The 140,150-nt window shown below is 42.3% G+C and overlaps 1 protein-coding gene across 2 annotated transcripts; it reads right to left on the bottom strand.

Annotated features, from left to right (window-relative positions):
* Positions 1-28,917: 28,917 nt before the first annotated feature.
* Positions 28,918-95,484, bottom strand: dlgap5 (discs, large (Drosophila) homolog-associated protein 5). Of its 2 annotated transcripts, none has more exons than XM_069910116.1 (17): positions 94,956-95,484; positions 91,097-91,287; positions 89,713-89,817; positions 87,472-87,586; positions 81,429-81,499; positions 77,964-78,229; positions 76,574-76,698; positions 74,831-74,918; positions 71,536-71,624; positions 70,533-70,693; positions 68,512-68,601; positions 67,903-68,101; positions 67,228-67,423; positions 66,030-66,072; positions 36,717-36,960; positions 30,899-30,993; positions 28,918-29,431 (listed from the first exon to the last, which is right to left on the bottom strand). In XM_069910116.1, the coding sequence occupies exons 1-17, from the start codon at positions 95,326-95,328 to the stop codon at positions 29,318-29,320; spliced, it is 2,565 nt and encodes an 854-aa protein (XP_069766217.1). In that variant the 5' UTR covers positions 95,329-95,484; the 3' UTR covers positions 28,918-29,317. The 2 variants fall into 2 exon arrangements, with proteins under 2 accessions (XP_069766217.1, XP_069766216.1); XM_069910115.1 differs by having other exon boundaries at positions 67,228-67,435; positions 94,956-95,483.
* Between the last annotated feature and the right edge of the window lie 44,666 nt (positions 95,485-140,150).

The following is a 140,150-nucleotide window of genomic DNA, read 5'->3' as shown; positions in this document are numbered from 1 at the left end:
TAAACCTACAGCACCTGGTGTTCCAGGGCAGTCTCCCCTCCCAAGTACCGACCAGACCTGAGCCTGCTTAGCTTCTGAGATAAGACAATCCCTGGCACATTCAGGCTATTCGGCTGATAAAGGAGGGAGGGCACCCCGGGGGGTGGGAGGGTGAAGGCTCTGTAAATGCAGAGGGAAGGGGGTGGAGAGCTGTAGGAAAGAAATCAGAGGGATGGGGAAGAAAGGGAGAACTGGGAGAGGTCGATGTTAATGCCAGATGGAAAATTTCATGTGATTTTAGGTGAAATTTGGCTGTACTGTTAGTGCAGTATTAGAATGGAAGACTCCAACCTTCAATAATCAATCTAGAAAAGTCATTTTAACAAGGATTCTTACCACAAATTGAAGCAGAAATAACAACTAGATTACTCAAGGACAAATGACCCACCAGGAAAATGGGCACCGCAAGTTTTTTTTTAAAAACCTCAAACTACTTTTTCCACAAAGCTCTTAACTGAGGACATTAAAAGGCAGAGTCATTATCGGAAAGGGGCGCCAGAAGAGCCAGTTGTTCCGAGGAGCATTCTGAACAGATACATTTCCTCCAACTCTCTTTCCTGAAAACAAAAGATCTCCTGAGACATCAGCTTGCTCGCCAAGTTACTTTGGCAATGTCAATAAACGAGAAGGATTCAACATCTGCTCAGCACAGGGCAGCAGCACTCGGCCAACTCAGGGAAACCAAGCAGAAATTACAGGAGACCAGAAGCAAACTTCTTTTCTCCGAGGAACAAATTATGAAGGCAAACAAAACATGACCTTTATCGCAAAGGGGACTGAGTGCAATAGAGTGGCCTCGCTAAAACTGCGCAGGTCAATGGTAAAGACCACACCTGCCCGTAACACACAGTTGGATGCTCATTTAAGATGGGAAAGATATTTGTATTGACAATTCAGGCTTGCTCGACAGTAACTTCCTCACCTGGAGAATTAAAGACAGGGATGGCCAACCTTTTTAGACATACATCATGGTAACAGGCCTTTTCAGCCCACGAATGTGTAGGCTAATTGGGAGGCAGTCTCGTGGCCGAAATGGCCTGTTACTGTGCTGTATGTCAAAATTAAAAATTTGGCCATCCTCCTTTAAGAGAAGGGTTTTAGCAATGCTCATGAAAGGTTTAGAGAGGGATGATCTTTTTATACACTCAAGATTCGAGGAGAATTGACAAGGTAATGAAGAGATGGTTTCCATTTTGTGGGGAAATTAGAAACTGACAACAGTATCAGAATAAGAAGGAATACTTATTAAAAACATTTTTTAAAAAAAGATATACAGCACAGTAACAGGCACTTCGGCTCACAAGCACATGTCACCCTAATACCAAATTTAACCTACAACCCCTGTACATTTTGAAGGGAGGGAGGAAACCAGAGCACCCAGAGAAGACCCATGCAGATACCGTGGAGAACATACAAACTCCTGAAAGATCTGCGCAGGATTCAACCCAAATGGTGGTGGTGGATGGGGGGGGGGGGGGGGGTGGGGGAGGAAAAGAGGAGAAATGGATCTTTAAAATACCCTTCCCCAGACTGCTATGGTGCCTGAATCATTGAATGCATTAAGGGCCAAAAGACAGATGTCCAGTCTACAGCGAGTCAAAGGTTAGAGAGAGAAGACCAAGATCAGATTTTCAATGCAAAGACAGGCCAGGCTCAAGGGGGCCAGACAGTCTGTTCCTCTTCTTTATGTCACATACTGGGTATCAGCAAGATCTCTTTGCAAATAAGATTCAACAAACCACCCAGCAGGTGAAGCTCAAAGGCCAGCCACAATATCTTAACAAAAAACCCCAACCCCCAATTTAAAAGGAAATGCCACTTCATAACACACGCCCTTGCCTGCCCACAGACCTCATCCCTAAAGGGGGATGAAGCCTGCAAACTCACAGATCTTGTACTCCCCTGAAGGCAGTGTCAAATTTAACTTCTCAGGAAAATAAAAGTCACAAATTACCAACTCTTAGATCCCCTCAGTCCCCAATACGGAACCCCGCGTTCCAGGGAATCTGAGTTTAGCACCGGGTAATCTCCCCCCCCCTCCTCCCCTCCCTCCCTCCCCCTCTCCTCCTCCCCCTCTTCCCTCCTCCCCGTCCCCTTTTTCCTCCCCTCCCCACCCCCTCCCCCCCCCTCCTCCTCCCCCTCCTCCCCCTCCCCCCCCCCCTCCCCCCCCCCCCCTCCCTCCCCCTCCCCCTCCCCCCCTCCCCCCCCTCCCCCCCCCCCCTCCCCTCCTCCCCCCTCCCCCCTCCTCCCCCCTCCCTCCCCCTCCCCCCTCCCCCCCCTCCCCCTCCTCCCCCTCTCCCCCCCTCCTCCTCGTTCACGAAGCCCGGCAGGGTTTGACCTGCTCCAGGCAACAGATGTTGGCTGCTTTTATTTTAGAAAAGGACTGAAAATAAGACACAAGCCCAAGCCGAGAGAGATGCAAATCCCTCGATGCAACTCAAAAATCCCACAAATCAGCCCCCCCCCTCCAAGATATTCCTTCTGCAACTTCAAACACGAGTTTGCCCCAGGCTGAGATTTGCAGCATTGTCAGAACATGTTAGTTACTCCACTAAAACTTACCCAGGTATATGTCACCAAAGGAGCCGCTGCCAATCTTCCTCCCCAGCCTGTATTTGTTCCCAACTCGCAGCTCCATCTTTATTTTGCACTGGAAAACAATTAAGGGGTGGGGGTAAGATTGGGTCAGGTCTCGATCCAGATCCAGCCCCTTATGAATGACAGTCCCTGCAGTCCCACCGCCCGGCCAGCAGGGGGAGGGAGGGTGACGGTGGGGGGGGGGGGGGGGGAGGTGTTGGTAGGGGCGGGGGAGGGGGGAGGGCGGCGCTCCTTTCCCCGCCGGTCTGACCGCTCGATCGCGGTGGGCCGCTCCCCGTATCCGCCTCCCCGACGGCCGGGGAGGGCTCGGCGCCCGGGGCGAGCCAGGATGGCCGAGGATTCGCCCGAGCGACTACCTCCTGTCCGGCCGCCACCGCCGCCGCCGCCCCGCTCTCACAGCCTCGCCATTATTGACAACGGAGGCTCGATGACGTCACCCGCTCGACCCGGGACCCGGATGGACGTGACCACCTCGGGGAGGCGGAGGGAGCGACTTAAAGCGGTAATTATAGGTGCGCGACCATAATTCGCAGTGGGCTCAGACTTATTGTCAGAGTACATACATGACATGATTTGCAACCACACAGGCGTCTCTAGGGGAGGGAGGAGACACCAAATGACTGTGTAAAATTTTTTTTGTGCAGAAATTTAATAGCTTTTTATTCAAATATCCTGTCATTAGTAATGACAAAAACTTTTTCCATAAGCCCACCTTACACATATTAACATCCCTCCAAGGCTAAACTCGGTGCTCATTTACTTTTTGAACCTTTTGATGGACTCCGGTCATCGTTCCCAATGATGAAGATGCTTCAAATCGCGTGCTTTTGTCAGCTCGCGCTGTTGTTTTCGTTGCTGCCGTGCGTATGATATTATAGTGTCATTTTAATTTTGCTGGTTGTTTATCTCACTACTGTCGCCGTCTCACTCAGTGATCGGGCGGGAATCACGGCTTACGAGTAACATTGGTACAAAAAAAGGATTCTGTGTGGTCTGGTACGGAAGGAGGCCCGTGGCGGGGGGGTGGGGGGATTGATTAGGGGTGCAGTGCTACCGGAGGGCGGTTCCGGCACCTAAAATATTAGCCCTGCACCCTGTGGTGGGGGGGGGGGGAGGGGTGACACCCTCGTGATGCCACTACCCTGAGATTCATTTTCCTGCGGGCCAAGCAGAATTACCACTTATTGGTAGGGCAAAACAATAAACTGGACACGGGAAAACAAATAAAGGAATATAATCAAATAACGAATCTAAACAAAATGACTGTGCAATACAGAGAGAGAAAATCATCAATAAAGTGCAAAAGTAAGAGCCCCTGATTGAGTTTATCGCTGAGGACGGTGGAGGGGGGAGCATTTTGTGGGGGTCTTGTGGCCCCGATACCTCTTCCCTGATGGCAGCAGCGAGAACAGAGCGTGTGCCGGGTGGATGTGGATCCTTGATGATTGATGCTGCTCTCCAACGGCAGCGTTCCCTGTAGATGGGCTCATTGGTGGGTGACGTCCTGGGCTGTGTCCACTACCTTCTGCAAAATGGCCTCAAAAGACAAATGCACATCTTCATTTGCTGGTGTTTGATTCTGGCATGACACAAAAAAAATTTAAGAAGAATTAGCATTTATTGCATGAAGCAAATACTGCAGATTGATGGAACTCTGGGGAAAAAAACATGACATTTGTGTAACCTGAAAAAGAAGTGAATGATCTGGAAACCACTCAGCATCTGGAGGAGAGAATAATATAGGCTGATAACATAAAGAGCAGGAGAAGGACATCTGGCCCGTCGTGGCTGATCTGAAGATCCTTTATTGTCATATAATAAAGACAGTGCAATGTTACACAGTTTGCTTTCATCTGCCTTAAGGCAGAAATTGGCTGATGCGCTCTTACAGTTAGAAAAAGAGAAGCAAAGGTGTCCCCCTAAGAGTCGCTGAGTGCCTGTGGATTTGGCTCCAGCATATCCTCAGCCCCCGCAGTCACACTGAGTCCAGTCCCTTCCATTCCATCAGCTTCAGATTCTGACTTCCGATACGATCAAGAAACCTCAGTGCCCTCGGCGCCCTCTTGCATCCCATTTCCAAAATCTGGTACCCCTTCAACCACTCTCCAGCTGTCCACCGCCTGGTGTGAATCCCTCGGCCACAGTCGTTGGCAGCAGCACGCCGCGTCTGCAGGCTCCTCGTCTCGAGATGCCAGCAGCCCACACCGGCGGTGCATTCTTCAGCCACTGAACCTCTCACCCTGGTCACCGTCACCCAAGTCGTCTCCTCCTCGAATGGGGCATGTTCTTCCCATTTTCCGGTGCCCTGCTTCCCCGGAGTCTAAGCCCTTGGTGGCTGCTGTCCATCTTAGGTGCCGCCATCTTGGGTGCAGACCTTGGGGTCACAGGATTTTCAAATGAAACCAACATTGACTCTGTTTACAGGCCGTTTAAAGCCTGTGCAGAGCTGATGGCAATCATGGAGGGTTGGACCCTACGGGTGTACAGTGTCTCCACTGCCGGCTCTCCGCGGGTCTGCAGCAGTTCCAGTAATACCGCCATTTTCGTCTATCTGATGATCGGCTACCTGCCTTTGCCCAAGATCCCTTAATTCCCCTACTAGGTAACAATCTATCCAACCTTGTCTTAAATATATTTACTGCAGTAGCCTCCACTGCTTCAATGGGCAGCAAATTCCACAGATTCACCCCCCCTCTGGTGAAAGCAGTTCCTCCTCATCTCCGTCCTAAATCTACTGCCCTGAATATTGAGGCATTGTCAAATCAGATTCAGATTTATTGTCAAAAAACTGTTAAACATTGGGTCAGGGACATGACCCTGATGAAAATCCCAAGAGAATTCTAAGAAATATGATTTCTGATTTATTGTCAGAGTATATGCATGGCATCACATAAAACTCTGAGATTCTTTTTTCCTACTGGCCAGGTAAAATTACCACTTATTGGTCGTGCAAAAAAAAACTATACATCACACACATGTAAACAAAGAACTGTAAACAGATAACAGATGTAAACAAACTGACTGTGCCATACAGAGAGAATAAAAAAGAAAAGAAAATCAATCAAGTGCACAAGTCCTTAAATGAGTCCCTGATGGAGTTTGTCATTGAGGATTTTAATGGTGGAGAGCTAGCAGCTGTTCCTGAACCTGGTGGTGCGAGTCGTATGGCACCTAGACCTCTTTCCTGATGGCATCAGTGAGAACAGAGCGTGTGCTGTGTGGTATGGATCCTTGATGATTGTTGCTGCCCTCCGACGGCAGCGTTCCCTATAGCTGATGGTGGGGAGAGTTTTACCTGTGATGTCCTGGGCTGCGTCTACTACCTTTTGGAGAGCTTTATATTCAGGGGTATTGGTGTCCCTATACCAGACTGTGATGCAGCAGACTTTCCACCACACATCTGTAGAAATTTGCCAGGGTTTCAAACCTCCACAGGCTCCTGAGAAAGCTGATGTGCTTTCTTCACAAAGCCATTGGTGTGTGTGGGGTCCAGCAAAGATCCTCCGAGATAGTGATTCCTAAGAACTTAGCATCCCAAAGTTCTCATCTCCCCACCAAAGGAAACAACCTACCTACCTCTATCTTATCTATGTCTTTGTATACTTAGTTATTTGAACAAACAGTGTGATGACTCAGAGATACAAGTGCTGCAAAATCAACAATGGGTGGTGCCATCTACGTACTTGTACAGTGATATGAACGCAGACAAGGCACTTCTTGGATAATCTTACTGGCAGCTGATAAGGGGAGGCAGGGAGAAAAAGGGTGGCAGGTCAATATCCCGCTTTCCAAGATGTTTTGTGTTCAGAAAATCGCAACAAGGAACAGCAGAAGGCCATGCACTGATCTGGAGCTCAGGTTGCCAATGGATCGAAAAGGAGTCTTTGCAGATGCAGAGGCTGTGGAAGAGTCCATGGACCCTCAGTGACTCTCTTATGCTTCTCTTTCTCTCTTTCTGTACGGGGCAGTGAGTGACACCATTGGTAACTCTTTGCCTTATGGCAGGCAGAAGGCAATTTTGTGTATTATTAGATATTCTGTATGTGACTTCAATCATTTAGTGCACCGTTGAATCACTCCCTTCCCCAGAGTACCTGGTAGAGGCAGGGACAATTATAACATTTAAAAGACATTTAGACAGATACACGAATAGGAAAAGTTTAGAGCAGTGGTTCTCAACCTTTTTCTTTCCACTTACATACCCTATAACAATTACAGTACAGAAACAGGCCATATTGGCCCTTCTAGTCCGCACCAATTTAAGTGAAACTCCACAAGTTCCACCTACCTGCTCCCTGACCATAACCCTCCAACCCCATCACATCCATGTACTCATCCAATCTCCTCTTACATGACAGAATTGACACTGCTGCAGCCATCGGTCATTCCACTCAGCCACCACTCTCTGAGTGAAGAAGCTTCCTCTTATGTTACCTTAATTAATCCCTTACTAATCACAGAACCTATTACATGCACTCAATCATGAGCTGATTTATTCTCCCATTCATGACTTGAATAGCTCCAGGTCCAATCCAGGTGAATATGCCAAGTCAATCTCTGCTGGGATATTACATTTTCCCAAACTGGGAAACAATTCCAGACCACAGTTTTGCAGCAAGAATCACCAATGAGTTTCTAAATAAATAACTTTGTACTGCCCTGAGGTGAATCTATGCACTTCAAGCTCAATTTTTCATTACGCTGTGTAAAAAGATGTAAAGCAACAGGAGCAGGAGCCAGCCATCCAGCCCATCGAGCCCACTCTGCCACTCAATGAGATCATGGCTAGGCTGATGATAGGTTATTCTCCATCCACCTGTCTTTTCTCCGTATTCATTAATTCCCCAACTATGTAAAAATCTATCCAGCCTCGTCTTAAATATATTTACTGAGGTTGCCGCCACTGCTTCGATAAGCAGAGAATTCCACAGATTCACCCCCCCCCTCCCCTCGAGAAAAGCAGTTCCTCCTCATCTCCGACCTTAATCTACTACCTTGAATCTTGAGACTATGTCCCCTAGTTCTGGTTTCCCCACCAATGGAAACAACTTACCTGCCTCTATCTTATCTATGCGTTTCATAATTTATAAGTTTTGATAAGATCCTCTCTCACTCTTCTAAATTCCAGTGATGACTCAATCTTTGCTCATAAGGCCAACCCATTCAAGAATCAACCTGGTAAGATTAAAGATGCAAAGTAATGTTTTTGATGGCCATGTTATAGTCAGCTAACCCAGATAAATCTCCAGCGTTTCCCAGCACAGAAACAGGCCCTTCAGCCCACTTATTCTATGCTGACCTTAGCCTAATCCCATACGAATTGAATTATCCTCGCTACGTTCCCATCAACTTGCCTCGTATTCTGTCACAGACAAGGGGGTGATTTATTAAGAGCAGCTAACCAACCAACAGTAAGTCTTTGGGATGTGAAAACCCATGCCGTCAAAGAAGAATCTGAAAACTCCCCAAAGACAGCACTGGTGGTCAGGATCCAGCCTAGATTACTGGGGCAAGGAGGCAGCAGTTCTCATACCTTCCCCACTATGACATGGTTTTCATTTAGTCATCTTTACATTGGCTTGGACATCTAATTGCAAGGGAGGGGGTTGGGGGGGGGGCGGAAATCACGTCCTTGAGATAATCTGCTTCAAACCATTCCAAAGCTGATGATGGTAGAACCTTCATGGAGAAATTCCAGAAAATGAGATTCCCAAGAGGAGAGTGACCAAGTCCTCATCGAGGGTTCAGCAGTGGAGAGGGTAAAGGACTTAAAATTCCTGGGTGTCAAAATCTCTGAAGATCTATTCTGGGGCCTCAGTGCTGATGTAATCATGAAGAAGGCTCACCAGCGACTCTACTTTGTGAAGAGTTTGAAGAGATTTGATACTCAAATATGGAGAGCATTCTGACTGGTTGCATCGGTGTCTGGTATGCACAGGACAGGAAAATACTATAGAGAGCTGTAAACTCGGCCAATGCCATCACGGGCACCAGTCTTCATCAAGGATATCTACAAGAAGTGGTGCCCCAAGAAAGCAGCCTCTTTTGTCAAGGACCCTCCCCACCACCACCCAGGCCCTGCCCTCTTCACGCTGCTACCATCAGGAAGGTACAGGAGCCTGAAGACGAGCACTCAATGGCACAAGGACAGCTCCTTCCCCTCCCCCATCAGATTTCTGATGAACGATGAACCACAGACACTGCCTTGCTTTCTCTTCTTTGCATTAATTTAATATATTTTTAAAAGAATGTAATTTATTGCAATATTTGCCCTGTGATGCTGCCACAAGACAATGAATCCGTGACATGTTCACAACAATAAATTCTGATTCTGAAGAGCAAGTGATTAAAATAATATCCATCCAATTTTTGATGGAGCAGCAACACCAGAATTCAATGGATTATTCTGATGGGTTGTTGCGAATCCATCAGGAAGGACTCACACATGATTACATAAAACACTACAGCACAGCATAGGCCTTACAGACCTCGAGGTTGTCCCGACCCATACATTCCTTGCTAAAAACGAAGTACTAAACCCTCCCTACCCCGTAACCCTCTATTTTTCTTCCATCCATATGTCTAATTAAAGCCGCTTTCAGGTGCATTCTCTGTCAAGAATGCGCCTGCAGAAGCGGATGCAGCCCTGAGGAATGGTGCTGAAAGCAGTGCGCTGTGCACCTGAAAGGGACAGCTGCAGGAGAGGTGCCTCGGAGTGCACTCCGGTTCCTGTCAGCGCGGGATGTTGGGGCGGGGGCAGTGGAGAGGGGAGCTGTCAGGCATGGCGATTTAGGTCGTTGGCTGATTGTCATCAGCCTGCCCCTAGCAGCCGCTTTCAGGCGGAAGCATTCAGGTGCCTTGGGGGATTGCTCAGATGCAGAGATTATACCTCCCGGAGGAGGGTTGGTGAGTACTCCTCCGAGCACCATCAGGCTCTTTCAGGTGGCCTCCCGACAGCCACATTCGGGTAGAATATGCAGGTTTACACCGGGGTATTCTGGCCACTTGAAAGAGGCCTAGTCTCTTAAATGCCTCCGATGTTTCAGCCCAGCAAGGCATTCGAGGCACCCACAACTCTGTGTTTAAAAAAAACTTCCCGCCCTTCACTTTGTACAGATGTCCTCTGGTGTTTGCTGATCCTGCCTGGGAAACCGGTGCTGACTGTCCACCCTGCTTATGCCTCTCATAGTCTTGTAGACCTCTATCAAGTCTCCTCTCAGCCTTCTACGCTCCAAAGAGAAAAGTCCCAGCCTCATAAGACTTGTTTTCCAATCCAGGCAATGTTCTGGTAAATCTCACCTGCACCCTCTCCACAAATTCCACATCCTTTCTATAAGGTGACCAGAACTGAACACAATAATGTGGGAGAAAAGGAGATCATTCAGAGAAGGTGTGGTAAAAGTGTGCCACAGGGATCGTAAAATGAAGGGAGACAGTAAAGAGCAGGAAAATAATATTAAGAAAAAACTGTGAAGGAACCTCGATTAGAAACGTGAAAATTTGGTGCTTTAATTTGAAGTATGTACTTTGCACACACAGTGTTACCTATTCTAAGCCTTTTTTAATGCATCGATGAAGCATAATTATGACACAAATCAGTTCATAAAGGATCCAAATTTATTGTCATAAGTCACAAAATTTGGTGTTTTGCGGCAGCTTCATAGAGCAAACATTCATATTATAACCATCTTCCAACATTACTATAAAAAATAAAAATAATAGTAGACGAAAAGTAAGGCCGTCCCTTTGGTTCATTGATCATTCAGGAATCTGATGGCAGAGGGGCAGAAGCTGTCCTTGTGCCACTGAGTGCTCGTCTTTAGGCTCCTGAACCTTTTCTCTGATGGTAGCAGAGTGAAGAGGACACGGCCTGGGTGGTGGGTGTCTTTGTGGATAGAGGATACTTTTTTTAATATAAAAGGCACCGCTTCTTGTAGACGTCCTCGATGGAGTGAAGTCTGGTGCCCATGACGTCGCAGGCCGAGTTAACAACCCTTTGGAGTTTATTCTTGTCCTGAGAGTTGGTGCCTCCGTACCAGGCAGTGATGCAACTAGCCATGTAGAGGTTTAGAAGAGGCAACGGTCTGGGGTGGTTGGTGCCTGTCCTATATTTTTCTCGTGCGTCCGTGTAACAATTGAAGCTGTTGTTTTGCAAGGTCTGGTGGGAGGACTGACGTGTACCGAGCACCGTATGGGGCTGGAGTGAGCAATGGAAGGTTAATTCATGCACCAGGGAATTCACATCTAACCATGACATTATTTCCATCACATTTGTTTGGCTCAGGTGCCAAATAGCAGAAAAAAATGGTACAGATAGAAATATTTCTGCAGATAAGACAACCTTCAGATAAGATAGGTCCCCAATTGCAGCCAAATTTTCATGGTTTTTAATCACATATTGGGTGTATAAGACCACTCCCCCAAAAATACATGTGTTGACAAGGCCAAAAGGTGAGTTGTCGTGCAGCAAAACAGTGAAAGCATAAAGTAAGTTTTAAGTTGCAAGTCATTGAGGTGGGCAAGGGATCTACCAGCTGGGCTGTTGCAAGGACACTTGTCATAACTGAGAAGGGGGGCATAGAGTGGAGAAAGAACGAAGCTGGGCTGTTACAAGGACACTTGTTATATCTGAGAAGGGGGGCAGAGAGTGGAGAAAGAATGAAGATGTTTTAAAACGCCAAAGAAGCAACGTTCGACAAGAAGAGGAATCGTTCGCTGGCCGAGTTGGAAAATCACTTTGCAGAATGGGTGCTCGAACAGAGGCAAAAATCGTTACGGTCACAAGTGCATATGCACTGAAGTGGGCAAGATCAAACCCGGCGGAGATTTTAAAGGTACAGTAAGCTGGTGCAGCCGTTTCATGAACAGGAAAATTCTGATGATACAATAAAAAAAATCCAAAAATTGCTCAGAAACTACCAAAAGACCTTGATCGTACAGTGAAGTTATCAGTTTTTCAGACTGGGACCCGTATGATGACAGGGCAAACAGGGAGACTCCAGATCTGCTTGCAAACTTCTTTGCCTCAGACGATGATAGTGGTTTTGAAGGATGTGTTTTTTTTTAAAAACAATAAAAATTTCTTTGTAATATTTTGAAAAGTTTAAAAATCGGTGGTGTTTTGTGTAGAATTTTAAGATCATGTTTTTGTATCTGGGTGATAAGACAACCCCAGTTTTTTTGAGTGCTTCAAGGGTCATCTTATACCCCGAAATATACAGTATATCAACAAAAATGCACACATGCTGCTCTCCCTAGCTGATAGATCACAATGTCTCAGATCTTAGCCAGGGATCTTCACATGTGATCTTTGGCAATCCCTGCTTGAAGGTGTAGAAGTGCACACTATTTAGGAGGTGGCTGTTTAGATCAGCTGTTCTAATTTTCAGCTATACACCTTCCCACCCTCCCTCCCCCCTTCATAGATTTTGGGCCCACTTCCCTGTGATGCAGTCAGCTTTTGGTTTCGACTGTACTTCTCTCCTACCAACTGCATTGAAAACATTTAAAGATATATAATCAACGTTTCAGCCTTAAAACCTTCATCAAAGTTCAAGCAAAATGTAGGTGGAATCTGAATAAAATGATGTAGGTTTTGATGTGTAGGGAGGGGCAGGGGTACAGGCAAAAGGTGAATGGTGGATAAGGGAGGGCGGACGTGAGAAAACAGGGTTGGCTCTGTGAAGGGAGTGGAAAGGGGGATAGGGAAGACAGGGAGTAGGGTAGCAGAAACTGAAGCCTTCGTGTTCATGTCATCAAGATGGAGAGTGCCCAGAGTGTTGCGCCTCCAATTTACAGGTGGTCTTGGTTTGACAGTACATGAATCCATGGACGGATATGTTGGTGCTGGAGTGGAGAACAGAATTGAAATGGTTGGCCACTGGGAGATCTCTGCCATTGAAGAAGCAACACTCTTTCCTGTGGGACTGTGCTCCTCCCCCTACCCCTACCCTTTTGTTCAGGCTACATTTTGCTCATTCCTTGACGAAGGGCTCAAGCCTGAAACATCAGTTCTATATCTTTAACTTTATTACATAAAATGTACTATCTGACCTGGTGAGTTTCTCCAACATTGCATTTTTACTTCAGTCACAATTCCTGCAAACTTTTGTATATTAAAAAATATTTGTGTTATGCGAGGTGAAAAGGCTTTAACTTAAATGTGCTGTGGGCCCTGCATAGGAGGGGGGCACAGGGCTGGCGTCATGGGGGGGCAGGCGCCATGGGGGGGCAGGCGCCATGGGGGGGGCAGGCGCCATGGGGGGGCAGGCGCCATGGGGGCCAGGCGCCATGGGGGCCAGGCGCCATGGGGGGGCAGGCGCCATGGGGGGGCAGGCGCCATGGGGGGGCAGGCGCCATGGGGGGGCAGGCGCCATGGGGGGGCAGGCGCCATGGGGGGGCAGGCGCCATGGGGGGGCAGGCGCCATGGGGGGGCAGGCGCCATGGGGGGGCAGGCGCCATGGGGGGGGCTGGCGCCATGGGGGGGCTGGCGCCATGGGGGGGCTGGCGCCATGGGGGGGCTGGCGCCATGGGGGGGCTGGCGCCATGGGGGGGCTGGCGCCATGGGGGGGCTGGCGCCATGGGGGGGCTGGCGCCATGGGGGGGCTGGCGCCATGGGGGGGCTGGCGCCATGGGGGGGCTGGCGCCATGGGGGGGCTGGCGCCATGGGGGGGCTGGCGTCATGGGGGGGGCTGGCGTCATGGGGGGGCTGGCGTCATGGGGGGGCACGCTCCCCCAAATGAGTTATTGTGCCCCCCTCCCCCACAATGCTGCCGCCACCGCCAAACTCCTTGGTCCGATGCTGCCATCACCACCTCCTGCCGGGTCCGCCGCTGCCAAAAAAAATCATTCCACCCCCCCTCCCCCCACCACTGTGGTTACCCTAATGCCTGATTAGATTTGGTCTGCTGCCGACTCTGCAGGGCCCCCGTTAACAATGGCTGATTTAGACTATTCTGCCTATGCTAGCAGCCAAGGGGCAGCAGAATGTATGGCACTGTAACAGAACATCACAGCACAGGCCCGTCGACCACCAATCCATATTCCTACCACCTTAACTTGTATGCTTTTTTGGTATGTGAGTGGAAAGAAAATGTTTGAAAACACTGATTTAGACTTAAAAGTGAAACTGGTCTTTATTTAAATTTGCTAGTTTCAACAATAGGTCATGGGGAAGTGGGGGAGTTAGTGGTTTTCTCACTTCTCTTTACCTCCATTGTTCCTCTTCTCCTGCAGCCTAGACAGAAACACAAAACTGCAGATTCTGGAATCTTGAGCAAACCATGTCAGGCAGGGTCTATGGAGAGAAATGATCAGTTAATGGGACTGGCCATTTCTCTCCACAATGCTGCCAGACCTGTCGAGTCCCTCCAGCCACACAGAGTTCAGATTTACACTGCGCCTTGTTCAGGAAGGTGGTGGTGGTGGGGGGTGGGGGGGAAATCCAGGAGGACGTCCATTATGGTCACACTGTCCAATGATCTGCACCCGACAGCATGCAAACATGTCGTCACACCTAGGGCAAGATAGTCAAGGGCGGCACAGGCTAGCGCAACGCTGTCACAGCACCAGTGACCCGGGTTCCAATCCCACGCTGTCCGTCAGGAATTTGTGCATTCACCCCGCATCTGCACGAGGTTCCTCCAGGTGCTCTGGTTTCCCTCAACTGAAAACATCCAGAGGTTGTAGGTGAATTGGGCAGCCCAGGGTTCGTGGGACGAGGTGCAGTATGTCTAAATTTAAAAAAACAAACTTCCTGCCCAGAACCATAGAACATTACAGCACATGATAGAGGAATTAGGGGATATGGGAAGAAAGCAGGTAGGTGGAGTTAGGTCATAAATTAGATCAGCCATGATCGTATTGAATGGTGGAGCAGGCTCGATGGGCCATTTTTGGCCTACTCCTGTTCCTACTTCCTATGTTCCATAGAAAGCAGGCCCTTTGGCCCTTCTAATCTGTCAAACTATTAGTCTAATAAAAACACAGATGCTAGAGGAACTCTGGCCTTGCAGCATCCATAGGAGGCAAGGATATATTTATATATCAAGATATAATGTATCCTGCTGCATCTGTAGTATTGCAGAGTCCATGGCAGGATGACAGCTACCCAAGAGGAATGTTCAAATCCTCAGTACTGACTCTCCAGCCCTTGTGGCTGGTATTCACTTATCCTCCGGCCTCCATCTCTGCCTCCCTCCTCCTCCTCCTCCTCCATGTGCCTCATTCTCCATTTCGCCTGTAATGTACAGGAATTCAGAGAAACCCGGGAGGTCACACAGCATCAATGGGAAGTAAGAGGCAGTCGATGGTTCGGGCCCCAAGACCTTCAAAAATCCCTGTGTTGGTCCCACTATCTGCTCTCTCCAGGTGGCCCCCGGACTGGTCCCACTACTCTTCTGGGGTGGGGGGGGGGGGGGGGAGGTTGAGAAACCAGTGCTTGGACCCAAAACAGGCACTGAGAGAATCTCCTGACAGCCCACCACCAGCCCCACTCTGATCCCACCGCCCCGCTTCTCCCCCCCCCCCCACCAACGATAGATGGTGGTGATGCTAGTGAGTCACGTAGCAACAATGTCAGTGTTACTCTCCATTATCACCCTAATTTCAACTTCACATACAAGACCTGGGGGATATTTTTGAGCCATTTTTGGTCTGAAGATCTTTTGGGAAATGCAATATTCGTGGGATTAATTCCACGTGGGCTATACATCAACAGGCCATTTAACCTGCCAGTCTATTTGTTAGCATTTATGTTTCTCCAAATACGTCCTCAACCTCCCCAATCCATGCCAATTGCTTCACCCATTTCCTACGCCCACGAGTTCCTTAGTCTCACTATCGTTGGGAATATTTCTTCTGAATTTCCAATTGAATTCTTGGAGACCAACTTGGTATCAATGGCCTCTCGCTGGGTTTTCCTCTCCATCCCCAACCAAATCCTTGCAGAACCATGAACCATTCTATCTAAACACAAAAGGAGAATGCTAGTCTGAAAACCTTCTTTGGAAAAATATTCAAAATTCCTTTACCATTATGTAATGAAGACTGTGCAATATTACACAAAATTTGCGTTTGCCTGCAGTATAGCAGATTCTGCCATCAGCAGAAATTAACCGAAGTGCCTCTTATCAAGAAAGAGAAACAAAAGAGAAACCCTGACCCTCTGGATTCACCTCCAGAGGTGCAAAGGAATGGCTCATTTCATATTCCATATCTCATTTTGCACAGTGATGCCCAAAGACAGAATTTTGTCTGGTTGGATTGAAGTTTCTCTACCTCTGGAGAAAACGCTTCACTCCTCCACAAACTGCATCAAAAGGCAGTAAAAGCCAAGTGAATGTGGCCATTAGCATCTCTCTCAGCCAAAGTCTCCCATTAGCCCTCTTTATGTTGAAACCCAGCATTATTGCTAGCTCAAGATTTTTTTTTTTTTTTTTTAAAAACTTTATTTAAATTTTAAAATATATAAAGAATACATTAAAAAAATAAACTAAAACCAAAACCACCCACCCCTCTCCCCACCCTCAGCAAGCCCCGCAAAAGCATATCAATTAATTACATACACTGGCTGTGTGATATCTCAAAATTATAATAAAGTTCAAGATATTTCTAAACCCAATCATTCCAAATAAGGTGACCACATCTGAACAAAAAAAGAATTATCATGCAAATTATATTATTTTCTCCAAATACAAGATCTCAATTCATTATACCAATGAGCCATATTGCCAACTCAAGTTTTAAAAAGCAAATATACCCTTTATGGCGACAACCTATAATACAGATCCCGAGGTGCCTTTATGCAGAGCTAAGTTGGGAGCAGGCAGAGCAAGTGTTGCAGTAGCGCAGCCCACCATCGTGAACTTGAACGTATGCTCAGAGAAGGGAAAGCAGCCTATATTCTAAAATGGCGACCGAACAGCAGGTAAGAGCACTAGTGAGATCTGTGCAAGCAGTCTTAGGACTCAGGTAGGTCTCCTGCACAATGTAGCAGCCTCTATTAACCCTATGGATTTAAAAAAATTCACGCTTATGTCACGGGCTGAGTGTGATCGCAAAGTTATCACCCCTCCCCTTTGGAGCCTCCTTTTACAGAGGAGGTGGAGCAACTTCACTCCACCTGAGCCTGTCCTCTAGGCAAATGGAAGATGGAGTGAGTTTGATGAGTCAGTCCTCCTTCAGACCATTTATGGAGGCAAGTGCAGTGATGCAAATGCATCCTTGCATTCCTTTTTTTCTCTCCATAAAAGGGCCTTGTCACTCAGGGGGGGGGGGGGGGCAGTGGGGTGCTGAGATACTCCCAATCTAACCTGCTTGGATACCCATATCATCTCTGAGCCACAAGGTCAAGCTCAGGATTTGTCCACTTCATTTAGCTCGCGATGGTGGCATTGCTGTAATGCCATTGGAGGAACAGAGGCCAAGACCCACAGAATTTCTCAGCAGGGTTCTACTGTCTGGACTGATGGCCCGCTTCAGAATTATATTGCCCAGCCTGATGGCTCCCACTCAGCTTTAAGGTGGCTGGAGAACGGTGGCAGTTTTTAAACAGCGAAGATCTACAGAGCACTGCTCTTCAAGATGGCAGTGCCCGCAATCAGCAGCCCAGACTTTATTGCTGCGGGGTCCGAGGAAACAGTGGACTGGTGCAGTAGTCTCAAGACAAGGGTGCCGATGGCAAGGTGGATCAACAGTGCGCTGCAGGCTTCCTAATGCTTCGGATGTTCAAAACCCAGGATCAAGGAGGGTTACTTGGATGCATCAAACTGATTCATCGCTGAGGTGATGTTACTACAGACATTTGCTGTCTCCTGAAGGGGCGCTCTTGCTTTCTCATCTTGATACTGTATTAAACTGGTCCAATAGCACCTCTCTATGCTTTTGCATGTCTTGTATGCACCTGACAATAGAATCTATTTTTAGTTGAAAATTTTATTTATAATTTTAGACTCTTATTAACCAAGTGGTCTAGGGGGAACAATCCTCCCCCTTTACAGGTCATTGTTTACTTTTTCCTACCCTCCATCCTTCAACCCAGGCAAAAACAAATAGAATCAAAGAGAGGAAGGCCTGCAGTGTCAGACATATTTCCCTCTTGAGAAGGGGATTTGAGGCAGTCTGCAATGATTTGGAGACCGCATGCCCTATCCTACATTATTCTTCAACCCACTTCAGTGGTTTCAAAAGGGTAATTAAATAAGAGCATGAAAAGTGGAAAGTATTGAGGATTATGAGAAGATTCTTTTATTGTCAGAAAATAGACAAAACATTTCTTTCTTTCTTTGACTTGGCTTCGTGGACGAAGATTTATGGAGGGGGTAAATATCCACGTCAGCTGCAGGCTCGTTTGTGGCTGACAAGTCCGATGCGGGACAGGCAGACACGGTTGCAGCGGAAAATTGGTTAGTTGGGGTTGGGTTTTTCCTCCTTTGTCTTTTGTCAGTGAGGTGGGCTCTGCGGTCTTCTTCAAAGGAGGTTGCTGCCCGCCGAACTGTGAGGCGCCAAGATGTACGGTTTGAGGCGATATCATCCCACTGGCGGTGGTCAATGTGACAGGCACCAAGAGATTTCTTTAGGCAGTCCTTGTACCTCTTCTTTGGTGCACCTCTGTCACACTGGCCAGTGGAGAGCTCGCCATATAACACGATCTTGGGAAGGCGATGGTCCTCCATTCTGGAGATGTGACCCACCCAGCGCAGTTGGATCTTCAGCAGCGTGGATTCGATGCTGTCGGCCTCTGCCATCTCGAGTACTTCGATGTTAGGGATGAAGGCGCTGCAATGAATGTTGAGGATGGAGCGGAGACAACACTGGTGGAAGCGTTCTAGGAGCCGTAGAGGACCTACGATTCGGAGCCGAACAGGAGTGTGGGTATGACAACGGCTCTGTATACGCTTATCTTTGTGAGGTTTTTCAGTTGTTTTTCCAGACTCTTTTGTGTAGTCTTCCAAAGGCGCTATTTGCCTTGGCGAGTCTGTTGTCTATCTCGTTGTCGATCCTTGCATCCGATGAAATGGTGCAGCCGAGATAGGTAAACTGGTTGACCATTTTGAGTTTTGTGTGCCCGATGGAGATGTGGGGGGGCTGGTAGTCATGGTGGGGAGCTGGCTGATGGAGGACCTCCGTTTTCTTCAGGCTGACTTCCAGGCCAAACATTTTGGCAGTTTACGCAAAACAGGACGTCAAGCGCTGAAGAGCTGGCTCTGAATGGGCAACTAAAGCGGCATCGTCTGCAAAGAGTAGTTCACGGACAAGTTTCTCTTGTGTCTGCGGTACCGGATGTAAACAGCGTCTTCATTGTTGAGGTCTTTCATGGCTTGGTTCAGCATCATGCTGAAGAAGATTGAAAAGAGGGTTGGTGCGAGAACACAGCCTTGCTTCACGCCATTGTTAATGGAGAAGGGTTCAGAGAGCTCATTGCTGTATCTGACCCGACCTTGTTGGTTTTCGTGCAGTTGGATAACCATGTTGAGGAACTTTGGGGGGCATCCGAGGCGCTCTAGTATTTGCCAAAGCCCTTTCCTGCTCACGGTGTCGAAGGCTTTGGTGAGGTCAACAAAGGTGATGTAGAATCCTTTGTTTTGTTCTCTGCACTTTTCTTGGAGCTGTCTGAGGGCAAATACCATGTCAGTAGTTCCTCTGTTTGCGCGAAAGCCACACTGTGATTCTGGGAGGACATTTTCAGTGACACTAGGTATTATTCTATTTAGGAGAATCCTAGCGAAGATTTTGCCTGCAATGGAGAGCAGCGTGATTCCCCTGTAGTTTGAGCAGTCTGATTTCTCGCCTTTGTTTTTGTACAGGGTGATGATGATGGCATCACGAAGGTCCTGAGGCAGCTTTCCTTGGTCCCAACAAAGCTTTTTTTCTTTCTTTTTTTTTCAATTTTTTATTTTTCACACCATAAATCACATTAACCATGATACACACTTTTTCCTTTTCACACATATGTCCCAACAAAGCTTGAAAAACTCATGCAGTTTGACATGCAGAGTTTTGCCGCCAGCCTTCCAGACCTCTGAGGGGATTCCATCCATACCTGCTGCTTTGCCACTTTTCAGTTGTTCAATTGCCTTATATGGCTCATCCTGGGTGAGGACCTCATCCAGCTCTAGCCTTAGGGGCTGTTGAGGGAGCTGGAGCAGGACGGAATCTTGGACTGAGCGGTTGGCACTGAAAAGAGATTGGAAGTGTTCTGACCATCGGTTGAGGAAGATCTTGTCGCTGAGGAGGACTTTGCCGTCTGAGCTGCACAGCGGGCTTTGGACTTGGGGTGAGGGGCCGTACACAGCCTTTAGAGCCTCATAGAAACCCCTGAAGTCGCCAATGTCCGCGCTGAGTTAGGTTCGTTTGGCGAGGCTAGTCCACCACTCATTTTGGATCTCCCGGAATTTGCGAGACAGAAGGCTTGTTTCTTCTCTGGACAGGACGGCTTTGTAAGGTGAGCCTGGTGGGCAGCTCGATTCTTTGGCAGCAGCTCCTGGATTTCCTGGCTGTTGTTGTCGAACCAGTCCTTGTTTTTCCTGGAGGAGAAGCCCAGTACCTCTTCAGTGGATTGCAGTATGGTAGTTTTCAGCTGATCCTAGAGGATTTCAGGGGACGAGTCCGTGAGGCGGATTGCATCGTCAAGATAATATTACACAAAATTCCCCTTCTGCCTGCCACAAGACGGACAAAAAGTTGGCATTCGGCATCCCTTACAGTAAGAGAGAAAGAAGCAAAGAGACAATTCACACCCTTCAACCCTCCTAGGAAGCAAGAAAACTTACTGGGCATGCTGTACTCGGGAGTCTTTCCTACTGCACCACGATTTACCTGGTTAATTGGCAATCCAGCCTTTTTAGAAGTGGGGGGGGGGGGTCCCAACTCTAGTGGTGACATTGCGAGAGCAGGTTGTGCTTTCACACCACCAGAAGGCAATTAGTGAGTTAACTCAGCCAGGCTCTGACACTTGCCCCTACCGCTCAATTACCGGAATGGACCCGCTAAATCAGCCAGTTAACCCACATGGAGTTGATGGTTTGAAAAGGGCCAAAGACACTGAGTTCTTGTGGAGCTAAGGTGTGAAGCTAACCTAAAGGCCCTGCCAAAGAGCAAGGCAGGAACTCTGCCTCAATGGTTTTCCCCCTCCATGGGATCTAGTTTTTTTTTGGAACAGCTTGGGAGACTGCAAACCCGTTGAAATTACCTGTCACACAGTTGTCATGATTTGCAAATGAGACCAAACAATTTTAAGGCAGAAAAGTAAAGCCAGAGACTCCATCCTGAATTTTGAGCTTCAGGCCAGGTGTCAATCATGGAATTTACCAGTCTCCAATTAACCGTGGCAGTTTGCAAGTAGCTACAGATTCCTGCATTAGTCACACGCTGTTTTAAACATATCTACTTCGTCAGTTTTTATTCTGCAACGTTGCTCAACTCCAATGATCAATTAAAAAAAAATCCACCTCTGTTGTCTCCAAATCCATTTATCCCAGCACTCTTGCTAACTCCCAGCTTCATCATTCTGCCAAATCGTGGCCCCTGGTTCATCAATAATGTGATTTGGGGCTTCTGTTGCTACCATCCTCCCCTCCACAATTTTATATCTCCTACAGTTCTACCACACCCAGATGCCCTTGGCCCTCAAATTGCAGGGCCTGGATCTTCAAGAGTGATTGCTCCAGTATTGAGATTTGAGAGTTCAGATGTCAAAAGGTCCAAGTGCTGGAATCCCTCCACCAACCTTACGATCTTCCTACCTCTCCTGGAAATTACTTGTTTGGTCAAATATCTAACCTAAAAGCCCCAAGCTTACTTCGATTCAAAATTCTGTAACTCCATAACTTTGGGTCAGGTTTTAAAATAAACTTTAAAAGGTGCTATACAAATTGCAGCTGTTGCTAACGGATGTCCACCAGGCAAGCAGCTGGGACAGTGGTTCTCAACCGTTTTTTCTCTCGCATACAACCTCAAGTTTATTGGTAGTTCTTCTGTTCAAAGAAGGCATGTTGTGCAGTTCATCTGTGTAGACTGAGATGAATCACACAGCAGAAACCTGTGCCTGATGGAGTTTTAAGTGGATCCCACTCTCTAGTCAGAAGAGACCTTGATCCAGTGACATGGACTAACGTTACAGCTGGAGACATCTCTTGCTGCAGTGGATGACCAGGACGTCGAAGTGTCTTGTCATGTTCTTAGCGCTTCACACTGCCTACCTTCTCGACCATTGGACCATTAATCTGTCTCTTCTGCTTAATCTGCCAGGGTCAGACTTCACACGTTGGGATAGACAGATCTCCTACCTCATTAAAGACTGTGTAGGGGTTAGTAAGGGATTACTTATGGTGCCATACGAGTAGAACAAAAAAAAGGCTGAGAACCACTGAGGTACAATTGGAGATGATATTCCTCTAACTTCAATTAAATGCTGTATTCTGTCTTTTGCATCTCTCCTGGCGAGACGTGCGTTCTTGTTTAGTTGGAAGGATGCTGCCCCACCTACACATGTTCAATGGCTCAGGGACATTATGTCCTGTTTAAATTTAGAGAAGTTATTTAATTAATAATTCAAAAGTTTCAAATGTTGTGGGCCCATTCTTGAATTACTTTCAATCTCTAGATGTTAATTTTTTTTAAACATTTGCTGTTTAATTCCAAGAACAAAGTACATATTAATCATACATCTTGGGTGAAGGAATAGGATTCAGATTCACTACGGATTTTTTTCCCCCTTTGTTATAATTTTGAATTATAGTTATGCTTTATAGCTTGGAGTTATTAAATTTGTTATTTGTAATTATGTTTGTATATCCATGCTTTTTTTTTTAAAATCATAATTGTTTGTATATCCATGCTTTTTTTTTTAAAATCAAAAATTTTAAGAATAAAAGAATCACTGAGCGACTAACTCTCTCCCTTTCAGCAATGTTTCAGGACACCTACTCTCTCAACCCTGTCAATAATAAAGGAATCAAGAGCAACCAAGCAGCCTACCCAAAGGGGAAAAAAAAGTGGCTGTGCTGTCACTAGTGTGGACCCAGGAGAGGGGAGACAAACAGTGCTGCTCCGAAGGCTTCAACTGTCTAGTCCTAATGGCAGCGACACTGTATAGGGGTTAAACAGCCTGACTGCGGATTGTAAAGTAAAATCCTGCAGCTGCAAGCCAAGAGCTGGGACTTTTCTTCTTGGAGCGAAGGATGAGGAGACTATAAGATTCTGAGAGGCATAGAAAAGGTGGATAGCCAGCATCTTTTCCTCCCAGGTGCAGGAATAGCAAACACGAGGAGATATCGCTACAAAGTGAAGGGAGGAAAGTTTAAGGGAGACATCAGGGGTTGTTTTTTTTTTAACCCCCAAAAACAGTTATGGATGCCTGGAATGCCCTGTCAGGGATGGTGTGGAGGCTGAAATATTAGGGGCATTTAAGAGAGACAGGCTCATGGATGAAGGAAAAATATAGAGGGTTATAAGGGAAGGGAGGGAGGGTTTAGAACTTTTGTTTGGTAGGAATATATAGATCAGCATAAATCAAGGGCTGAAAGGCCTGTACCATGCTGTAATATTTTATTCACTTCCTGTTAAGTATAGGATACAACTCTACAGGACTGTGACCTCAGCAGTGAACCAGCGGTGGTGGTGGGGGGGGGGGGGGGGGGGATATCCCACACAGGCGGCAGGAAACTGGCTCATGAGAATAAAGTAATGGGGTTGGGATTAGAAAAGCAAGAAGGGCCTCAAGTGCCGAAATTTCCTGCTCGCGTCAGAAGTTTGGATCTGGAGCTGTGTGGCTGCAGGAGCATTCAGCGACTCGGAATGCCTTTGCTTCTCTTTCTACAAGGGGTACCAGGCAACACAAAAGGCGACTCTGTCTTAAGACAGACAAAAGGCAATTGTGTAATATTATAAGTTGTTATTGCACGAGAATAAAAGAACCTTGATCGTTACACAAATAGTTTGAGGTGCCTACATTGGTTGTAAACTTAATAGTGCAAGCCAAATCAGGATTCATTTCCCTGACTCACCTTTCTCTCCCAATGTTTTATCAAGAGCCTCAAATGAAAGGAAATACTTCAAGCACCCAACAATTACAAATGATCAAAGCTTTGACCAATGAAATGCATAGGGTTAGAATTAAATTCTAGAACTTGGGCATCATGCAATCAATGCTGACAAATAATGCAAAAGGTCAATTTAGGAACAGTGGAGAAAATGTTTGAAGGGCTGCACGGGAGAAATTAAAAGGGATACAAGAACCATGGGGATTTGGAGGTGCAGCCAGTATCAGTCCCATCTTGGTTAGTAAATAGGGTATTGGTGATACTTGGAACAATCAAGTTTAGAGGATAAAAGCCAAGTCAACTACTGTAATTGTCTAACAATAGACAATGGCATTTTGCTTAAGTTACCATATATGTAGGTAAGACAACTGGTGGACAAGACGACCCCCCCCAGAACTCCACTTAAAATGTCATTGAAGTATACTCACTGTATAAGGCTACCCAAGGTCTGGCACTTACAGCTGAGAGCTTACTGCCCCCAATAGTCCTTTACCCACCATCCCATTAATCAGTGGAGTGATGCGGTCTCAATATTTTTAAAAGCAAATTATCCAGTAAAGGTTTACATTTTATTTATATATATTTTTTAATCACTGTTGGCTCCTTTAACAGGCTGTTTAAAGTCTGTTCAGAGCCTTCAGCGGTCGGACTGGGCGGTTGGACCCCACAGGAGTGCCGAGACTTCACTGTTCGCCAGCTGTTGCAAATGGGAACTGGTGTATGCTGTTAGCTTTGGTGGTATTTTAAGGCAAGTTTATACTACTTCTGTTTTAACATTTAATCCAGCTTCCCAAATGCAAGTTTCTGTAGAAAAATTATTTAGAGGTAGGAACATAGGAGTTATGCAAGTATTGTATACTGTTCTCCATTGCCATGAAGGACATGAAACCACAGGATATTAAGGTTTTGATTTTACATGACACATAAGACAACCCCTGGTTTTGGGGTGACATTTTTAAGGTTCAAGTGATCATCTTTATACACTAACTTATGGTATTTCACAGCAATTTGACAGTTGTACTGCAGGCAGGAAATTGTAGGTACTGGAAAATGGAGCTAAATGTGCTTTCCTCCAATGTTCAATAATCAAGATTTTCAACTGAAAACAGAGAACTCCTTTACTTCTCTCTCTCCCCCCTCCCCCCCCCCCCCATTCCAAAATTCCTCCAGCAGATTCTGGTTGCTGTACTTTTGTAATTTAACCAAAGGAAGGACCCCAACATTGGAGTGTACCAACTTTGTGGTTGAGGGATAAACACATTTGGGCCTGCTTGGGCAACAACTTCCATATGAAGACAAGCAGGCAAGGCTACCAGCCACCACCATTATGTCAGCCTTTTACAGGAACTCCAAGACTCCTGGCTGGCTGCATCAGTGTAGTACGGTTGATGCAGAGAAATGGAGAGATCAATTCACAGGACCACAAGAGTGGCAGAGGGAATCACCTGGAGTCTCCCTCCCCTCAACATGACGCGATTTACTGGAATAATTGTCTGAAGAGGGCATGCAAAAGCTTGGAGGACCACTTGCATGATTTTGCTCACACTAGCCACCTGAGACTTGGATTCATGAAATACTTGTTTCATTGAAATGAGTGTCCTGCATCCGTATTGTTTGGCTGTATGTGCATCATGTCCAGTTGTGTGTCTGCTCGCTTTGCACCAAGGACCAGAGAACACTTTCATCAGGTTGCATTTATACAATCGATGACAAACTTGACTTGAACGAGGTAGAACTTGGGGCTGTTATTCCAGCAGTCATTTTTCATGGCATGTTAGAGCAGTCTCTCAAGAGCTAGAAAAAGGACACCCATCTATGCTGAAGTTGAAGCTTACAATTTCCATCCTCTCTTTACTAGGTTTGCAGAGGAGTAAAGGTAATTTTGTCTTGACCTTTGAGAATCATCGGTGGTCCTGCTGCTCAGATTTGGCTGAGGATTAGATGGATTTCCCCCAAAGGAAAAGATTTTTAAAAATCAAAAAGGACAGATGGGGATAAAAGTACAGTTGGGTTTGGGTCAGTCCAGACATTCAGGCAGTACTTTTAAAATTTAAATTTAAGGAGAAATAAAGAGATGAACTGTTAAATTTTGTGTTCATTTATCAAGCAGTTTTAAACGTAAAAAATGGCACTCTGAAACCTTGGTGCTTACACATGCATATGCACACAAGCCTACATTTAAAAAATTTTGCATTTGAAAAGTCCGGATTGTCAGGTAGTCTGGTTTCTGGACTTCTACTGTAGGACAGAAATTATGCAGTGGTAAATTTCCTTCGAGGAACCTGGATACAGCTATCAGACTAAAAGTTCAGCTCCTCTTCTATTGCAGGTTAATAGAAGTAGCATGGAGAGAGCAACTGTACCAAAACTTATTTGTCAGGAAACCTTCAAGGCCTTTTCACAACAGAATGGCTGGTCATTCAGATCAAATCTTTCCAACCCAGTTATTATTCATTCTGTTCTATTTACAATGAATACTGGGAGATCGATGGACACAAGCAGAATTCTGTAGACTGATTGCTGGATGCTGTGGCACCACTTGAACAATTCCTTAAATCTATTGTGGAAAGCGAGAGATGGCTCCAGCCATTCTTCGAAGCCAAGTATTCTGTAGAGAATGACAACTCCTAATCTTCTATCCATGACAAAAAGGGAGTCTGGGAATACATTCCACTTCACACAGATAAGTGCGCCTCTCTCCCACCCCCCCCAAAAAAAAACATCAAAGAGGCAAGAACTGAACTGGGATATAGTACATTTCACCTTCAAAATGGGCTGTGGCAAATAGTGCTTCAAAAAACCTCAACCTTCCATCTATCACCTGGAATAGAGAGTGCACAAAATTAGTCTGAGTAACTAATACTTTAATACTGGGTAAAATAAATAAAACAATGCAGCAAGGACATGTAGCCTAACCAGTCCATGCCAGCCAAGGTGTCTACCTGAGCTAGTCTCATTTGCCCAAATTTGACCCACATCCCCAAACCTTTCCTATCCATGTACAGTCCAACTAGCTTTTAAACATTGTAATGTACCCACCTCTACCTTGTCTGGCAGTTCATTCTATATACTCATTGTGGGGAAATTGCTCTTCAGGTCCCATAAAATCTATCCTTCTAGTTTTAGACCCTTCCTTTGGCAGGGGGGGGGGGGAGAAAGAGAGGGGAGAAAAGGACTGACCATTCACTTATCTATGTCCCTCATTTTATATACCTCTATGTAACCCCTCAGACTGACACTGCAGAAGAAAATATAGTCTCCTTTCAACTCAAATCTTTAGGTCCCAGCAATATCCCTGTGGAACTTTTCTGCATTTTCTCCAGTTTAACACCCCCCATTTATAACTAGGCAAACAATTGCTCAATATTTCAAGTGCAGTCTAACTGACATTGTTCAGTTGAAACATGGCATCCCCACTCTCTTACTGAACAATGAAAGTATTCCAGACTTTTTAAAAAGATACACAATTCACTTGTGTTGCCACATTTAGGGAACTCTGTACCCGTATCCCTAGGTCTCCGAGGCTGTCGTTCACTGTCCAAATCCTACTCTGGTTCAATTAACTAAAAATGAAACAGTTTGCATTTGCCCAAGTTAAATTACATCTGCTGTTCCATGGACCGCCTTCCCAGTGGATTTTGATCCAGTTATAACTTAAACAACCAATGGGATACCTTCAAAGGAGTGTTCGGGATCAAAAGGCACATTCTCAGAATAAATTGGTAATAATACTGGTTTAGCCAGCAAAACTAGAGATGCAAAATCCCACACATGTTGGTACCTGTCCCAAATGAAAAATTGCTCAGAGTGACAGCAAAATCAACTGAGAAAAGCAGCTTGGAGGTTTCAGGGGGCCCAGCTTTCTCTTGCACTGTGAATGAGATAAAAAGAACTGTAAAGGAGCAAGGACCCACTAGGCCAACACTGATAACAGGCTTCAATAATTTGATCACCTGGAGAATCATTAAATTCCAGATATGACATTTTCATGATTTAGATGAGATTTTGACCTAATCCATAGTAAATGACTGAGGTCGCATCTTCCAAAAGCCAAGATTAACAGTTCACAATTCTTTTTGTCTTGAATGATGGGATCACAAGGCTGACACCAAAATACTTGAAGGATAACATTCCAGGGAAGCAACAGAGACCGATCTATAATTAAATAACCATGGCACTATTTGTAAAGCACATTATTTGGAAAGCACATCAGTTTGACATTTGGACCATCACCCATTCAAGAAACAGCTGCAAATTCTTCGTGGCTAGAATGCATAACTGTCTCATTTATCTTTGCCATCATGCTTCGTGATAATGGTCAGGGCAACTTTTAAAGGTTGGTCTTAGAAGACAAGTTGGATGAACAAATTGCTAAGCTGAGGGCATGGTGGGTGAAGGCCAATCTACCAACGGGAAGAGGGGGAATGCCCAGGAGGCAGGATAGATATTGCAAAGGGGCCTAGGGCTGGAAGAAATTAACAGGATGGATGGGATTATGGAAGAATTTGAGGAAAAATGAACAAATATGCTTTAAGATTGAGTAATTGCCTAACTAGGCCAAGGAAAAGCTGCAAAGCAAATGAGTCATGTGCTTGAAACTTCAGGTGCAAATTTCAAAACTTTTGGATGACTTTGTTTAGGGTTTAATAAATGAGGATATTCAGGAAAACATTGGAAGAGTTTTGGACACAAGGCATGGATGGTTTCAGGGAATTGCAATCCAAGTATTGAAATTGGTAAATTTCACATAGAACCCAAGGATTAGAGAATTTAGTTGCCAAATAGTTGAAATGTTTAAATATTATGCCACATTACCAGCTCTGGGATGGTTAGTTAAAATAATTCCACATTAGAAATAAACATTTATTTAAGATTACACAAAGCAATAAACAGTAGTGCATTAGTTTCCTTGTTCATTTAAAAATTCTAAATATTCTTTTGTAATCTAGTGACCATGTTAGTGAGGTAATAATTTTACTTTAGGGTGCCCAACTTTAAAACTGGAGAAGCTACAAATACCACACCTGTTCCCAGATTAACCAAACCATCAAGGGTCAGTACGTGGCCATCAATACAATAATCTGCTCATTTCTACTCAATGCTGTTAAAAGTGCCCATGACCTGGACAATACAGCAGAAGAGAAATTCAGACACCACTTTGCTGGAGGAAGTTGGTCTTTGCGTAGCAAAGAGTAGAAAATTTAGAGTAGAAAATAGAGGACATGTCAGAACAGGATGATGAGGTGATTCGCTGGCTATATTTTTATTATCAGGATTTCACAATCCACAAAACAAGACACAGATAAAAGAATGCACAACCAACCACCCCAGTGGGAATGAAACACTGGAGGACAGTCATATTTTGCCATTCAATGGCAGAAAACATTCCTGAAAATACAGGCTCCCTCATCAGCTAGGTTGAGCTTCCTGCTGGACCCAAACAACAAGACTAAGAACATGGCTGTCTTTCAAAGGCATTATTCATTTGGTACTTCATGTGGCATTCATGTTCAGTGTGCTCTCCTCTACTAAAACAATAGGGCAGCAAGTCTCCATTTAGAACAAATCCATAATGTTTTAAGATGCCCAAGTCCATTACAAGTATTTCAAGAGCAACATTTCTGGTTCTCCAGTCTTCATTATGGCGTTTCACTGGGACTGAAAGACATCAAATCTTGAAGGGATGTTTGAACTGGAAACACTGGGCTGTCTTCTTTGATCTTTCCAAAAGGGCTCATGTAACTTCCTTCATTCTGTTTAAAAACAAATTGTTAAACTTGAGGAAATCCATTTCAAATTCCAAAGCTAGGTCCTAAAAATCAATACTTAAATTTATGGCCTGCAAGTTTAAGGCCACAGATATTTGCAATGGAAATCAGTGCAGAAAATTTGCTCAGAAGTCAGTACAACAAATCCAGTCTGGCCTTTATGTGCAAGATCTAATCTTCCTCTTCAGAAAAGCACACAAGCCACACATTAATCCTATTTTAGTTATGGAACAATAGAACAAGTAGGGCAATAATTAAGCTACTTTAGTACACCAAGGCTGGGGAGGTGAAGACATCACAAATCCATGGTTTGCAGACCAGAGTGTTACTTTACCACTTTCATTTCAAATCTGCAGCTTAAAGTGTCTCAAGTAATTTTCATCTGAGCAAAAATACCAAGTATTCAGCTGAATTTCATGGAGGCAAATGGATGGCACAGACAGTTTATTCAAGATACAGTCACACATTTACAAAGTGGAAGGTTCTTGGGCAGGGTGTGGAAATGGGAAGGAGCAGCAGGAGATCCTTGAGCCCATTCTGCCATCCAATTCATTATAGCCAATTGCATCTCATTTCCATTTGCTCATTTCTTGATTTCATAACCACAGACAGAGTGGAACCCCAATTTAACACAAATCCGGATACAACACGATGAGCCATCATGGAAGTGAAATTTTCCCCAAAATGGCAAGGCTGGGCAGCAGTCAGCTCCTCGAGTGTGGTCAAGTTCTGAGAGCCTTTTCATCCCAACAATCCAAGCAAGGATGACGATGAGCAAGAATTCTCAGGGCTTCACAGATGAAGACGTGTGTGAGGCAGAGGCTGTTTGAAATTAGCAAAGAGGATTTACACCAGCGGTCCTCGGCCGATGACAAATTCCCAACATCCGAGCACCTGACGGACTCACATCTACCATAGCGTTACTATAGCACTGGATCATGAACCAAAGGAAGATAGCGAGTCGCCTCCACCCCCAAAGGCTAGCCCATGTTGGCTGGAGACCCAGGATATGGACCACAAAAATCCTCCGACTCAGGGGTATTTTGGATTTCACTCGCAGCGAAATCGCACCTGCTGCATTCAAGCAACACAAAATCATCATTTTTTTCTTAAAAAAACGATCGCAAGAAATAAAAAGGTGATGCAAATACAGGTATTGTACATGTATTATTATTATTTTTTGTAACTGCTGTTTATCGTGAACCCTGATTTAATGCTTTTTTTTGGCGATGCAACTTTTTAAGATCCCAACTATCGCATTATAATGGGGTTCCACTCCACAGCAGTGAATCAACTATGTACTACCCCTCATTTAATCACAACTTAAAGGAAACAAAAAAAACAGCAGACCAATGAATTTTCAAATCAGATTTCGCAGTGACTGGAAAACCAAGTCTCTTGAAGACCCAAGATGAACAGTGCTCCCAATTGCTGCAGCCAGCATTTCCTTACCATTCTATGTTGAGTCTTTTCTTCAGCCAGTAGACCAATCATAGAATTTGACCTACAAGTCGTCAATGTTTCGATGACATTGGGGGTCAGGAGACCTGAGGAAGAAACCTAATGTAAATAAGAGCAATTTGGCAAGACAAAACAATGCTGTAATTCCTGGTGACCAAATAACTGGACACAACTAAGAATTTTAATCTATTTTTTTGGGGAGGTTTCTTAAAAAAATGTTAAATTTGTTGCATTGAGCACCACCTGGTGGCTAGTCAAAGCACAGACCATAAAGGGAGGGGAGAGTAAATAAACTATATTCTTTCGGTTAAAGATCTTCAGACAGCAAAACTACAATAACTTAGCAATTGATTTGTTCAGAAATCTTGATGGTTTGATAATTGGCTCATTTGTTAGTCTGGAATGGGGTGAAACAGAGATCTGCAGACACTGCTTGTAAATGCTGAGGAAATCAGCTAGTCTTGCAGCATCTGTAGGACATATTACATTACTGACGTTGTGTCCAAATCCTTCAAGGTACAAGCAAGGTGACAGGTGTCTGATTAAAGACAGGGGAAGGAGGAAGAATGGGGAGGAGTGTAGAAAAACAAAAGGTATAAAAGATGAAAATTGATTTTGGATCTTGTGCAAAGAGAGAGACAAACGGAAACTGGAGATTTTGATGTCATCTGCTTGGAGGGTTCCCCAGACAGAAGATGAGACCATCCACTATGTGGGTGGTCTCAGTTCAGCTGCGCACGAGACCACGGACAGACACGTCGGGAAGGGAATAGGATGGGGAAAATTAAATGGGTGGCCACTGGGAGATCCACATCATGGAATGAGAAACAGAAAAAGCATGGTCACAATTTCAGGCTGAAACCTTTCAAGAGTTTGGAATGTAGCAGAAGCTGGGTCTGTTCCCCTTTAAAATATTTTAGTGAAACCAGTAAGTTTAAGTACTGTGTATATGGCGAGCTCTCCACTGGCCACCAAGACAGAGGCGCACCAAAGAAGAGGTTCAACGACTGCCTAAAGAAAGCTCTTGGTGCCTGCCACATTGACCACTGCCAGTGGGCTGATATCGCCTCAAACCGTGCATCTTGGCGCCTCACGGTTCGGCGGGCAGCAACCTCCTTTGAAGAAGACCGCAGAGCCCACCTCACTGACAAAAGACAAAGGAGGAAAAACCCAACACCCAATCAACCAATTTTCCCTTGCAACCGTGTCTGCCTGTCCCGCATCGGTCTTGTCAGCCACAAACGAGCCTGCAGCTGACGTGGACGTTACCCCTCCATAAATCTTCGTCCGCGAAGCCAAGCCAAAGAAGAAGAGATCAGGGAGTTAGGCGCAAAGTTGAAGGACAAGTCGTCTAGGATTGTGAACTCAAGATTGCTATCCATGCAAAAGAGGACAACGCAGCTTAACATGTGGCTAAAGACGTGGTACAGCAATGAGGGCAACAGGTTTCTGGATCATTGGGCTCTCTTCCAGGGGAAGGTGGAATCTATTCTGTCTGGACAGTTTGCATCTGAACCGGAAGGAGTTGTAGGAGTGTTTGTGGTGCTGTTGCTCCAGGGCATTTAAAGTAGATTTGCAGGGGGATGGGAACCAGAGTAGAGAGGGGAGTGGAGGAGGGAAAAGATGTGAAAATTGCATGTAATGTTAGAAGTTAAAGGGTTGTACTTGATGGAAATGTTTTCAGGTGCATCTACTTCAATGCAAGTTTTATAGGAAAGGCAGATGAGCTTAGAGCGTGGATTGGCACGTGGAATTATTACATTGTGGCCATTAGTGAAATTTTGTTGGAGGAGGGGCTTCTTATTTTGGACACGACAGAAAAGGGGAGAAATGGCATTGGTTGTCAGGGAAATATCATAGCTGTGCGCAGCCAAGTTAGACTAGAGGGCTTGTTTACTGAGGCTCTATGGGTGGAGCGGAGGAATGGAAAAGACATGACCACACTCATGGGGTTGCGTTATAGACCGCCCAATAGTCGACTAGAATTGGAGGAGTAAATCTGTCGAGCGATAGCAGACAGTTCCAGGAAACACAAGGTTACAAAAGTAAATAAACTGTCTGTGCCATCCATTTGCCTCCATGAAATTCAGCTGAATATTGGTATTTTTGCTCATGGTGTAGCAGATGAAAATTACTTGAGACACTTTAAGCTGCAGATTTGAAATGGAAGTGGTAAAGTAACATTCTGGTCTGCAAACCATGGATTTGTGATGTCTTCACCTCCCCAGCCTTGGTGTACTAAAGTAGCTTAATTATTGCCCTACTTGTTCTTTTGTTCCATAACTAAAATAGGATTAATGTGTGGCTTGTGTGCTTTTCTGACTGGGGCTCCCATACTGTAAAAGGGCTGATGGGTTGGAATTTGTCAAATGTGTTCAGGAAAGTTTTCTATATCTATATTTAGGTAACAAGACAGGACAGGTGACAGAAGTATGCGTAGGAAACATTGGGTCCGGTGATCATAATGCCATTAGTTTCAAATTAATTATGGAAAAGGATAGGTCTGAGTCTCAGGTTGAGATTCTTAATTTTGAGGAAACGAGAAAGGATGCGTGGATTAGGACACGTTGTTTTCTGGCAAGGAAGTGTGAAGTAAGTGGAAGACCTTCAAAGGTGAAAATTTCAGAGTACAAGGTTTGTATGTTCCTGTCAGGAATCGGGAACCTTGGTTTGAGGGATCTGGTTCAGAGGAAGAAATAGCAGGTCGAGGCAACTCTGAGCCAATGAAGAAGGTGAGGTAGGAAAATGGATTTGAATGTGACATTGGCTATAGGAAAAAAGTCAGAATGGTGGTGAATGAACGCTTCTCAGACAAGTGGCGCGTCTCAGGGACCAGTTATTGTTTGACATCTACATCAATGAACAATGAAAATGTGGCAAATTGGATCAACAATTTGCGGATGACACAAAGAATGAAGATTTACCAGGATGCTGCACAGACTTCAGGAATGGAGTTGAAGGTTAAACAAATTCAATTTTATTCGCTGGAGTGTAGAATAATGAGGGGAGATTTGATAGGGGTATTTAAATTGTGAGGATATAGATAGTCTTTTTCCACTAGGGGTAGGTGAGATACAAACCAGAGGACATGGGTTAAAGAGGACAACTTTAGGGGGAACTTCTTCAGAGAATAGTGGGAGTGTGGTACCAGCTGCTGCTGAAGAGGTGAATATGGGCTTGATTTCGACGTTTAATATTTTGGACAGGTATATGGAGGAGTATAGAGGGATATGGACCGAGTACAGATCAATGAGGACCAGCAGAAAAATAGCTCAGCACAGAAGGGCTAAAGGGCCTTTTTCTGTGCTGTAAATGTTCTTCGCTAGGATTCTCCTTAATAGACTAATAACTAGTGTCGCCGAAAATGCCCTCACAGAATCAGTGTGGCTTTCGTGCAAACAGAGGAACTACTGACGTGGTCTTTGCCCTCAGACAGCTCCAAGTGCAGAGAACAAAACAAAGGACTACATCACCTTTGTTGACCTCACCAAAGCCTTTGACACCATGAGCAGGAAAGGGCTCTGGCAAATACTAGATGCCTTGGATGTCTCCCCCCCCCCCACCCAAGTTCCTCAACATGGTTATCCAACTGCACGAAAACCACAAGGTCGGGTCAGATAGAGAAATGAGCTCTCTGAACCCTTCTCCATTGACAACGGTGTGAAACAAAGCTGCGTCCTCGCACCAACCCTCTTTACTATCTTCTTCAGCATGATGCTGAACCAAGCCATGAAAGACCTCAACAATGAAGACGCTGTTTACATCCGGTACCGCACGGATGGCAGTCTCTTCAATTTGAGGCGCCTGCAAGCTCACACCAAGACACAAGAGCAACTTGTCCGTGAACTACTCTTTGCAGACAATACCGCTTTAGTCACCCATTCAGAGCCAGCTCTCCAGCGCATGACACCCTGTTTTGGGGAAACTGCCAAAATGTTTGGCCTGGAAGTCAGCCTGAAGAAAACGGAGGTCCTCCATAAGCCAGCTCCCCACCATGACCACCAGCACCCCCCCACATCTCCATCAGGCACACAGAACTCAAAACGGACAACCAGTTTACCTACCTCGGCTGCACCATTTGATCTGATGCAAGGATCAACAAAGAGATAGACAACAGACTTGCCAAGGCAAATAGCGGCTTTGGAAAACTACACAAAAGAGCCTGGAAAAACAACCACCTGAAGAAACACACAAAGATCAGCATGTACAGAGCCACTGTCATACCCACGCTCCTGTTCGGCTCCGAATCATGGGTCCTCTACCGGCATCACTTATGGCTCCTAGAACGCTTCCATCAGTGCTGTCTCCGCTCCATCCTCAATATTCATTGGAGCGACTTCATCCCTAACATCGAAGTACTCAAGATGGCAGAGGCCGACAGCATCGAATCCACGCTGCTGAAGATCCAACTGCGCTGGGTAAGTCACATCTCCAGAATGGAGGACCATCGCCTTCCCAAGATCGTGTTATATGCCGAGCTCTCCACTGGCCGCCGTGACAGAGGTGCACCAAAGAAGAGGTACAAGGACTGCTTAAAGAAACCTCTTGGTGCCTGCCACATTGACCACTGCCAGTGGGCTGATATCGCCTCAAACCGTGCATCTTGGCGCCTCACAGTTCGGCAGGCAGCAACCTCCTTTGAGGAAGACCGCAGAGCCCACCTCACTGACAAAAGACAAAGGAGGATAAACCCAACACCCAACCCCAACCAATTTTCCCTTGCAACCACTGCAACTGTGCCTGCCTGTCCCGCATCGGACTTGTCAGTCACCAACGAGCCTGCAGCAGACGTGGACATATCCCTCCATAAATCTTCGTCCGCCAAAGAAATGTTTTATGGTTCTAATAACATCCAAGTTTCAGCTGAGCAGATTTTACCTACTACAGTAAAACCCCTGGCATCCAGCACCTATGGGGATTGATAGATGCCGTTAAGTGAATTTTCCTGTTGCTTGAGATTATATGTTGCATTAGCAGACTAACTGCAAGACATGCCTCTTTTAAACTTACAAATTTTTTTAGTTATACAAAAGGGAATTTTTTTTTGCCTGTTGCTGGAATTCAAGATAACCAATGCTATAAGTATTAGAGTTCCAAGCCCGTCAAATCAATCAATTTTATTGTACATACCAATGAATGGCAATTTGTTAACATACACAAGCCACAGTGAAATATTTAACAGTATATCAGGTTGAAATAAGGACCCAGGTTCAATCCAATCTCTATAATTGGTATTTTGAAAGTTTAGCACTCATTTAAAACAAAGTGCAGCAAGGTCTCAGATGACTTCAATTTGTATTCTTTGCTTCATGAGGAATAGTTGTGGCATCTTTATATGGAAACACTTGGCTAACTGTGGAGCCACTTGGCATTTCGAACTGCCACCTAGAATTTTTAGCAGGGCACAGCTGCTGTTCACCTAAAAGTATTGAGGTTTAGTCTGATCAGAGATGTACGGAAAAAAACAAAACTTGACTGCTTCATGGAAGGAGGCCTCTACACTTTGGGCAAAGTCCCAAGGGGGCCATAGCCAAAATAAGAATCAGGAAGACTGCTCAAAAGTAAAAGCTGGAGGACAAACGTAAATTTCAGACTTCCAATTGCTGTAAAAGGTCATTTGATATTTTGTGTAACCCTACAGTACGATTTACTTTTGGCACAGGATGTAGAAATAGGGAAGCCTAAAGTAATGGCACACAATTAAAAAAAAAAATCACCAAATAAATTATAAAATTTCAGACCATCTGCACCTTTGAACAGAAATTAATTCTCACTTCAATGTTTGACATGTCCTGACAATTCAACTCACCCACGTCATTGGTCACTTTTGGTGAAATTGGGAAGGCATCAGCTGAAGGTTGCTCAGACACCGGACTGGCCATTTCCACGCAATCATACACTGGAGACTTCATTTCTGAAGGCAGCTCAATACCATGTGTGGAGTCTTGCATGCCAATAGATTCTGTATCATTCTCATTAAAAAATGGAGACGGAAATGCTCCTGCCATGCCGTGAACACTTTCCCTGGGCAAGAGATACTTGGCAAATTCTGTCTATGGAGCACAAGAAAGCAGCCTTAAATTTCAGGTAAATACACAGCTTTGAACAAACGAAGACCCGAAAGTCCCCTTTCCCTCCCAACTTTCTGTTGGCGAACATTAAAATGTTTTTGTTCTACCATTTCTAACAATTTCAGCAAAATTCTTATTCATCAAGTACTACCAACCACTGACTAATGGCATTGTGTTGAGCCAGAGTGCCTTCTGTACAGAGAGAACTTAATTTAGCACAACTTAAAGACCAAGAATCTTTACTCTGCATGTGTTTCTAACAGGAGAAACTAAATCAATTATTAATGATGATACAGTGACTAATAGGCTTATTCCACTTTTTTTTTGGGGGGGGGGAGAAACTAATTAATTTGGAAAGCAAGGCATTTCAGTTCCCCTTAATTTGGCCCATCAAACTAGCTCAGCAAGAATCAGGAGGGTTCACTCACAAACAACTTTACGTATTCCCTATGTCATGGGTGCTCTGTGATTAGTAAGGGATTGCTGAAGGTGGGATGTGAGTGGGAAGGGAAGGGTGAGAATCACTGCTCTAGAACCAATTGTCACTGAAATATTTTGCTTGAGAAAAATGGTCATTGGCCCATTTCCTTAGGAGTTGTGAAATTGTGCACATAACGAGTCAATTGGATAAGATTAAAAGTGGTTTTCAAACATTTTCTTTCCACCCACATACCACCCCTTACTAATCACAAAACATCCATGGGATAGGGAATACAAAGTGATATGTGAGTAGAAAGAAAAAGTTTGAGAATCACTGCTACCTGCAACACTAACTGAGTCTCGAGTGTTGTAATAGCAATGGGCTAACTGCTACACTAACTGGGTCACCGGTGCTGTAATAGCGATGTGCTAACCACAACACTAAGCAGGACTAGTGCTGCAATTGTGTGGTACTAACTGCTACACTATCCAGGTCTCTAGTGCTGTAATAGTGGTCTCTAGTGCTGTAATAGTGTTGAACTAACTACTACACTAACTGGGTCTCTATTGCTGTAATAGTGGTGAACTATCTGCTACACTAACTGGGTCTCTATTGCTGTAATAGTGTTGAACGAACTGCTACACTAACTGGGTCTCTAGTGCTGTAATAGCAATGGGCTAACTGCTACACTAACTGGGTTTCTAGTGCTGTAATAGTGTTGAACTAACTGCTACACTAACTGGGTTTCTAGTGCTGTAATAGTGTTGAACTAACTGCTACACTAACTGGGTTTCTAGTGCTGTAATAGTGTTGAACTAACTGCTACACTAACTGGGTTTCTAGTGCTGTAATAGTGTTGAACTAACTGCTACACTAACTGGGTTTCTAGTGCTGTAATAGTGTTGAACTAACTGCTACACTAACTGGGTTTCTAGTGCTGTAATAGTGTTGAACTAACTGCTACACTAACTGGGTTTCTAGTGCTGTAATAGTGTTGAACTAACTGCTACACTAACTGGGTTTCTAGTGCTGTAATAGTGTTGAACTAACTGCTACACTAACTGGGTTTCTAGTGCTGTAATAGTGTTGAACTAACTGCTACACTAACTGGGTTTCTAGTGCTGTAATAGTGTTGAACTAACTGCTACACTAACTGGGTTTCTAGTGCTGTAATAGTGTTGAACTAACTGCTACACTAACTGGGTTTCTAGTGCTGTAATAGTGTTGAACTAACTGCTACACTAACTGGGTTTCTAGTGCTGTAATAGTGTTGAACTAACTGCTACACTAACTGGGTTTCTAGTGCTGTAATAGTGTTGAACTAACTGCTACACTAACTGGGTTTCTAGTGCTGTAATAGTGTTGAACTAACTGCTACACTAACTGGGTTTCTAGTGCTGTAATAGTGTTGAACTAACTGCTACACTAACTGGGTTTCTAGTGCTGTAATAGTGTTGAACTAACTGCTACACTAACTGGGTTTCTAGTGCTGTAATAGTGTTGAACTAACTGCTACACTAACTGGGTTTCTAGTGCTGTAATAGTGTTGAACTAACTGCTACACTAACTGGGTTTCTAGTGCTGTAATAGTGTTGAACTAACTGCTACACTAACTGGGTTTCTAGTGCTGTAATAGTGTTGAACTAACTGCTGCACTAACTGGGTCTCTATTGCTGTAATAGTGTTGAACTAACTGCTACACTAACTGGGTTTCTAGTGCTGTAATAGTGTTGAACTAACTGCTGCACTAACTGAGTCTCTATTGCTGTAATAGTGTTGAACTAACTGCTACACTAACTGAGTCTCTATTGCTGTAATAGTGTTGAACTAACTGCTACACTAACTGGGTTTCTATTGCTGTAATAGTGTTGAACTAACTGCTACACTAACTGAGTCTCTATTGCTGTAATAGTGTTGAACTAACTGCTACACTAACTGAGTCTCTATTGCTGTAATAGTGTTGAACTAACTGCTACACTAACTGAGTCTCTAGTGCTGTAATAGTGTTGAACTAACTGCTACACTAACTGAGTCTCTATTGCTGTAATAGTGTTGAACTAACTGCTACACTAACTGAGTCTCTATTGCTGTAATAGTGTTGAACTAACTGCTACACTAACTGGGTTTCTATTGCTGTAATAGTGTTGAACTAACTGCTACACTAACTGAGTCTCTATTGCTGTAATAGTGTTGAACTAACTGCTACACTAACTGGGTCTCTATTGCTGTAATAGTGTTGAACTAACTGCTACACTAACTGAGTCTCTATTGCTGTAATAGTGTTGAACTAACTGCTACACTAACTGAGTCTCTATTGCTGTAATAGTGTTGAACTAACTGCTACACTAACTGAGTCTCTAGTGCTGTAATAGTGTTGAACTAACTGCTACACTAACTGGGTCTCTATTGCTGTAATAGTGTTGAACTAACTGCTACACTAACTGAGTCTCTAGTGCTGTAATAGTGTTGAACTAACTGCTACACTAACTGGGTCTCTATTGCTGTAATAGTGTTGAACTAACTGCTACACTAACTGGGTCTCTATTGCTGTAATAGTGTTGAACTAACTGCTACACTAACTGGGTCTCTATTGCTGTAATAGTGTTGAACTAACTGCTACACTAACTGGGTCTCTAGTGCTGTAATAGTGTTGAACTAACTGCTACACTAACTGGGTCTCTAGTGCTGTAATAGTGTTGAACTAACTGCTACACTAACTGGGTCTCTAGTGCTGTAATAGTGTTGAACTAACTGCTACACTAACTGGGTTTCTAGTGCTGTAATAGTGTTGAACTAACTGCTACACTAACTGGGTCTCTAGTGCTGTAATAGTGTTGAACTAACTGCTACACTAACTGGGTCTCTAGTGCTGTAATAGTGTTGAACTAACTGCTACACTAACTGGGTCTCTAGTGCTGTAATAGTGTTGAACTAACTGCTACACTAACTGGGTTTCTAGTGCTGTAATAGTGTTGAACTAACTACTACACTAACTGGGTCTCTAGTGCTGTAATAGTGTTGAACTAACTGCTACACTAACTGGGTCTCTAGTGCTGTAATAGTGTTGAACTAACTGCTACACTAACTGGGTTTCTAGTGCTGTAATAGTGTTGAACTAACTGCTACACTAACTGGGTCTCTAGTGCTGTAATAGTGTTGAACTAACTGCTACACTAACTGGGTCTCTATTGCTGTAATAGTGTTGAACTAACTGCTACACTAACTGGGTCTCTATTGCTGTAATAGTGTTGAACTAACTGCTACACTAACTGGGTCTCTATTGCTGTAATAGTGTTGAACTAACTGCTACACTAACTGGGTCTCTAGTGCTGTAATAGTGTTGAACTAACTGCTACACTAACTGGGTCTCTAGTGCTGTAATAGTGTTGAACTAACTGCTACACTAACTGGGTCTCTAGTGCTGTAATAGTGTTGAACTAACTGCTACACTAACTGGGTTTCTAGTGCTGTAATAGTGTTGAACTAACTGCTACACTAACTGGGTCTCTATTGCTGTAATAGTGTTGAACTAACTGCTACACTAACTGGGTCTCTATTGCTGTAATAGTGTTGAACTAACTGCTACACTAACTGGGTCTCTACTGCTGTAATAGTGTTGAACTAACTGCTACACTAACTGGGTTTCTATTGCTGTAATAGTGTTGAACTAACTGCTACACTAACTGGGTTTCTATTGCTGTAATAGTGTTGAACTAACTGCTACACTAACTGGGTTTCTAGTGCTGTAATAGTGTTGAACTAACTGCTACACTAACTGGGTTTCTAGTGCTGTAATAGTGTTGAACTAACTGCTACACTAACTGGGTTTCTAGTGCTGTAATAGTGTTGAACTAACTGCTACACTAACTGGGTTTCTAGTGCTGTAATAGTGTTGAACTAACTGCTACACTAACTGGGTTTCTAGTGCTGTAATAGTGTTGAACTAACTGCTACACTAACTGGGTTTCTAGTGCTGTAATAGTGTTGAACTAACTGCTGCACTAACTGGGTCTCTATTGCTGTAATAGTGTTGAACTAACTGCTACACTAACTGGGTTTCTAGTGCTGTAATAGTGTTGTATAAACTGCTGCACTAACTGGGTCTCTAGTGCTGTAATAGTGTTGAACTAACTGCTACACTAACTGGGTTTCTAGTGCTGTAATAGTGTTGAACTAACTGCTACACTAACTGGGTTTCTAGTGCTGTAATAGTGTTGAACTAACTGCTACACTAACTGGGTTTCTAGTGCTGTAATAGTGTTGAACTAACTGCTACACTAACTGGGTTTCTAGTGCTGTAATAGTGTTGAACTAACTGCTACACTAACTGGGTTTCTAGTGCTGTAATAGTGTTGAACTAACTGCTACACTAACTGGGTTTCTAGTGCTGTAATAGTGTTGAACTAACTGCTGCACTAACTGGGTCTCTATTGCTGTAATAGTGTTGAACTAACTGCTACACTAACTGGGTTTCTAGTGCTGTAATAGTGTTGAACTAACTGCTACACTAACTGGGTTTCTAGTGCTGTAATAGTGTTGAACTAACTGCTACACTAACTGGGTCTCTATTGCTGTAATAGTGTTGAACTAACTGCTACACTAACTGGGTCTCTATTGCTGTAATAGTGTTGAACTAACTGCTACACTAACTGGGTCTCTATTGCTGTAATAGTGTTGAACTAACTGCTACACTAACTGAGTCTCTATTGCTGTAATAGTGTTGAACTAACTGCTACACTAACTGAGTCTCTAGTGCTGTAATAGTGTTGAACTAACTGCTACACTAACTGGGTCTCTAGTGCTGTAATAGTGTTGAACTAACTGCTACACTAACTGGGTCTCTATTGCTGTAATAGTGTTGAACTAACTGCTACACTAACTGGGTCTCTATTGCTGTAATAGTGTTGAACTAACTGCTACACTAACTGGGTCTCTATTGCTGTAATAGTGTTGAACTAACTGCTACACTAACTGGGTCTCTAGTGCTGTAATAGTGTTGAACTAACTGCTACACTAACTGGGTCTCTAGTGCTGTAATAGTGTTGAACTAACTGCTACACTAACTGGGTTTCTATTGCTGTAATAGTGTTGAACTAACTGCTACACTAACTGGGTCTCTATTGCTGTAATAGTGTTGAACTAACTGCTACACTAACTGGGTTTCTAGTGCTGTAATAGTGTTGAACTAACTGCTACACTAACTGGGTCTCTATTGCTGTAATAGTGTTGAACTAACTGCTACACTAACTGGGTTTCTAGTGCTGTAATAGTGTTGAACTAACGGCTACACTAACTGGGTTTCTAGTGCTGTAATAGTGTTGAACTAACTGCTACACTAACTGGGTCTCTATTGCTGTAATAGTGTTGAACTAACTGCTACACTAACTGGGTTTCTAGTGCTGTAATAGTGTTGAACTAACTGCTACACTAACTGGGTTTCTAGTGCTGTAATAGTGTTGAACTAACTGCTACACTAACTGGGTCTCTAGTGCTGTAATAGTGTTGAACTAACTGCTACACTAACTGGGTTTCTAGTGCTGTAATAGTGTTGAACTAACTGCTAAACTAACTGGGTCTCTATTGCTGTAATAGTGTTGAACTAACTGCTACACTAACTGGGTCTCTATTGCTGTAATAGTGTTGAACTAACTGCTACACTAACTGGGTCTCTATTGCTGTAATAGTGTTGAACTAATTGCTACACTAACTGGGTCTCTAGTGCTGTAATAGTGTTGAACTAACTGCTACACTAACTGGGTCTCTAGTGCTGTAATAGTGTTGAACTAACTGCTACACTAACTGGGTTTCTAGTGCTGTAATAGTGTTGAACTAACTGCTACACTAACTGGGTCTCTATTGCTGTAATAGTGTTGAACTAACTGCTACACTAACTGGGTCTCTAGTGCTGTAATAGTGTTGAACTAAATGCTACACTAACTGGGTCTCTAGTGCTGTAATAGTGTTGAACTAACTGCTACACTAACTGGGTCTCTAGTGCTGTAATAGTGTTGAACTAACTGCTACACTAACTGGGTCTCTATTGCTGTAATAGTGTTGAACTAACTGCTACACTAACTGGGTCTCTAGTGCTGTAATAGTGTTGAACTAACTGCTACACTAACTGGGTCTCTAGTGCTGTAATAGTGTTGAACTAACTGCTACACTAACTGGGTCTCTAGTGCTGTAATAGTGTTGAACTAACTGCTACACTAACTGGGTCTCTATTGCTGTAATAGTGTTGAACTAACTGCTACACTAACTGGGTTTCTAGTGCTGTAATAGTGTTGAACTAACTGCTACACTAACTGGGTCTCTATTGCTGTAATAGTGTTGAACTAACTGCTACACTAACTGGGTTTCTAGTGCTGTAATAGTGTTGAACTAACTGCTACACTAACTGGGTTTCTAGTGCTGTAATAGTGTTGAACTAACTGCTACACTAACTGGGTCTCTATTGCTGTAATAGTGTTGAACTAACTGCTACACTAACTGGGTCTCTAGTGCTGTAATAGTGTTGAACTAACTGCTACACTAACTGGGTTTCTAGTGCTGTAATAGTGTTGAACTAACTGCTACACTAACTGGGTCTCTATTGCTGTAATAGTGTTGAACTAACTGCTACACTAACTGGGTCTCTATTGCTGTAATAGTGTTGAACTAACTGCTACACTAACTGGGTCTCTATTGCTGTAATAGTGCTGAACTAACTGCTACACTAACTGAGTCTCTAGTGCTGTAATAGTGTTGAACTAACTGCTACACTAACTGGGTCTCTATTGCTGTAATAGTGTTGAACTAACTGCTACACTAACTGGGTCTCTATTGCTGTAATAGTGTTGAACTAACTGCTACACTAACTGGGTCTCTATTGCTGTAATAGTGTTGAACTAACTGCTACACTAACTGGGTCTCTAGTGCTGTAATAGTGTTGAACTAACTGCTACACTAACTGGGTCTCTATTGCTGTAATAGTGTTGAACTAACTGCTACACTAACTGGGTCTCAAGTGCTGTAATAGTGTTGAACTAACTGCTACACTAACTGGGTTTCTATTGCTGTAATAGTGTTGAACTAACTGCTACACTAACTGGGTCTCTATTGCTGTAATAGTGTTGAACTAACTGCTACACTAACTGGGTTTCTAGTGCTGTAATAGTGTTGAACTAACTGCTACACTCACTGGGTCTCTATTGCTGTAATAGTGTTGAACTAACTGCTACACTAACTGGGTTTCTAGTGCTGTAATAGTGTTGAACTAACTGCTACACTAACTGGGTTTCTAGTGCTGTAATAGTGTTGAACTAACTGCTACACTAACTGGGTTTCTAGTGCTGTAATAGTGTTGAACTAACTGCTACACTAACTGGGTTTCTAGTGCTGTAATAGTGTTGAACTAACTGCTACACTAACTGGGTCTCTATTGCTGTAATAGTGTTGAACTAACTGCTACACTAACTGGGTTTCTAGTGCTGTAATAGTGTTGAACTAACTGCTACACTAACTGGGTTTCTAGTGCTGTAATAGTGTTGAACTAACTGCTACACTAACTGGGTCTCTATTGCTGTAATAGTGTTGAACTAACTGCTACACTAACTGGGTCTCTATTGCTGTAATAGTGTTGAACTAACTGCTACACTAACTGGGTCTCTATTGCTGTAATAGTGTTGAACTAATTGCTACACTAACTGGGTCTCTAGTGCTGTAATAGTGTTGAACTAACTGCTACACTAACTGGGTCTCTCGTGCTGTAATAGTGTTGAACTAACTGCTACACTAACTGGGTTTCTAGTGCTGTAATAGTGTTGAACTAACTGCTACACTAACTGGGTTTCTAGTGCTGTAATAGTGTTGAACTAACTGCTACACTAACTGGGTCTCTATTGCTGTAATAGTGTTGAACTAACTGCTACACTAACTGGGTCTCTATTGCTGTAATAGTGTTGAACTAACTGCTACACTAACTGGGTCTCTATTGCTGTAATAGTGTTGAACTAATTGCAACACTAACTGGGTCTCTAGTGCTGTAATAGTGTTGAACTAACTGCTACACTAACTGGGTCTCTAGTGCTGTAATAGTGTTGAACTAACTGCTACACTAACTGGGTTTCTAGTGCTGTAATAGTGTTGAACTAACTGCTACACTAACTGGGTTTCTAGTGCTGTAATAGTGTTGAACTAACTGCTACACTAACTGGGTCTCTATTGCTGTAATAGTGTTGAACTAACTGCTACACTAACTGGGTCTCTATTGCTGTAATAGTGTTGAACTAATTGCTACACTAACTGGGTCTCTAGTGCTGTAATAGTGTTGAACTAACTGCTACACTAACTGGGTCTCTAGTGCTGTAATAGTGTTGAACTAACTGCTACACTAACTGGGTCTCTATTGCTGTAATAGTGTTGAACTAACTGCTACACTAACTGGGTCTCTAGTGCTGTAATAGTGTTGAACTAACTGCTACACTAACTGGGTCTCTAGTGCTGTAATAGTGTTGAACTAACTGCTACACTAACTGGGTCTCTATTGCTGTAATAGTGTTGAACTAACTGCTACACTAACTGGGTCTCTATTGCTGTAATAGTGTTGAACTAACTGCTACACTAACTGGGTCTCTATTGCTGTAATAGTGTTGAACTAACTGCTACACTAACTGGGTCTCTATTGCTGTAATAGTGTTGAACTAACTGCTACACTAACTGGGTCTCTATTGCTGTAATAGTGTTGAACTAACTGCTACACTAACTGGGTCTCTAGTGCTGCAATAGTATTGAACTAACTGCTACACTAACTGGGTTTCTAGTGCTGTAATAGTGTTGAACTAACTGCTACACTAACTGGGTCTCTATTGCTGTAATAGTGTTGAACTAACTGCTACACTAACTGGGTTTCTAGTGTTGTAATAGTGTTGAACTAACTGCTACACTAACTGGGTTTCTAGTGCTGTAATAGTGTTGAACTAACTGCTACACTAACTGGGTCTCTATTGCTGTAATAGTGTTGAACTAACTGCTACACTAACTGGGTCTCTATTGCTGTAATAGTGTTGAACTAACTGCTACACTAACAGGGTCTCTATTGCTGTAATAGTGTTGAACTAACTGCTACACTAACTGGGTCTCTAGTGCTGTAATAGTGTTGAACTAACTGCTACACTAACTGGGTTTCTAGTGTTGTAATAGTGTTGAACTAACTGCTACACTAACTGGGTTTCTAGTGCTGTAATAGTGTTGAACTAACTGCTACACTAACTGGGTCTCTATTGCTGTAATAGTGTTGAACTAACTGCTACACTAACTGGGACTCTATTGCTGTAATAGTGTTGAACTAACTGCTACACTAACTGGGTCTCTAGTGCTGTAATAGTGTTGAACTAACTGCTACACTAACTGGGTCTCTATTGCTGTAATAGTGTTGAACTAACTGCTACACTAACTGGGTCTCTATTGCTGTAATAGTGTTGAACTAACTGCTACACTAACTGGGTCTCTATTGCTGTAATAGTGTTGAACTAACTGCTACACTAACTGGGTCTCTATTGCTGTAATAGTGTTGAACTAACTGCTACACTAACTGGGTCTCTATTGCTGTAATAGTGTTGAACTAACTGCTACACTAACTGGGTCTCTATTGCTGTAATAGTGTTGAACTAACTGCTACACTAACTGGGTCTCTATTGCTGTAATAGTGTTGAACTAACTGCTACACTAACTGGGTCTCTAGTGCTGTAATAGTGTTGAACTAACTGCTACACTAACTGGGTCTCTATTGCTGTAATAGTGTTGAACTAACTGCTACACTAACTGGGTCTCTATTGCTGTAATAGTGTTGAACTAACTGCTACACTAACTGGGTCTCTATTGCTGTAATAGTGTTGAACTAACTGCTACACTAACTGGGTCTCTAGTGCTGTAATAGTGTTGAACTAACTGCTACACTAACTGGGTCTCTATTGCTGTAATAGTGTTGAACTAACTGCTACACTAACTGGGTCTCTATTGCTGTAATAGTGTTGAACTAACTGCTACACTAACTGGGTCTCTATTGCTGTAATAGTGTTGAACTAACTGCTACACTAACTGGGTCTCTATTGCTGTAATAGTGTTGAACTAACTGCTACACTAACTGGGTTTCTAGTGCTGTAATAGTGTTGAACGAACTGCTACACTAACTGGGTCTCTATTGCTGTAATAGTGTTGAACTAACTGCTACACTAACTGGGTTTCTAGTGCTGTAATAGTGTTGAACTAACTGCTACACTAACTGGGTCTCTATTGCTGTAATAGTGTTGAACTAACTGCTACACTAACTGGTTCTCTATTGCTGTAATAGTGTTGAACTAACTGCTACACTAACTGGGTCTCTATTGCTGTAATAGTGTTGAACTAACTGCTACACTAACTGGGTCTCTATTGCTGTAATAGTGTTGAACTAACTGCTACACTAACTGGGTCTCTATTGCTGTAATAGTGTTGAACTAACTGCTACACTAACTGGGTCTCTATTGCTGTAATAGTGTTGAACTAACTGCTACACTAACTGGGTCTCTATTGCTGTAATAGTGTTGAACTAACTGCTACACTAACTGGGTCTCTATTGCTGTAATAGTGTTGAACTAACTGCTACACTAACTGGGTCTCTCGTGCTGTAATAGTGTTGAACTAACTGCTACACTAACTGGGTCTCTAGTGCTGTAATAGTGTTGAACTAACTGCTACACTAACTGGGTTTCTAGTGCTGTAATAGTGTTGAACTAACTGCTACACTAACTGGGTTTCTAGTGCTGTAATAGTATTGAACTAACTGCTACACTAACTGGGTTTCTAGTGCTGTAATAGTGTTGAACTAACTGCTACACTAATTGGGTTTCTAGTGCTGTAATAGTGTTGAACTAACTGCTACACTAACTGGGTTTCTAGTGCTGTAATAGTGTTGAACTAACTGCTACACTAACTGGGTTTCTAGTGCTGTAATAGTGTTGAACTAACTGCTACACTAACTGGGTTTCTAGTGCTGTAATAGTGTTGAACTAACTGCTACACTAACTGGGTTTCTAGTGCTGTAATAGTGTTGAACTATCTGCTACACTAACTGGGTTTCTAGTGCTGTAATAGTGTTGAACTAACTGCTACACTAACTGGGTCTCTAGTGCTGTAATAGTGTTGAACTAACTGCTACACTAACTGGGTTTCTAGTGCTGTAATAGTGTTGAACTAACTGCTACACTAACTGTGTTTCTAGTGCTGTAATAGTGTTGAACTAACTGCTACACTAACTGGGTCTCTAGTGCTGTAATAGTGTTGAACTAACTGCTACACGAACTGGGTTTCTAGTGCTGTAATATTGTTGAACTAACTGCTACACTAACTGGGTTTCTAGTGCTGTAATAGCAATGGGCTAACTGCTACACTAACTGGGTTTCTAGTGCTGTAATAGTGTTGAACTAACTGCTACACTAACTGGGTCTCTAGTGTTGTAATAGTGTTGAACTAACTGCTGCACTAACTGGGTCTCTAGTGCTGTAATAGTGTTGAACTAACTGCTACACTAACTGGGTCTCTAGTGCTGTAATAGTGTTGAACTAACTGCTACACTAACTGAGTCTCTAGTGTTGTAATAGTGTTGTATAAACTGCTGCACTAACTGGGTTTCTAGTGCTGTAATAGCAATGGGCTAACTGCTACACTAACTGGGTTTCTAGTGCTGTAATAGTGTTGAACTAACTGCTACACTAACTGGGTCTCTAGTGCTGTAATAGTGTTGAACTAACTGCTACACTAACTGGGTCTCTATTGCTGTAATAGTGTTGAACTAACTGCTACACTAACTGGGTCTCTATTGCTGTAATAGTGTTGTATAAACTGCTGCACTAACTGGGTCTCTCGTGCTGTAATAGTGTTGAACTAACTGCTACACTAACTGAGTCTCTAGTGTTGTAATAGTGTTGTATAAACTGCTGCACGAACTGGGTTTCTAGTGCTGTAATAGCAATGGGCTAACTGCTACACTAACTGGGTTTCTAGTGCTGTAATAGTGTTGAACTAACTGCTACACTAACTGAGTCTCTAGTGTTGTAAAAACTGCTGCACTAACTGGGTTTCTAGTGCTGTAATAGCAATGGGCTAACTGCTACACTAACTGGGTTTCTAGTGCTGTTATAGTGTTGAACTAACTGCTACACTAACTGAGTCTCTAGTGTTGTAATAGTGTTGTATAAACTGCTGCACTAACTGGGTCTCTATTGCTGTAATAGTGTTGAACTAACTGCTACACTAACTGAGTCTCTAGTGTTGTAATAGTGTTGTATAAACTGCTGCACTAACTGGGTTTCTAGTGCTGTAATAGTGTTGAACTAACTGCTACACGAACTGGGTCTCTAGTGCTGTAATAGTGTTGAACTAACTGCTACACTAACTGGGTCTCTAGTGCTGTAATAGTGTTGAACTAACTGCTACACGAACTGGGTTTCTAGTGCTGTAATAGTGTTGAACTAACTGCTACACTAACTGAGTCTCTAGTGTTGTAAAAACTGCTGCACTAACTGGGTTTCTAGTGCTGTAATAGCAATGGGCTAACTGCTACACTAACTGGGTTTCTAGTGCTGTAATAGTGTTGAACTAACTGCTACACTAACTGAGTCTCTAGTGTTGTAATAGTGTTGTATAAACTGCTGCACTAACTGGGTCTCTATTGCTGTAATAGTGTTGAACTAACTGCTACACTAACTGGGTCTCTATTGCTGTAATAGTGTTGAACTAACTGCTGCACTAACTGGGTTTCTAGTGCTGTAATAGCAATGGGCGAACTGCTACACTAACTGGGTTTCTAGTGCTGTAATAGTGTTGAACTAACTGCTACACTAACTGGGTCTCTAGTGCTGTAATAGTGTTGAACTAACTGCTACACTAACTGGGTCTCTAGTGCTGTAATAGTGTTGAACTAACTGCTACACTAACTGAGTCTCTAGTGTTGTAAAAACTGCTGCACTAACTGGGTTTCTAGTGCTGTAATAGCAATGGGCTAACTGCTACACTAACTGGGTTTCTAGTGCTGTAATAGTGTTGAACTAACTGCTACACTAACTGGGTCTCTAGTGCTGTAATAGTGTTGAACTAACTGCTACACTAACTGGGTCTCTAGTGCTGTCATAGTGTTGAACTAACTGCTACACTAACTGAGTCTCTAGTGTTGTAAAAACTGCTACACTAACTGGGTCTCTAGTGCTGTAATAGTGTTGAACTAACTGCTACACTAACTGGGTTTCTAGTGCTGTAATAGTGTTGAACTAACTGCTACACTAACTGAGTCTCTAGTGTTGTAATAGTGTTGTATAAACTGCTGCACTAACTGGGTTTCTAGTGCTGTAATAGTGTTGAACTAACTGCTACACTAACTGGGTTTCTAGTGCTGTAATAGTGTTGAACTAACTGCTGCACTAACTGGGTCTCTAGTGCTGTAATAGTGTTGAACTAACTGCTACACTAACTGAGTCTCTAGTGTTGTAATAGTGTTGTATAAACTACTGCACTAACTGGGTTTCTAGTGCTGTAATAGTGTTGAACTAACTGCTACACTAACTGGGTTTCTAGTGCTGTAATAGTGTTGAATTAACTGCTGCACTAACTGGGTCTCTAGTGCTGTAATAGTGTTGAACTAACTGCTACACTAACTGAGTCTCTAGTGTTGTAATAGTGTTGTATAAACTGCTGCACTAACTGGGTTTCTAGTGCTGTAATAGTGTTGAACTAACTGCTACACTAACTGGGTTTCTAGTGCTGTAATGGTGTTGAACTAACTGCTACACTAACTGAGTCTCTAGTGTTGTAATAGTGTTGTATAAACTGCTGCACTAACTGGGTTTCTAGTGCTGTAATAGTGTTGAACTAACTGCTACACTAACTGGGTTTCTAGTGCTGTAATAGTGTTGAACTAACTGCTACACTAACTGGGTTTCTATTGCTGTAATAGTGTTGAACTAACTGCTACACTAACTGGGTTTCTAGTGCTGTAATAGCAATGGGCTAACTGCTACACTAACTGGGTTTCTAGTGCTGTAATAGTGTTGAACTAACTGCTACACTAACTGGGTCTCTAGTGCTGTAATAGTGTTGAACTAACTGCAACACTAACTGAGTCTCTAGTGTTGTAATAGTGTTGTATAAACTGCTGCACTAACTGGGTTTCTAGTGCTGTAATAGCAATGGGCTAACTGCTACACTAACTGGGTTTCTAGTGCTGTAATAGTGTTGAACTAACTGCTACACTAACTGAGTCTCTAGTGTTGTAATAGTGTTGTATAAACTGCTGCACTAACTGGGTTTCTAGTGCTGTAATAGTGTTGAACTAACTGCTACACTAACTGGGTTTCTAGTGCTGTAATAGCAATGGGCTAACTGCTACACTAACTGGGTTTCTAGTGCTGTAATAGTGTTGAACTAACTGCTACACTAACTGGGTCTCTAGTGCTGTAATAGTGTTGAACTAACTGCTACACTAACTGGGTTTCTATTGCTGTAATAGTGTTGAACTAACTGCTACACTAACTGGGTTTCTAGTGCTGTAATAGCAATGGGCTAACTGCTACACTAACTGGGTTTCTAGTGCTGTAATAGTGTTGAACTAACTGCTACACTAACTGAGTCTCTAGTGTTGTAATAGTGTTGTATAAACTGCTGCACTAACTGGGTTTCTAGTGCAGTAATAGTGTTGAACTAACTGCTACACTAACTGGGTTTCTAGTGCTGTAATAGTGTTGAACTAACAGCTACACTAACTGGGTTTCTAGTGCTGTAATAGTGTTGAACTAACTGCTACACTAACTGGGTTTCTAGTGCTGTAATAGCAATGGGCTAACTCCTACACTAACTGGGTTTCTAGTGCTGTAATAGTGTTGAACTAACTGCTACACTAACTGGGTCTCTAGTGCTGTAATAGTGTTGAACTAACTGCTACACTAACTGAGTCTCTAGTGTTGTAATAGTGTTGTATAAACTGCTGCACTAACTGGGTTTCTAGTGCTGTAATAGCAATGGGCTAACTGCTACACTAACTGGGTTTCTAGTGCTGTAATAGTGTTGAACTAACTGCTACACTAACTGGGTCTCTAGTGCTGTAATAGTGTTGAACTAACTGCTACACTAACTGGGTTTCTAGTGCTGTAATAGCAATGGGCTAACTGCTACACTAACTGGGTCTCTAGTGCTGTAATAGTGTTGAACTAACTGCTACACTAACTGGGTTTCTAGTGCTGTAATAGCAATGGGCTAACTGCTACACTAACTGGGTTTCTAGTGCTGTAATAGCAATGGGCTAACTGCTACACTAACTGGGTTTCTAGTGCTGTAATAGTGTTGAACTAACTGCTACACTAACTGGGTCTCTAGTGCTGTAATAGTGTTGAACTAACTGCTACACTAACTGGGTTTCTAGTGCTGTAATAGCAATGGGCTAACTGCTACACTAACTGGGTTTCTAGTGCTGTAATAGTGTTGAACTAACTGCTACACTAACTGGGTCTCTATTGCTGTAATAGTGTTGAACTAACTGCTACACTAACTGGGTCTCTATTGCTGTAATAGTGTTGAACTAACTGCTACACTAACTGAGTCTCTAGTGTTGTAATAGTGTTGTATAAACTGCTGCACTAACTGGGTCTCTATTGCTGAAATAGTGTTGAACTAACTGCTACACTAACTGAGTCTCTAGTGTTGTAATAGTGTTGTATAAACTGCTGCACTAACTGGGTTTCTAGTGCTGTAATAGTGTTGAACTAACTGCTACACTAACTGGATTTCTAGTGCTGTGATAGTGTTGAACTAACTGCTACACTAACTGAGTCTCTAGTGTTGTAATAGTGTTGTATAAACTGCTGCACTAACTGGGTTTCTAGTGCTGTAATAGTGTTGAACTAACTGCTACACTAACTGTGTTTCTAGTGCTGTAATAGTGTTGAACTAACTGCTACACTAACTGGGTCTCTATTGCTGTAATAGTGTTGAACTAACTGCTACACTAACTGGGTCTCTATTGCTGTAATAGTGTTGAACTAACTGCTACACTAACTGGGTCTCTATTGCTGTAATAGTGTTGAACTAACTGCTACACTAACTGGGTCTCTAGTGCTGTAATAGCGTTGAACTAACTGCTACACTAACTGGGTCTCTAGTGCTGTAATAGTGTTGAACTAACTGCTACACTAACTGGGTTTCTAGTGCTGTAATAGTGTTGAACTAACTGCGACACTAACTGAGTCTCTAGTGTTGTAATAGTGTTGTATAAACTGCTGCACTAACTGGGTTTCTAGTGCTGTAATAGTGTTGAACTAACTGCTACACTAACTGGGTTTCTAGTGCTGTAATAGTGTTGAACTAACTGCTGCACTAACTGGGTCTCTAGTGCTGTAATAGTGTTGAACTAACTGCTACACTAACTGAGTCTCTAGTGTTGTAATAGTGTTGTATAAACTACTGCACTAACTGGGTTTCTAGTGCTGTAATAGTGTTGAACTAACTGCTACACTAACTGGGTTTCTAGTGCTGTAATAGTGTTGAACTAACTGCTGCACTAACTGGGTCTCTAGTGCTGTAATAGTATTGAACTAACTGCTGCACTAACTGAGTCTCTAGTGTTGTAATAGTGTTGTATAAACTGCTGCACTAACTGGGTTTCTAGTGCTGTAATAGTGTTGAACTAACTGCTACACTAACTGGGTTTCTAGTGCTGTAATGGTGTTGAACTAACTGCTACACTAACTGAGTCTCTAGTGTTGTAATAGTGTTGTATAAACTGCTGCACTAACTGGGTTTCTAGTGCTGTAATAGTGTTGAACTAACTGCTACACTAACTGGGTTTCTAGTTCTGTAATAGTGTTGAACTAACTGCTACACTAACTGGGTTTCTATTGCTGTAATAGTGTTGAACTAACTGCTACACTAACTGGGTTTCTAGTGCTGTAATAGCAATGGGCTAACTGCTACACTAACTGGGTTTCTAGTGCTGTAATAGTGTTGAACTAACTGCTACACTAACTGGGTCTAGTGCTGTAATAGTGTTGAACTAACTGCTACACTAACTGAGTCTCTAGTGTTGTAATAGTGTTGTATAAACTGCTGCACTAACTGGGTTTCTAGTGCTGTAATAGCAATGGGCTAACTGCTACACTAACTGGGTTTCTAGTGCTGTAATAGTGTTGAACTAACTGCTACACTAACTGAGTCTCTAGTGTTGTAATAGTGTTGTATAAACTGCTGCACTAACTGGGTTTCTAGTGCTGTAATAGTGTTGAACTAACTGCTACACTAACTGGGTTTCTAGTGCTGTAATAGCAATGGGCTAACTGCTACACTAACTGGGTTTCTAGTGCTGTAATAGTGTTGAACTAACTGCTACACTAACTGGGTCTCTAGTGCTGTAATAGTGTTGAACTAACTGCTACACTAACTGGGTTTCTATTGCTGTAATAGTGTTGAACTAACTGCTACACTAACTGGGTTTCTAGTGCTGTAATAGCAATGGGCTAACTGCTACACTAACTGGGTTTCTAGTGCTGTAATAGTGTTGAACTAACTGCTACACTAACTGAGTCTCTAGTGTTGTAATAGTGTTGTATAAACTGCTGCACTAACTGGGTTTCTAGTGCAGTAATAGTGTTGAACTAACTGCTACACTAACTGGGTTTCTAGTGCTGTAATAGTGTTGAACTAACTGCTACACTAACTGGGTTTCTAGTGCTGTAATAGTGTTGAACTAACTGCTACACTAACTGGGTTTCTAGTGCTGTAATAGCAATGGGCTAACTCCTACACTAACTGGGTTTCTAGTGCTGTAATAGTGTTGAACTAACTGCTACACTAACTGGGTCTCTAGTGCTGTAATAGTGTTGAACTAACTGCTACACTAACTGAGTCTCTAGTGTTGTAATAGTGTTGTATAAACTGCTGCACTAACTGGGTTTCTAGTGCTGTAATAGCAATGGGCTAACTGCTACACTAACTGGGTTTCTAGTGCTGTAATAGTGTTGTACTAACTGCTACACTAACTGGGTCTCTCGTGCTGTAATAGTGTTGAACTAACTGCTACACTAACTGGGTTTCTAGTGCTGTAATAGCAATGGGCTAACTGCTACACTAACTGGGTCTCTAGTGCTGTAATAGTGTTGAACTAACTGCTACACTAACTGGGTTTCTAGTGCTGTAATAGCAATGGGCTAACTGCTACACTAACTGGGTTTCTAGTGCTGTAATAGCAATGGGCTAACTGCTACACTAACTGGGTTTCTAGTGCTGTAATAGTGTTGAACTAACTGCTACACTAACTGGGTCTCTAGTGCTGTAATAGCAATGGGCTAACTGCTACACTAACTGAGTCTCTAGTGTTGTAATAGTGTTGTATAAACTGCTGCACTAACTGGGTTTCTAGTGCTGTAATAGTGTTGAACTAACTGCTACACTAACTGGGTTTCTAGTGCTGTAATAGTGTTGAACTAACTGCTACACTAACTGAGTCTCTAGTGTTGTAATAGTGTTGTATAAACTGCTGCACTAACTGGGTTTCTAGTGCTGTAATAGTGTTGAACTAACTGCTACACTAACTGGGTTTCTAGTGCTGTAATAGTGTTGAACTAACTGCTACACTAACTGGGTCTCTATTGCTGTAATAGTGTTGAACTAACTGCTACACTAACTGGGTCTCTTTTGCTGTAATAGTGTTGAACTAACTGCTACACTAACTGGGTCTCTATTGCTGTAATAGTGTTGAACTAACTGCTACACTAACTGGGTCTCTAGTGCTGTAATAGCGTTGAACTAACTGCTACACTAACTGGGTCTCTATTGCTGTAATAGTGTTGAACTAACTGCTACACTAACTGGGTCTCTATTGCTGTAATAGCGTTGAACTAACTGCTACACTAACTGGGTCTCTATTGCTGTAATAGCGTTGAACTAACTGCTACACTAACTGGGTCTCTATTGCTGTAATAGTGTTGAACTAACTGCTACACTAACTGGGTCTCTATTGCTGTAATAGTGTTGAACTAACTGCTACACTAACTGGGTCTCTAGTGCTGTAATAGTGTTGAACTAACTGCTACACTAACTGGGTCTCTATTGCTGTAATAGTGTTGAACTAACTGCTACACTAACTGGGTCTCTATTGCTGTAATAGCGTTGAACTAACTGCTACACTAACTGGGTCTCTATTGCTGTAATAGCGTTGAACTAACTGCTACACTAACTGGGTCTCTATTGCAGTAATAGTGTTGAACTAACTGCTACACTAACTGGGTCTCTATTGCTGTAATAGTGTTGAACTAACTGCTACACTAACTGGGTTTCTAGTGCTGTAATAGCGTTGTATAAACTGCTACACTAACTGGGTCTCTAGTGCTGTAATAGTGTTGAACTAACTGCTACACTAACTGGGTCTCTAGTGCTGTAATAGTGTTGAACTAACTGCTACACTAACTGGGTCTCTAGTGCTGTAATAGTGTTGAACTAACTGCTACACTAACTGGGTCTCTAGTGCTGTAATAGTGTTGAACTAACTGCTACACTAACTGGGTCTCTATTGCTGTAATAGTGTTGAACTAACTGCTACACTAACTGGGTCTCTAGTGCTGTAATAGTGTTGAACTAACTGCTACACTAACTGGGTCTCTAGTGCTGTAATAGTGTTGAACTAACTGCTGCACTAACTGGGTCTCTATTGCTGTAATAGTGTTGAACTAACTGCTACACTAACTGGGTCTCTAGTGCTGTAATAGTGTTGAACTAACTGCTACACTAACTGGGTCTCTAGTGCTGTAATAGTGTTGAACTAACTGCTACACTAACTGGGTCTCTAGTGCTGTAATAGTGTTGAACTAACTGCTGCACTAACTGGGTCTCTATTGCTGTAATAGTGTTGAACTAACTGCTACACTAACTGGGTCTCTATTGCTGTAATAGTGTTGAACTAACTGCTACACTAACTGGGTCTCTATTGCTGTAATAGTGGTGAACTAACTGCTACACTAACTGGGTCTCTAGTGCTGTAATAGTGTTGAACTAACTGCTACACTAACTGGGTCTCTAGTGCTGTAATAGTGTTGAACTAACTGCTACACTAACTGGGTCTCTAGTGCTGTAATAGTGGTGAACTAACTGCTACACTAACTGGGTCTCTAGTGCTGTAATAGTGTTGAACTAACTGCTACACTAACTGGGTCTCTAGTGCTGTAATAGTGTTGAACTAACTGCTGCACTAACTGGGTCTCTATTGCTGTAATAGTGTTGAACTAACTGCTACACTAACTGGGTCTCTATTGCTGTAATAGCGTTGAACTAACTGCTACACTAACTGGGTTTCTATTGCTGTAATAGTGTTGAACTAACTGCTACACTAACTGGGTTTCTAGTGCTGTAATAGCAATGGGCTAACTGCTACACTAACTGGGTTTCTAGTGCTGTAATAGTGTTGAACTAACTGCTACACTAACTGGGTCTCTAGTGCTGTAATAGTGTTGAACTAACTGCTACACTAACTGGGTTTCTAGTGCTGTAATAGTGTTGAACTAACTGCTACACTAACTGGGTCTCTAGTGCTGTAATAGTGTTGTATAAACTGCTACACTAACTGGGTCTCTAGTGCTGTAATAGTGTTGAACTAACTGCTGCACTAACTGGGTTTCTAGTGCTGTAATAGCAATGGGCTAACTGCTACACTAACTGGGTTTCTAGTGCTGTAATAGTGTTGAACTAACTGCTACACTAACTGAGTCTCTAGTGTTGTAATAGTGTTGTATAAACTGCTGCACTAACTGGGTTTCTAGTGCTGTAATAGTGTTGAACTAACTGCTACACTAACTGGGTTTCTAGTGCTGTAATAGCAATGGGCTAACTGCTACACTAACTGGGTTTCTAGTGCTGTAATAGTGTTGAATTAATTGCTACACTAACTGGGTCTCTAGTGCTGTAATAGTGTTGAACTAACTGCTACACTAACTGGGTTTCTATTGCTGTAATAGTGTTGAACTAACTGCTACACTAACTGGGTTTCTAGTGCTGTAATAGCAATGGGCTAACTGCTACACTAACTGGGTTTCTAGTGCTGTAATATTGTTGAACTAACTGCTACACTAACTGAGTCTCTAGTGTTGTAATAGTGTTGTATAAACTGCTGCACTAACTGGGTTTCTAGTGCAGTAATAGTGTTGAACTAACTGCTACACTAAGTGGGTTTCTAGTGCTGTAATAGTGTTGAACTAACTGCTACACTAACTGGGTTTCTAGTGCTGTAATAGTGTTGAACTAACTGCTACACTAACTGGGTTTCTAGTGCTGTAATAGCAATGGGCTAACTGCTACACTAACTGGGTTTCTAGTGCTGTAATAGTGTTGAACTAACTGCTACACTAACTGGGTCTCTAGTGCTGTAATAGTGTTGAACTAACTGCTACACTAACTGAGTCTCTAGTGTTGTAATAGTGTTGTATAAACTGCTGCACTAACTGGGTTTCTAGTGCTGTAATAGCAATGGGCTAACTGCTACACTAACTGGGTTTCTAGTGCTGTAATAGTGTTGAACTAACTGCTACACTAACTGGGTCTCTATTGCTGTAATAGTGTTGTATAAACTGCTACACTAACTGGGTTTCTAGTGCTGTAATAGTGTTGAACTAACTGCTACACTAACTGGGTCTCTAGTGCTGTAATAGTGTTGAACTAACTGCTACACTAACTGGGTTTCTAGTGCTGTAATAGTGTTGAACTAACTGCTACACTAACTGGGTTTCTAGTGCTGTAATAGCAATGGGCTAACTGCTACACTAACTGGGTTTCTAGTGCTGTAATAGCAATGGGCTAACTGCTACACTAACTGGGTTTCTAGTGCTGTAATAGTGTTGAACTAACTGCTACACTAACTGGGTCTCTAATGCTGTAATAGTGTTGAACTAACTGCTACACTAACTGGGTTTCTAGTGCTGTAATAGCAATGGGCTAACTGCTACACTAACTGGGTTTCTAGTGCTGTAATAGTGTTGAACTAACTGCTACACTAACTGGGTCTCTATTGCTGTAATAGTGTTGAACTAACTGCTACACTAACTGAGTCTCTAGTGTTGTAATAGTGTTGTATAAACTGCTGCACTAACTGGGTCTCTATTGCTGTAATAGTGTTGAACTAACTGCTACACTAACTGAGTCTCTAGTGTTGTAATAGTGTTGTATAAACTGCTGCACTAACTGGGTTTCTAGTGCTGTAATAGTGTTGAACTAACTGCTACACTAACTGGGTTTCTAGTGCTGTAATAGTGTTGAACTAACTGCTGCACTAACTGGGTCTCTAGTGCTGTAATAGTGTTGAACTAACTGCTACACTAACTGAGTCTCTAGTGTTGTAATAGTGTTGTATAAACTGCTGCACTAACTGGGTTTCTAGTGCTGTAATAGTGTTGAACTAACTGCTACACTAACTTGGTCTCTATTGCTGTAATAGTGTTGAACTAACTGCTACACTAACTGGGTCTCTATTGCTGTAATAGTGTTGAACTAACTGCTACACTAACTGGGTCTCTAGTGCTGTAATAGCGTTGAACTAACTGCTACACTAACTGGGTCTCTATTGCTGTAATAGTGTTGAACTAACTGCTACACTAACTGGGTCTCTATTGCTGTAATAGCGTTGAACTAACTGCTACACTAACTGGGTCTCTATTGCTGTAATAGTGTTGAACTAACTGCTACACTAACTGGGTCTCTATTGCAGTAATAGTGTTGAACTAACTGCTACACTAACTGGGTCTCTATTGCTGTAATAGTGTTGAACTAACTGCTACACTAACTGGGTTTCTAGTGCTGTAATAGCGTTGTATAAACTGCTACACTAACTGGGTCTCTAGTGCTGTAATAGTGTTGAACTAACTGCTACACTAACTGGGTCTCTAGTGCTGTAATAGTGTTGAACTAACTGCTACACTAACTGGGTCTCTATTGCTGTAATAGTGTTGAACTAACTGCTACACTAACTGGGTCTCTAGTGCTGTAATAGTGTTGAACTAACTGCTACACTAACTGGGTCTCTAGTGCTGTAATAGTGTTGAACTAACTGCTGCACTAACTGGGTCTCTATTGCTGTAATAGTGTTGAACTAACTGCTACACTAACTGGGTCTCTATTGCTGTAATAGTGTTGAACTAACTGCTACACTAACTGGGTCTCTAGTGCTGTAATAGTGTTGAACTAACTGCTACACTAACTGGGTCTCTAGTGCTGTAATAGTGTTGAACTAACTGCTACACTAACTGGGTCTCTAGTGCTGTAATAGTGTTGAACTAACTGCTACACTAACTGGGTCTCTAGTGCTGTAATAGTGGTGAACTAACTGCTACACTAACTGGGTCTCTAGTGCTGTAATAGTGTTGAACTAACTGCTGCACTAACTGGGTCTCTAGTGCTGTAATAGTGTTGAACTAACTGCTACACTAACTGGGTTTCTAGTGCTGTAATAGTGTTGAACTAACTGCTACACTAACTGGGTTTCTAGTGCTGTAATAGTGTTGAACTAACTGCTACACTAACTGGGTCTCTAGTGCTGTAATAGTGTTGTATAAACTGCTACACTAACTGGGTCTCTAGTGCTGTAATAGTGTTGAACTAACTGCTACACTAACTGGGTTTCTAGTGCTGTAATAGTGTTGAACTAACTGCTACACTAACTGGGTCTCTAGTGCTGTAATAGTGTTGTATAAACTGCTACACTAACTGGGTCTCTAGTGCTGTAATAGTGTTGAACTAACTGCTACACTAACTGGGTCTCTAGTGCTGTAATAGTGTTGAACTAACTGCTACACTAACTGGGTTTCTAGTGCTGTAATAGTGTTGAACTAACTGCTACACTAACTGGGTCTCTAGTGCTGTAATAGTGTTGTATAAACTGCTACACTAACTGGGTCTCTAGTGCTGTAATAGCGTTGAACTAACTGCTACACTAACTGGGTTTCTAGTGCTGTAATAGTGTTGAACTAACTGCTACACTAACTGGGTCTCTAGTGCTGTAATAGTGTTGTATAAACTGCTACACTAACTGGGTCTCTAGTGCTGTAATAGTGTTGAACTAACTGCTACACTAACTGGGTCTCTAGTGCTGTAATAGTGTTGTATAAACTGCTACACTAACTGGGTCTCTAGTGCTGTAATAGCGTTGAACTAACTGCTACACTAAATGGGTTTCTAGTGCTGTAATAGTGTTGAACTAACTGCTACACTAACTGGGTTTCTAGTGCTGTAATAGTGTTGAACTAACTGCTACACTAACTGGGTCTCTAGTGCTGTAATAGTGTTGAACTAACTGCTACACTAACTGGGTTTCTAGTGCTGTAATAGTGTTGAACTAACTGCTACACTAACTGGGTTTCTAGTGCTGTAATAGCAATGGGCTAACTGCTACACTAACTGGGTTTCTAGTGCTGTAATAGTGTTGAACTAACTGCTACACTAACTGGGTCTCTAGTGCTGTAATAGTGTTGAACTAACTGCTACACTAACTGAGTCTCTAGTGTTGTAATAGTGTTGTATAAACTGCTGCACTAACTGGGTTTCTAGTGCTGTAATAGCAATGGGCTAACTGCTACACTAACTGGGTTTCTAGTGCTGTAATAGTGTTGAACTAACTGCTACACTAACTGGGTCTCTAGTGCTGTAATAGTGTTGAACTAACTGCTACACTAACTGGGTTTCTAGTGCTGCAATAGTGTTGAACTAACTGCTACACTAACTGGGTTTCTAGTGCTGTAATAGCAATGGGCTAACTGCTTCACTAACTGGGTTTCTAGTGCTGTAATAGTGTTGAACTAACTGCTACACTAACTGGGTCTCTAATGCTGTAATAGTGTTGAACTAACTGCTACACTAAATGGGTTTCTAGTGCTGTAATAGCAATGGGCTAACTGCTACACTAACTGGGTTTCTAGTGCTGTAATAGTGTTGAACTAACTGCTACACTAACTGGGTCTCTATTGCTGTAATAGTGTTGAACTAACTGCTACACTAACTGAGTCTCTAGTGTTGTAATAGTGTTGTATAAACTGCTGCACTAACTGGGTCTCTATTGCTGTAATAGTGTTGAACTAACTGCTACACTAACTGAGTCTCTAGTGTTGTAATAGTGTTGTATAAACTGCTGCACTAACTGGGTTTCTAGTGCTGTAATAGTGTTGAACTAACTGCTACACTAACTGGGTTTCTAGTGCTGTAATAGTGTTGAACTAACTGCTGCACTAACTGGGTCTCTAGTGCTGTAATAGTGTTGAACTAACTGCTACACTAACTGAGTCTCTAGTGTTGTAATAGTGTTGTATAAACTGCTGCACTAACTGGGTTTCTAGTGCTGTAATAGTGTTGAACTAACTGCTACACTAACTGGGTCTCTATTGCTGTAATAGTGTTGAACTAACTGCTACACTAACTGGGTCTCTATTGCTGTAATAGTGTTGAACTAACTGCTACACTAACTGGGTCTCTAGTGCTGTAATAGCGTTGAACTAACTGCTACACTAACTGGGTCTCTATTGCTGTAATAGTGTTGAACTAACTGCTACACTAACTGGGTCTCTATTGCTGTAATAGCGTTGAACTAACTGCTACACTAACTGGGTCTCTATTGCTGTAATAGTGTTGAACTAACTGCTACACTAACTGGGTCTCTATTGCAGTAATAGTGTTGAACTAACTGCTACACTAACTGGGTCTCTATTGCTGTAATAGTGTTGAACTAACTGCTACACTAACTGGGTTTCTAGTGCTGTAATAGCGTTGTATAAACTGCTACACTAACTGGGTCTCTAGTGCTGTAATAGTGTTGAACTAACTGCTACACTAACTGGGTCTCTAGTGCTGTAATAGTGTTGAACTAACTGCTACACTAACTGGGTCTCTAGTGCTGTAATAGTGTTGAACTAACTGCTACACTAACTGGGTCTCTAGTGCTGTAATAGTGTTGAACTAACTGCTACACTAACTGGGTCTCTAGTGCTGTAATAGTGTTGAACTAACTGCTACACTAACTGGGTCTCTATTGCTGTAATAGTGTTGAACTAACTGCTACACTAACTGGGTCTCTAGTGCTGTAATAGTGTTGAACTAACTGCTACACTAACTGGGTCTCTAGTGCTGTAATAGTGTTGAACTAACTGCTGCACTAACTGGGTCTCTATTGCTGTAATAGTGTTGAACTAACTGCTACACTAACTGGGTCTCTATTGCTGTAATAGTGTTGAACTAACTGCTACACTAACTGGGTCTCTAGTGCTGTAATAGTGTTGAACTAACTGCTACACTAACTGGGTCTCTAGTGCTGTAATAGTGTTGAACTAACTGCTACACTAACTGGGTCTCTAGTGCTGTAATAGTGTTGAACTAACTGCTACACTAACTGGGTCTCTAGTGCTGTAATAGTGGTGAACTAACTGCTACACTAACTGGGTCTCTAGTGCTGTAATAGTGTTGAACTAACTGCTGCACTAACTGGGTCTCTAGTGCTGTAATAGTGTTGAACTAACTGCTACACTAACTGGGTTTCTAGTGCTGTAATAGTGTTGAACTAACTGCTACACTAACTGGGTTTCTAGTGCTGTAATAGTGTTGAACTAACTGCTACACTAACTGGGTCTCTAGTGCTGTAATAGTGTTGTATAAACTGCTACACTAACTGGGTCTCTAGTGCTGTAATAGTGTTGAACTAACTGCTACACTAACTGGGTTTCTAGTGCTGTAATAGTGTTGAACTAACTGCTACACTAACTGGGTTTCTAGTGCTGTAATAGTGTTGAACTAACTGCTACACTAACTGGGTCTCTAGTGCTGTAATAGTGTTGAACTAACTGCTACACTAACTGGGTTTCTAGTGCTGTAATAGTGGTGAACTAACTGCTACACTAACTGGGTTTCTAGTGGTGTAATAGTGTTGAACTAACTGCTACACTAACTGGGTCTCTAGTGCTGTAATAGTGTTGAACTAACTGCTACACTAACTGGGTCTCTATTGCTGTAATAGTGTTGAACTAACTGCTACACTAACTGGGTCTCTAGTGCTGTAATAGTGTTGTATAAACTGCTACACTAACTGGGTCTCTAGTGCTGTAATAGTGTTGAACTAACTGCTACACTAACTGGGTTTCTAGTGCTGTAATAGTGTTGAACTAACTGCTACACTAACTGGGTCTCTAGTGCTGTAATAGTGTTGTATAAACTGCTACACTAACTGGGTTTCTAGTGCTGTAATAGTGTTGAACTAACTGCTACACTAACTGGGTCTCTAGTGCTGTAATAGTGTTGAACTAACTGCTACACTAACTGGGTTTCTAGTGCTGTAATAGTGGTGAACTAACTGCTACACTAACTGGGTTTCTAGTGGTGTAATAGTGTTGAACTAACTGCTACACTAACTGGGTCTCTAGTGCTGTAATAGTGTTGAACTAACTGCTACACTAACTGGGTCTCTATTGCTGTAATAGTGTTGAACTAACTGCTACACTAACTGGGTCTCTAGTGCTGTAATAGTGTTGAACTAACTGCTACACTAACTGGGTCTCTATTGCTGTAATAGCGTTGAACTAACTGCTACACTAACTGGGTTTCTAGTGCTGTAATAGTGTTGAACTAACTGCTACATTAACTGGGTCTCTAGTGCTGTAATAGTGTTGTATAAACTGCTACACTAACTGGGTCTCTAGTGCTGTAATAGTGTTGAACTAACTGCTACACTAACTGGGTCTCTATTGCTGTAATAGTGTTGAACTAACTGCTACACTAACTGGGTCTCTAGTGCTGTAATAGTGTTGAACTAACTGCTACACTAACTGGGTCTCTATTGCTGTAATAGCGTTGAACTAACTGCTACACTAACTGGGTTTCTAGTGCTGTAATAGTGTTGAACTAACTGCTACACTAACTGGGTCTCTAGTGCTGTAATAGTGTTGTATAAACTGCTACACTAACTGGGTCTCTAGTGCTGTAATAGTGTTGAACTAACTGCTACACTAACTGGGTCTCTATTGCTGTAATAGTGTTGAACTAACTGCTACACTAACTGGGTTTCTAGTGCTGTAATAGTGGTGAACTAACTGCTACACTAACTGGGTTTCTAGTGCTGTAATAGTGGTGAACTAACTGCTACACTAACTGGGTTTCTAGTGCTGTAATAGTGTTGAACTAACTGCTACACTAACTGGGTCTCTAGTGTTGTAATAGTGTTGTATAAACTGCTGCACTAACTGGGTCTCTCGTGCTGTAATAGCATTGAACTAACTGCTACACTAACTGGGTCTCTAGTGCTGTAATCGAAATGGGTTATCTGCTACATAATCGTCCAGTGAACAGCTCTAAATTATGCTAGTGGTCAAATTCTGTGTTGGATATGCTCTCAAAAAAGATTGTTGCCTCAGTCAAAGAATTGTCTTCATTTTTGTACAAACTTTAAATAAGAAAAGCAGGTTGCTTTGTTTAATTTTAGATTCCTAGGTTGACAATGCCATTCAAGTCTGGGACAAACTGAAGGGACAGATGCTTACCGACTTGAGAGTATCATGTGAGAATAATCAACACCAATTAATTAAAATAAGGCTAAAGAGATCAAGGTCATTAAATATAATCTTACCTGTTCTATCCCCCCTCTTGAACAAGCACTTTGCAGTTCATCACTAAGTAAAAGAAATGGTCATTAGAAAATCTGAAGGAGTCATGGATACAAGCTCTGAATTGCAAGCCAAGTAGTTTTACTCAAACTAATTTCACATTCTAATTTACATCACTAGAAGACTCTTATCGACATTTCACTTTATACATCTTGCATTTATCTGCACAATGTTCTAAATAATTAAGATATATAAATATTACAAAAGGAACGACGCAGATTTGAATATGGTAGTGGCTGTAAGGAATTTGTACATTCTCCCTGTAAAGATGCCTAACCAAAATTTCAAAAACAGGCAACCTCCAAAAACTGGCACGTTTTTGTTAGGTGACATTACACACAAGTATTGTTAATTTTAATAAATTCTCCATTTTCAGAGGGAGACCCCCCACCTTCGGTGGCCTCAAGCACCCAGTGGGAGAAGCAGGCAGTGGCTGGCTCAATGTGAAAACAATGGCAGTCTTCCTTAACCATAATTCCCCCAGGGAACTGGAACTGCACTGGCAGCTGTAGTTATAGGTAATGAAGATGGCCATTGCTCCCACATCAAACCCATAAACTCCAGGCTAGGCAGCACTGCACTCCTGCTGCAGTGTCAGGAATTAGATGGGTACAGGCAACAGATAGCACTACAAGGGTGTGCCCAAGGGCCGGCCCAACGAGCCGGTGGAGCACCTGAAAACCACTGCCCCAATGGTCCGCTCCTCCAGCAGAGCCTTTGGCCCCAACGTTGCTATTTCAAGTTGCATACACCTAATCCACAAACATCTTTTCTTGCTTCCACTGAATTCTAGTTTGCTACTTTTTGTCTGCCATTGAGGCCATGTAACTCAAGACCATTGTTGTCACCTAGGGTCAGCTGTCAGTAAATGCATTTTCAATGGAGAATTGTTACACCAGTTTCCCCGTAACACAAAATTAAAATCCATGTTATCAATTTATGAAATCTTAGCACTATTCTAACAAAGAGTGTTGAGTGTGAAGGAGGGAAGGTTAAATTTGTTGAGTAGGTTTTCATAGTCGGAACAACATTGTGGGCCAAAGGGTCTAACTGACAGGACCAAGTATACTGATATTATGGCCGTTAACAATACTTATTCTACAGTAGAAATAAACCAACATCAAGATGTCTGCATTTTAAAATAAATTTAGACAGACTCACCTCTCTCTAGCCACAAAATTCGAGGTGGTCATTGCAAGCAATTCCATATTTGCCCTGGTATCAGAGCTGACACAAGTCTGTTGGCTTGGAATGTCTGTCACACAGTGTTCAGGAGGAGTAGGAGTAGTTGAAGAACATCCATTTGATCTGCATTGTTCTTTGGATCTTTGCCTTGATGCCCAGCTCTTTGTACAAGCTTTGGGAGTCACTGGATCAAGTTAGAATTTCAAACTTCATTTATCAAACAACCATCTTTCTAAACCTTGCTGTACATGCACTACTTAGCAGCCCACTGAAACAGAGCACAGCCTCATCTATTATTGGCAAAAAGGCAACAGAATTGCAATATTTTTCTTCAATGCATCGCACGTAATGTGAATTTCATGGAATTTCCCCATCTCTCACACTTGGAACTCCCGAGCTAATACAGCGTCAACATCATTGAACCTTCACTTACGCTGGGAATTCCGTCACATCATTTGAGTGAGGAGGTTAAACTTGTCAAAATGGAGAAAGGCAAGACTCAAAACAGGCATTGCTGTCTTGCTATACATTTACAGTTTGTCAATTTGATATGCCCACGTGGCTCCAACTGCAACCTTGCAAAACCAACATTTAAGGCTCAAGATAAAGGGATCACAGATGAGATGAAGATCGAGACATTTAAACCCTTACCAGGAAAGGTTTTCGCAGGACTCTCTACTCTGAAGAATCCCGCATCAAACACAATGAGATCACTTTTAGATTCTGTGTGGCTGGAACCTGCCATTTCCCGTTTCATTTTGGCTTTCAGAGCTGCCTTGACCTCTGCAAAACGGCTCTTTGATGCAACGTTGACTTTTCCAACCTCTGCTTTTATGTTGGCAGCTTTTTTCTAAGTGAGAAACATTAGCAAACACAGAACGTGTCATAACCCAAATTCAGAAAGTCTCATTTTTGAAAGAGATGACACAGGCGGGGAATGAAGGGATTGTGGAGAAAAAGGCAAGTCGGTGGGGATGAGCCCATCATCAGATCAGCCGCGATCACATTGAATGGAGGAGCAGGCTCGATGGGCCGAATGCCTGCTCCTATTTCTTACTACTTTTATTCATGCGCCTTAGTCCAACAATAAAGATCCTGGTCAGAACCAGAGCAGATAACACACGACTGGCAGTTGTATTAACATGAACAGTATTAATCTTTTAAACTGACCACCATGCACTAACAATTTTACATGTCTAAATAAACTGCACTGAATTACCAAGTGGGCAACTGTGCAAGATTACATTTTATATCTTTTACCTTGACTGTTCTTTTGGGCAATGATGGCTCCTCCCAGTTATTCTCTTGAATCATCTTCAATCGTTCAAACTTTTTCTTCACATCTTCAACCTGGGGAGAAGTAACAGAAAGTTCCATACAATTAATTAAATTATTAAATCTCTCTCCACACATACATATATTCAGACATACAGCCAGAAACAGGCCATTTTGGCCCACGCCGACCAGTTAACCTACACCTTGGTGGGAGGAAACTGGAGCCCCTGGGTCAACTCATGCAGACAGAGAGAGAACGACAAACTCCTTAGACAGCGTGGGATTCAAACTGTCCTGATTACTGGTGCTGTAAAAGCATTGTGCTAACTGCTATGCCAACCATGGCTGTTGGAGACAAAATATTGTGAAGCTTGGTTTGATTTGTAATTAAACTGCAAGGACACTGGGACAGTTTTGGCAATAAATCTCATTTTCAGTACTTTGATTTCACTTTATACCCATTGCATCTGTTTAAATAAGAAACCCTGTCTGATCATGATCAGCAAAAACTGGATAGTTTTGCCCATTTACAAGTACCTGGAACTAGTGTTAATATGAAACTACATGCTCTTACTCCATGACTGGTGCTAGTATAGCTTGCATTTCAGATTTATTGACATCACATACAACCCTGGGATTCTTTGTGTTTTTTTTTCTCCTGCAGAGGAGGCAGACTTATTGGTAGTGCGAAAACTAGACAGATAACAAATGTAAACAAACTGAGAATTAAAAAAGAAATCAATAAAGCGCACCAGTAAAGGTCCATAAATAAGTCCCGGATTGTGTTTGTTGTTGAGGAATCCGATGGGAATGGGGTAGTTGCTGTTCCTGAACCTGATGGCATTGAAAGTTTTCTAATGGCAGCAGCGAGAACAGAGTGTGCTGGGTAGTGTGGATTCTTGATGATTGCTGCTGTTCTTGGACGACAGCGATCCCCAGAAATGCTCTCGGTGGTGGGGAGGGCTTTGCTTGTGTGGTCCTGAGCTATGTCCACTACCTTTTGGAGGGTATTGGTGCTTCCATACCAGACGGCAATGCAGCCACCTCTGTAGGAATTTGCCAGGTTTCTGGTGTCATTTCAAACCTTTGCAAACTCCTGAGGAAGTGGAGGCGCTGATGCACTTTCTTCACGATACCATTATTGGTCCAGGAAAGATCCTCAGATAGTGACTCCCAAGAACTTAAAATTGCTCACCCTCTCCACCTCTGATCACTGGATCGTACACCTCTGGTTTTCCCTATCTGAAGTCAATAATCAGCTCCTTAGTTTTGGAAGCATTGAGTGCAAGGTGGTTGTTAGTGCACCATTCAGCCAAGTTTTCAACCTCCCTTCTACATGCTGATTCATTTTCTTTATTTGTACAACCCACTACTGTAGTATGGTTGGCAAATTTGTAGATGTTATTGTACCAAGTCACACAGTCATAGATGTAAAGTGAGGGAGTAGATCAGAACATCTTGCAACCCTGGCTTACTAAAGTCTCAGAGCAACCAAATGAAGTTATTAGAGGTTTTCCCATATTCCATTTTCTGCTATTGTTCCAGCGCTTCTTTCATGTTCCCATGACTTATTTTTTTTAATAAGAGAACCGATCAATTTCCCAAGAGTCTGCATCAGGAAACTGCTACCCATCAGAATGGTCCTTGGACAGAAGAATTTGGGAAGTCAGTTTCTATTTTTGCTCTTTTCTATTGAAAGCACTCAAGTGACTGTCAATGCCATTTCACTCGCCTTCTTCCTGACTGCAACCCCTTCTCAATGAATTTCCTTGCCATTCATCCCCATTTACAAGTCTGAATACAAACCAGTCTAATAATTACACATACCCCTATTAAGTCAATAACTTATGAGAGTTCAGAATAGGTGGATGGTATTAATTGACTTAAACAAACCATTGCATTCACCCGAAGAAATGAACAGAAAACATGCAGCAATCAGCTCTAATTTAATAGTCACTACTGGTTCAAAGTTTTGCTGAAATGCAAAAAAAACCTTCAGTTAATACCTGGAAGTAGACCATATCCCAAAATCCTTCGAGATCTGCACAGGTAACTTTCTTTTCACTGGTCTTAAATTCACAGTTGTCGACTAGACCCTGAAATTGCTTGAATCGCTCAGCCATTAGGAGGCGTGCCTGCCCCACCGCTGTACGAAGCAGGTCCTTGACTAAACAAAGCAAAGTGATAGTTTGATTTGAGCCGAAGCTGCAAGCAACTTATCCAATTTTAGAAATGTTGAATGAAGGCAAAGATGACACAAATTGAAATTCAATTACAATAAATTATACATTAGAGCAAAAGATCAAATAGAAATGCATGCTGACTGAGAAAAATATTGAAAATCTTCCATTTATGGGGAGAGCCAACAGATTACAATAGAATTCCAGAACAACAAACCTGATTTAGCCAACAGAAATATAAAGGATAGCAACTTCAGGGCTCAAAGTACCTAACAAGTTAATATTGTCTTGATTACCTCCTGAGGCAAACTGACAGTTCTAAAATGACAATTTATGCAAGGGACACTGTTGGAATAGAGGCTTCATTTGAATCAATCTGGGACCAGTTTCCTCGTGAATAACTGGTTTGTATGGATTCAACCACCCACCTAGATGAGTGAAAGTTAGCAGTAGCCAAGTTAACCTCCCGTCCTTTGGAAGTTCGAGGAAGACCACAAGGTCAGAGAATGTGCCAAGTTTACATGGACAGCGGATATCATGATGAATTAGGTAGCAACTCAATCAGCTGCTCATTCCACATGTTGGGCATTTGCTTATTTAGTAAACAATGCATTACATTAAAAATTCCATATTGCATGCTATATAAACTAATTTGAAATTTAATTTGGAACAGATCAAGACCAACAACAATTCCAGACCACTGCACCGCATTGCAGTGTTTTTTTTTTGGCAAAATTTAAATCAATTCTATCAAAATCTTTATTTGAAAAGGATTCAAGACTGAGGGAATTTGTTTTGAACATTGGTGTTAATTGACAGTCTGCCTTACCACCATCTGGGACGACTTCAGAATCTGCCCACTCCTCCCACTGCTGACAAAGCAGAATTAAATTTTCAGTCTCCGATGTGACGATCCCTCTGGAGGGAGAAATTAAGAATCATTTCACATTGAGGTTAGAATCATCTATCACCCACCCCATTTTTTTCCCCCCCACCCACCCCCCAATTTCACATTGAGGTTAGAATCATCTATCACCCACCCCATTTCTTCCCCCCCACCCAAACCCCCAATTTCACATTGAGGTTAGAATCATCTATCACCCACCCCATTTCTTCCCCCCCCATCCCCCAATTTCACATTGAGGTTAGAATCATCTATCACCCACCCCATTTCTTCCCCCCCCCCACAGACACTCAACTGAAATGTCTGGCTAATGTTTTAGCTGCAAACTAGATTAATATAGGAATAAAGATTAACAGTTTCCATATGTGTTGTTATTATGAACTATGTGTAAATAAGAACTATATTTTCCAGCATGCAATGCACGCGGCAGGGCAGAAACTGGAAGTGTTTTGGTCAGGAGGCTCAGGAATTGCAGCTGGATTGTCTGCGAAAACAGCTCGTTGAAAAATAGTCGAGTGAAAGTGCAAAACCAGGATTACAGAGGTCAGGAGAAAGATGGGAGTTGGACTTGGGTGGGATGATTTCAGAAAGAAGCTGGTCAAGATTGATGCAAGACATCAACTATAAATGCAAGATATGGATTAGTTCAGTATTAAAAAAAACAATTACAGAAATTGTAGATCAAAAGCAGAAATTTCAGGTTTCCAATGTGGGATTGAGACAGGAATTTAAAAAAAATGCTACGTGGTCATGCTTGAAGGCGAGGCCATTTTGGCAAGACATCACTGAAAAATTTACCAGGATAACAGGAGTGGCCTTCATGGGTGACCCAGAGATACATCTACGTGGTAATTTTATGAAAATAAGCAACAAATGGAATTAATATCAAATCTCATTTATAAAAATAGCACTGGCTATAGCAATACATTTTTTTTGCCATCACTTGGAAGTCCATCTCCCCTCTACTCATAGCAAAATGGACTGCAGAAAAAGAATACGACACTTTTATAAAGATCTGACAGCCATACCTGGACCATATAGGGGCCCAAATACAGTAATAAAAATGCAACATGGTTTCCCCAATTGTATTCTATAAACTTAAAAGATACCCAAGCTCGGACAATATGCGGATTTGTAAGTATGGAAGGGGGAGGGAGGGAGGGACTGTTATGTTTTTGTCTGTAAGAAAAAGTTAAAAATATTGCGATACTGATAATTTTATTTTGTATATTTTTAAAAAAATCAAAAATATTCAAAAAACTGCATTACATGAAGGAAACTAAAAAGGTTATGAACCAACGATTAAGAGGGCAGAAGGAGCAGGTCGAAATAACTGTCCAATGGCAGTTTCATTGGACGGGGTTCAATGAAAAATGAAACGATGGTGAATTGACTGAAGCAGATGGACTAGAAATACACTAAGAAAATCCAGCAGGTGCAAAGTCAGCATACGAAAATACAATCAGGAAGTTAAAAGAATTAATGAAAGCATCAGAAAATATCCGCAGAGAGAAAGGATAGATGAGAAAATGAAGATTAAAGCAATTACTGTAAGAGACAGAGTCAGATTCAGAAGCTCATCACCCACAACTTGGATGAGGCTGTTGTGCCTCTATTTCAGAACGTCTATTGGTAGATGATGTCAATCTGAAACAGAGTCAACGGGAGCACTTTAAATAAGAAGCTTGAAAGATCACAAAGTTGGCTTTCTCTGAAGTGGAACAAAGCCTTAGTTCGGGAAGAAACAAGCAGAAGGAGCCAGACTTTAGTCACTCCTGTGATGAGCTAGCCAACTCAAGTGACAGCCCTTCAATTACACGAAAGAAATCAGGAAGCCTATCAAATGTTTCACCTTCAAGTTCAAGTCAAAGTCCAGTAGCAATAGAAATATTGGGGTAACCAGGAACTGAATGTACTGGGATGCCCAGATACAGGACAAAGGAGGCAAAGCACAAGGCACACACCTGACACTGGTGCAGCTAAACTTTCTATCTACCTGACTTTTTAATTTCCCCAATTTTATTTATTGAAAGTCTATAACTTGCCAGGTTTTGATAGCTGTACAAAATGCTGAATGAATCTACCAAGAAAATCTTTGAGAATAGTAACAGGAATGTAGATACTTTTGTTTGGTATTGCATTTGTCTTTTTTCTGTAAGAACTACATTTCCAGGCACACAATCAGGAAAAAACAGGTGGTGGTTTTGATTGGGAAGCTAGGAAGTTGTAGCTAGAGATTGTCTATGAAAGCAGCTTGTTGAAAAATGAAAATAAAGTCAGCTGAGTGTGAAATCCATGCAAAGATGCTCTTATTGAGAGGACAAGCATGTTATTCACTGAATTTCTTGTTTTTTAAAAAATACATCTGGTTCAATCGAAAGATATCATTGCAATGTCAGTCAATACTTGTTTGCTATGCTTTCTCTCAACTTTCTACTTAGCTACTAGGATGCCCTTAAATCAATATTTAATTCTACAGGCACAAATTCGGGGAAATTTGTATCAATTAGTTGTTATATACAGGTTGAACTAATCTGGCAATTTGGGGACCTGACCATCACCAGAAAACAAATTCACCCCTAAGTGAACCTCCTACATAAACAAAGATAGAACAAAGCTTAAATCAGGAAATAATATTGTGGAGCAGCACATTTAATGTAGCGGTTAGCATAATGCCTTTACAGCGGCACAGAATTCAATGAAAGTTCGAATCCCACATTGTCTGAAGGTGTTTGTACTAATGGCAGCAGATTTACAGCAGGAAATACTGTGGGGCGGCATGGTAAGTGCAGCCGTTAGTGCAACGCCTTTACAGCGCCAGCATGAGTTAGAATCGTGTAAGGCATTTGTACCAACAGATTCAAAACATGCCAGACCACAGAGCACCAGATTAGAGAGGTACAAGCTGTACCAATAGACAAATCTAGACTTCAAAACATTTTCAAAACCATTTTAACTCCACCCTCTACCATTCTGCTAATTGCAAGGTAAACTGGAAAAGAATTACATTTCCAACCAAAGGCTCCAATTGCCCTACAAATGATGCAGAAAAATAAAGGCAAAGTAGATCTGGTGTAAAAACCAACTGTTTGTAGAACATTCAAGATATATCAATTCTAAAGGAATATTTCTGTCATCACATTAAAATAAAGACACTTTAAAATAAAATTGGATTTCATGAACTAAATTAATCTTTTAAATATTATTACTACATACAGACCTGAAATAGCCAATACCGTGCACTGCTCTGTCATCATTTGACGAGCTTACAAGAGGCTCCTGTGGTTTACTTAAGGGAACTTCAAAGGCTGCAGGAAAAGATGTAAAAATCATTATCAAACCAGTTTCAGTCCCTATTCCGGAGAATCAAAATATTGAATTTGAATAGCTAAAGCCACCTAAAGATACAACAAGCCATGGCCTTTTAAAACTATTCCAGAAGGGAATGGCCACGTGACTGTTGCATTTTGATTATTACTGAGGGTTGAGTCAATTTCAGAATATCTGTGGCAAAATCATGGCCTGCAGGCCTGATGTATTTCATTTATATTCAATGTTTTCCATTGTTGCTCTGGTTAAAATGTGCTTTAATTGAACATTTAATTAGTTGTTTACAAGTGCAATGTTGGCACATTATCAGAGGGCTTCTACCTTCTACCATGCTTAATGTTTGGAAGATGTACTATAGCAAATATCTGGTCACCTAGCTAAAGGAAGAATATCAGTAGGATTGAAAGAGTGCAGAGAGGATTTACTAGGATGTTGCTGGGTATTCAGGAGTTGAGTTACAGGGAAAGGCTGAACAGATTCTCAGCCTTTTTGCACTTACATAGCATTTTAAGTAACTCCTATGTCTTCTGTACTCTGATTAGTAAGGGATTGCTTAAGGGGGGATGTGAGTGGGAAGGGAAGGTTAAGAATCACTGCTCAAGACCCAATTGTTACAGAAATATTTTGCTTGAGAAAAATTGTCATTGGCCCTTTTCCTTTGGAGTTATGAAACCGTGCACATAACGAGTCAATGAGGCACAATCAAAACAGTAGTTTTCAAACTTTCTTCCCCACCCACATCCCACCTTAAGCAATCCCTTACTAATCACAGAGCACCTATGGCATAGGGAATACTTAAAAGTGATGTCAGTGGAAAAAGGTTGAGAACCACTGGGTTAGGACTTTATTCCTTCAAGATTTGATAAGGTTTACAAAATTTTAAGGGGCATAGATGGAGTAAATGTGACCCATCCCTTTCCACTTGGATTAGGAGATAAATACGAGAGCACTTAGCTTTAGAGTGAAAGGGGAAAGGTTTAGGGGGCAACTTCTTCACTCAGTGGTGGGAGTGTGGAAAAAATCTACCATCTGATGTGGTAAATGTAGGCTCAATCTTTAGTTTTAAGAATAAATTAGGTAGATACATGGAAAAGTATGGAGGGTTGTGGACTGGGTGCAGGTCAATGGGACTAGTGAAATAACATTTCAGCACAGATTAGAAGGACTAAATGGCCTGTTTTGTGCTGTAATGTTCTATGGTTCCAAGGGGAAAATTGTAAACAGAGTCTAATTTGACTTCATATACAGCAAGAAAATTGTACAAGGATTATATACAATCCATTACTAATTGAATGTATTGTAGCTATAAAATTATTTTAAATAAAATATGCAAAAAATTATTAAAGGGTGAAATAATTAATTAATCCCATCAAGAACAAATACCTGACAGCACTTAATAGCCTAAATAAGCCTGAGAGTGTCAGATCTCAGAAGCTAATCAGTCCTTGGAGGGGAGATTGCCCAGGAACACCAGGTGCTGTAGGTTTCTGTGAGGGATGCTGGACAAAGTGGCGACTCTCTGTCTGCCTTAAGGTAGAGAAAAGTTAAAGAATTTCATGCATGTTACATTTTATATGTAGTAATACGTGACAGTAATGGAACCTTTTCACCGTTACCTGTACATGATACTTACCAGTTGTAATGGGATCTTCACTTGGTGCATTAGGCAGATTGGACAACTCAATTTTTGTTTCAAAGGCATTTCTTGTAGATCTCGTCTCTTGATTCACTTTTGTGGAAGAATTGCTGTTATTTTCCCTTTAAAAAAAAAAGTAAATATTTGCCGTGATAGATTCAGTATCAAGTACAAAAAAGTGGATCTCAGCCTAATCAAGAACAAAGATTTAAAAAAAAACACACAGGGAACTTGGAGCCATAGAAAACTAATTCAGAAGAGTTGAAGCCAAATACAAAAAAATCAGCCACTATCATACAACCCTGAGATTTCTCTCCCCCTCCAAAAAAAATATGGGCAAGGCAGAATTATCACATATTGGTAGTGAAAAAACCTGTACACTATGTCCACATGTAAATAAAGAAATGTGAACAAGGGGCCAAATGATCTACTTCATTCAAAAAGACACTCTTTATTAAATGCTAATTTAAGGCAAAAGTGTCAAGGCAGTTTCAAGTTTGAAGTGCATGGGACAAAACATGGTAGCCAAGGTCTTGTACCAATGTAGAATTTAATTATTCACGTGGTTGGAAAGAGTACAAGATTTAAGGGGTAGAAGAGGGATGGTGCTGCTATAACCAGATATGGAATAGCAAGCAAGGAAGAATTCACTCCTAGCATTTGATAGCAGTCCCAAGACTTGCAAATTTTATTCTTAGACTTTCAAACCTCCACCATTTGTAACACGGGCTTAAATCCATGAAATTCAAACAAAATGTATACATCATTTCTTGCCAGTATTTTGCAACTATCCTTTTCTTAAATGAAAAAAAACTGAAGTTAGGCCATAACTGAAAAATTAAAGTGTTTCCTTTAGCAAATCCACACAAACAGAACCAGTAATAAATCCCCAAAAAATGTTGGGGAGATTTTAACCCCTTTTCCAGAGGCATCGTTTCATTGGATTAGTGCTCAAAAAGCATTCCTCAGTATTTCATCTGAACACCACCATGTGCCAATCCACATGCAATACTGCAGAATCTGAAAGTACATTAGATATTTCCCAACGTGGCAAAGTCAGTAAATGCCACGATGAGATGTAATGTATTAGATGAGTATTTAATTCAGCTTCAGTACAGGAAGAACTGTAAAATTTCCTGATGTGCAAATGATTGTGCAGCACCCAATCCTGATTTTGTTGGTGTGGTTCAGTTATTCTGACTAAACAAACTGAAATCGAATACAATAACCAAGGTAGACATCTGAACTACCACACAGCATTTCAGAGTAGGAATAAATGTGTAAAAGGCAGGGTGGGAGAGGCTTTGATAGGAAGCATAGATCATTCTCACGGGATCGGGTGCCAAAGCAAAATGTTAATTAAAAACAGGATTTACAAAATACTCACGACTGGTGATTAGCAGGACTCCAAGTATGAGAGGTAAAGAAGTTATGCACACTTCGTGGGCTGAGTGGAGCAAGTTTGAATTGATCATGTCCAGGTACAGGTGCAAACACGTAGTTCTCAGGGGCAAAGGAGACTTTCTGCTCCACATTTTCGATACCCAAAGGTGCCCTCACTGGCAGTTGATTCCCATGATCATTCTCAGAATTGTGCAATGGAACCCCTTTTTGAGGCAAGGCCTTTGCGTACTTTTCATCACCAAGGTCAGACTGTAAAAGAGTTTTGATTCAATAAATTGAAGTGCTAATTCATCTATAAACTTGCAGGCACAGAAGGCAACAGCAACATTTTAAATAATCAAGAGGCAACTTAGTTATGGGTTAATAAAGCGTAAAAAATGGTGGCAATGCCAGAGCTGCCTGTAACAACAGAGCTGCCCCACAGGGACTGACTGCCTGGTTCCAATATCAATGGCTCTGTACAGGCTTTAAAGGAGGTGTTTTTAATTAAAATCCTGCAACCATGGTGCCCAAGATGGCAGCCCCTGTACTATGCAGCGGCCACAAGTGGTTGCAGGCTCCGGAGGAGCAGCAGACTGGTAAGACACCAGAAATGTGGAGAACACCACCCCTTTCCCAGCTGAGAAACAGAATAGAAGACGACTGCAGAGGGCGCAAGGGCCTGACCATGGGCAGCAGACCAGTAAGGGGCTCAGTGGCTGAAAGATCTACACAGACTGCGTGCTGCTGGAGATTCTCATGGGAACTAGGCATCGGAACTAAGATTCAAGAGGGTGCAAAGACAAGAATGGCCCCCAGGGGCCATTGCATCGAAGGCTTTGATCTGGGGCTTAGGTTGCCAATGGATCAAAAAAGAGTGTGCAGCTGCAGGACCACTGGAGGTGAATCCATGGACACTGTCTAAAGGGACTTTTTGATAAACAGCTTCAAAAGCCTGACAACTACCTTGTGAGTAGCAGCTCATCATGTTAGATAATTAAATTAATTACCCACATTTTAAGTTATGTTTATGTTACTGCTGTTGAAAGCTGCGAATCCTTGCCTCTGTGTCACTTCAAGCATGCTTAAGATGATAGTCTGAACACCCAGTCACTCCAAATTCCCATGCGACGCCAAGGACAATCAACAGCAGTAACAGTCCAAAGACTGCAACTTTTGACAGAGTTGCAGCTCAGAAACATCAACTGTTTCTCATTAGATGCCACCCAACCTCCTTAGACAGGTGGATGGATGGAAGTTGAGACAGAGAGGGTTTTGTAATTATATGGCCAAAGGGCCTGTCCTGTACTGTTCTATGTTTGAGATCCCAATGAGAATGGGGAAAAAACAACTTGGAATGAATACCTGCACCTTAAAACCAGCTACCCACTAAACCAAACTGCTAAACCATCTGCCCTGAAATTGCAGAGATCCTGTCCACAAAGAAACAGGCCCACTGTGTAAGGTAAAAACATCATGAGATGGGACCGGAGAAGGAGTCACATCTGCATTCTGTTACTCCTTAGTACTGGGTGACTCCTTCTCCGGTCCTATCTTACCTTACAACTGGGCCCGAGCATTTGCTCTGCCACAAGATCAGCTGATCCAATGATGGCATCAAAAGTGCTTCTCCAATTTCTCTTCATACCTTCTCCTGTGTAGATTCATTATTGAAATGTTAGCCCAGGGTAGGGATGTTTACTGAAATTAAAGAATCGAAGATCACCCAGTAAAATTATTCCAGTGCGCTCACTAAACCCTTGTTCATGCTTATTGAGCCAACAGGAGGTCAGTCACGCACAAAAACAATGAAACAATGAAACGTGACACTATGCCAATGAGAAATATACCATGCAAATTAACATTTGGTCATTAGAAGTGCAATGCTTGGTCAACAAGTATTCTGCAACTTGTGGCAATGCATTAATATATTCCTGATCTTTTTAATTCAGGGCAGGAAAGAAAAAACTGTTCCACCTCTCACCATTTCAAATAACATTTGTTTCAAATACTTTGTTTTCAAAATTGTCAGTTTTGAGCCAAATGCACTCCATCGATCCATTGTCTTCACTGATTCAAGTCAGTGCTGAGAAAAGTACTGGGAAACTGAAAGGGAGCAAATTCTAAATGCAATTTACCCAAGCTGAAGGGATGCCACAGGAAGGAATGGGTGACGAGGAAACAGAAGGCAACAACAAAAAACCCAAAGATGCAGGATACTTACGATGAATTAGCGATCATTGCTTGTCAGAGTTTTGTTAGTGGTTCTGTGAAAGTTTGCCTCCTCAATCTTTTGAATTGATGTTAGCAAAAACATTAGTTTGGGCAACGGTCAAACACATTAGGAGAGAGCATCACATTAGAGATATGACCACAAGAGAAGAGTTCAAGAGTTGCAAAGTAATGGAGTAGCTCTACTCAAGTCTAGTCTAACCAGAATGCTCTATTTTGTTCAGTTCTGGTCTCCTCATTATAGGAAGGAGGTGGAAGCAGAGAGGGTGTGGAGGAAGTTTAGAAGGATGTTGCCTGGATTCATGTCATATAAAGCAAACTTAAGTCTTTTCACCTTGAAGCAACAGTCTTAATAGAAGTACAGGTACACAATCCTTTCTCCGGAACCCTTGGGGGGACAGTGTCCCAAATTTCAGATTTTTCCGAATTTTGGAAAGCCAGATTTAAGCCCACCCGAATTGTGCTGCCATCTCCCCACCCCCCCCCCTCACCAGTCACGCTGCTGATCCCTCACCCGCCCGCCTGGCACTGCCAGTCTCTCCCCCTCGCCCGCCTGACTCGCGCTGCTGGTCTCTCTCCCCACTTGTTGGATTCTGGAGCTTTCCAGATTTTAGATGTCCGGATAGAGGATTGTGTACCTGTATACAAGACATTATGAAGCTTAGACAAGATGGGCAAGCAGTAAACCACCCACCCGCCCAAAAAAAACCCAACAACAGACAAACAGCAAATACCAGAGGACATCTGTTTAAGGTGAGTGGAAGAAAGTTCAGGGAGACAAGAGGTAGGGATTTAACAGAGTGGCGAATGCCTGAAATTCACGGCCAGTCGTGGAAGCTGGTCTGATAGCGACTTAGATCAAAGGATGGAAGAGAGGGGGATATGAGCAGTGCTGAGAAGGATTAGATTGATGCCAATGGCCTGTACTGTTTTATGTACCAACACTATGTTCACCATAGCAAGTTGAAGGAATTTGATAGCAGGCAAAGTAAACAATGAGAGCAGCTCCTCAGAGAACTGCTCAGCATTTCCTGCAAAGAGAATTGCTCATGACCCCTAGGTGTTATCTTCAAAAAGAATCATAAATCAATCTACCTCCCCAGAAGGCTGATCAACAGTCATGATTTTTGACATTTGGCAAGCAACTGGAAAATATTAACATTTTATATTTTTACAGATTAAAACACAACTAGAAGAAATAGTTTAGGTTTGGAAATGAAACAAACAGAAAAAAAACCTTGTGGTCGGTCGTCAACTGCTTGCAGCTGCCTGGTTTCTCTGCTCGGCTTGACACGGGAGGCTTGGAAGCTGAACAAACATGAAGCAGTTAGGTTTTTGATCTCAATCACAGCAAAATAATAGTTGCCATTCATGTCCATTCACAATGACTTGAACAGAAAGGAAAGCCTTCTGACAACCTTAACAAGAGTTAAAATAATGTTCTAGCTTGCTGTGGTCCTTTAAAAATACAGTAAAATCCCTGGTAACCAGCACTTATGGGGGTTGGTAGATGCTGGATAAGTGCATTTTCTGGTTGCTCGAGATTTACTCTTGCAATTCCTAATACACCTGCATTCAAAATAAACAGTTTAAAAGATAAAAAGGAAATATGGTACTTTGTTAACCAACTTCACTTGCCAGAATACAAAAACCAAGCATTTTACTTCATTTTCAGTCACTATTTGAAAATAGTGAACCATTGTTGCATCTAGATTTCCCCCTTCCACAGAGCTCAAAAGGCAAACAACAAAGTAGATAATTAAATCCCCCTCTCCCAAATTTACAGATTAAAGCCGGAGACCAGGGCAACTCTTACGAAGCAGGGATAAGGAGCCAATTTAAAAGAGACATCCCAACCAGTGCTTCATCCTCGCCGACACCATTGCTGTTTCACACAACTTTATTCAAACAGCTGTTGCAAGTAAAGCCCGACCAAGGCCCTCCCCTCCGCTGGCTGTCTTACTTTAGGAGAACATTTTCCCTTTTACAAATTTTTAAACTTGCATTTTTCACCTATTATTTTCTTCTTAGTTTTACTTTTTAAAATTTATTTTCCTCATTTTTTTGCTAGTTGCTTGAACTTTGGATACTAGGGGTTTTACTCTACAAGTGATTAAAACAGGGAACAAGAGAACGATGCAAGCACATCCATTAAACAGATTTCCTGGCACAAAACGACTCAACCAGACTAGCCTGACAATACACAGCTATTTCTTTCACTTGGAGGAATATGCCGACTGCCCAACAAGCAATTTTTAAAAAAGAATTTTTAAAACTCACATTGTCCTTTACTGTATACAAGTGAACTATAGATGTACCTATATTTCAACAGGGAAAATTTCACTGGCAATAGCACAGAAACGCAGTGATGGTGCCAAATAATCACCACTGTTGGTACAATTTGAGTTCAGTCTATCATGCCCCTTGTCAGTGGCTGCACATGGCTCAAGGGTTTAAATTGGATTCTCCAATTGCGCCTCAGTCATGTTATTTCCACAATAAAGAGTCAAAATAATGTACAACACATTTCAGCAAAAATGGATAATTGTCAAATGATTGTTGATGAACCTCAGGAATTTCATTTCCCCTGCATCATTTGGCAATTTCGAGTTTGTCACTGAGAGAAAAGAAACTTCAGGCAGTGTCCTTGGTAAGGAAACAAAATGTAATGTTTCAGATAAGACGTGCTTCATTAGAATGTTAATTTTTAGTATGATGTTTGGTTTAAAACAATTGAACACAGAGAAGCAGGTTTCATTTTCCAGGACTATAGTCAGCAAGATCAAAGACAACCTGCCATAAACCACCTATGCAAAACACATCTTGAACAGGTTCAAGACATTTTGGCTCTTTCGGCTTCCTTCGCCATGATGGTACATCAAGTGCATCTTTGATAGAGAATTTTGGCAAGACACTTAGAGCTATAATGACTGAACACTGCAACTGTAAATTCAGAGGACTTGAAAGATAGTTTGGAAGACAAAGCCCAGAGATCATCTCAATTAGAGGACATTTTTATTAAAAGGGACACCAGTTGGCCTTAAAATCATGGCCATTTGAAGTACACGGCACAAAACTTGATAGGTTTTGTGCGGATAAAGATGGCAAGGAGAGTTAAAAAATCTTGTGACCATGTTAATTTACGTGCATTCTTTTAATCCAGTGATTTTTGATTTCAATTTTAATGGCACAAATACTTCAGTTGGCAGTTTTGAGAAAATACATTAAATATTCTGATTATTCTCTACAAAGTTCAACTTGGGATTTTTAAAAATAATGAGACACTGCATTATTAATAAATGGAATTCCCAGTTGCAGTTAAAATGTAAATTTAAGTCTGTCATTTATATTCACACCTGATAAAGGTAAAGGTTCAATTTTTGTCATTTAATACTACATTTAGAATTTAACATACATGAAATTCTTTAACTTTTGTCTACCATAAGGCAGACAGAAGGTCACCTCTTTGTCCAGTGCCCCTCTCAGAAACCTTCAGCACCTGGTGTTCCCAGGTGCTCTCCCTTCCAAGTACTGACCAGTCCTGAGCCTGCTTAGTTTCCGAGATCAGACAATCCCAGGCATATTGAGGCTATTAGGTGAGAAGTATAAATTTAGAAAAGTCCAAAGCTGGAGATAAGCAAATCTTCACATTGTTCACTTTTTCTAAGTATTCTAAGGTTTCAAGATCCATTTTCTCTTGGACATCAAAGCAACTCGTCACATCTGATTTCAAAAGCTATTCCAAGCACCAGCAAACCTCTTCGTTCTCTTTCAACCTATCTCAACTTTGGAATCAGAACAAAATAGCAGATCAGCTGCATTAGCCAAAATCTTCCTTTCTATGGGTGCACAAATGAATACGAGAGGTGGTTGCCATTCTGAACATTGCACATTAGTCTTTTTAATCTAGGATAGATGCCATCATCATCACCCTGTACAAAAACAAAGGCGAGAAATCAGACTGCTCAAACTACAGGGGAATCACGCTGCTCTCCATTGCAGGCAAAATCTTCGCTAGGATTCTCCTAAATAGAATAATACCTAATGTCGCTGAGAATGTTCTCCCAGAATCACAGTGCTGCTTTCGCGCAAACAGAGGAACGACTGACATGGTCTTTGCCCTCAGACAGCTCCAAGAAAAGTGCAGAGAACAAAACAAAGGACTCTATATCACCTTTGTTGACCTCACCAAAGCATTCGACACCGTGAGCAGGAAAGGGCTTTGGCAAATACTAGAGCGCCTCGGATGCCCCCCAAAGTTCCTCCACATGGTTATCCAACTGCACGAAAACCAACAAGGTCGAGTCAGATACAGCAATGAGCTCTCTGAACCCTTCTCCATTAATAATGGCGTGAAACAAAGGTTGTGTTCTCGCACCAACCCTCTTTTCAATCTTCTTCAGCTTGATGCTGAAACAAGCCATGAAAGACCTCAACAATGAAGACGCTGTTTACATCTGGTACCGCACGGATGGCAGTCTCTTCAATCTGAGGCGCCTGCAAGCTCACATCAAGACACAAGAGAAACTTGTCCATGAACTACTCTTTGCAGACGATGCCGCTTTAGTTGCCCATTCAGAGCCAGCTCTTCAGCGCTTGACGTCCTGTTTTACAGAAACTGCCAAAATGTTTGGCCTGGAAGTCAGCCTGAAGAAAACGGAGGTCCTCCATCAGCCAGCTCCCCACCATGACAATCAGCCCCCCCACATCTCCATCGGGCACACAGAACTCAAAACGGTCAACCAGTTTACCTATCTCGGCTGCACCATTTCATCGGATGCAAGGATCGACAACGAGATAGACAACACACTCGCCAAGGCAAATAGCGCCTTTGGAAGACTACACAAGAGTCTGGAAAAACAACCAACTGAAAAACCTCAAAGATTAGCGTATACAGAGCCGTTGTCATACCCACACTCCTGTTCAGCTCCGAATCATGGCTCCTCTACCGGCATCACCTACGGCTCCTAGAACGCTTCCACCAGCGTTGTCTCCGCTCAATCCTCAACATCCATTGGAGCGCTTTCATCCCTAACGTCGAAGTACTCGAGATGGCAGAAGCCGACAGCATCGAATCCATGCTGTTGAAGATCCAAATGTGCTGGGTAGGTCACGTCTCCAGAATGGAGGACCATCCCCTTCCCAAGATCGTGTTATATGGCGAGCTCTCCACTGGCCATCGTGTCAGAGGTGCACCAAAGAAGAGGTACAAGGACTGCCTAAAGAAATCTCTTGGTGCCTGCCACATTGACCACTGCCAGTGGGCTGATATCGCCTCAAACCGTGCATCTTGGCGCCTCATAGTTCGGCAGGCAGTAACCTCCTTTGAAGAAGACCGCAGAGCCCACCTCACTGACAAAAGACAAAGGAGGAAAAACCCAACACCCAACCCCAACCAACAAATTTTCCCCTGCAACCGCGTCTGCCTGTCCCGCATCGGACTTGTCAGGTACAAACAAGCCTGCAGCTGACGTGGACATTTACCCCTCCATAAATCTTCGTCCGCGAAGCCAAGCCAAAGAAGAAAAGATGCCACAATATTGCTATTGGCTTTCTGGACATTGACCTGTCCAGCACAATTCCACAATCACTGATAGTTGATGAATATTTATTAGTGCTTCACAATAAATCACTAACAGCTTGATCTACTTATTTAAAGACCCACCAGGAAACATGGTTTATAATCATTCAGATTTACTTCAAATTCAATGCTCTTTTGTAGTTGGCACCATAAATTAGATTCAATGAAAAGTTCCCACTCAGGATTGATCATAACTTAGGAAGGGGTGGGAATTTGCAGGTGGTGGCAATCACAAATTCACAACACAAGCAAGAGGAGTAGACCATCCACCCTGTCGAGCCTGCTCAACCCTTTAATGTGATCATGGCTAATCTCCACCTACCTGTCTTTTTCCCCATTCCCCCTATGTAAAAATCTATCCAACCTTGTCTTAAATACATTTACCAAGGTTGCCTCCACTGCTTCACTGAGCAGCAAATTCCATAGATTCACCACCCTCTGGGTAAACCTGTCCTAAATCTACTCCCCTGAATTTTGAGGCTATGTCCCCTAGTTCTAGTCTCTTCCACCAATGGAAACAACTTACTTAACTCTTACCTTACCCATGTCTTTCACAATTTTACACATTTTACTACAAGTTCCCCTCTCAATCTAAAATCCAGCAAGTAGAGCCCCAGCCAACTCAATCTCTCCTCACAGGCTAACCCCCTTCATCCTCAGAATCAATCTGGCGAACCTCCTCTGCACTGCCTCCAAAACCAGGACCTCTCAAGTAAGGAGACCAGAACTGCACACAGTACTCCATGAGGCCTCACCAGTACCTTGTACAGTTGCAGCATAACCTCCCCACTCCCAAATTCAATCCCTCTAGCAATGAAGGCCAACATTCCATTGCCGGAAAGCCTGTTGCACCTGGAAACCAAGCTTTTGTGGTCATGCACAAGCCCTCCCGAGTCCTTCAGTAATAGCAGATAGACTTGAGAATTGTTTAAGTAGCCTTGGAGAATTTGAATTCATATCTAAATGCTAAACTCGACATCCATGTCAACAGCAGAAGTTAAAGTTTTTGGTTGGGGATAGATTAGACAGTATTGAGAACTGTTACTAGAGCTGCACTCACCAGGGTATTTTGCATGAAGACCACAGAAAGATTTAATAGAAAGCAAATCACTCACCACTGGTGAGTTTCTGTCCCATTTCACCATCAGTATTTCTGTGACCTGCCGAGTCAAGTTTCTGCCTATGGCAAGTTCCAAGATGTTGATGGCAAAGAATGCAATCAATAATTTCAAGGCAGGTGGTTAACTCATTGGCAATTATTTGGCCCAGACCTTCCTGCTTCATTTTCTGTACAATCACCAAACATCCCCACTTCCTACAGAATATGAAAAAACCATTGTTGGAAGAACTATAGATGGTTGAGTGTCAGACCAAGAAACTCATGAGGTCAAAATAATTTGACCCGACTACAATTTTCCTTTAGGAGGCACAACTCAATAGTGGAAAGGTTTCTCATCAAATCCCATTTATCTCAGTGTTACTCAAGTCACATGATGCCACATGGTCAAGAACCAATCCCACCTCATCTGACGAATTCAGCTCTTGACCATTTTTTGAAAAAGGCCACGAGTAATTCTAGCAGGTGGCTCTGCCCCTCAACCACCACACTCTTAAAACTATAAAATTAACGTTTTCTCATGTGCAAAGCTCAAACTCAAATATCAATGCACCCAAAACACCTCCATGAAGTCACAATTACCTTTTTTTCCTAAAGTTGGCACTTTCGGCCCAGCCTTTTGAGACAATCTTTGCAGACCTCTGGCTTCCATTGTCACTGCAGAGTTAGCGGTCTTGTTCTCTTTGACAGAACCTACCTATGATGAAAGCGAAACGCAAAATTAGAGGTATGTAACCTCTCAAGCCTACTTTCCTACTCAACAAGATTAGCAGTCTGTTCAGGTCAGTAGAATGTGGAATACCCATCAAGCTGAGCACTGGTATGGCGCCAGCTCCAGCTCCAACAGCATCATCAAGTTTGCAGATGGCAACAGTAGTCGCCGGTCTCACCAGCAGCATCGCCGTGTTGCACTACAGAAAAGAGGTGCAAAATCTCTTGTCAAGATTAACAACCCATGTCAACATGGACAAGATGAAGGATATGACAGTGGACTTCAGGAGGACCAGTGACCACCACACTATACATCAATAACTGTAGTGAAGAGCAACAAATTCACTTGACTAATAACATTATCATGGACACACAACCTCTCCTCACTTGTCAGGAAGGTGCAACAACACTTCCTGAGAAGACTGAAGCAGACAATGCCCCCCACTACCATTATGGAAACCTTCTACAGGAGATTTATTGAGAGCATCCCAGCCAGCTGCATCATTGTGGTACAGTTGTTGAGGAGAAATGATCAGAGGTCAAACCTCAGGACCACTAAAGTCTCATTCCCTCCATTGATGTGATCTACTGGGATAATTGTCTGAAAAGGGCACGCAAAGAAACAATGAAGACCCCTTCCACCCTGCACATAGCATCCTTTAGTCGCTCCTGTCGGAGCATCAATCAGCACCAACAGGTTGAGGAACAGCTTCTTCCCCACAGGCAGTGAGAATGCTGAATGACCAAAGGAACTGCTCACACTAACCATCTGAGATTCTCATTTCTGAAGCAATACATTTATTTATATCTATGGATGGTTGTGCGGCACATGTATTATTTGTATGTGTGTTATATCAGGTTGTGTCTCTGCAAGTTTTGCACCGAGGACCGCAGAACGCTGTTTCGTCAGGTTGTACTTGTGCCATCAGATTACAATAAACTTGATTTTAACTTAGGCCAGTCTTCTTAAATTATTCCCATAAAATCTTTTATCTTAATAACTAAAAACCTGTAATTTGAATGATTTCATCGACCAAGCCGCTAATGAAAATTCTGAAGCGTCAACATCCGCACAATAAATTTCTCACCCAGCATTTAACAGTGAGCTAAGGCAGTGATCGTTGGTTCTGGTTTCCTCAACCAAGAGGAACATCTTTCTTTTATCCATCTTGCCATTGCTTCACAGTATTGGAAGCTTCAATGAGATAATTACTAAAAAGTAGTCTAATCCGGTTACCAGTTTTTCCCTCTCAAGGTAAACCTACAATCTTGGGAGGTGTCCTGGGATCCTAAATGTGCAAAACTATACACTGTAGTCCAGGTGGTCTCAGCAGGGTCTTGCTGTAGCAAGACCTCTACTCCAATACACCCCACTATTTATTTTTTGAATATTACACCTTATCCTAATCCTATATGCGAATTTCCTAGGTCCAAGCCTAACACTCCTTCCCCTTTCCCCACCTCATTCCTTTGACCTCAAACACTCAATATTTAGACAACCAAAGGGGAAAAAAAAACCAAGACATTAAAACGTTCAAAACATGGGAATAAATCATATCTATGGTCTGTCCTTGCTGAGCAGTCAGATATTGGGCTGATTTTCCTGGCTGGACTGAGGCGGGACACCCCCCCCCCCCCCCCCCCCGAGATGAGGAAGGAATTGGGGAGCGAGGCCCCGAGGCAAAGTTGGCACACCACTCTTCTTGCAGTAAAGGTCATTGCACACTTGCACTAATTCTTGCCTCATCCGTTTGTTCATTTTGAAGAATATCCATCAACGTTAGCCGATCTTCCTCCAATGTTTTATATTGTGACTAACCTCAAATTTTCATATCTAGAGGACCCATTCCAAAATAAAATTCAAGAATGAAAATGAACACTAATTCTTAATTTCCTGTTGGGATTTTGTCCAAAAAGGTTTTGCATTAGACAATACGCTCAGTCCCTGAAATAAGATTAAGCAGCCTAATGTCTATTTAACTAATTTTTCCTTCACGAGCCCTATAAACCATATTGTACTTTACATTAGCTTCAGAGACAGCAACTAGGATTTTTTTCCAAATTAATCATCTACTGTTGAAGGTGCTGCAGCCTCACCTTTTTGAAACTTACCTTCATGGGGGCTACAAAGTTGGGTGCATTGGCTGGCAGGGTCACCTGTGGTCCCTTATTTTTCACCATCGACCTAGTGACTCTCAAGTCGGTAGGCGCCGATATCTGAAAAAGGAATAAATTAAAAATAGCAACCCTGCTTCATTTAATCATTGAAAAACATGTACACATTGTGGAAGAAATAAATTGCTTTTCATCAACAAAATGGTCTTCAAGTAGTTAGAAAACAGCCTCATCAATAACCCAGTTTTCAACAAATTTGCGTCCAAATTTATTTTGTTCATCTTGAAACGTAATTTTCAAATTGCAAATTACTTTGGGTCTTTAGTGCACTATGCTACAAACATACCATATAACACACTCAATTAGAGGACACAAATTAAATATGCATTCAAGAACAAAGCGATTAAACTTTAATAACAATAACAGAACCAAAGCAGAGTTAGCATTTTCACCTCAGCATCTTTGTTTTCCCCAAAAAGGAAGAGCATTGAAGAACCCAAAAGACCAAATTGTGTTGCTATTGCCCATATTATTTTTGCAAACCATATCTGCCTGACTGCATGTTCAAGAGTCATCCGAAAACTTCAATTAGATGAGTGAAGTTAAAACAGAAAGTACACCATTTAAACAAGGTGCACAATTTACTGAGCTGGTCTTTTGGATCTTTACCCTTCAACAATGGGCAAGAAAACTCTTAAAATTAAATATTTGATCCAATAACAACTCTTGATTTGCAGGAGAAAATTCCAAACATCTATAACCCTTTGCTGAAGGACCATTTTTTTAAAATTAAAAAAGAACAGACCCTTAATTGTGATCTCAACAACCAGGGAAATAGTGTCCAATTGTACCAAAATTTTTTCAATATTAATACATCAGGCAATTTCCAACCCTGTATTTTTCCAAATCTATTTTGGAAGTCTGAACAAATGTCCATCAACATAACCCTCTGCACAATGTTTTCCAGACAAGTACAGAGGGTACAAAGTGGAGATGGAGCAGCTTTTTAAGAAACACTTGGCCTAGATGCTAATACACACGTGCAGAGCTAGACAGCTGACGTTTGTGGGCAGGTTTCATCTCACCACATGGAAGGCAGGTACACCCAAATCTTATCCCACTCTAATTGCAAAGTCTGCATTAAAGCATCTGTCCATTGTTGTGTGCACATATCTGCAATGTTGCATCTTCTATTGAAAAGAAGATAAAAATGTCCTTCATTCTAACTGCTTATCTTAGCTATGCATTCTATCACCAGTGATTTTCATGCATATGACCTTTGATGTCAATTTTCAGGTGGGCCAATTTGATTGTAATCTCCAATATCAATATGCAACAAAATCCCACTATTTTATGCATAACTCTTAACACACAATCATACCTTGGCTTTGGCGAGTGGAGCCCTTGGTGGCAGAGGTTTTAAATCCTGAAATGGGATCAAATTTGGCTTATAAAGGCCAACTTTAAAGACACGTTTGGGGTTCTCACGCTCTTCTTTTAATTTTCGGAGAGACTTTTCCTCCTTGTAGCGTTGCAACATTGCCAAACGAGAACTGTGTCTCACACACGATTCTGAAAATTTAAGAAAATTGAGCAATACGAGCTTAAAAAATATAAAGGCCGTTCCAGATTAGGACTTCCCCCTGCACGGCATTTTTAAACTTTGCTACAATTTCAAGAAATGATAGAAAAAGTAGGACCTTAAAGGCACCAGGACGAGGTCAGAAAAATGTGGGCAGAATAGTTAGTGTAGTGGTTAGTTCAATGCTGTTACAGCACCTGCAACCTCGGTTCAAATCGAGCCACGTCTGTAAGGAGCCTGTACATTCTCCTCACATCAGCGTGGGTTTCCTTCAGGTGCTGCTGTTTCCTCCCACCCTTCAAAACAAATGGGGCTTGTAGGTTGTGGGTATATTGGGCAGAATGGGCTCTTGAGCCAGAGGGGCCCATTACGGTGCTGTATGTCTAAATGTAAAAGGATTACAGATTTTCAGACCTCACCAAGAATCCTACAAGTCTCCAGTTTCTGTTCAGCATGGGTGGAATTTATAACTCAGATGTAGACCATTTTATTACCACAGGAATTGACCGCAGTCCTCATATTCACACACGCTGATTGACTGTTTATTATCACCTGATTTCAACCAGGCAAACCAAGACAGTGCTGCCGAAATTCCATCAGCATGTGGAACAAACATGTTGGACCTTTGTTTACGAATATTTCCGATGCTTATCGGGCAGAAACCCACCCCCCCCAGATAGTCAGACCACATCTCTGTAATGCTAACTCCAGCATACAGACCATTCGTAAGACATTCCAGATCAGTTCTGATGCAGGTGAAAACCTGGCCAGCAGGAGCCATCCATACACTTCAAGACTGCTTCGAGCATGCTGACTGGCAAATGTTCAAGGAAGCAGCAACCGATGGCGACTACATTATACTGGAGGAATAGACATCAGTGACTAGCTACATTAGCAAGTGTACTGACAACATCACTGTACCCAAGACCATTATTATTCACTCTAATCAGAAGCTATGGATGACTGCAGAGGTGTGTGCGCTCCTGACAGCGAGACTGACTTCAGAGTGGGCAACAAGGTAGCCGTAGATATTGCAAGAGCCAAGCTGTCTAAGGACATCAGGGATGCAAAGCATGCACATGCCCAGCAAATTCATAATCACTTTCAGGATAGCAAGAACATGTGACACACGTGGAAGGGTTTTCAAGATATCACTAACCACAAGACTACATCATCTGCCTGTGATGCCTCCCTCCCAGATGCACGGAACAACTTCTACACGCGCTTTGAGGTGAAAAATGATGTGGCGGTAAAGAAGGCTTCCTCTCCGTCACATGATCAGGTGCTGTGTCTTACAGTGGCCAACATGAAAAGAGTGTTAAGCAAGGTCAACCCATGAAAAGCTGCTGGCCCAGATAACGTTCCCAGCAGAGTGCTCAGGGGATGTGCGGTTCAGCAGGCAAATTTTTCACATCTCCTCGAGTAGTGCTGTGCTTCTAACAGCTTCAAAGTCACCACCATCATCTCTGTGCCAAAGTAGGCTCCTGTGTCCTGTCTCAATGACTACCGCCCTGTTGCACTCACGTCTACCATCATGAGGGCTTCAAGTCTCATCATGGGGCATATCAAGCTCTTGCTGCAAACCCCTCCCCCCACCTCACTGGAACCCCTACAGTCTGCATATAGATCCAACTGCTCTATGCATGTTCGAATGTTGTTTATTGATTTCAGATCAGCATTCAACACAATCATACCTCAGTGCCGGATAGGGAAGTTGAGTATGCTGGGCATAAACACCTCCCTCTGTAATTGGATTCTTGACAGGGATCTCAGGTAGTCTAGATCAGAAACAGCACTTCTAAGACCCTTACACTGAAGATGGGGACCTCCCAGGGCTGTGCGCTTAGTCCATTGCTGTTCATTCTGCCGATTCACAACTGTGCAGCAATACACAGCCTGAACTACATCATCAAGTTTGCTGAAGATACGACCATGGTGGGCCCAATCAGCAAGAACAAAGTCTGCATACAGAGATAAGGTGCAGTCACTAATGGACTGGTGTGGAACCAACAACCTGTATCTGAATGTTAATAAAAAAAATGGTTGTCAACTTCAAGAGGCCCTGGGGTGGGGGTGAAGGGACAGTAAAGAAAAAAAAAATCACTCTCCACTGACAGTTCTACAGTTGAAATCAAGAGTACCAACTTTATTGGTGTGCATTTGTCAGAGAATCTCACCTGGTCCCTCAACACCAGCTCAATAGCAAGAAAGCCCAGCAGCACTTCTGCTTGCTGGAAAGGCTGTGGAAAGTTCATCTCCCACCCTTCATTCTACAGTATTCTGAGTAATTGCATCACTGTCTATTTTGGAAACTATACCATTTCAGACTGTAAGACCCCGCAGAGGAGTGTGAAGTCAGCGGAGATTATGGGCCCTCCCTTCCTACCATGATGGATATTTACAACACGATTCATGCAGAGGGCAAACAACATTGTGAAGCACCTTTCATACCCCTTGTAAACTTTTTCCCTTCTGCCACCTGGAAGTAGAAACTGTAGCTTTCAGGCCCACATATCCAGATTGTGCAAGGTTTCCCCACCCGCACCCCCCCCCCCCCCCACCCACACCAAGCCATCAGGCTCCTAAAACTAGTACATCATGAACTTTATTGTATTGTGCTTTAATATTTAACTCTCATGTAATTTTCTCCATGGTTCTGTTGAAATGCTCTCATCCTTCCTAGCCGTTGTAACACCACAGGCGTCCAGTGACCCTTCTTTGTCCAGGTGAAATCCCTTGGAATTCAGGACCTCTTGGACCTTTCACACTGCGGTCCAAATTCCCGATAATTTGCCCTCCTTGGGCAATTTAGGGGGACCCCACCCAACCGATGATGCACTACACCCTCACAGAAGAGCAAGTTCAAACCCCGTCCATCCTTTGGTCACTTGCCCGCTAGCTCCCTCCCACCAGCCCGTGCCGCCCCGTCCCCAGGCACGCCGCAACGGCAGCACAATGCTGGACGACTTCGCTTCCCCGTAATCTCACCCACGGCTGGAACCGCTCTGGGAAATCCAGCCACGGGAGGGATTATGGTTAACGAGGTCGGCCGTTCACCCCGCATCGTGCCGCCGTCACAACGTGCCGAAGGAGGGAGGAATATTTTAATCGGCCACTTGACGCAGTGCTGACATCACGAGCCTTACACCACCCCCTCTCCCCCCCCTCGGCCATTTGCCTTTCCCCACCACAGGGAGGGGGACTGTCTGGGAAAGTCTCCCAGGGGCGGGGGGACCATTTAGGAATTCCCAGGCTGACCTTTCCGCGCCAGAGGCTCACGGGAGAGTGCCGGAGATTCTTCATTTTACACCGTGCCGTAGCCGCGGCAAATGAAGGCGGCTTGACTTGAAGTAGAAACCTTTGCTGCATAAAGGGAAGCCGTTTGACCAGCTGAGCTTCTCCACCATTTTGTTTCCACTGCTCTCGACCCAATTGTGACTGAAATGTTTTGGCTTGAGAAAAACCGTCATTGGCCCATTTCCTTTGGAGAAATGAACCCGTGCACATAACGAGTCAATGAGGGGCGCTTAAAACGGTGGTTCTCGGACCCCCTTCCTCATCACAGAGCCCGATGGCCCAGGTGGGATGAAAAGGGCCGGGAGCCACTGGTTGAGAGGAATATGGGCTCAGGCAGGGAAGGGGGTCCAACGCCCCTCACCTGGCAGCGGCGGCGGCGCCACCTCCTCGACGTGCGGCTCCAGCGGCGGCTCGAAGCAGCGGCTCTTGCGGTAGGCCCGATGGCGGTTCTCCTTCTGCGCGGCCGAGCGGCGGCGGGCACCCTTGGCCCGCAGCGCCTCCACGCTCAGCCCCGCCGTCTTGTAGCGCTCGGCGAAGCGGCTGGACGCGGCGGTCTCCATGATGATGGCGGCGGGGAGGGGTGGGATAGACCCTGGCGACGCAGGACACGGTCTCGCCGACAAACCGTCGCGCCCTTTTTTCAAATAAGTAGCCCGAGCTCGCCGATTGGCCGATTCCGAGCCCGCACCCATGCCCATCACCCGCGTCACGCGGCCAACAGCCATTCCCCGCATCCCGCGAACGTGATTGGCTGAAGGCACGGTTGCGCATGCGTCAACGGGCTGCGAGATCCCGCCTTCGGATCAATCGAAACGCCCAGGGCGAGGGCAGAAGGAAACAACGCGGTTCTGATTGGCTGTCGAGACGCGAATAGAAAATATCGTCCAATTGTGTGCTCGGCTATAATCCGGGGCGGGGTCGGATCGGAGAAAACAACAAGGTAAAGTGGGGTGGGGTAAGCAACCGGGCGGGGCGGAGCGGAGAAAGGGGCGGGGCGGAGCGAGAAAGGGCGGGGCGGGGCGGAGCGGAGAAAGGGGGCGGGGCGGGCGGAGCGGAGAAAGGGGGCGGGGCGGAGAAAGCAACAGGGTGAGGTGGGGCATGTTGGAGAGAATAAGCCGGGGTTTGGAGAAAGAAACTAGGCCAGGTAGTAGGAGGGTAGGGAGCGGGGGGGGGGGGCAGGGGGAGAGGGGGGCGGGGGGGGCAGGGGGAGAGGGGGGGCGGGGAGAGGGGGGGCGGGGAGAGGGGGGGCGTGGGGGGGCCAGGGGGAGAGGGGGGGGGCGGGGGAGAGGGGGGGCGGGGGGGGGCAGGGGAGAGGGGGGGCGGGGAGAGGGGGGGCGGGAGAGGGGGGGCGGGGAGAGGGGGGGCGGGGAGAGGGGGGGCGGGGAGAGGGGGGCGGGGAGAGGGGGGGGCGGGGAGAGGGGGGGCGGGGAGAGGGGGGGCGGGGAGAGGGGGGGCGGGGAGAGGGGGGGGCGGGGAGAGGGGGGGCGGGGAGAGGGGGGGCGGGGAGAGGGGGGGCGGGGAGAGGGGGGGGCGGGGCGGGGGGCGGGGGGTTTGTCTGAGTCGCCTGCAGCCCAGATGCATCATTGTGAGTTTTCCCATTTCATTTGACTCTTTCTGCCTGTGTTCCTTTCCCACCCACCCACCAGTCCACTCAGGATCTATGTCACCTTTTCCTTAATCAATCCCCCCCCCCTTCCCCACTTTTGATCAGTGTGGATTCAAGATTGAATATTCATTTATTGCGGTGTAAATTCTCAAGTCGCGTTTATTGTCATCTGATTGTACAAGTTCAACCCAATGAACGTCCTCAGTGCAAAACACCCATACATAACCCACATACAGAGAGACAATATTTATGCAGGGCAAGTATTCATGTACTGTATAAAATAAATAAATGTGTAAATATTGTTTTGTCAATATGAGTCTCAGAAAGTTAGTGTGAGTGGTTCCTTTGATCATTCAGCATTCTCACTGCTTGCTGTTAGAGAAAGAAGCAAAAGAGTGTCGCTTCAGAATGAGTGTATGTGGATTCGCCTCCAGCCCTCTCATAGATTCTGCAACTGCACAGCCCCCAGTTCGATCCTTCAGCAACTCGAGCTCCAGATCCAAACCTCTGACATGATCAGGAAGCCAGTGTTTGAGGCCCTTAAGGACCCTCTCTTGCCTTCAGTACTCTCTTGAATCCCGGCTCCGGAACTTGTTTCCCATGAACCAGTCTCCAGCAGCCAGTGGTCTGTGTGAGGCTCCCTGACCGCGTCGTCAACAGCACGAAGCACGTGTGGGTTCCTCAGCCCGCTGAGCCCCTCGCTGGTCCGTTGCTGTGGTCATCTTCCCTATAGGGTTGTCTGCCCTGCTTCTTCTTTTCAACAGGAGCAGTTCTTCCAGTTTCTGATGCTCTGGCTGATCCGCTGCCCCCCCCCCCCCCCCCCCCCCCACCCCCACCCTGCTGAGAGTTTGCAACCGTTGTTGCTGCAGCCAAAGCACAAGCACTGCTATCTTGGGTACAGACCCCGTGGTTGCAGAATTTTACTTGCAAACAACATGGTTGTTAAACCCATGATAACGTGTGGACCCTTGTAAACCTACTTCACGACAATCTATTTTTAACCTATCTCACACCCATAACCCTCTACTTACATCCTATAGTCTGAATGTTCCTATTGTACATTTTCTCATCATCCTCTCCCTCGCTGAGACCACCTGCCTGTCATCTACATAGCTATCTTGGATTACTTTTCCCATCCCATTCCCACCTGGCTCTATCTGTTGCTCCCTCATAAGATTCCACCTATTTGCATCAGCCTACTACTCTCCCTTCCCCTACCTGGCAGCTTCTGTCATTTTTAAAAACATTTTTACTTATCACTTCCCAGTGTCTGTCTGCCTATACCTCCCTTCTCATCTGGTTCCACCTATCACCTATCAGTCTCTATCTCATCTCTCCCACTCATCAATGTGCACTCTACCTTCTACACTCTGATGCAGGGTCTTGACCTCAAATGTTGACCATCCCTTTGCCTCCATAGAAGTTGCTCAACTCACTGAGTTTCTTTCAGCATTTAAATTAAATTTGAATTAGACCTACAGCCCAACAAGTCTCTGTCACCCAAATTACACCCCATTAACCTACACTTTGGTACGTTTTTGAAGGGTGGTAGGAAACCGAATCCCCCGGAGAAAACCCACGCAGATACAGGGAGAATGTACAAACTCCTTACAGATAACACGGGATTTGAACCCAGGTCTGGTCCCAATCGTTGGCACTGTAAAGGCATTGCACTAACTGCTACTCTAACTGCAGTTTAAGGTTTGTTCCAGATTCCAGCACTATTTTTAAATTTTAGTGATACTGTTACGAGCCCAGAGGACTCCAAAAACCACCAGCAACATAAATTCACCAAGACAATGGTTACATAAATAAAAGCGTTTTTAATTTTCTTCATACATAATGATAAGATCAATATTTAACTTGTTACTATTAATGTAACAACCCTCTTATAATTTTAAGTGCCAGTGTATGTAATGTGTATGTGTTTAGGTAATTTTTTTCTTTCACTGTCCAATCATTCACTTTTCATTTCCCCAAGTTCACTGGTATCAGGAAGTTTTCTTATTGTGCACAGAATTTAACAGTTAGGATCTTCACCAGACTCTCGTCCTTTAACTCAAATTGTTACTGCAAAGGAAGGCCTTTGTTGGTTTCAGAGATATAATTGTTGTTCATTAGACACACACACAAACTGATCTTCTTCAATCAGCCACTTCAAGGAGTCACGTGATGGAGTAGTGGCCGGTAGGGGAATTCCAGCCCTCTCCAGAAAAGTAAAAAAAAGGTAGAGAAAAACAAACTCACTAACACAGAAACCATAACAAATTGAAAGTGAAAGTGTGGAGAAAATGGCAGCAAAGAAAGAAAAACCAAAAACAACGGGAAGAAAAGAAGAAGGAAGGACGTCGGAAGAGGAAGGTGAAGGCCTTACTGGTACGAGGAAGCCTGCCGTGGAGAGAGAAGCCCGCTCCCTGAGATCAGTGGAAACCCCAAACTCAGGACTACAAAGATGGCTCACGGAGCCAAACAAAAGTGCGAAACTGCGCATGCGCGCGATGCACAAGACAAAAACAACACCGACGGGAGGGGGGACCAGCTGAGGAGTAAATCTCCACATCTGAAACAGACAAGTATAACATGACAGCAAGACTCTAACAGGAAAACATAGAAAATAACGGGAACAAGAAGGAAGAGAATAAAAATAGGAAATCAAAGAAACAACAGATGACTAACTCAGAGGAAGAAGATCAACACCAAGACACTTTTAATAAAAATAAGAAGAACAAAAATACCCAACAAAATAAAACAAACAACTCAACAAGAAAACCAGAAGAGACAGAGGTAAAGGACACAGATCCTGGAGTGGACTCAGAAGAAGAGGAGGAAGAACAGAGAGAAATGGAACATGAAGGGAAGGGCAAGTACATGGATATATTTTTTTAAAGAATATATGGAAACAGTAAAAGAATGGCAGACACAAGAATTCAGTGAAATAAAAAGTACAGAAAAAAATGAATAGATTAGAGATGATCATGACAGAAATAGGAAGAAGAGTAGACAAGGTGGAAGAACGAGAAACAGCCATAGAAATAGAGGTAGATGACTTAAAAGAGAAATTAGAATAATCTGATAAAAAAGTTAAAGAGACACAGGAGCTGTTAGCTCAGAAGATAGATATAATGGAAAATTATAATAGAAGAAACAATATAAAGATAGTGGGCCTTAAGGAAGATGAAGAAGGCAAAAATATGAAAGAATTTATAAAAGAATGGATCCCCAGGGTCCTAGGAAGGCCAGAATTACAGGAAGAAATGGAAATAAAAAGGGAACACAGAACATTAGCCCCTAAACCACAACCACAACAAAAAACAAGATCCATTCTAGTAAAATTCCTAAGATATACAAAAGGAGAAAATATATTGGAGAAGGCAATGAAAAAAATCAGAGAAGACAAAAAGCCACTGGAATACAAGGGTCAAAAATTTTTTTTCTATCCAGATATAAGTTTTGAACTCCTGAAGAAGAGGAAGGATTTTAATGCAGCAAAAACGACCCTATGGAAAAAAGGTTATAAATTTATGTTAAAATACCCAGCGGTACTTAAAACCCGGGGCAGCAAAGCAAACTTCTCGGATCCGGAAAAAGCACAAAAATTTGCAGAACTACAAAACAGACAGAGAGATGAAGAGATGTAACAAGAACAAAAATGACAACAAACTATATATAAGGAAGAAGAATAAAGTATAAGTAAGAACTAAGAAGGGAAATAAAGGGAAGAAAGGAAGTAAGGAGGGAATTAAGAGAGTGACCTTTCTTATATATGAAGATTAAAATATTTTCTGGGGGGGGCTGGGTGGGGAAGAATAACAGTCACTGCAAAATCAGTTTACGCTTGCGAGCGGATTCGCAAATCCAAATGGAGAGGGGAGATGTGGTTGCCCGACAAGGGACAAAGGGCAACTCAGAAAGGGGAGGGACTATTGGGGTTAAAGGAATTTTAGATATGAGAATAATGGAAATATTTTATGTTTTATAAATGTTGTCTTATAATGTGTTCAAAAAAAGAAAGCAGAAATGGATAAGAAGGCAAGGTGGTGATGAGGAAATGGAAAGGAAAGATAAACAAAGTATGAAATGACTATGTTGAACTATATGACTTTAAATATTAATGGAATACATAACCAAATCAAAAGGAAGAAACTGTTAAATTTACTGAAAAAATTGATATAGCATTTGTACAAGAAACACATCTAACTGAAGTGGAACACAAGAAATTAAAGAGAGATTGGATAGGACATGTAACAGCAGCATCATATAATTCAAAAGCCAGAGGAGTAGCTATATTCATCAATAAAAATGTACCAATCAAAATAGAAGAGGAAATAATAGATCCAGCAGGGAGATATGTAATGATAAAATGTCAGATATATTCAGAATTTTGGAATTTACTCAATGTATACTCAGCTAATGAAGAAGATCAAAAATTTATGCAAGATATCTTTTTGAAGATAGCAGATACGCAAGGGAACATACTAATAGGAGAGGATTTTAACCTTAATTTGGACTCAAACATGGATAAAACTGGAAAAAAAACTAACAGAAAGAACAAAGTAACCAAATTTATAATTAAATTGATGCAAGAAATGCAACTTTTGGATATATGGAGGAAACAACACCCAAAGGAAAAGGAATATTCATATTATTCGGGTAGACACAAAACATACTCAAGGATAGACCTATTCCTGTTATCAGCCCACATTCAAGGGAGAGTTAGGAAAACGGAATATAAAGCTAGATTATTATCGGGTCACTCACCCCTGTTATTGGAAATAGAGCTAGAGGACATCCCACCAAGAATGTACAGATGGAGATTAAACTCCATGTTACTTAAAAGACTGGATTTTAGAGAATTCATTGAACGACAAATTAAATGTACTTTGAAATAAATACGGAATCAGTGAAAGATAAGTTTATACTATGGGACGCAATGAAAGCGTTCATCAGAAGGCAAATAATAAGTTATGTAACTGAGATGAAGAAGGACTACAATCGGGAAGCAGAACAGTTGGAAAGGGAAATAACAAATACAGAAAAAGAATTAGCAATAAAGGAAGATACAACTAAAAGAAGAGAATTGGCAGATAAAAAAATAAAATATGAAACACTACAAACATATAAGGTGGAGAAGAACATAATGAAGACAAAACAGAAATATTATGAGCTAAGAGAAAAAACGCACAAAATTCTAGCATGGCAGCTTAAGACAGAACAAACTAAAAGAATGGTATTGGCATTAAGGAAAAAGGACAAACAAATTACATATAATTCAACAGAGATCAATGAAAACTTCAGGGAATTCTACAAACAACTATATCAAACTGAAAACGAGGGGAAAGAAGACAAAATAGATGAATTTCTAACTAAAATTGAACTACCGAAATAGAAGAATTACAGGAGATAAAAAAAAGCTACTGAACAATAAAACACCAGGAGAGGATGGATTCCCAATAGAATTCTATAAAACATTTAAAGACTTATTAATTCCTCCCCTCCTGGAAGTAATCAACCAGATTGATAAAACACAAAACATTCCAGATTCATGCAAAACAGCAATATTTACAGCAATACCAAAGACAGGGAAAGATCCACTAGCACCAGCGTCATATAGACCAATATCTTTACTTAACACAGATTATAAGATAATAGCTAAACTATTAGCAAACAGATTGGCCGACTATGTACCAAAAATAGTAAATCTAGACCAAACTGGATTTATTAAAAGAAGACGAACAACGGACAATATCTGTAAATTTATTAACTTAATTCATGCAGTAGATGGAAATAAAACTCCAACAGTAGCGGTTGCTTTAGACGCAGAGAAGGCCTTTGACAGAGTAGAATGGAATTATTTATTCAAAGTACTACAAAAATTCAGCCTACCAGAGAAATATATTAATTGGATTAAAGCATTATATAAGGGGCCATTGGCGAAAGTGACAGTAAATGGATATATATCAAACCAATTTAAATTAAGCAGATCAACAAGGCAGGGATGTCCACTATCTCCCTCACTGTTCGCGTTAGCTATAGAACCACTAGCAGAACTGATAAGAACAGAAAATAAAATAAGAGGGATAAAAATAAAAGACAAGGAATATAAAATCAGTCTATTTGCAGATGACGTTATAATATACTTAACAGAACCAGAAATATCAATAAAAGAATTACATAGGAAATTGAATGAATATGGAGAAGTATCGGGGTACAAGATCAACGCAAATAAAAGTGAAGCAATGCCAATGAATAATGCGGATTTCACAAAGTTTAAGAAAGAATCACCATTTAGATGGCAAACACAAGCAATGCGATACCTAGGTATACAACTAAATAAAAATCTCGGCCATCTATATAAACTAAATTATCATCCATTAATGAAAAAATTACAAGACGACTTAGAGCATTGGAAAGACTTACCACTAACATTGATATGAAGGATAAACTGTATTAAAATGAATATTTTCCCAAGGATACAATACCTATTACAGTCATTACCAATTCACCTAACAGAGAAATTCTTCAAGGAGCTAAAGAAAATAATAAGGAAATTCTTATGGAAAGGGGGGGAAACCGAGGATAGCACTAGATAATACTATATAAATGGGATGAAAAATTGGTGCAACATAGGAATTCACTGGTATTGCATCATCTGCTCAACATTTGGAAGAAGATTCACGTAGAAAGGAATAAAACAAATTACCAACTACCAAAACTAATATTGATGCAAAATCAGCTAATCCCTTTCACAATAGATAACCTTTCCTTCAGAGAATGGGAGAGAAAAGGGATCAAAAGAATAGAAAATTGTTTTTCGGGAAATAAATTATTATCCTTTGAACAAATGAAGGATAAATATAATATAACTCACGATACAATGTTTGCATACCACCAACTGAAAACCTACTTGAAGGACAAATTGGGAAAAAGTCTGAGGTTACCAGAAGGAAGCAATTTTGAATATGTGATTACAGACACAATGATAATTAAAAAAATTATAACAAACGTACATCAATCTGCAAGAAAAGGAGAATGAGGAAACAAATGGTAAACCTAAACAAAAATGGGAACAAGATCTAAACATAAAGATAAAGAATGAAACATGGGAAAAGCTATGCTCCGGAACTATGAGAAATACAATAAACACGAGGTTACGCATGATACAATATAACTGGATACACAGGCTATACATCACACCTCAAAAGTTAAATAAATGGGACCCAACAGTATCAGACAGATGTTTTCGCTGTAAATAGGAAACGGGAACAACAATTCATGCAATTTGGACATGTGAGAAAGTGAAAAAATTTTGGGAAGATCTAAACCAGATATTAAATAAAATCACAAAAAGCAATATACCAAAAAAACCCAGAGATCTTCCTCCTAAGTAATATAATAAATAAAGAATTTGGACTCAATTTGGATGGAGCACAAAAAAGATTTGTTATGATAGCCCTAGCTGTAGCAAAAAAATGTATTATGTCAACCTGGAAATTAGAAGACAACTTGAGAATACAACAATGGTACATAGAAATGAATAAATGTATTCCATTAGAAAAAATAACATATAATTTAAGAAATAAAATCACAATATTCGAACAAATATGGGAGCCATACATGAAATACAATAGAGAAATCCTACCATGGACTTCCACCACCTAAAATGACAGAAGGAGAAGACAATGAAAATAACTGACTCAGTAAAATTTCTTGTTTATTTTTATTAAGTGACAACATTGTTTAACGGGTTTAATGTATCTTATAGATTGAACTTCAAATAAATGGGAAAGGGGGTGAGGGAGGGAGGGAAGGGAGGGGGGAGAAAAGGGGAGAAAATGACACTATATATTCTAGAGAAAAAATGTCTATGTATCTTGGTCAATATGGTTTATAGTGTGTAAAAAAAAAATCAGCCACTTCTGTGTCTTGCCGAAGAAACTTTCCCCCTCATGGGTTTTCCAAAGGATAACCTCTTCTTCCAGGTTACCACAGGAGAAACACAATAACCAGTCACATCCTCTTGTAATTGACTACAAGTGTTTAGAATAGGCTGAACTCAGAACTCAAAAGCCATCAAATGGGGTCTTATGGCAGGTCTATAAAAAGTGCAGTTTCCAACACCAATTTCTCCTGTAAACTGACTGTATCACTCCCTCCCTCTCTCCAAAGAGAATAGCATGTTTTTTATCTCTCTCTGCAAAAACGTGACCCTGGAATGGGACGAATCCGGAGAACCCAGAAAAACACATGAAAGTCATGTGACAAACATACAAATTCCTTAGAGTTTGAACCAGGGTTGCTAAACCATTAAACTAACTGCTGCCCAAATCTGCATTTTCTTGAGTCTCTGTTGAATGTTTTTCAGGAAGGTATTCCTTCATTTCACTGTTCCAGGAGGAAAAAGAAGAAGTGGTTGGTATTCTGGTCAAAACACGGAAATGCTGGAGGAACTCAGTAGGTCTCGCAACAGCCTTAGGGGTATTACTGAGGTTTTGGTCCTAACCCCTTCTTCACAGAATAAGAAAAAGGAAGCAGGGGTCTGAATAAAAGAAATGGCAGGGAGGAGTCCAGACCAAAAGACAAAAGGTGTAAAATTGATATGATAAGAGGAAAGGTGAGAAATTAGTTTGTCTCTTGAAAGGAATCAGAGGGAAAAGAGAATAGAAACAAAACTAGAGGAAAGAAGACAGGGGAACGAAGATGAGAAATGTTACACACCAGCCCCCCCCCCCCCCCCCCCCTTCTCTGGCGGCCACAGCACATTTAAGTAAAAGCCTTGTTTCCTTTTCACCTCATGCAACACAATTCTTCAATTCTTTTAATGTTTTTTATGGAGTTGATAGGAGAGAAGTACAGAAGAAATGACTGCTTCACAGGGAAGGCGACCCATAAACTTTGAGCAGAGTTCTAGGAGGCAATTGCCAAATAAAAGGTTGGATATTGAGAAGACGCCAGGAGAAAAGGTGCTAACATGTCTCCAAGGTCTCATGCACTGCCAGAATGAGACCACCTGCAAATTGGAGGAATATCACATCATCTTTGGTCCTAGTTGAATCGGATGACATTGACATTCTCCAATTTCCATTTCCCGCCCCCCCCATATCTACTTTCCTCTAGCTCTGTCACTCCCTCTTAACTTTTTCTTCTGTCTCCTCCACCCCAGCTCCGCCTTCACAGCGTTGACCTCACCCCCCTCCTTCCCCATCAATTCTCACCGTTTCTCTTTTATTTAGGCGCTGCCTGCTTTTTCCATTACCTTGAAGAAGGCCTCAGGCCCAAAACATCGGTAATATATTTTTATCTCCTATGAATGCTGAAAGACTGGCTGAGCTTCTCAAGCATTCCTGCGCTTTTACGACATCTGCAGACTTTCATGGTATTCTGGTCTGCCCTGGCTCAGGGCCAGATTGGAAACCCCTGGAAATCCAGTATCGTTGTAGTGCTTGATGTAAATAACTAGAACTGCCAACAATCGCACTGCACAACAGATGGAGCCATTGGCTAACTTGTGAACACTACCTTCTACTTCCTATGGATTCTGCACAAGCTGCTGAGTTTCTCCAGCATTGTTGTGTGTTGTACTGGACCTCAGCATCTTGATTAACGTCAGATGTACAAAGAAGTGTGGTGTTTGAGAGCTTGTTTTAATGCAGAGAAGCATGTTCAGTGTTTAATGTGCCTCTTGGTTTGACAAAAAGAGAAAGAGAGACATTTCATAAGAAAATCTCAGAAATAATTTTGACCAAAGGGTGTGCAAGAACAGAGATCTGGATGTGGATAAATCTAAAAAATGCAGCATACATTGATAAAATGGTTCATAAAAGATGCCATGTGCACATAATATGGCCACTGTATGTGAATGTAATGATATGTGTATGCTACAATTAATGAAGGCAAGTTAATGTTCCATATTGAATAACCTTGTAAAGAATGAAGTATATCTTTGGGAAAAAGTATATGATCCTTTGTCTCATCAGGGCTGAAGACTTTTAACAGTTAGTGCAATACTGTAACAGCGCAAGAGACCCTGGCTCAAATCTGGCCCAGTATATAAGGAGTTTGTACATTATCCCTGGATTTCCTCTGGGTGCTCTGGTTCCTCTCACCTTTCAAAACATACCAGGGTTGTAGGTTAATTAGCTGTAATTGGGCAGCATGAGCTGCTGGGCCGAAAAGACCTGTTACTGTGCTCTATGTCTAAATTTAACACTGTGAGAAATTTTATAACTGGAGACTTGCAATCAATTCTGGCCATCTTACTTCAGGAAATATTTGAAGGCTGACAGGAGGGTGCCGAGGAGATTTACCGGAATGGTTCAACAATGCAGGATGTTGTACAATGCATGAGATATTGTGCTATGTAGGAGATGTAATAATTAGTCTGCTCACAAAACAATCTCTTAGGTCCTAGTTGAATCGGATGACATTAACATTCTCCAATTTCCATTTACCCCACCCCCCCACCACCCATATCTACTTTCCTCTAGCTCTGTCACTCCCTCTTAACTTAGTATCTGAGACTATAAATAAACTTGAACTTGAACTACTGAATGAGGAATTTTAGTCACAACGTTAGACCAGAAAACCTGGGGTTGATTGTCTCGGATCATGGAAGGTAGAGAGAAGATTTGATTTTTTTTAGATAGAGGAAGTACGTAGAATCTGTTTGCAAAAGTAGACAGTTCAAGGACCAGGAATTCAGATGTACATATTTGCGACAAAAGATAAAAGGAGAATGTGAGAGAAATCATTTTGAAGCAATGTAATTATGATCTAGAACTGGTGGAAACATATACAATCAGGGCTATGAATTTTAAAAAATGGCGCACTGCCAGGGTTGCAGTAATGGCAGTGCCGCTGCTGGCGCAGTCACGGGAGAGTGGGGAGCGGAGTTGCTCTGAAGGTTTCAACCACCCAGTCGGTCCTAATGCCAGTGGAGTTTGAGGAGATTTGGTATGTCACCGAGGACTCTCGGGAACTTCTACAGATGTGCCATTGAGAGCATTCTGGCTGGCTCCTTAACTTTCTGTTATGGAAGTGCTAATGTTCAGGACAAGAAAAAACTGGAGAGGATTGTTAGCTTGGCCTGCAACATCACGGGCACCAGTCTTCACTCCATCGAGGACACCTACAAGAGGAGGTGTCTTAAGAAAGCAGCCTTTATCCTTAAAGGCCCCCACCACCCAGGCCGTGCACTCTTTACTCTGCTACCATCAGGGAAAAAGGCACAGGAGCTTGAAGACGAGCGCTCAGTGGCACAAGAACAGCTTTTTCCTTTCTGCCATCAGATTCCTGAATGATCAATGAACCTCTGACACTGCTTCTCTTGCATGATGTTTATTTATTTGATAAAGTGATTTATATAAATGTTTGCACTGTGATTCTACCACAAAAAAGTAATTTCGTTCATAACAATAAAGTTCTTATTCTGATTCTGTATGTTTTATCGCTAAGGTTACAGTTGCAGGAAGTATTCAGCAGATGGAGCTGCAGCATTTGGGATGTGGACTAGACCAGTCATTCTCAACCTATTTTATAGCTATGTGCTCCCCTACAACACCCCCCCCCCCCCAACCTTTCATCCATCCCTCAGTATTTTGCTCCAAGTTTATGGGCTCCCTTCACTGTGAAGCAGTCAAGTTTTGGTTTCTTCCTTCCTTCTCTCTTTCTGACTACATAAGGTTTCATGGAAGTCCAACTCCCAACTAAATGCCACACGATGGAATGTGGAAATGCAGAGTTGCATTCCCCTGGAGAAAATCACATATAATCTAAGGAAGAAACATGACACATTTGTCACGGTGTGGCAACCTAACTTGAAATATATTGGCACACATGTTTCTTTTCAGTTTCATTCTGAGTTTTTTTTTTACTTTTTAATTTAATGTTATCAATGTGATTAACTTGACTGTAATTTCAGTTGTATGGAGGTGGTGAAGTGGGAATGGGGATAAGTACAGACTCTATGTTACATGAATGTTAAAAGAAATTATACGGTTTGTTTAAATTTTACAAGAATATGAAAATAAAAAAAACATAAAAAATGTACCTGTGAAAAGAAAAAAAGGCTTTTACTTAAATGTGCTGTCCCTCCTCCCACCCTGGTGAGAATGGCTGGATTAGGCTCAGTTTTGTAAGGTTTTGTATTTAAACATACAATTGAAAAGCAATGCTCCAGATTAGCACAAAGTTCTGATGCCTACCTTTATCTTATCCATGTCTTCATAATTTTATACGTTTTTAAGATACACTCTCATTCTTCTAAATTCCAGAGAGTACAGACCCAGACAACTCAATCTCTGCTCATTGGCTAACCCCCTCATCTCTGAAATCAACCTGTGAATGTACAATAAAAGAATAAAAATGTGTAGTGCAATGGAAAAAAAATGGGGTCAATTGGATTGTTCTTGCAAAGATCTGGCATGAATTTGGTAGGCTGAATGGCCTACTTTGTTCTAACTCTGAGATTGTGTTTGGAATTGATTTTTTTGGGGGGAAAAGTATGGGTAAATGGATTGCAGAGATGGAAGATGTTCCAGAGGTAGAGAGGAGTAAAATCAAGAGGGATTTGCAAGTTTGAAATCCTTGGGGGCAATGAATCTCCTGGGTCATTGGGAGGATGGATAATGGATAATTGTTGCACGGAGGAAATGGGCAGAAAATGGGGGAAATGAATCACACTAATTTTCCAAATTCTCTACCAGCTGAGGTCTCTGAAAATACCATTACCTATTCCAGGTTGCTTATCTGGGCCTAGATGGATGTACTGGCTGTGAGTTAAAGCTTTTCTCTTCATAAAGGATGAAAAATCTGTTATTATTTCCTTCACTATAGTTTTATCCTTTTTATCTTACCTCCTATCTCTCTCATTGTCTATTTACCAACATCACCATTCTGTCCACCACAATTGCATGGATCTCCCAATTCCCTTAGTGACATGTCTGCCCATGGTCTAATGCACTGTCAGAATGAGACCACCCTCAAATTGGAGGAACAATGCTTCATCTTCCATTTGGGCATCCTCCAACAGGATGGTATTTTCATCGACTTCTCTGGTCTCCTTTAAACCTCACCCCCACCTCTTCTTCTGTTGCCTTTCCCCCAGGACTCTCTCTCTCCCTCTCTCTCTCTCTCTCTCTCTCTCTCTCTCTCTCTCTCTCTTCCCTTTTCTCTCTGTTTCCTTTTGCAGAGCCAAAATAAATTCTTACATTTCTTCGTATCAGTTCAAATTAATACCTTTTGTCGGTCTGGACTCCTCTCCCTGCCATTCTTGAATCTTTATTCTGATGCCTTCTTGTTCTTGGCTTGTACCTTAAAGAAATGCTCAGGCCCGAAACAACGGTAATATATCTTTACCTCCTATGGACACTAAGAGACTGGCTGAGTTCCTTCAGGATTTCTGTGTGTTTTCACCAATCTGTCTACCTATTTATTTATCATTTTTACTCTCTATTTATCTCTTTCCCTTTATATATTTTCTCCATTTCTCTCTATTGATCTATTTATCTATCATCTGTTTCTTTTACTCTGATCATACATTTTGTCTATCTTTTCATCCCTCTATCCATTCATTTGCCTGGAATGAATGGGCAAATTGACATGTACCAGCCAGATATTATTTTCTTCATGAGCACCTTACATTCTTAATCTCTGATGCTTCATGAACCTTGATTCTGGAGCCTTTAGTTTGTGTTTCATCTGGGAAAGAGCTGCTGAATCTGAGCCATTGGTTAAAAGGATCATCCAGCTATGTCACTGTGTTAGTCACCCTATAAAGGCTAAACACAAACTGCCCTACTTCTGGATTAGCATTTTGTCTGATAAATAATGTAGCTTTCATTAATAATAGCCTTTCCCTCACAACCCAGGGAACTCATTGGTTTGTCTCTCCATTTCTCAAATCTCTGACTACCTGTGTCTTCCCTCCTCCTCCTCCCCCTCCTCCTCCTCCTCCTCCTCCTCCTCCTCCTCCTCCTCGCTTTCTGATGTGTCTGTTACAGTATCATCTGGTATCAGTTTTGTTCCAATGCTGTTATATGTTGAACAGCCTTGATAAAAAGCCCAAGGCCTATGCTACATCTTCAAAGAGTAGAAGACCAGCAGCAGGTATATTAAGAAAGCAGAGGAAATAATATGATTAAGAACTGGCAGTTCCCAAGAGGGAGAGAGGATTGAGAAAAAAAATTGCTGGGTTTTGGAGGAAAAGTAGTTGAATGGCATTAATTTGATCATTCTGACAGCAAGTACACGTTCAATGGGTCCAGGGACCATTGATGATGGTTACCGTTTCCCCGTAGAATATAGTCCCAACACATCAACTACATTTATTGTGGTCCAGTGCCAATGCAAAAGCTAATCTTTTCTCATACATTGCATACCAATAAATAAATTGGCTATCTAATTACAGAAGCAGATGAACAGCCAGCAGTTCTAGTTACCAAGGATATCAAGGTGAATAGAATCATAAAGCCCACCACGCCCATGCCAACCACATTGGGATTCTAGGCTAGTCCCTTTTGTCTGTATTTGATCCATATCCTGCTAAGCCCTTCATATCCAGATATCTTTCCAAAAGAACGTGGAAGGACAAAATCCTTCATGCTTTTACATTTTCCACTGGCAGTTCGTCCCAGATTGGGATCAGCCGCTATGTGGGAAAACTGCCCAGCTTAAATCTCTCCCCTCCCCACCATTATCACCAATTGTCAAGCTTGACTGGGCCTCACCAACCTCTCCCATTCTTACTCCCAAGATCTCTTCTTTCCCTTTCTCTCTCCCTTTCCTTGGGATCTTCCCTCTCTCGTGTGCTCTCTCTCTTTCATGTACTAATCCAAATGCCTCATTGTACCTTTCCTCTTGTTGCTTTCCCAGTTATTTAAGATGTGTGCTCTATTACAGATAGTTTTTCGAAACTCAATTGCCTCGTAATTCACCCATGTTACACTCTCAACAGCACTATGCACTTTGCTTTCAAAACTCAACCAGAGTTTGACGGTACAATGCAACAAGGACGCAAACAGTTCACCATCTTACTGCAATCAACCAAGGTGAATTTTGTGGCAACAATATTTGTAAGTGGTTCTGTTAAATCATCCTCTCAAATCCTATGGGGACCAGGAAAATAAAAAAAAATTCAGCGAGTTGAAGTCTTGTGTGTTTCCTTCCTCGTGATGTTCCTCTAAAAGAGCTTCATGGTCATTTTTGAGGACCGTGACAGAAACACCAACTAAGTGGTCTCTCTCTCTTTCTCTTCCTCCCCTCCCTGCTTTTTATTGTCTTTCAAGAAATCCTAGGACTCCTTGATCTCCCTTGATCTTCTGCACCTCTTGTGATCCTCTCTCTCTCACAGTGATCCCCTCAACCTGCTATCCCCCCTCCTCCACAATTATCCCACTCACCTCCATTTCCTATTCTTCCACCTCTTCAGCAATAATTTTTTTTCCCTTAAACTCCTTCCCTCAATTCATTCCATATGTGACCTCCTTGTTGAGAAGGCAAATGCTTGCAATTTAAGCTTCTCTGTGCATTTAACTCAGCAATTTTTGTTCTGTTGCATTTGCCTAGGCAGTTCTCGCAGATTGTATACAATTGTGATGGGGCTCTCATAAACTGCTGCTTTTATGTATATTTTCTGGAAAAATGTTGATATGGGAGCTTGTTGTGACAGATTCTTCCATGACATAAATCATAAATCAAAGAATTCATGAAACAAAGTATTGAGTACAGGAGTTGGGATGTTATGGTGGGGTTGTATAAGACATTGGTGAGGACAAATTTGGAGTATTGCATGTAGTTCTAGTCACCTAACTACAGGATAAGATTGAAGGAATGCAGAGAAGATTTACTAGGATGTTGCCAGGTCTTCAGGAGTTGAGTTACAGGGAAAGATTAAAGAGGTTTCGACTTTATTGCTTGGAGAATTGAAGAATGAGGGGAGATTTGATAGAGGTTTACAAAATCATGAGGGGAATAGACAGATTAAATGTGAATAGGCTTTTTCCACCTAGATTAGGAGAGATAAATACCAGAGGGCATGGCCTTAAGGTGAAAGGGTAAAGGTTTAGGGGGAACTTTTTCACTCAGAGAGTGGTGGGAGTGTGAACAAGTTGCCATCTGACATGGTAAATGCAAGCTCGCTCTTAAGTTTTAAAATAAACTGGATAGATACAAGGATGGGAGAGGTCTGGAGGTTACGTAGTGGGTGCAGGTCAGTGGGACTAGCAGTATGATGTTTATGGCACAGTCCAGAAGGGCCAAATGGCCTGCTTTCTGTCCTGTAGTATTTTAAAAAAAATTATTTATAAATTGACAACCACAAAAAATTCACATATTTTACAATATTAATAAGATCCATTTCAAATGCATGTAGTGTATATAAGAAGAAAAGAAAGAAAAAATAGAAACAAAGACCCCCCCCCCCCCCACTTCCCTCCTCAAACTCCCTACAAAGCAAAAAAGTATAAGACAAGAGATCTTTTACAGGGGCACTCTTTACTATAAGGCTTCTTCTAATATACAGAGACCTTTTGGACAAAGGGAATATCTGAGTTTTATTTAAATATTCATACCTACACTTTATAAATATGGGTACTGTAGCAACTGTGTCACCGTGCAAAATGAAGAATGAGAAAATGATCAGACGTAGTTGAGTCGAAGTTCAGTATACGCCATTTACTCTGTCACACGCCGCTTATTAAAACCCCATGGGTTCCAAAATGACGTCATCGCTTTGCGAAGTCATGACCTCACTTGGAACCTCCTGAGCTGGTTCAATTAAGCATCCATGGTACCCCTTGCCCAGAACCAACGACGGGGCTAAACGTCTGGTGCCATTACTGTCCACCGCTCTTGGGTGGTCATCTGGGCCTTCGCATCAGGGGTCGTGGCAAGGGCCGATCAAGGTCAGTCAATTGCAGATGTCTCTGGGTGCCCCCCAATGTCCAGTACACAAATTGTACAATTGTCTCGTAGCACTCTGATGGGACCCTCATATGGCCTCTGTAAGGGTGGCCTGTGTGCACCTTGACGCACACATATAAACTCACAGCCCCGGAGTTCCTTTGGGATGAAGGGTGTCATTGTTCCATGCCTTGACGTGGGAACTGGGGCCAATTTTCCAAGCCGCCCCCGCAGTCTGCTGACACCTCCTGTCCGCGTATGGGCACAAACTGCCCAGGAACAATGAGTGAGGCTCCATAAACCAACTCTGCCGATGAGGAGTTTAGATCCTCCTTGGGTGCCATTCTTATTCCTAGGAGGATCCAGGGCAGCTCACCTGCCCAATCAGGTCCCTGGAGATGGGCCATTAGTGCAGCCTTCACGTACCTATAGAACTGCTCCACCAGGCCATTCGACTGCGAGTGGTAGGCTGTCATATGGTGGAGCTGCAGTCCCTGCAGTTGCGCAAAATATCCCAGACTGCAGAGGTAAACTGGGCTTCTGTTGGAGGTGACGTGTGGGTAGGCTGAACCGAGATATCCAGGCAGAAAAAAAGCTCTGGCGCATGAATCGTTTGATGAGTTTGTCATAGGAACTGTGTCCGGCCACTTAGTGAATCAGTTGATGACTGTTATCAAGTACCTAGACCTTCAACGGGCCAACCATACATGTGGTTGAATCTGCGCTGCGGTAGCTGGAAAGGTTGAAGCGGCACCTTCACGTGCCTTTACACTTTTGCAGATTGGCAGTCAATGCATGGCTTTGCCCAGTGCATGACCTGCTTTTTGAGTCCATGCCATACAAACGTCGGCTATCAGAAGTACTTTCGCTCGAATGGAGGGGTGGGACAGTCCGTCAATGGCATCGAAAATGCAATGTCTCCATGCAGCAGGGATGATAGGGTGAGGCTGACGTGTGGAAACGTCGCACATGAGAGAGCCCAGGTTGCAGGCTCATGACAGCAGTTCTATAAGCTGGGTGTTCGTCGTCCTGACGCTGAGCTTTGGCAAGCTCCATGTAATCTACATCTGGAGAGAGGGCACGTACTGCTTGAACAGAGGAGTGGGACAGGGCATCAGCTACCACATTACGCTTACCAGAGATATGTTTAATCCTGGTTGAAAACTCGGATATGTAAGATAGGTGACGTTGCTGGCGGTCTGACCCGGGATCTGGTGCCTTTGTGAAGGTGAATGTTAATGGTTTGTGGTCAGTAAAAACCGTGAAGTCCCTACCTTCCAAAAAATCGTGGAACTGTTAGCACCAGCAGGTTCTCTATTGAATATTCTGCATTTCATTTCTAGAGGGCGGAGGTGCCTATTAAGAAACGCTAGAGGCTTCCATTGTCCACTGGTGTACTGTTCCAAGACCCTGCCTACTGCCACATCGGACGTGGCTATCGTCAAGGCAGTTGGTTCATCCAATAGTGGATGGGCCAGCAATGCCTTTGCTAGGGCGTCTTGGTCTGCTGAAATGCTACTGTCATCTCCAAAGAACCTCCTACAGCCTCCTCTTCATCATCTTCATCTGGTCCTTCTTGGTCTCCTTTTTCTTCTTGATCACTACCTGTCAAAAAAAACAGGTGTTTTTGACAGCATTTCTGTCTCAGATTGCAGTTCCTTGGTTCTGACAGCGGTATGAGTTAGTGGCACTGTTGAGTCCCCATTCAGGAGCATATTCTTCCGTTTCACGCATATGTGGAAATAAAGCCTTCGTGCATCCACATGACAATCTGATACTCTTCGGGAGAGATCTGCACAGCTCCAGCGTCATCTTCTCCGGTTCCCCGGAGGGGGTGGAGCTGTTGCTGGCTTCAAGTAAGTGTTCATCCCTCACGTCGCTCGTGGAGGCATCGGAGCCTGAGGCCCAGACTCCAATGTTAAGGAAGGTCGCATCTTCTCCATTTTCTTCAGGTCTTTATTTACGGTTTGCTTGTTTTTTGCTGTCTTCTTTCCTCTACCAGCCATGCCCAATGTGATGCAGGTAGGTTCCAGAGGTCTTTGGTAGGCTTTGATTTAAAAAAAAGTTTTCTTATTTTCGGGTTTTAACTTTATTCCCCCAGGAGAGTCTTGGGTCCACTTCCTTCCCTCACGCCATTACGCTCCACCCTCCCCTGTGCTGTAGTGTTCTATGGTTCTACAACAGTGGCTACACTTCAAAGGTTCTTCATTGGCTTCCTTCAAAGAACTTTGGAGCATCCAGAGGCTGTTAAAGATGCATAAGAAATACAAATCTTACTTCCTATCAATTCATCTCATCTATGTGTCCCTTTCTAATTTTATCCTCTATCTTTATTCTTCTAAGACCTTCCAACTGCTTAGGAGGCAGGCAGCTGTCAGATACTGAAGAGAAGGCTAAAAATATAGCTCTGAACAACGAGGGAATTTCAAATCCTAAAATATTAAATAGGAAAGAAGTGCTCTGTGGAAGGGTTTAAAGATTTTCGTTTACCAACCAATTTTAATAACTTAATAAGCCATTGATTTCCACGGCAATAAAATGAGAAAATCTATATGGAGTCTCTATCAATATATTTCTGTCGAAGAGAGTAGTGAGAAGGCAGAACTCATTACCTCGTGGACTGATTGAGAACAGCCTGGATCTCTTTTTTTCTCGAGGAAGGATATACAATACCTCGGTGTCAGTTCAGTAAAAGGAAAGTGAAGGTTGAGGAAACATTGAGCAGGTTGGATTAATACTCTGAGGCATTTTGAAAAAGGCAATTCTTACAGGTTTCGTGAGAATTTTACAAGTTAGATGCAGGGAGGATGTTTTCCCTGTCGAACCAGAAAGAGAAGTCTTACAATAAGGAGGAAAATTTATAGGACAAAGATGAGGAGCTGGAATTTTTTATTTCCAATCCTGAGGATTAAGGAGGCTGAGTTGTTGATGATGTAACTTAATCCATGTTGTGCAGATCTCTGCACGTATGAACCTGATTAAAGTTGGTGCTCCCATGTTAAAACATGAAAATCTACAGACAACATGGTTGAAGTAAAAACAAATTGCTGGAGAAACTCAGCAGATCAAATAGTGTACTTTATATAGCAAAGATACATAACCAACACTGCGGGTATCCTAATGTCTGAGGCCTTCCTCCCGGCCACTCTGGGGATTTTGATCCTCACTCTATTTACTCTCTGGGTCCATGCTGTTGCTCGCAGCTGTCCCCAGGATCACTGGCCTCCCTCTCAGCCAACCCCAGGATCTCTGATATCCCTCTTAACCACTACTAGAGTCAACCCTCCCTATGTAAGCTTTTGGGACCACTCAAGTTTTTACATCCAAAGTCAAGACGTCCTTTTGTTTTGACGAGTCATACCTGTAAAGGCTTGCTATCTAGGAAAGGTATTGATGTCACAAGACTCGCACCACCAGGTTCAGGAACAGCAGCTCCCCCTCCACCATCAGACCCCTTAACAACAAACTCAAATCAGAGACTCATTTAAGGACTCTCACTTTTGCACTTTACTGATTTCTTTTCTCTGCATTGCCCAGTCACTTTGTTTCCATGTGTACGTTGAGTGGATTTTTTTTTGCACTACCAATAAGTGGTGATTCTCCTTCACCTACAGGAAAAAAAAGAATCTCAGGGTTGCATGTGATGTAATGTATGTATTCTAACAATTAATCGCCTGAGAAGGTTGCATGAGTAAATTGGTGCACAGTGGCACACTTTATGGTTAATAAACGACTCTGCACTTCCAGTGGGATTTGCGGTGGGATTTGCTGGAGTCTCAATTTGCTGCACATTTCCTACCTGTGGCCCACTCCTCCCCAGACCAAGCTTCCACTCCCCACAAGAACTTTCCCCCTAACCTGAACACCTGATTCCCCTAAATCCTCTTCCTGGCTTCTTTCCCAACTTACCTTCAACCTTGCACCCCAGCATTGAAATATGCCGAAGAATTTAAAATGCATCCCGTGTTTAATACCTCCACCAGTGCTGTAAAATCTTTCCTCCACGATCAATCTGCATGGCACGCCTTGCTCAAACCTTCCTCTTTCCCTCTCCAGGAAAATTGGGGCCATTGTATCAATGTTAACTATTTGTACTTGAATAAGTAACTGGGACTGTACTTGCTGGAATTTAGAAGAATGAGAGGGGATCTTATAGAGACATATAAAATTATGAAAGCCATAGATAAGATAGAGATAGGCAAGTTATTTCTGGTGGCAGAGACCAGAACTAGGGGACGTAACCTCAAGATGCAGGGTAGAAGACTTAGGTCAGGGATGAGGAGGAACTGCTTTTCTCAGAGGAAAAGCATCTGTGGAATTTGTACCTATTGAAGCAGTGGAGGCGACCCCAGTAAATATATTTAAGACAAGGTTGGATAGATTTTTACATAGTAGAATTAAAGGACATGGGGAAAAAGCAAGGTAGGTGGAGATGAGCCTATCATCAGATCTCATTGAATGGCGGAGCAGGATCGACGGGTCAGATGGCCTACTCCTGCTCCTATTTCTTATGTTCTTCTGGATGAATGATCCAGTTGGTTTGGCAGGAGCACATTTTTATAAAATAAATAGAACCACTTGTTTGTGGAACAAAACTTACTCAAGATGGTTTGTAAAATGGAATCATGGAATAGCTATCATGGAATAGCTCGGTATAAAACTCCCACCAAGGATGTCAACAGTTATACAACGATAGATTGTAAGGGTGTAATCAAGATGTTATAGAGGATCTTCTGGAAGAAAGCAATAGGGATCATCGAAATAGAATGGACAAGAAAGATGGTGGTCCATCAGGAGATACTGCAGGGAAAGAGAGGAGATGGGTACCCATCTGATTGATAAGCCTTTGCTCTGAGGGCACAAAGAATGGAAGTAATTATTTTTGAGAATTTACAATCCCCAAAAGGAGGGCAGAATAGTTACATGGTCCTTAAGCTTGTTCCAATGTTATATGCTTAAAAAACCCACCAGATATTTGGAGAGAAGGAATAGGGACTATCTCAACAATTTGGACTTAGCCCTGAGCCAGGCACAGTGGACAGAATGGCCATTGGAGAATTTATGATTCGTCTTAGAATTTCACTGCCCCTGGTTCAACCACAAATATAGTTGGAAAGGGTAATGCTGACTTCCCTCTACTCATAGCATAATGGTCTGTGGAAATGAACAGTTGTATACCTATGGAAAAGAAATCATAAATATGACACTTTTGTGAAGGTCTGGCAGCCATACCTGGACAACAGGGGCCCAGATACAGTAATAAAAAGGAAAACAAGGTATAAAAGTAACTATTTTATATAGAAAAAATTAGTTTCCCCAAATGTACTCTATATATTTAAATATATGTAAGCTCTGACAGTGAACAGATCTGTAGGTGTGGAAGCGGGAAGAGGGGGAGGGAGGGAGGGACTTTTGTTTTTGTTTGTTGTGTTTGTGAGGATAAAATTAATATACTGGATATTTAAAATATTAAATATTGAAATAAAAACAAAAATATATAATTTTTTAAAATAAGACTCATGTGATGATACACCATTGATAATATCAAAAGACTGTAGTTGTAGGATGGCAGGCTTTTAATGCTTCTGTTCTGGCCTGTTCCCAGGACTCGTACTGAGGGTGGGGGGGGGGGGGGGACTTGATTTAACTGCTTTTATTAGGGGATTCCAGGGGGTGGAACCACTGAGGGAAGGCGGGCCAGCCATACATATGAACCAAACATATACCGAGTGCCAGTAACCAACCAAGTCCATTCCCCAAATTTGACCTGAAAAAATTGTTCCAAAAATATTTTATGGTAGATTTCTTATCTTGTGCCTCGTAGACAAATAGAGGACTGAGTTGGGTTTTGCTGCACCAACTTGTAAATAATTTGCTCTTCTGAATGTGTTCTGTGCTACACATCTAGTTCCTGCAGAGTGTATTATTGCTACTGAGTGACTCCCACTGTTTTCTCAAAGGTACAGCTTTCTATTTTGTTTTCATCTTTGCCGCATCTGGGTGGCAGTAGTTACATAAAGTTCAGTCTTGTCTACACCCTCTGCACTGGCTGCCCGGTCTCTGGGGTAAAGGCTGCCCAATGTGCAAGGATAACGTTCATTAAAGTGATATGTTTATTTCAACAAAAGACAAAGAAATTGCAATAAGCTGCTTAATTCAATTTGCTATTCAAACTGAGGTCCTCCATCAGCCAGCTCCTCACCATGAAGAGAGATTCATTTTGTTATGTTATCATTAATTTATTTGAGGTTAAATTCCTACCATCATCTGCAACATATTAAGTATAAATTCATACAATGCAATGGAAATTAAAGTGTTATGACTTCAGCTCTCTAATGTTAAAGTAGATGTTCACCCAAGTCATAGCACTTTTAAAAAATGTTTTACATGAGTTGGTCAACACTTTCTGTTTCAGTTGGATATCACTCTTGAGTCAGTGGGTGGCCTGCGCCTATTTGAATCAGAGGGTGGTGGGTTCAAGTCTCACTCCAGAGACGTGAGAATAAAAGCCCACCTGGCTTGCAGTGCGGTACTGAAGGAAGGAATGCTTCCCAGATAGAGGTGTCATTAGCCCTTTTTATGCTGAAGCCCCGCATTATAACCGGCTCAATTAAAAAAAAGGAAAATTGACCTTTTATGGTGACAACCTATAATACGGATCCCACGGTGCCTTTATGCAGAGCTGAGTCAGGAGCTGGCTCCCAGAGCTGAAGCAGGCGGGGCGAGTGGTGCAGTAGCGCAGTCCACCATCGTGACCTCGAACGTACGCACTAAGAAAGGAAAGTAGCCTATACTCAAAAATGGTGACCAAAGAGCAGGTAAGAGCACTAGTGGAGATCTGTGTAAGCAGTCTTAGGACTCCTAAGACAATGTAATAGCCTTTATTATCCCAATGGGATAATGTGCTTCTGGGTTGAGGGCCGACCGTGTGATCGCGACATCATCAGCCCTCTCCTTTGCAATTGCATTCAATGGCATTCCTTTTATGGTGGAGCAACTTCACTCCACCTCTGAGTCTACCCCCCTAGATGGATGGAAGATGGAGCGAATACAACCAGTTAATCCACCATTGGACCTTTTATGGAAGTAAATGAAGCAATTTAAAGACAGAGAATATCTGTCTTTTCAATCACTTTTTTTAAACTATAAAAGGGCCTAGTGTTTGGATGGAATTTCAGAAGGAGACCCTTACTCCTAGAACATTACAGCACAGAAGCAGGGTCTTTGGCCATTCTAGTCTGTGTTGAACTATTTTTCTGCCTAGTCCCACTGACCTGCACTCAGTCCATAGTCTTCCTTACTCCTCCCATCCATGTCCCTGTCCAAATTCTTCTTAAATTTTAAAATTGATCCTGGATTCACCACTTCAGCTGGCAGCTCGTTTCACACTCCCACCACTCTCTGTGTGAAACTTTTCTCCCTTAATCTATGTCCTCTGGTTTGTATCTCACCTACCCTTAGTGGAAAAAGCCTACCTACATTTTTTCTGTCTATATTCCTCATAATTTTAAATAGCTCAATCAAATCTCCTCTCATTCTTCTACACTCCTGGAAACCATTTCCTAACCTGTTTATCCTTTTCCTTCTAACTCAGTTCCTGAAGTCTGAGCAACATCCTAGTAAATCTTCTCTGCATTACCAAAACTGCACACAATACTCCAAATTTGGCCTCACCAATGTCTTTTCAACTTTATATACCAAAAGCTCTCTTTACAACCCTATCTCTCTGTGACCCACTTTCAGAAAATTATATATTTGTTTTTCCATATCCCTTCTACTGGACTCCTCAGTGCCCTACCATTTACCATGTACGTCCTTTCTTGGTTTGTCCTTTCAAAATGCAACCCCTCACACTTGACTGCATTGAATTCCATCTGCCATTTTTCATCCCACTTTATGGCTAGTCCCATGTTATGATTGTAAGGTAAAAACATCATGAGTTGGGACCGGAGAAGGAGTCACCCAGTACTAAGGAGTAACAGGATGCAGGTGTGACCTTGTACGCTCAAGATAAGTGTGGCAATAACAAGATGATGTGCAGCAGACTAACAGAGAAGGGTAGCAACAGCTTATTCATTGGACAATGTAATGGTATGATAATTTACTAAGTGCGTGTCCTGAGGTATAAATAAAACACCACTTGCTGATATCGGGAGAATGTGCCTTCTCCAACTAACACTGTTAGTTGCAAGTGTTACAATCCGGTAATAAAGAACCTTGATTTCGACTCAGTCTGGTGTCTGACTCACTCATTCTCGAACAAAGCAGACCTAACAATTTGGTGACCCCGACATGATGGGTGAGTGGACATTAGACGACGGTTTCTGTTTTTCTTGACAATCATCTCAGCCGGCTGACAAAAAGGTCCAGAGAAGCCTGTTTTAACAAAATTCTCTCTCTCTTAAAATCTTTATGATTGTCAGTAAGAACTGGAGATCGGACAAATTAGACGATCATAATTGAAGGTCGTCACCTGCCAGGATTGTAACACGTAAGTGTCTACAGACAAAACTATAAAAGTCCTTAAGGTGTTTTAGTGACATTTGATAAGTGCTTCGCCGACAAACTACTAGAGTTTAAAAAGTCTTTATTGTGACGTTGCAAAGTCCAATAGAGTGAGAAGGTGGTCTAAGAACAATTGGGGACCTGAGTTTTCTGCCCTAAACTGGTTATTAAGAGGAGAAATCTCCCATGTGAAGGTTGGGCTTTGAAAGAAAATGAAGGTTCAGGCTTATTGGTCTCCATTGTATAAGACTCGCTTATAAATGTCCGGTAGGTATGATAATGTCTGTACACTTGAAAACTTAAGAATTTATTTCCCAAATTCGCCGTGGTGGAATACCACAGCGGACATGAGAGACCTTGAGACGACAAAAAGAGTACTCAGAGATGCCTGCCTGGTGAACAAGGGCGACGACCAAAGACTGCAAAAGCTGTGTTCGGATCAGGTAGGAGATATCAATGAAAAAGTTGACAGAATCTTAAGAGACACACGGTTTATTCGAAATATTTTTGACAAGTTAAATGAAGGTATTCCCAGCATCACCAAGGAGATAAAGTTACGTAAATTCATAGATTGGTACAGGGAAACTAGACAAAAATATAGCCCAAAAACTTGGTTTCCTAGTTGTAACCTAACTTTCAGACCTCTTTGGGAAAACAGAGAGTGGAAGACAAGCAATCAGAGTATACAGGACAGTCTGAGGTCCACTGGAGGACCAGACTTGGAGACTGTTTCACTAAAAAACTTTTGTCATCCGGCCTGCAAGGAGACATTTTTAAAGGCGATTTTTGTTAACATAGATCCTCTAAACAGACAAGAACCTAAATTAAGAGAGGCATTAGGAAGCGACCCCGCAGCAATGGCTGCACAGTTGCCTGCTAAGACCTCTGACCAAGTTATTAGGGAAATTAATCAGGAATTAGAGAAGCGAAATACCAGTAAAGAGGCATTGGAGAAACAAAGAATTCTCAGAAAATGTGTAGATCGCTGGAGGAAGATGGGGTGGTTACCCGGGAGCGCCGAGATGTTCCTGACAGGTGAGGGAAACAAAATTCTAAAGCGTAGGGTCTTAGATAAGCTAGAAGAAACAAAATGAGACATAGAAAGGAAAATCTTTAATCAAGAGTCTGCACAAAAAAAGATGAGAGACAAGGAGATGCGTTACCGCGATGTCCTAGCTCTATTCGAGGAATTTAGTCTCCCTGATAACCCACCTATTATAGCCCCTGTAGAAATAGCTTGTAGACCCCCACCCTATGCATACGTTGAGTTACAAGGTACCCCTGACACCCCAGATGGGACCCAGGAGTCACGTCCCTTATATCCAGATATTGAAACACTGGGACATGACGGGAACATCGGGAATGGGGACACGTCAGTCAAGATACAGGCCCCTTTACTTAAAATAAAAGGGGGATTAATAGACACCGAGACTCCCGCAGGATCCAAGAAAATAGAAGAAGACTTAGAGACACAGAAAAGGAACATGAAAAAGGTTCAGGATAACGTTGAAAACTTAAACAAAGATGTGATTGTGCTAGGGCAGATAAGTAAGGAACAAAAATAATTAATGGTAGATGTATTGAGAGAAATGGAAAAAATAACTACGACACTGTCAGCAGGACTCCAAGCAGGAGGAACAGTAACAGGAGCAAAGGACGAAAAGTGTAGTACAGATGAGGAAACGAGATACGGCCCACCATGGGAGGGAAGTAGCACAAGAGAACTCGGGAAGGAGAAGAGTAGACATGCCCGCCTGGACATAGGACGAAAGAGAAAGACGTGAAACCACTAGACAATGACCGAAGAAATTATCTTAGAGACAAGCGTGAATGATATACCTCCGACTCTGAGACATCAGGACCTGACGGGGACAGTGACAGTAGTGACGAAGAGGTGTCTGAACAGGGAGGACAAAATAGATGTATTCCAAGAGTAAAGATGGAACAGAAATCCCCAAAATTGAGATATCAATGCCCATTGCTGATCACGGGGCGGGGAAATCAAAAGTATGTACCCTGGTCACGAATGGACAGAGAGTCGAATGAAAAGACTTCCTCCATTAAGTAATGGGGCTGGTCCATGGATATCTTGTTTCGAGCGAGAAACCTGTCAGGAACAATTAGCACTTGCAGATGTCAGAACTATCGTTATAAAAATGAAGGCAGAAGGAGCCCTGAAGCAAATAGAGAGAACACTCAAAAGCAGAAAATTGGGGGACGAAATAGAATTTGACCCACTTCGAAATAGATTTTGGGAAGCACTTAGAGAAGCATTCCCAAAAGTCACTGTATATGTGTGAAAAAGAAAAAGTGTATATCATGGCTAATGTGATTTATGGTGTGAAAAATAAAAAAATTAAAAAAAAAGAGAAGCATTCCCTACACCCTATAGTCTGGACGCCTTGGTAACTCTCCAACTAAAAGAAGGGGAAGGTGTGCATGAGTACCTCTCTCGAGCGTGGGACTTATGGGAAACTGGGACTGGAGAAAGACCGGACCATAGCCCCCTAGGAAATGCTCATTTTTGAAATGGGACAATAAACGGACTACCTGGTCCAGTTCAAGCAAAATTAAGGGACATTGTGGGGTTAGAGACGATGCCAGAGGACTTGTGGAAAAGGCACCTGACACATGCACTCAAACGACATCGTCAATCAGAACAGGCTAAGTCAGAAAGTGCATCCCAGAAGGGAGTGGACAAGACAACCGATAAATTGATGAAAGTCATAGAACAAATAGGGACAAAACTAGCGGCCCAACAGATAGTCCCACAGGCCATGCGGCCAGTGATAAATCCGGGACCCCAAGAAAGGAATGGTTGGGAAAGACCACTAAGTACCATGTATAGAGGAGAACATACCCTATGCTGGCACTGCCACAATCCTGGACTGTCCAGAGGCAGGGAGAGGAAGGGGCATAGGATTACCCTCTATTAGAGGTAATAGAGGAAGAGGAGGAAATTTAAGAGGACAAGCAAGGGGTAGGGGTGGACACATCGATCAGCCCCAGAAAATTGGGGGATGGCAGAGTGATCAACAAGTACAGGCACCCCAGTAATACAGGAAAAAGCTAGCCCAAGTGAGAAAGAGGAATGGATGAAACGCGGTGCTACACGACAGGAGATCATCTATGACAATCGGACAGTACATGTCTGGCGCTCCCCAATAGGTACGATAGTTGCTCCCCGCCAATTACTTCCGCTATTATTTGAAGAAGCACATGGGCCGACTCACATTAGTGCCACCAAAACTTATAATACGCTTGAACAACATTGGTGGAATCCCCACTTACGCAAGCACATTGACAACTTTAGAGCTGAATGTACTATCTGCAATGGGTATAACCAAAGGATCACCTTACCCCACTCGCTTTTACGATTTCCAGTACCGACAGCCCCATGGAAAGAGATCTATATTGACTATACAGATATGGGTACTGACCTTAAGACAAAGGAAGGATACCAATATCTCTTAGTGGCGGTAGATAGGTTCTCACGGTGGGTGGAGGCTGTCCCAACGAAGAGGGAGGATGTGGATAGTGTAATAGGCTGGCTGACGCGAGAGTTGATACCCCGCTATGGGGTCCCCAGCAGAATATGCTCTGATAATGGGTCCCACTTTAAGAATGAGCTGATTCGACAGGTTGAAGAATACTTAGGGATCAAACACCGTTTCGGTAGTGTCTATAGGCCTGAGAGCCAGGGGCTAGTAGAAAGGGCAAACAAGACAATAAAATCCAAATTAGGAAAGGTTTTGGGTGGGACCAGGTTGCATTGGGTCGAGGCATTGCCATTAGTACTGATGTCTATGTGACAAGAGAAGGCCAAAGATACCTTCCTGTCACCACACGAGATTCTAACGGGTCGACCCATGCCCGGTCCAAAGACTGATCCAGCCTGGGTAAAGAATTGGGAAGAAAGGGAAGTGGAACTGGACCATTATATGCAGATGCTGGGTAATATGGTTGCTTTAGTTTCACAACAGGTGGCGAATGCAAATAAGGAGAACCCGGACACTGAAGGAGTTCCAGTGAAGGAGGGAGACCTGGTGTATATCCGTAAACCAGGGAAGGTACATTGGACTGAAATTAGATGGACTGGACCATACACTGTTACTGCCGTGACAGATAGGTCGGTAAGAATTGACAAACCAGGGGATAATAATTGGCATCATTTTGCCTTTTGCTCCAAGGCAAAACAACAAGTAGCAAGTATTGGAAAATATGATGAGACTCATGTGGACAATGCCGAGGGCCCTATGGGCATTTCTGTTGATGGGTTGCCAAACAAGCCAACAGAGTAGTTCGGATCCATGTGGGGCCAAAGTTATTCTGAAGATAGATAAAGACAAGGATAGCACCTTCCAGTTCGATCTATGCAGTGTAATAGCGTGTGGTAGGAATGAGGCGTCCTGGAGAGGATATGATGTTTACATGTGTAACTTTCAGAGAGGATATCCGGAGTGGGGCCTACATGTATGTCCGTCCTGGGGTGAGGTTTGGTGGTGGACAGGACCCGACACTAGATGGATAAGAAAGCCCCTTAACAAAGGGTCCAGCAGACCCCTTTATAATTTTTTCACTAAGGTCTCCCTGATACGTGGTGCCGTTACCCATATTATGAAAGGCAAAAATCCCCTGATTTTGGCAGTAAAAGCGGGGCTGAACAACCCGTGGAATATGAAGGGTTGGAGCTCTAAGACATGCGAGGGGTGCATAGGGAGAGAACCTGGAGTCGGAGATCTCCTCTACCTAATGATTGGAGTGTCTGTAAGTGGAAAAGACCCTTGGGGAGTGGTGAGGTTTGACTTACAAACCTACATAAAGGACATACCCAAACCCACTTCTACAGAGGAGGTAGTGCGAAAATTTGATAGTAAGAAGCTGTCCAGGGGAAAGAAGATAGTAATTGAGACAGGTATAGATGAGACAAACTCCTGGATAGATCAGATGGGTAAATATGCGGATCAGGCAAGGTATGGAAACTGCTGGATCTGTGCCTGGGGAAGGCCAACGTTACGGACGTTACAATAATACTAGATAGGGGTTGAGAAGATTGCATGAAACCTGGTGAATATTTGCCCCACTTGGTAATGATCGTATTGCTCTTTGAAAGAGCTTGCTGTGTGCAAATTGGCTGCCACTTTTCCAACAGAGACCACATTTCTAGCAATAACTCAGTAAATGTAAAGCATATTGAAGCATTCTCCACTTGTTCTATGCCAGTGCCTTCCTTTCCTTTACTCATACATACCAAACTATGGGGTTATCTCAATGGAGAGAGGATGAGGGGAGTGGTAGCTCTGCTTGGAACCTGAATGCTACATCATTAAAATCCAGGTTTAAAGGCAGACCTGAAACACAGGCCTGTTTGCCTCTCTTTCTGCAGTTTTTATCTGATCTACTGCGTATTTTCAGGAAACTCATTGATACAATCTCTTCTGGGTACTGAATTGAGTTAACAAGCAGATTCACTACATCTAGTCACCACAGGAAACTTGGTTCTGTTGGTTGACTGTTTTCTTTCATACTCAATGTAAAGAGTATGGGTTCCCTTTATTTCTCAGATAACAGATCTCACTGGGCCCATCAAGGTCAGTGGTGGAGATTATGTGGATAGACTGTTCTCTCTTAGCTTTGGAGATATGCTTGACTACTCCTTCACTGGGTAGGGTGACAGGATGAGAATGAGAATTTGCAAAAGCTTGTTAAGGTGTTCTAGTTGTTGATTTTATCTCCTGCTATTATCTCTGCCCTATTTTCCTTTTACGTTAATATTACTTTGGATATCTGTGCTGCAACAATTTAGAGTCTCGGCTGAGAGAAGGTGCAGCTGGTAAAATCTGGTAGGATCAGTGGAATGGGAAAGAGAACAAGAAGAAAGAAAGAAAAGTGTGTGCGTGTTTTTGTGTGTCAGTATGCATGCATGTGTGCGGGTGAAATCATGTGTGTGTGAGTGTATACACATGTGTGCATGTATGTGTACATGCACATGAGAGAGAGAAAGAGAGAATGCAGGACATATAGAACAGATCAGCAAAGTGCAAAGACAGGTCTTTTAGCCCATCATATCCATGCAGACCATGATACTAATATCAACCAATCCCATCAGCCTGCATATGGCCTATTTCCTGCTTGTTCACGTGCCTATCGAAATGCCTCTTTAATGTTGTTATCATATTTGCTTCTGCCACCTCCCCTTGCAGCACATTCCAGCCACCTGTGAAAATAAGCGACTTGAAAATCTCTTTTAAGCTTTCCCTCTCTGACATAATGCTATGCTCTCTAGCATTTGATATTTACACCCTGGAAGAAGACGCACTTCCTCTTATAGTTTTATATACTTCTATCAAATTTGCCCTCAGCCTCTGAGACCTCAGAGTAAGCAATCTATATTTATCCAACCTCTCACAGATTGTACATTTTAAAAAATTTAAATATAGCCATACAGTATGGTTACAGGCAATTTGGCCCATGTGTCCATGATGCCCAATTTACACTGAATTAAACCACACCACTGGTACATTTTGAATGGTGGGATGAAACAGGAGCCCCCAGGAAAAACCCACGCAGAAAGGGGAAGAATGTACAAACTCCTTACAGAGAGTGCGGGATTCAAACCCCGGTCCTGAAAGCTGGCGCAGTAAAGGTGTTGCGCTAACCGCTAAACCAACTGTGCCCATAAGCAGGCAACATCCCGGTGAATCTCTTTTGCACCCTCTCCAAAGCCTCGACAACTTTCCTGTAATACAGAGACCAAAACTGTGCACTGTACTCCAAATGTGAACTAACCAAAGCTTTCGCTGCTGCATTATGACTTGCCAATTTTTATACTCAGTGCCCCAATTGATAATATTAATGATTAGATAAATGACAGATAAATATGTCCTACATTGACAACACATTTGAAAGGTGTGATCTAGTGTTTACATGGGTCTCCACGACACTGTCTAACTGAATGCCCTAGCTTTAAGTGATGTTTGAGGAACAAATTTAGATGAGTTAACTGCTACTAGGGTATTTGATTTCTGTATTTTTGTTTGTGATTTTCTTTTTTTTTCTTTTGATTTTGATAATGATTTTGTGAATAATGTAAACTGATAAAATTATATAGAAGGAGAAAAGGAAAGAGAATTGTAAACTTTTTTTTATAAAAAGACATTTTATAACTTTCCTAAAGAATTTATAATTTCATCTTTCTTTCCTTTTTTTCTCCTTTGGGTTGAGGTCTTTTGATGTATTATTACCAATATGCTCTGGATTTTTGAATTGTGTTCATAGATGGGGAATTTTTTTCCCTTTTATTTTAATTATGTTGCACATTGTATAATTGTATTGTTCAATTGTTTAGACTTTAAATATTAATAAAAATATTTTAAAAAGAAAAGAGTTAACTGCTTCGCAATGCCCTGTTGTTTGATGGATTATCTTGGAATACTTAATACATTCCCATGCTGGTTTGCAGATCATAGATAAATGATTACAAGTGCAAAACATGGCTATCAAGAAAGTTTGAAGCCTTTATCGACTGATGTGTGGAGCTTTACAAGAATCATAGGATTTATAACATTTTATGATTGTGGTGTGTATGGACTGGAATGACCTGGGTTAAAGTTGCTCAAAAAATGGGTATCAGAAGTCCAGGTGGGTTTGTCACCGGTATTTGAATGATTTGTGTTGATGAATGAAGGGAAACATTCAATTTAATCAGAACAAATGATATTTGCTTCAGCTGTAATCTCAACACAAAGGGATGAAAGTAGATGATAAGTAAGGTGCTAAGAAGTAAAACTTGAAAGTCTGCAGTCACCAGGATTGAAGTGAAAACACAATGCCGGAGAATCTCTCAGTGTCCTTTCTATAGCAAAGATAAAGATAAGTAGCCAAAAGTTTTGGGCTTGAACTCTTTATCAAAGATCCCACTGCATGCTTTGAAAGCCTCCCTTGCTGTTCACTAAAGCTTCAATCTTTAAAAAATTGGATGAATTCATGTTTTATGTTAATTTTTATTGATCTGAAGACATGACAGCACTATTTACTGAAGGAATTCATATGTAGGATGATATACCAGCTATATGGATAAATGGATTGAAATCCTTTTTTATCTCCAGAATGCGAATTTCACTTTTAACAGAAAATATGTTGTTAATATAGTGAATAGAGGCCATTCACACCATATGCTTATCCAGATTTCTCTTGTACTATTTAACTCATCTGCTCCTTGTTGAAATTAATTCCATGTTCTAACATCTCTCTTTTGCATAAATCGGTGTCTGTCTTAGATTTCTGTGTCCCTTCTGGTTCCTCCCATAAACATTCATCTAAATATATTATTTTTTTAATCTTCAAGCTCATCTGTCATATTTTTCCTTTTCCAGAGATGAGCACCAACCAGATTTTCCAGGTAGGTATGTTTTGAACTATTGCAGAGAGGACTTTTTAATCCTGCCAGTTTGAAATAGAAGCCACCAAGAACCAGAGTGAAGGACATGAACATTGAATCACTTACACTTTTTCACAGGAATCTATCTCTATTCCTGTGAGATAGATATCCTATCTCGCAGGAAATAGATTGAGGTTCTGGGAGACCTGAAATCGGTAGTGTAATGAAGTATATATATTTGGGGAATTTGGTAAGATTAGTGAGTTACATAGATACACACATTTTAAAACAGATCTTATTTGAAATACTGAAGAATTCATATTCAGTAACATTGCAGGATCTATGGAGAATTTCACAAGTAGGTGCTCATTGAAATGATGTCATGAAATGAATAGACCATTGTTTGGAGAAGACAAACTGGCTGGTTTGAAAGTAACTACAGTGTGCTCACAGAAAGGTCATGCCTAGGTTTTGTTTATCTAAGACAACAACTTGACAAAGAGAGGAGAACTCCTGTTGTTTGCTGAAGAAGGTAGGGGTTTTTGCAAGTGAGAGAGTCACATTGCTTTATGGCAGTTGGCAGTTGGAGAGAGAGAAGTCAAGTTCAACGAGCTCTCTCAGCTAGTGTGTGTGACACTGAAAGCAGCTGAACAGTGCAAGCCAGGAAAAGCTGGTTGGAAACAGAAAGTTCCAGAATGGCAGATGGCTGGAAGTGCTATCTGTCTGATGTTTCTCTTGGAATAAGTGGAACAGAAAGGAAGTCTGTAGTAGCCTGAAAGAAAGAGGTTATCATCTGGAGAACCCTGATGGGGCAAGTTTCCTCAGCGAGATATTGAGGTGACTAATGGTGGTACCTCAGTTGTGTAAATCCTGGAACAACAAATCTCTCTCTGCAAACCCTACAAGAACCTTCCTGAGTGGTAAACATTTACCTTTCGAGCATCAAGGCCTGGTGAACTTTATACCTGTTAAATTCTGTGCACAGTATAAGAATTGCCTGCAACCAGAGAACTTGGAAGAAGGAGAAGTGAGATTGAACTGTGAACCAAATAATTTTTCTTAAATTTACACACACATCATACATGTGCGCTTAGAATTAGAAGGGGGTTAATTTGGGTTAGTTGAGTATAGAGTTGTTAAAGTTTGATTCTATTTTCATGTTTAAAGTTAATTAAAAATAACTTTTGTTTAAATAACCATTTGTCGTGGTGAATATCTATTGCTGCCGGAGTCCTTTGGGCTCGTAACAGTAGTTTCAGCCCCATTATTGAATGATGGATCTAAATACAATATTCTGAGTTTACATGGGAAGATTGCATTTCATTATTCCATAATTAACACAAGCTGACTTAATGGGCCGATTGGCCTATTTCTATTCCTATATCTTATGGTCCTCAAATGTCAAATGGGAAAGGTAGCAATTAAACAATTAAAAAATATCTTTATTGGATAACAATTAAAAATAGAAGCAAAAAGTGTTCAAAGGCCAATCTATTTCTTACCACAGGGCAGCACGGTTAGTGTAGCAGTTAGTGCAATGCTGCTACAACACCAGCAGCTGGGGTTTGAATCCAGCGCTGTCTGTAAGGAATTTGTACATTCTCCCCGTGTGTTTCCTCGAGATGCTCTGGTTTCCTCTCACTCTCCAAAAGGTATCAGGGTTGTAGGCCAATTGGGTAGCATGGTCTCATGGGCCTAAAGGGCCTGTTATCATGCTGTATATCTGAATTAAAAAAAATAAATAGAATGAAAGTTTCAGGGAATATTAACTTTTTTTAAACCTAAGCTAAAATAAGGTTTTTAAGCAAGCAATGAATGAAGGAAAAGAGGCTAGAAAAGGAAGGGCCATCTCATTAATGAGATAGAAAGATGCTGTCCCTCCCACTCACATTCAATGGTTGTCTGAATTGATGGCATGTCTGACTTGGTAAAAGGCCAGGAGAGGTTAACTGACAGGAGAGAAGAGGATGCAAAGATAATGAAAATGGGACATTGACCAATTGTGCAGCTCACATTTTATCAACATATATTTGTGCATAAAGGTGAAATTACTTGCATGCAGGACTCCATTTTCAATGGTTTTTTTTTCTGTGCTGCCATGATTTCTTTTGAGTTGTGAACTCTTATTACCTAGGAATTTATCTCTAGTCAGAAGCAATAAAACTTAATTTCAGCATCAGATTGGAATTACTGCTGACAGGACTTTTCTTAGTATAGGAGGCTAAGGAGGGACCTTCTAGAACAGTGATTCTCAACCTTTTTCTTTCCACTCACATCCCACTTTAAGTAATCCCTATGCCATCGGTGATTAGTAAGGGATTGCTTAAGGTGGGATGTGAGTGGGAAGGGAAGGCTGAGAATCATTGTCCTAGACCCAATTATTTCTGAAATATTTTGCTTGAGAAAAATTGTCCATTAGCCTATTTCCTTTGGAGTTTTGAAACTGTGCACATGACAAATCAATTAGGAACGATTAAAACAGTGGTTTTCAACCTTTTTCTTTCCTCCCACATCCACCTTAAGTAATTCCTTTGGCATAGGGAAAGTATTGTGGGATGTGAGTGGAAAGAAAAAGGATGAGAACCACTGTTCTAGAAGTTGATAAAATCATGGTACTAGACATTCATTATTACAGATTAATGTCGTACACCAGGCCCACTATTCCAAAGTTTAATTGGCTAAATTCTGTTCTAATCTCTCTTCTCAATGATATAACTGAAGAAGGTTCACTATATCATATGTTCTCGTTATGTCCTTCTCTTTCCAATCTTTGGGAAGGGGTATTTCATACCTTGTCCTTAGTTCTTAATATTACTTTGACTCAATCCTTTTCTTGCTCTCTTTGGAATAAGTGGGCCAACATATTTAGTATTGACTGCTTCACAAACCCATGCCGTTGCCCACGCCTTCCTTATCGCTAGAAGGGCTATATTAATGAGATGGAAAGATGCTGTCCCTCCCACTCACATTCAATGGTTGTCTGAATTAATGGCATGTCTGACTTGGTAAAAAATTAGATGTTTCACTACTGAAATGAATCTTAACTTTGTTTCTTTATGGGGGTCGTTTCTTAATTATTTTCAAAATTTGTAAGATTAATTAGTTTCTGGTTTTTTGACCCCATTGTTAACTTTCTTTTTTATTATTATTGGTGGACTGTTTGAATTAAGTCAGTAGCCTCCAAAGGGAGGGGATCGATAATTAAATAATTAGTATAATGGCTTCTTTTTTTTTACATCTTTTCAATGTAACGGAGGTTTCAATACCATTTTTATTACTATATAAAATTTGTTAATTTTTTATTTATTTGTCATGTACCTATGTAATATTTATTTATCTGATGAAACTGGTAAAAAAAAATTAAAAGAGATAAAATCATGGTCTAGATAAGATAAATAGTTGTAGCCTTCTTTCTCAGGGTAGGCAAATTTAAAACTCGGTAGAGCATAGATTTATGGTGGGAGAGAGAGATTTAAAAGGTGCTTTATGGGCACAGAGGAGGGGGGGGTGGTGAGTATATGGAACAATCTGTCAGAGGAGGTGGTAGAGGCAGAGATAATTGTAACTTTTGAAGGACATTTAGATAGGTACTCATAGATAGGAAAGGTTTAGATCAGCCATTCTCAGCGGGGACCCTATGCACCACTGGGGAGGCCACAGCACATTTAAGTAAAAGCCTTATTTTCTTTTCACCCCATGTATCACAAATATTTTTAATGTTTTTTTTTGTGTAGTTGGTAGGAGAGAAGTACAGAAGAAATCTGCTTCACAGAGAAGGGGACCTATAGACTTTGTGCAGAATCCTAAGGGAGCCTTAGCCAAAATTAAGATTGCAAATGGCTGCTTTAGAGGGATATGGATGAACACATTCAAATGGGACGTCTGATTGGACCAATTGAGCTGATGGACCTGTTTCTGTGATGCAGAAATCCATGACTGGGGTGAATTTTAGTGTCCGAGAACCCTGACCTACCTCTATGTAGATGCCCCACTCCCCTTCCTCAGTAGTGAGGGTCATCAGTGATGCAGCTAGTAGTGTTGATGCTCTATAGCCCCAACAACCTGAATTCAATCCTGACCTTCAGTGCTGCTGTCTGTCTGGAGTATGCATGTTCTCCTGGTTGTGGGTTTCCCAGCAGGGGTCTGGTTTCCTCCCAAGGATGAGCAGGTTAATTGACCACTATAATTTTCCTCCAGTGTATATGTAGAAGGGATAATCTTAAGGGGGGGGGGGGAAATTGATGAAGAATAAAATGGGATTGGAATAAGGAGACATGATGCTTAGTAGTCTCAGTGAACCAAAGGGCCTATTTCCATGCTGTTAGGCTCTATTGCCAAGGATATCCACGTTCTGAGCAAATGGCTCAAGGCAGATGAATCCTCCCCTTAATATACCTGAGCCCCTTGCTTCTGTGCCTGCACTCCAACTCTGACAGCCATGTATCATCACTGCCCTGTGTTTGACTGTGTACATCCACAGCCATATTATCATTTGTTGCTTCGCTCTGCTGCTTGCTGATGTCTGTGTGACGTTAGTACTTCTTCAGTTCCTCATCAGTTCGCTGTAGCAGACCATTTAATTTCTACTTGTCCTGTGAAGAGACCAGATGTGATACCAGGGAAGCATTATAGCAACTTTGATTCTTATTGTCAGTACATGAACGATTAAATATTTGCATAAAATCAGTATATTGGTAATGACGATTAAACATAATGGTGTGGGATATGTAGAAAATACAATACTTGCTCTATTCAGCCATAACAGAAGGAAATAGCATATGAGTGTCTCTCCCAGTGCTGCAGTTCTCAACTCATAATGGTTTCATCTGGAGGTGGTGTCCCTTCTTCCCTTTCCATCTCCCCCCTAATGTTCTTCCACCGGTTCCATTATTACATTATACATTTTGCATTTAATTTCACTGACATGATGAGTGAGAATAGACTATTTAATGGTATGATCATTAACATTACTAATTTTTGGTAATCCTCTTTATCTGCTTCTATTGTTTGTTTCCATCAATATACACGGTAACAGGCCTTCCATCATTATATGTGGTAACAGGCCTTTCCATCATTACCTACTCCCGTTTTTACATTCTAACTTCCCCACCCCATGTTCTCTTCTGTCCAATACCCTATCTCCCCTTAGCCCTCCTCTGCTTCTTCTCCCCTCCATTTTCTTTCCCCTGCTGTGTTCAAGAATAGGTTTGAAGGGTTCAAAGAAAATCAAGGTTGGACACATGTTATTTATGCACAGGGGAATTCACAAAAGGGCTCACACTCACACAGAGTGATGCACAGAGCACACAGGCATGGTATACTGAGAAAGGAGGGTATAAGTTTTTCAGCACCCATCCACCCACAGGCAAGGTATACCTCATAACTAATGAGTACATACACATGAACCTGATCTCCTGTGTCGCCGCTGCTCAAGATCCAGGACAGGCCCATTGAGCTGCCCGTGGCTTGCTGTCTGGAATTCAGCAATAGTCTCAACTAACAAACACATACACAGCAATAATATACAAATAACTATGCATTGGGTGTGAATAATTCACTGCTAAATATTCTCAGCTCCTGTTTGGGAATGCGAAGGTTAAGCACACAGTGACATCAACTCTCTCCATCTCTAGCAGGCACAGCACACTAACAAAGAGTAAATTAATTACAACTAACAAGTATATCAAATGAGCAAGGCCTCTAGCATTGCCCACGGCTCATGATCTGGGACAGGCCCATTGTATTCAACCCGCCGGACCTGTCTGTGGCTTGTACCTGGGGTTCAATAATGGTCTCCATGCAGCAGCAGCGAGTGCGAGGGACAGAGACTCCATATGCTCGGCTTTTTCAATGCCAGATCTGCCCACGTGTCCTGTGGGGACCAATTGTGCATCCGCCTCACCTGTGGGCAGATCTAAACCTTGATTGGCAGGTGAGGTGACATCCGACTATGCTCCAGCCAGAAAGGTCACAATCCAGATTCTAGATAGAGAGGCCACATTATCCTTATAATCCTCACTCCTGCCAGGTTCCAGATGGAAAGGCCACATGATCCTTCACAATCCACACCATCTCCTGAATAGACTTGATCTCACACCTGCCTACTTCAATCTCGAATTAGAGTCTCGACCCGAAATATTGACTAATCATTTCTATGCGTGGATGATACCTGACCTGCTGAGTTCCTGCAGCTTCTCATTGTTTGTTCAAGGACAATTTAACATTGATAGCCTCTTGTTTCACTAGATGGAACTTCATGCAGAGCATGGAGGGAAGTGGGATGAGCTGAAATGGTAGATACAGGGTCAATGTTGACTTTTATGAAAAAAAATTAGGCAGGTCCATGGATGGGAGGGGCATGGAGGGATAGGAATTGGGTGCAGATCAATAGGACTCGGCAAAATAATAGTTTGGATAGACTAGAAATGCTGAAGTGCCTGTTTCAGTGCTGCAGTATTCTATGGTTCTAATTAAATTTTGAAAATATATTATTTCATTTCAATCTATCATCTGCATATTCAAATTGTTTGCTTCGGCATCTTAAAACCCATTTACATTTCTGTATGTGGCTTTGATTTTTGATTTTGGGTTTTTCTGATGGGGAAAGAATGATTACTATAATAATACTTCAAAGCATGAAGCATAATATTTGAGTGCAGCCAGTGCATGCTCCAATATTCCCTAGCCTGACCCAGAAAGCTCACACCACACTTGAATATCATGCAATCTCTAAGGACTTCAGTGGTTCAGACAAATTAATCAGGACTATTATTTTCCCCACAGATCCACAGGCACAAGTTTTGCACACGTGTGCACAATTGGTGACTTATTTTCTGTTGGAGAACATTTTCTCTAATCTCCTTTCTTCAAGGAACTGGATATCAAAATACATTGCATTACCTGTATTCCTTTAGAGCTTGTGAAAGGTCACAATGCCTGAAGGCCCTTTTATGGTCAATAACGAACTTTCATTTGAAATGCTGTCACTTCGTGATGGAAGGGCCGGGGGAAGGTTGGGATAATAGGAATAATTGAGTTTAAAGAGATGACATCAGCATCATGGATTGAATAGTTTTCTTTTCTCAACTTTTACAGTTTATGTACATGCAAGGAGTACACGATGGGATGCTGGATCAGGAGAATAGTTATCTGTTATTGTAACAACAGATCTACAGTGGATGCCATCTCACTGGCTCTACACAAAGCCCTGGAACACCTGGACAGTAAAGATGCATTCACCAGGATGCTCTTTATTGACTACACTTCGGCATTTAACACCATTGTCCCCTCAAACTCTAAGACTTGGGTCTCAACTGCCCACCTCCAGACAACAATCAGTAAGAACATACACTCCACAATCTCCATCAGTACTGCAGCACTGCAGGGCTCTGTTCTTAACTGTGTTTGTAGGGGTCCTGCAGGATAAATTATGGTGCAGGAATTGACTCAAAATTCCTCCATATTCTTTTTTAGACTGCCACAATTCCTTGATTGTGGCGTTACGGCCTGCAGTCTAAAAATCATAATTTATTCACAGTCTTGATGAATGGACCCAACCCTCAACTTCCAACAGTGTGCGACCCACTGAGTTTCTCCAATAGATTTTTTTTTGCTCTGGAATCCAACATCTGAGGTCTCTTGTGTGTCTCATTCATCTATTAATCAAAGTTTGTTAGCTACAGAATAACTTGAGCAGGCTTGCCCTCACCCTATCAAAGATACAAATACTCTTCTACTTACAATGGTTTGACTACAGGTTACAATCAGTAGAATCCGTACTTCGAATTTTGAATTTCAATCTGTTCTTGTGCTTGCGATATACAGTATACTACGCTCTCGTGATGCTGGGCAATGGCAGTTGAATTTTAGTTCAATGCTTCAAACATTGTTCAGGCCCAATGTGCTTTTAGCTGTGTATGTTGATGGTAGGCTAGGCTACGCTAGGTGCAGTATTCTTTTTTGACTACAATTTTTCCACTTATGATGGGTTTTTCTGAATGTAATCCCATCATAAGTAGAGGAGAAACTGTATTCTCTTTGTTCTTTACATCCTTACCCACACTCTCTGCAACTCGAAACTCAAAGTAAAAGTTCAGATTTATTGTCAGAGTGCATCCATGACATCACATACCACCCTGAGGGCCAGACAGAATGTCTCCTTATCGGTCGTGCAAAAAACTATACTCAAGAAAATACACATTTACAAAAGAGGGAAATGAAAACAAATAAAGAAATGCCAACAAACTGACTGTGCAATAAATATTCAGTAATAAATAATGTTCAGAGTTCTTAAATGAGTCTCTGATTGAGTTTGTTGTTGATGAGTCTGGTGGTGGAGGGGGAGCAGCTGTTCCTGAACCTTGTGGTACGAGTCTTGTGGCATCGATATCTCTTTCCTGATGGCAGCAGCGAGAACAGAGCATTTTCTGGGGTGTTGTGGGTCCTTGATGATCGCTGCTGTTCTCCGATGGCAATATTCCCTTCAGACGTTATTGATGGTGGGGAAAATTCTGCCTGTGATATATGGGACAATATCCACTACTTTTTGCAGTAAACAACTTTTGCAGAAACTAACTTGTTTTCTCACTTTCCCATTTTTGATGGGGGGGGGGGTCTTTGTCCTGAAATGTAAATTCTATTTTTTTCTCCACAGATGCTGTCTGACCCACTGAGTGTTTCTTGCATTTTCTGTTTTTAATTCAATCTCAATCTTGCATACACCAAACAGCTGCTTAGACTCAGCTCTTAGGGGAAGAGAATTTCAAAGAAGTTGCAACTCGTCTATGTAAAAAAAAAAATCCTCCTATCCTTGTCCAAAATAGATTCAGGGCGAGCAACCATTTTTTAATACTCACATTCCATCTTAAGTAATTCCTATGCTATAAGCGCTCTGTGATTAGTAAGGGATTGCTTAAGGTGGTACGAGAATGGAAAGAAAAAAGTTTGAAAACCCCTGTTTTAATCGTCCCTCATTGACTCGTTATGTGCATGGTTTCAGAACTCCAAAGGAAATGGGCCAATGACAATTTTTCTCAAGCAAAATAATTCAGTAACAATTGGGTCTAGAGAAGTGGTTCTCAACCTTCCCTTCCCACTCACATCCCACTTTAACCAATCCCTTACTAATCACATATTATTTATGGCATAGGGATTACTTAAAGTGGGATGTGAGTTTAAAAAAAAGTTTCCCACCCCTCATAGCCCAAGGCAATACCTCATCTTGGAATATTCTGCCTTGCCTTTATTCTCCAAATCTCCAATGTGATATTTGGAGTTTCTTTACTCCTCAATGCATTTCTCTTCAAATTTCTGCAAGAGTGACTTTCTTTTGACAGCTTCTCTTAAGGGCACACAAACTAGATCCTGTGGTTCAAAATTGTCATTTCAACGCATCTGGGTTAATGGTTGGAAAATTATGGAGTGGGAATGTGCAATTTTATGATATTGGCTCCATGTGCAGTTATCTGCCAGGTCCACTGAAGAGTAAAATCTATGTCTCTGTGAGTTTTTCCTGCTGGTGTGGGATGTGTTCTTTAATGACTCTGAACATCCAAGGAAGTTCATCTGCAGAGCCCAGAAACAAATACTCAAATGTAAAGGTACATCCTGTTGATTTAATAACTCCTCGCAGATTGTGTCCTTGGAACTGTTGGAACTCAGAAATGGCCTTTCAAGAAGGAGCAAAGCAATAATTAATGTTCACAACCAATAATACCTATATTTAGTATTGAAAGTAACTTAAATTTCTAACCTGGATAGTGATATTGCTCATACCACTGACTTGACCTTACCGCTGTTGTACAACTGGTATGCAAAATGATGACAAACCCAGCAACTCCCATAGCTACCTCAACTACACCTCTTCACACCCTGACCCCTGCAAGGATTCCATTCCTTTATCTCAATTCCTCCCTCTGCGTCACATTTGCTCCCAGGATGAGGTCTTCCATGCTAGATCATCAGAGGTGTCCTCCTCCTTCAAACAATGTTAGGGTGGCACATTCAGCATAGCGGCTAGCGCAACGCCAGTGACTGGGACTGGGGTTCTCTTGAACTATTGAGTTACTCTTGAGAAGGGCCCATGAGCCACCTTCTTGAAACAGGATGGTCCTTCTGGTAGTAGCTCAATGGAGTTGGCTAAGGCTTCGAAGATGAGGTCACAACAAAGA

This window comes from Narcine bancroftii, chromosome 13 (assembly GCF_036971445.1).
Source record: "Narcine bancroftii isolate sNarBan1 chromosome 13, sNarBan1.hap1, whole genome shotgun sequence".
Taxonomy (NCBI): Eukaryota; Metazoa; Chordata; class Chondrichthyes; order Torpediniformes; family Narcinidae; genus Narcine; species Narcine bancroftii.
Note: the sequence above shows the minus strand (reverse complement) of the source record. Positions and strands in the feature narration are given on the sequence as shown.

Coding starts and splice junctions, on each gene's coding strand:
- dlgap5 (XM_069910115.1), bottom strand. CDS start 95,328: ATGCGGGGAATGGCTGTTGGCCGCGTGACGCGGGTGATGGGCATGGGT. Junction 87,587..89,712: donor ACTTTGTAGCCCCCATGAAG/GTAAGTTTCAAA, acceptor CTTTCATCATAG/GTAGGTTCTGTCAAAGAGAA. Junction 29,432..30,898: donor AAAAGACTCAACATAGAATG/GTAAGGAAATGC, acceptor GTTTTTAAACAG/AATGAAGGAAGTTACATGAG.